This window comes from Scatophagus argus, chromosome 3 (genome assembly GCF_020382885.2).
Source record: "Scatophagus argus isolate fScaArg1 chromosome 3, fScaArg1.pri, whole genome shotgun sequence".
NCBI lineage: Eukaryota > Metazoa > Chordata > Actinopteri > Scatophagidae > Scatophagus > Scatophagus argus.
Window position 1 is genome coordinate 22,318,255 of NC_058495.1, and position 144,179 is coordinate 22,462,433.

The 144,179-nt window shown below is 41.5% G+C and overlaps 1 protein-coding gene across 3 annotated transcripts; it reads right to left on the reverse strand.

Moving 5' to 3' along the window:
• Positions 1-7,440: 7,440 nt before the first annotated feature.
• pdzrn3b (PDZ domain containing RING finger 3b) lies at positions 7,441-94,593 on the reverse strand. Of its 3 annotated transcripts, XM_046384775.1 has the most exons (10): positions 93,629-94,591; positions 88,642-88,728; positions 86,614-86,721; positions 14,241-14,494; positions 12,533-12,620; positions 11,266-11,364; positions 11,009-11,071; positions 10,696-10,797; positions 10,345-10,461; positions 7,441-9,820 (listed from the first exon to the last, which is right to left on the reverse strand). In XM_046384775.1, exons 1-10 carry the CDS (start codon positions 94,340-94,342, stop codon positions 8,300-8,302), a joined length of 3,153 nt encoding a protein of 1,050 aa, XP_046240731.1. In that variant the 5' UTR covers positions 94,343-94,591; the 3' UTR covers positions 7,441-8,299. The 3 variants fall into 3 exon arrangements, with proteins under 3 accessions (XP_046240731.1, XP_046240733.1, XP_046240734.1); XM_046384777.1 differs by lacking the exon at positions 88,642-88,728 and having other exon boundaries at positions 93,629-94,593; XM_046384778.1 differs by lacking the exons at positions 86,614-86,721; positions 88,642-88,728; positions 93,629-94,591 and adding an exon at positions 24,812-26,364.
• Positions 94,594-144,179: the final 49,586 nt, after the last annotated feature.

The window sequence follows — 144,179 nt, forward strand, 5'->3', positions numbered from 1 at the left end:
TACAGAAAGAAAGTCAAATGCCCATATTATCCTTAGATTAGCAAAAAAAAAAAGATTGACATGGTCAGACGAAGTGTCTAGGGCTCTGAAAAATGTAAAGCTTTGTGTATTTAAAAACTAACTATGGGCTAGGGGGGTGAAAGTACCCAACAGCAAAATTTCTATTCAGCAAGTCACAAGGAATGGGCTATTTTGCTGCCCCACTTAGTGAATTAATCTGATGAGGGGGTGGGGTGGGGTATTTTATTTTATGTAACAAGATTAAAATTCTGCTAATGGCAAGAGACTGCAATATCTATTATAACCACAATATACAATTGAGTGAAATGGGACCAACAATTTAGCCATTCAGACAGCAGTTTAAAGGTTAAATTAACGGTATTTTGAACACAGCAGTGTGTGTTGAAATCCAAGCTTCTCTCTTGTTCATTCTGAAAGCTGGACTGGCTCCACACACAGGTTGGTGCACATAAACGACTCTGAAAAAAGTCAGTTGATATTTGAGTCTTCATCTTCTCAGGTTGTAAAATACAGACGCAAACCCAAAGCATCAATATTTGACAACCTGGGAATGAGACTTAACCATCAACCGTCTTTCTCCGCAATCGCATGCTGCACCTTTAAAGTTTGTCCTGGGGGAGATTAACAGAAAGGCAAGGAAATCATTCCAGGAATTGTTTGATATTTGGGAAATGCACTTAGATGAGAAGATCAATACCATTCTCATATTTTGGTATAAAGTATGTAGGCCAACTGGGGCCAGGGGCAAACATCAGCTAGTTTGGCTCCGTCCAAGGTTCAAAAATAGACCACCCAACATCTTTAAAGATCACTAATTAACATTTTGAATTCTTCCTGTATGAATCGCACATAAAAAGTTGTAAATAGATATGATTTCCATGTTGAGTCACATTTATTGATGACCCACACTAATCAGCGAAATGCTAATCATGCTAATCATTTATCAATGATCTCATCTCAAGAATCCCACATATACATGTAATACTGCAAATATTTCAAATAACTGAAGAAAATACAATGCTGCCAGTCTCACCTGTTACACATCTCTCTCTTCTTTGTTCCAGCTATCCCTTCCTGGCCCTCTTATGCTACTTTGGCAGCACTGGTTGAAGCCTGGAAATATTCAGAACATATTAATTGGATAACAAATCACTGTGGCTTGGACTGTTTAGCTTTCTCACATGTTTTCTTAAATTTCTGGTACTCTGTTTTGCTCAAACCTCTGATCAAGTTTACCCTTTTGAGTATTTGAAAATACTCAGTACCCATCTTGACTGAATCACCACATTCAGTATCAAAGAATTAACATTAATATTATCCATTTGGCCAAGCACTCGGAGAGAAGAAAGAGGCAGAGACAGAGCGAGAAAGAGAAAGAGAAAGAGAGATATTCAAGGAGGAACGGAGAGAACATATAATGATACCGTCATGCAGTACAACAGTGCTGTACTTTCCACTTGATGATGTCGGTGTTGTGCAGCACCGCATTGTGCATGTGAGCAGTGACATGCTCTGCACCAGGATGAGGTCCTCTTGGCTCTTTCTCTCCTTCCTTATTCTGTTGCCGCCATCCTGCTGACTGAAGCCTATAATTTGGAATGTGTATAATGGATAAATTAGCTGTCAACCAATAAATCTGCGGGAAGGGAGCCATAGAGGTTCATGCGATCTGACCCAGGAAACTACGCCATGAGAATAGCTGAGCAGAGAGGGACGAGCTGTGGGAGGACGGACCGCTGTGAGTTATGGCTCCGCTGGGCCATAAACAGAACACAAGCAAAGGGGCCTTTGAAGCTAACAAGACCATGCAAGGGTCAAATTCGTAGTTATAGGCATTTATGTCTTTGGCATTCATGGAGTTGGTTTGCGTTTTGTGTCCGGCTGATGGAAAATTGTAAGACTATGAGACAAAAATGTTTTCAAATGAAGAAAAATAAAACTCCAGTCTCCAGTGCAATGTTTCATATAAAGGTGTATCATATTTAGTTTTTTATGAATGAAGAAATTTTTCTTCCACAGTCATTTGTTGCGATTGATGTTATGTGTCATTTCAGTGTCATTTTTGAAAGTATTCCCTGTTCCTGCCAGGCCAAGGTTGTGTGACACAGCCGCTCTTGTAGCTGACTGGTTATTTGTTGCCTTATTGTCTGTCCTGACCTTTAGTCAAAGTGCACAGAAATGACTCGAAGGCAGAAGCATCAGCAGCACAAAGCCCAGAGTGCAGATTATCGTGGTGCCACCATACACTTGTTTCAGACCACTGTGAAGGTCGCTCAGAGTTAATGGGGAATCTGAACTTTCAAATCATGTTTTCTTCTTTGACTTTCAAGTCTGGCACCTTATTTTACTTTTTTCTCTTTCTCAGTGGGGTTTTCAAAAGCCACGGATTGTTTCTGTGAATGTCTCTGAATTTCATTCAGTACTTTCGCTTGACCAAATAACGTGCAAAGCTAATAGTGTTCTTGTGTGTTTAATTTGTTTAGCATCATGCAAACATGCAAAATTAAGAGGATGAACATGAAGTTCAGCTTCACAGAACGAACCAACAAATATCAACTTATCCCCGGTTTTTGCCGTTGAGCTAGATTTTGTACTTTGTACTATGATTTGAATTGATCAGCCAACTGAGAATAATACGTTGACTGTTTGACAGAATACAACAGAGATATCATACAAATCACAGCATTTTCACTGAATTACAGATGGCTGATTCTGAAACTGCAGGCACTTTTGCACTTATGAACAAGTATAACATTAAGACTGGATTTGACAGAATGGTGTATCACAATGCCCACCAATCGGCATTTTACTCCTTATCACGTAAATCATGAGCTAACTCATAAGTCAAGTTCTTGCATGTTGTCCAGACTCGTATCTCCTGCAGGTAAACATGTTCCTGTGTTCTTTGTTCTGCGTTCCTGCCATTAATCATTGTAATGTCTCTGTGCTGTTCCATCTCATAAGTGTGATAAATCAGGATAGCTTGGGGATTTTATTATTCATTTTATGTATGTGATATATTCGGTTACCTTTGGAGGCTTGCTCATCCATCCCGGCTGTCACATATGATTTCGGAGCAAACGCGTCGTTCTGGGATTGAAATGCTATAGGATAGAGTGAAGTTGCCACTTCTTAAAAACTATCAGACGCTTGTGTTTCATTGTTGCCCTTTTTATCATTATTGCAGGCAGCATGAAAGATGAAGCCAGTCAAGATAGTGATAAGAAAAATTTACAGCTCCTCACAGATCTGTGCTCAAGTACATATCGCAGTCCGTAGATCGCTTAAAAAATTCAATCTTTTATTTCATGCCTAATTTAGTCTTCTGGGGCCTCTTGAAAATAATATTTGAGGTAATGTGTTCTATTCTACAGGACGTAACAATGTCTTAGTTGTATTTGTATACACTCTGCCAAACTATTTCAACTCAAGAGGAAAGAAACACTACACCTATAAAACCATCAATTGCTGTTTGCATGTAGCAAGGTTATCATGGTAATCTCAATACAATGGACTTAAAAACCACTGATCAGTGATGCAAGGCAAGGTCAACATGATTGCTCTCAGTATCCACTAATTAAATTTTGGAGATAATACACCAATCACTACTTAAGATTTGTAAATCTTTCAAAATAGTAATGAGAGCGAGGGATTTATTGCCTCAAGTTAGAAAGTAATATTATGAGTCATTTCCATTTTCCATGCTGAGCTCCAGCTTTACATTTTTTTTGGCGCAGCTTTACTTTTTTTGGGAACTTCATGTGTTTTTTTTTGTAAGATAACTCTTCAAATATTTAGAGGTCAGAGAATAAAAAGCTGTGAGGACAAGCTTCCTCATTGAAGTGCAACCTTTTTGAGTGATGTTCAGACATGATGGAGGGTGAGAGTACGTGGTTCAGCATTTCTGTTTGTTTATCCAGCATCTTGTGCTCATTACTCCAAGACATGAGATGAACTAACTCAGTCTCAGCATCTGCTGAACTTGCCCAAGTGATGTGTTGCCTCCAAGGCTTATCACACCATGAAAGAATAAAAGAATTTTGCTATCTTAATTTAGGTCTTGCAAAAACAGGCACCACGGGTTGATTTTTACCAAGACGCACCGCCGACACCACCCAGACTTGAGTTCTGCCAAAATGAATATGACAGTGAGCTTGTAAATGTGGCAATGTGAGGGTTAATTTGTGGGCTCGTCGAGCAGGTATGACACCTTCAGTGCTTCTCAGTCTCTGCAGTGAAACAGCATCAGAGTCGGCTTCACTCGCATGCAGCACAGGAGCCGCCTCCTTATCAGTTAATGGATGAGTACACTGGAATGTTGGCCTGTTCTCCGCAATGACATTTAAACTGATGAGTCCTGCTCTCCAGCCCAAACACAGGGCTGTCAGACGGGTGGGGAGATGAACACTTTCATCCCAAAGATAATAAAAATACGTGGAGGTAGTGGAGCCAAGTATGTGATCGACTAATCTACCAGCAGGTGGGGGGCATCCCAGAATTGATTGCTAGAGCTTTTTGTTTGCCTTGCATGGCGTATTGTTATCTCCCATTAAAAGAGTGTGTATAGAGACTTGTACTCAGACATAAATCACCAGGCTTGGGTTCGGTCAGACTTAAGGAAGAGTAATCAATTATACTCTACCAGACAGAGAGGAAGAGGCTGAGCTTGCACCCTGGGCTGCACTCATTATCATAATCATCCCTGTTAAGTGATGCAGAGCCAAACAGACAAAACATGAATACATGAACTACCTTGGACAAAAGAATAACAGACCTTTGGCGTGAAAGAGATTTTGTTTGATTTTGATGTCACAGTATGTGTTGTAAGGTGATGAGTGGGGGACATTTTGTGGTGAGGAGTAGTCGGAAGCTTCAGGCAGTGTGTTTGGTCATGGCTGGATGAGACCCATTTCTTGTTGGCATCGTGTCAACAGTTAACCTGATGATAATAATAAATCCCGATCAAACTTTAAATAGCCACTACACTGATTTTTCATGCCAAAGTTAATTCACTACTTACAGAAGGTGCTACACACCCTGTGAAAACACTGGAATAATTTTGAAGAAAGTCAGAGAAAATGACTCAAGGGACCAAACTTTTGGAACTATAGTTTGGAGAATCTTAGACCGATGTCACGGATTAGGGGCATGTTTGAAAGATGTCGGTGTTTATACTACCAAGCAGGGAGGGTCTCATGAAGGGGACTGATCAAAGTGAAATGTAAGTCCAGTATTCACTCTTCTAGCTGTGCACTGGTTTCTACCAACAGCCTGTATACTGATGAAAGTGACGCAGATGAGGTGAAAGTGAAAACAGCTGGCTGCAGGCTGAAAGATGCTAAACTCCTCCGTAACGCCAAGAAAAAGTGAGTCGGGTGGTAGTTCTACGTGGGGTTGTCACTACAAAAGTCACTCAACTGACCCACCATTAATGTAAAAATATCAATCAGTGCAGCTTTAAGCTCAACTATACCTGAACCAAAGCTTTCCATTGTGATAAGACTGTGAAAAAAAGATACAAACTTCTAAGCACTTCATCTTGAATGAACACACTGCATACTAATGGTGCCCAAATTGTTGTTGCCTTCTCCTTAAAAAAACAAAAGATGCGTGGAGGTGAGATGACAAAAGATGAGTATCAGCGGAGAATCTGAACTGCCTTTGTCCTCAGTAATGAGACACTGAGCTGCTAATTGAAGGATAATATGGGACTGAGAGTATGAGGTCCCTCTAATAGATGGTGGGAGTACTGAGTCAGATGAATAAACCATTAGCCCAGCAAGGAGATACCACCAAAGACAACTTGGTTACAATATAAAACAACATAGCGTATCGTATCACATGCTCGTTATGAACTCACCGCTTTGTGTTGGCAGCGGGAAAGCAGGAAAGATGAAGGCGGGCAGCCACCACTGCGCAATCCAGGTGAGGGAAACGTTCTCATGATGACAAGAGGAAACAAAAGACTTTGTTTTTGTTGTTGTTGTTTGTATTCAAGTGCCAGATCCAGACAGCAGGGAGCTCTGCTGATTGGATGGATTTATGTTAATGCCACCTTAATGCTACTGGCCTACTTGGGCTCTGACATAAAACACGCACAGCAGACAGGCTTCCTTTTGCCTCAGGATGTCTGATATCATTACTGCAAGTTGGCAAATTTACATGAACAGAGTCTGAATGTGGGATTCCATTAAGAATGCATATTTTATGTTTAAAAATGTATTCAAGGGAGGCTTTTGTTACCCACTGTTAAACTCTACATTAGTAATGCTGAACAAGTGTCATAAAGAAAGCGGGATTAGAAGTGAATAATAATAAAAAAGAATCAAATTCATCTTTAACTTTGTTTATTGTTTGCTTTGTCTCTTGTTTGGCAAATGGATTACACTCAAAATAGTGAGTGAAGGGAGATGCAGTAGTCTGTAACCATAACAGTAGAAATGTGTAGAAGAAAAATCCCAATTACATATAAGGAACGGTGAAAAGATAAACTAAAGAGCCTTTCACCTGTGCTATTGTTATTTCCATATGTTTACTATTAACAAGATCAATCAGTGTTTCTTTTTTAAATATCGTGGTTATCATAGTACATATTAGAAGTTGAATAAAATACTTATTTGAAGTCTATTTTTGCAGATAAACTGGTTAAAGGTTGATTTCAATTCAAAGTCCAGACACAGCACAGGTCCACCCACACAGGTGTTTCTCATTTGTCTGATTAGGCCTCCTCTGAGGGCTGTGTGGACAGACTGCTTGACTGACATCTTTCTAACTAATTAGTTTTGTTGCACCTTAATCATTCCTATTGGTTCGTAGAGTTTGGTGATCTCATGTATGACATCTCATTCGAGCAAAGCTACAAAAACTACCTGAACTTAGGCCTAATTAGCAAGATAAGTGAAAACATCAGTGATGGGCTGACTGATTGCTTATTGATTAATTACGCTGTGCACGGTACACGCATGTGCACAAAATAATGCTCTTTGTACAAGATTATTTTCTATGATGTGACCTAAAAGCAGAATTATAAAAGAACCAAAGCTACAGTACTTGATTAAACTAAATGGACAGGTGTGTGAATGAATGCACAGCAACAGTGTCATGTTAAAGTCATGAGTATTGAGTATGATCTGAAGCAGATTAAAAGAATGAGGAATGAGAGTGAAAAGGATTTCTGTACCCGAACTGTATGGCTTCTTTATTTGAGAGGAAGTCTGTAACAGACTTCAGCAATGTGCTCGGTGTTTCTGTTGGAACAAAAACATTTCAGACTCATAGAGTTTAAAGTTTGGCACATCATAATGTCTCTTTGTAACATCACAACGTGCTGGGTTTATCTGGATTCTTCCTTGCATTGTGTGTTTGTATTTTTGCCGATCTGAATTCAAATGACAAATTCCAACAGCATGGGAAAGCTCATCATATATAAAACAATAATTTATTATTTCTCTCATTTTACAAGACATCAAATTGTGTGGCTAATTAATGATTTGTTAAACTGTTAATAACTGTTCAATACATGGAATCCTAAGAAAGCAAAATTGACTACAAGGTGTGCTTTAACAGACAGACAAAATTTCAACGTGAGAGACATGTTTGTCTAAAGATACACACATACACAGTGATATCACGTTATGATATTCTCTACATTATGGAACAGATGGTACATCTCTGCTGGTATTAACTTTGGGAAATCAGCACCATAAAAGAGAAATTCAAACTAATCAATTGGATTTATTTTAAAAAATTTTATTTTTTTTTATTTACAAAAAGTCCTTTTGCAAAGGATTATGTGTTCTACCTTGCAGGAAAAAAGCATTGTTTCCATAAAAGCAGTAAGTATGCATGACGGTAAAATACTTATAAGAGATATATAGTACGAACAAAATAATGTAAAATAGTGTAAATGCTGGCTGTTTATGTATGGCACACAGGCTTTACACACTTTCCAAATCTTCCAAAAAAGTCAAATATTGTGTTTCTGTTTCCAAAATTATTCAAAAGATCAAGCACAAAGGTAGAAAAGGTAACTGAAAGAAAAAGTTTCCAAAATCATCCTCATAGCCATGTCCCATTCACAGTCCAAGTCCAACTATCATCTAAAGGACCTTTTCTTCACTCCAGTGGTGGAAAACATTTGTCCAGAAAAGGCTTTCCTTATTTCCTATTTACAAAATGCTGCCACATTGAACGAGGCAGGAATCTCTAGCCCAGCTGGTAGTGTCCTATGTACAGTCCATCAAGCCACAGTCCGGCTAGCCTGAACTCAGAGCAGGACTTAGACTGTGGTCACAGACAGGAGTGAGTTGTAGACCCTTGTGCCATCTGGTGACTTGGTACCATGGGTCAGCAGTTCCTGGATGGTCATCCAGTTGTCAAATATTTTCTTATTCCTCTTTTTCATCATCTTTTTGTGGCTGAGTTCGATAATGTTGGGCTCCTTTTTGTCCTCTGGACCGGTCTGCTCCTTCAGACAGTCGGCTCGGCTCTGCTTCATGAACTCGCGGCGCTGCCTTTGTTCTTTGGCGCGAACTGCATGCTGCTTCCTCTCCTCCTTGCTCCAGTAGCGGCCCATCTTAAGCTCGCTTATGGCATCATCGTCTGTGGTCATACCGCTGCGCTCCTCGTGGATACGCAGGGCGCGTTCCCTCAGCAGCTTGTCCCGAACAGGCCGCTTGGTGATGTAGCGTGTGCCGTCGCTGCGGATCTTCACCTTCCACTCCATCTTAGGCTCCAGGTCACTGGGAGAGATGGGGTCCCGGCACATGCTGACCAGACTCATCTGGCTCTGAGCGTATTCCACAGCTGATTTCTGCTGGATCAGCTGCATGTAGCTCTGGTAGTGCTGGGCGTGGGCGGGGATGTGGGCATGCTTGTAAGGTGAATGTGGCTGGGAAAAGCCCCGGCCGGACTTACCAGACTCTCCCAGCTTCCTCTCCTTGCTTTCTGCTTGGAGGGCTCCAGATGGCTCCTTGGAGGAGCCCCTGCTCCGGCTGGGGCCACAGGCTTCCTGGACAGGGGACAGGAGAGGCTTGTGCACCCTGCTGTTTGAGCTGGTGGAGCAGCACGCTCCAGTCGTACCCTGATTGTCTGCACCTCGACGGAGTGAGTTGTCTGGAGACAGCTCCAGAGTGAGAGGGGTGCTGCGGCAGCTCTCACCAGTATTGTAGGCACTGGAGCTGTCTTTGTCTGATTTCTCCGGCAGCTCTGTGATGTCTGAGAGCTCGTGGCGGCGTGCATCAATGCTGGTGTTGTAGTTGCGGAAGCCACTGTTGTGGAGCATCCAGGATTCACGGCACTGCTCCCTCAGCAGCTGCATCTTATGAGCACGGACAATATTCAGGCACTCCAGCTCAATGGTGCGCAGCTCCTCGTTGAGCAGCTCCAGCTCTTTGTCCACACCATCTGGGTCCTGACCTTCTGCTCCACCACCTTGGCAGTACAGACTCTGGGCTCCACCATTCCTCATCTGACACTTCAGCTCCAGGAGTTCTCTGAAGCGCTCGCACTCATCAGCTGTGATGCCCAGGAAGTCTGTGTCAGCATAGTCTGCAGAGATGAACGACTCGCTGCTGAAGGGCAGGTCAGTGCTGCCGAGCGTGTCCTGGCTGTAGGTCAGCTTTCTGCAGCTGCCCAGTGTGTTGGAGGCCGTGGTCTGGTCGTCACCAAGGTTCTCCTGCTCCGAGCTCTCGTCGTTTCGCGTGCTCTCATCTGTGCGGCCGACTCCGCTGTCCTTCTCATGGTGGTTGGACAGCAGTGTGGCTGTGTCTGTGGTGCCTCCATCCTCCTCGAGCTTCTTCTGTAATAACAGACAATACGTGGCTCAGAAATCGTAAGAAATATTCTTTACACAATTGTGTGTTTCAAAAGTGAACCTGTGCTACCACCTGTTAACCCCCAGCCATAAAGGGTTGTACACAGGGCACTGTGGTGTATAACTGTTTATAATATGGGTTAAAGCTTTTTTTTAAGGATAGCATTGGGTAGTCTTAAGAGCCAAATATACTTAAATATTTTATCTACTTTCACATTCATTGTTTCTTAATTTAAAGCTAGTCACAAGACCTTTTCATTTAAAAAGGAATCTAAAACAAAGCCTTCACATTTTTTGTAGATGAGCTTGCGCTTTTCCATATGACAGTCTCTATTTTCTATAAAAGAAAAAAACGTTGCTAAAAACAATTGAACAGCTGTTACGCTCAGCAGAATTGGCTCAGCCAAAATAATCTACAGATGAACACATATGTTCGTGCAGATTGATTAGGCTATTTTGCTTCTTCACACTGTGCTTGTGTGTGTGTGTGTGTGTGTGTGTGTGTGTACCTGCTGCAGCATGCTGGCAGTAAACTGCATGGCCTGATGGTGCTGCTGCTCCAGCATGTCCATGTGGAGGTCATCCAGGAAGTCGTTCCGGTCATCATCCATCCAGCCCTCATCCAGCTGAGACACAGTTGGGAGAAGAGACGCCTCATTAGATGCAAATGTACAAAGTTTTACTAAAAAAAAAAATAGAAGCACTACTATTGCAAGTCGTACACTTTATTTGTTGAAACAGAATGAAAACAGAAATTACTTTTAAGGAGACACCATATCTGGTTTCAAAAGTGACTAAATGAGGTTTTGGTATTTCATATTGCTTTACTGAGCTCACACCCATAATTTCTTCCTAATTACCTGGATCTCTGGTCTGGCCACCAGCAGGGAGATATTCTGGTTCCCCTCACTGGTCAGCAGAGCTACAGCATCCTCTCGGTTCTGGATCTCAACACCGTTGATCTTGGAGGGCAGAAAGATCAAAATACCGTAGCTTTTTTAAACATCAAATTCTGAAGTTTATACCTTTGGAATTTATACTTTTATGCTACATTCAACCACTTCTGAAAGTTCTTAACTTTCAGTACTGATGATTTACTCACAAGCAAGTAATGTGGTCTTAGATAAAACATAAAATCAATAGTAAAGAGACTGAACAGAAAAGCGTTCTCACCTGAATGATTTTGTCTCCTTCTCTAATTCTGCCGTCTTTTGCAGCAATGCTGTTAGGATCGATCTAAAGAAAGAACAGTGCCAGAGATTAAGGTCATTATTATAAAGGAGATCATCCTTTCTGTGTTTTACTTTCATGTTTTGGGGCATATTTATTCCATTTCCGAGTTTAAGCAAACATTATCACTGATGACAGTAATAGCAGGTGTCATTTACTTACTACTGAGGCAGACTTGAGAGCTCTCCTGCACCACATACCTCACTAATGTAGATCCCAGCCTCATCCTCATCATCAGTCCTGTAACAGATCGTCAGGCCGAGCTTGTCTTGGATATTGGCTCGGTACAAATCCACTTCCTGGTAAAACACACGTTAAAATTAACATCCCACACATCCAAAAATTATTAGGTTTCGAGTGGATTGTGTAGAAAATGGTTGTATATTTGCTCATGTTTTCCTGGACGGACTGAATATATTGACTCCAAAATAGGATCATGGGGCAGCAGTGATCCATCAATCACTGTAATGAATCTTTCAGCTGGATGCAGGGAAGCCACTGGCTTTCTTGGAGGACCACTGACAGAATGAGAGATGATGCAGAGGACTGCAGACAGACAGAGTCCCGTTTTTCACTTGTCAACACCTGTAATCTCACAGATACAGATAAAGATACGACCAGCGCTGTTCTTAGAGAGCACAGGATGGGTTCCGTCAGGGTTAACTCCCCACAACGGAGTCACAGCTGAATGCTGAAAACTATCTTAAAAGAATAGTTTGACATTTTGGAAAATTCATTTGTAGTTGGTTTGTGCATGAAGCCTTTCCTATCCTCTTTTACTTAAGACTTAAGCATTGTGTAAATTGGTTGCTTTGAAACATCTGTAAACGCGAACAGCAAGCATCACCGGACCATCTGTCTGTCATTCTTTTCTAAGACGGCGAGTCCTTCTGCAAGAAAGGTTAGTTGGGGTTTGTCTGCTGAGCATCTGCCATTAGCTGCCCTGAACTTTACCTTTCTTGTCTTAGCCTTGTAGTTGCTCCATTGATATTATTAATATCAAACAGTAGGGGGCTGAGCTTTAATGGAGGGGGGGTGTCAGGGTTGGCGGAGGTCATTGAAGGAGCACGACAGAGGCTTCATCATAGCCTCATAACTGCCTCATCCACGCATTGTTAGCGTGCATCACAGAGATTCATCACTGCAGACCTATTTTCTGTGCCATCTAATTATCCATCGGGCCTCATCTCTTAAACTTATTAGACCTTGTCACCAATAAGTAATGATGTCACTGTTGTGCATCTGCTGGAACAAACCAGCAACTTGATTCCTGTCTGGCCTACATCTCAGTGTCTGAGCCTCATCAATAACTGTGATAAATCAGGATTTGTGGTTGCGAGCAGGGCCATTTTACTGGAGACACACAGGCGACCTTGGGTTTGCTCTTGTAGCACTAATTCTTTGATGTCTGAAAGTAGATCTTCATTCACTGGAGAGTAGAGAGGAAATCGGACATTTGATGTTTACCTCATATTCCAGCTCCTCCCGCTCCATGTCCTGCTGTATACCCTCCAGGAAGTCATTTGGATCAAAGTATGCATGTCCTGGAGGATGCCTGAGAAAAGACAGAGTACAAGAGTTACACAAGTTAAACTGGAAAAGAGTGGACACAAATTTCAAGCATCCACATTAAAAAAAGGGGGAAAAAATCATTCGTTAACCCTTCCGTCAATCTGGATTTAATTTTGAGCTTAAAAACTTAATGAGAAATAGAGAGGAAGTAAGAACTCAATGAAGAAATCACTTTTGAATCAGATATATTGAAGCTACACCCAGAGGCTAATCACAAATTAACATGCTGTGTTATTAATTTGACTCCAAAATCAATTAAAGGAATCACGATTATTCATTTAAGGGCAACTGCTTCTGTCACAGAGTATAAAATGCAGCCAGAGTCTCTCTTTGAGCTCCAGGGCCCACACACACACACACACACACACACACACACACACACAGAAACAATAATTGCCATTTGGGAATATGCAAATCCATGAACTCATTTTAATGCGTCTGTGTTCCCCCGAAGGAGCACTCGTCTCCAGTAAGTGACAGGGACATTTTCCCTGCAAACTTCAGACACATACTGTGTGATCGCAGCAGTGAGGTCTGGAGAAGAAGATAAAGCCTCCTAATTAAACATTAAGGTGAAAGGTCTGACTGTGTCTGACAGTGAAGTGACCTTTTTAACACTGCTGACTTCCTCTGAATTCCTCTATCCTCTCATTTAAAGAGGACTTGCGAAAAACATGCTTAGAAATCCACCTTGATACTGTAACTTAAGTGTTTTTTTTTAAGTCAGTTTCAGGCCAGTCAGTCTTTACTACAGTTCTTTTACTAGGATATACATTTTATCGTATTTAAATCTGTTGTAGAAGTCATCTCCTACCAGATATCAACACACAGATTGTGTGGGTGTAGATTGGGCTGATTTGGGCCCAAAATCAGAATCAGTTTGATTTTAAAAGCAGTCAGTCCAGCTATGAGTCAGAGACAAAATGCCTGTTCACACACAGAAAAATGCCCACTGTGCTGCGTTGGTGGGGTAGTATTGCTTCAGGTACCGATACGGTGATGAAATATGATCCTAAAGTGCTTCTTTGATTTAAACATCCATCAGTTTGAAGGCCTGCGCAGGGGGTTATAATACCGGGAAAAGGTGAGCCAGGCGGAGCCAGGCAAAACTTTTTTGCTGGGGATCCTCTGTATCAGCACCTCCTCAGGGTCACAGGTCAGTGAATGAGGGGGGCTGTTTTTCTTTGTGCAGTGCTGCTGTCTGCTTGAACACAGCCTGATGTGTCATCTCTTGTCTGACAACACTCTAGCAACCCAGGTGTTCCAGATTTAGGCCACATTTTTGCTAACTAAGCAATCATGAATTTCAGTGGTGATGGAGGAGAGTGTTTCTATGTCCTTTATCATCTAGGTATAGACAGATATGGGACACAGCTGCAGATACAGGAGGTTTGTCCCTTCTGCCATTGACTTACATGTGCACATGCGCATGTAAGCACGTAATTATTCATACATTATAAATGCCAGTGGTTCAATGTGTAATCTATCTGATCTACAACTACTATACAAACCATGAGATCATGATAGCAGCTCCTCATCTACGTCTTGGCTGGAGATATACTGTATGTCTCTCTAGTCCTTCATAAACTGAGTAGGTACTTACTCCTCTGGCAGCAGATACTCCTCCAGTTCCGTCATGGAGGGTGAAGAAGGAGGCAGCTTCGTAAGGGCCATGATGTGCTGGAGGGTGATGTCGGTCTGGGTGCTGGTGTCCGAGACCTGTGAGTCAGCAGGCGGGTTGACAAGTTTGGGATGTGGGGATCGGCGCAGAACTTGGACCATGATGGGCTCCTTGGCGGTGCGGAAAGCCTCCACTGCCTGGTCATGGGTGGCCTTGGAGAGGTCCTTGCCATTGACCTGGAAGACGATGTGGATAGAAAAGAATCAGCAACATATTCATGATCCTGTTTGTTGTTGGAGTAGAAACAGGAAGCAAATCGTGCTGATGCAACAGTTGTCAGCCTTTTCCCCACCTGATGTTGTCATCTCTTAGACTGAAGAGAATATTCATTAGTCCAAACGAACGTAGTCATTATCTCTGATGATGAGAGACTCACATGAAGCACTGTGCCCACATAAACTCAATAGTGATAATCTGTGTTAGAAATGACTCATTACTGCCTCGGCTTGTTTTACAGGGTCGCAGTTGGACCAAGCAGAATAAGACCGTAATTTGGAAGAGTCTCTCTAATTAATCAAGGTTATTGGCTGATGCTGCACGGACGAGCCCTCATTTAGTAAAGTAAGTTCGCAGCAGAGCGTAAATTTGACCTGCTGTCGGAGACAGTGGAATGGGTGCCGTGCGTTAACCTGAGAAGATTAATTTAAGCAAAGGGCCGGAGCATGTCACAGAGAAGAGGCTAATTAAGTTTGGTTGAGGCTTAAAGACCCAGCGTGCCGATGAATGATGAGCGCAGGCGTTGCTCTCAATAAAAGGCGTCCCCAGATCCAATCAGACTTGAAATTAAAAAAAAGATGAATTAAGCCTGCACACCAAGCCATCACGTCACTGTAAGTTCACATTAGCATCTAATGTGGGAACAAAAAGAAGGGATGTAAAAAGCCAAAACAAGCAGCAGTGTTGTGGGAGACTTCATGCATACTACACCCTGGGTCACCACACTGACCCTCTGCTTCAACACGGTCTGCACAAAACTTCTGCTTAGCTTTCACTCACCACATCACACGCAATTTGTTGGTTTGTGATTCCTGGATTGTGTTGAAAGCTTTGTTAGGATCTCAGCCTGGGGCTCTTCTCATTTTACACACTCAACGCTCCCACCTCCTGACTCTCAAATTCAGCCACACACACACACACACATACACACTGACAAAGCTTTCTTAGAATGAAGCTAGTTTCTGGCAGAAGCATGTCATGTTGCAGGTCATTAGGCGTGTCATAAATCTTTAGCGTCCGTTCTCACTCCTCCTGACATCTAACATGCACGCAAGTCCGTGTTTGAAGATTAATTTTCTGACAAACGTGGCTGGTTGGTGTGCCTGCCTCAGGCAACGGCTGTCTCATTCGAATTCATGGCATAGTCTGCAGACTTAACCGTGGTGCTGGATGGGAAGAGTAGCAGTGATAGTAAATCACCTCTAGGGAATGAACGCTGCCTATATAAAATCTGACTAATGCAGACAATCTGAGTGCATATTTCTATAATCATGAGTACATATAAAACCAAAGGCAATGGGCTTGCATGTGTGTGCTGAGAAAAGGACAAAAAAGCAGAGGCGAATGCAAAAGTTAGGAGAAGATATGCGCCCACTAATAGCCAGAGCAGATTAATGCTAATCCTGGGCCTGCAGGATAATTGGATCATCTCAGTGGACTTAAACTTCTACTTCTTCTACATTAAAAATTAATAGCTCATCTATTTGCTTTTTGCACTTATTAATTCCACATTTAGAAAAGTGAGTTCAGATTTAAAACCACTACCCTCTCTTGAAAAAAAAAAGAAAAAAGAAAAGGAAAAACTGTCCTTGACCGTGAACTGAAACAACCAAAACAAGTGATATCACAACATAAAAGAATACATCTAAATTCCTATCTGCTGCTGCTGCTCGTTTCAGCAAATAAGCCTTCATAAGTCATCACAGGGGACCTCACATCCTCAGCCATCTTTGTTTCCCACAGAGAGCCACGATGTTGTACATCAGCTGAGGAATACAAGCGCCTTTGTGCTTTCTGCTCTCTGCATGCAGGCTCCAACAGTCAAACCTGGTTGCCAGGAATCCTGGGGATACTTGAAGGCAGTGAACCAGAGACAAAGCCTTTAGTCGCCGTCTTGTTGAGCCCGGAGCATTCTGCCTCAGTGCTCTCAATGGGGGAAGTCTCCTCCCAGCTGTGGAGGGGAGTCTCACGACCCCCATTCACCACACTCACCTCTGACACAGACCGGCCCTTTGCAGCACACTGGGAAAAAACACACAACACTCCTCTAACACAATACACAATGCTTCACCACCGCTGGGCTTCCCGACTACGCCACGTTAACTCGGTGCCTTAACACAGCAGCAGTTCAGCTGCTTGTGAAGAACAGAAAACTCAATTTACATCAAGTGGGTGCAGTAATGAGCCAAAGGGACCAGACTTGAACAGTTCTGGTATTCTGAATACCTCCTCAACTGTAATGTGAGGCCAGATTTGCGTTTGCGCACTTGAGCTGTTGTTCATTTTGACACAACGTAAAGACTGACACGCAAAAAATCACTCTCAACCTGTGGTGCATCCTCTGAGAGGGATCTTTGTTATATCCATTAGGGCAGCAAGGCCTTATTTAACAGAATATTAACTCAGCCTAACTCACAAATTTGCTGTGTCGGTGTCTGGTGAGGAGTTTACACAGCTGTGGCTTTGTTAATCATATGCTATATTTTCTTTAATTAAAATATCACGTTGGGCCTGCAAAGCAACAGTAGTATCAGGAACCTGTAACCTGCACAGGATTTGGTTAAGGCTGTTTCAGAGCAATTCAGGGTTTCAGTTTTCCTCAGCACCTCATGTGATAGAAATGTCAGTCTTCAGTCTTCGGGGTAATAATTAGGGGCAGCAGGGGTGAGCGGTGCTGAAAGCCCTGGCGCAGTAGCTTTGATGGAACGCAAATTAAGCTGGATTGAGATGCTGATGTGGGAATCTATGTGTGTGTTTGTGTGTCTCTTCGGTGACAGCTAACCTGCCAAAGATGGTTATCTACCGGGCAGGGAGCTCAATCTCTTTTCATTATTATCTTTGCATTATGGTAGATGAAGCAAGGCTGCCTCAGGTTTTGATTTATTCTTATTTATGTCCATAGTCTCATTGAAGTTGAGCTTCTTATTCATGAGAAACATGATTAAAAAGTAATACAGAATTTGTTAATACAGAATTCTCCAAGTATGCCAAGCCCTGCCTCTACTACTCCCTGTTGCTATGCTGTTCAAGCTTTCTTCTCTTACATGCCACATCTGCAGTTAACAATGATTTACCACTCACATTTCTGGTACATTTTTTGAAACAGTGGGCCCTTGACTTCAGACAGATGTAGATAAAAGCAGTTTGCTGGCCAACAACCAACAATATTTCTGGCTGACTTGGCACCTGTAACTGATATCAGCAACAGAGGGCTAGTTAACTGAGCTAACACTAGACTAGACACTCCAAGAATTGGTTAAAAAGGTCTGCAGTCGACTTTTTAATATTTCCAGCTGACGTGTTTTGAAAACTGTAAAAGGTTCTTAAATGTGTACATAATATCTCAATATATAATTAACAAACTAGCAGCTGCTACCTTTTCTTTGCAAGGATCTAGCTGTTTTATGCAAGGGTTACACTCCCCATGGGCATACTCTGCTGGAAAAAAAGTTTAAAAAATCTTTGACAGGGACAGAAGTATTCAATGAGAGGAACAAGACTATCACCAAAAAGCCACCATGCCAGTAACACAACTCCCCCTTCTAATCATTATCATATAGAAAAGCCTTTGCGGCATATAAAGTCAATTCACAGACTGTGTTGTGTAACATTAGTCTTTGATACGCAACGCTATTCAATCAGCCCATAATCCTGTAATAAAGAGGAGAGGAACATCATTATAGAGGCTGTGTTTCTGTTCCTTAGGGGAGCGCAGTGAGGTGAACAGAGTGGAAACTCTGCCAGGCAAACGGTCCCTTTCAGAGCCGGGGAAACCCTGGGAACTTCACTCTATAGACAAGCATTTTAAAGAGCCTTGAGACAGGGGCGCTCGCCTCCTCGTTCTGGTCGGGTACACTTCTTAGACAAATTCTTCAAAGTCTGTATTTCGGAACAGAGAAGGGGAGCTGACGTGATAGAGAGCATGAAAACTTGAAGGCTTATTTTCCGGGGGGCTATAAAACATTGAAGAGACAGTCAGAATGTGGGTCATTCTATTCGGAAAACACATTTAATCCCTCTTTTATTTCACTTTTAACCATTTTCATATGAAATAAATAAAATGCAAGGAACAGCCAATGATTCCTCCGTGTACTTCTCAATCTGTCCTGAAACCTGCACATGGTCTTAACTGGGTGGGTAGAAAACTCCCCATGGTGTGAGGCTTGAAAACATAGCAGTCTTTTTACCACAATGTGCAAGCTTACTGAGGATTACAGAACAAACAGCTAAAACCTTAATGCTGCCTGAAAGAGACACCACTGTTTACTTTCACCTAATCTGATTTAAGCATGGGACGTTGTACAGTTGATCAATCAAGAACCCAAATCACTTCCAGTGTGCTTTCTTGCTTCCTCTCTCTGGTCTAATGGGCCTTATTGATGGTTTGAACTTTACTTTGACTTTTTAAGCCCTCTAACCTGTTCAAGCACTTCAGAAATGTAAAATGGATGGGATGACTTTCCCTCATTGGAATTTATTAGTATAAGTCCTCAGCCCACCAGCTAACACCTGTTATCATTCATATGAACAACAGTGACTCAGACTGAGTGCTAATCTAAAAACCTTTGACTTAAAAGCAGACAAAACTCCAACTGTTTATTTGGGTAATTTAACAGAGAAATCCTGAATGAAACCATTTTTATGCTACTTGAAGAAGGTAAGGGAAGATTTCCTGACCAGAATGCTCTCTGTCCAGCAGCAGCACACATGCACACACACACACACACACAAACACACACATACGAGAAACACACTTGTTTCCTTTGAGGGCTGACACTACACTGAGCACTGTTCCAGGGCCAAGTCTATTTGTTCAAGCCAGCAAAGTAAAGTTTGACCCAACAGTGACTGAACAGAGCTATAACTGGTCTCAATCATGCACATAAAAGAGCCTAAAATATGATAAAGGCACAGAAGGACCACAGCCCCTTCCATGCAGGTGGCCACCACATTTGAGTCTAAATCACACATGCTGCCAGCTCCATTTTACAGCCTGATAATGAGAAATAATCATCCTCAATCATTCAAATTCCAATTGAACAACCACTCCTAGGCCACATGGGCCACACATGTTTTATTCATTACAGGGTGTACAGATACACGCAAATAAAGCACTTGCACTGTGCATGTACACTAATTTTATAATCAGCTAACTGGCTGGATAAGTTTTGTGTGGAAGAACTTGACTGGCCCACACAGAGTCCTGACCTCAACCACATCCAACATGTTTGGGATGAACTCGAAGAGAGACTGCGAGCCAGACCTTTTGGTCCAACATCAGTTCCTAACCTCACAAATGCTCTACTGCATGGATGGGCAAAAATTCGCACTGAAATACTCCAAAATCTGGAATCAAAAACCTTCTTCTTGCCTAACCTTTCCAGAAGAGTAGAAGCTGTTATAGCTTCAAAGCTGTCTGTGTATTTAAAATGCAAGGTCATTAAAGTCCTTGTTGGTGTAAAGGTGAAGGTGTCCCAATACTCCATCATTGTTATATTTCAGTATGTTCTAAAAGCTCATTTAGAGTTATGTTTGCGAAATCATTGCTGGTTTTGTCCTGCTGTATCGTCGTCATGTTGTTCTGTGATCACTCTTTGCCATTTGCTTTGGACTGGCGGTAAGTACGCAGGCTCCTGTGAGTGCTCCCCTGTGGCAGCCAGCCACCTGCTCCAGAGCTTAACAGATGTGACGGCACACCAGGGCTGATCTTAGCTGTTATTAAAAACACACAGTGTCAGGCTCCAGCGGCCGCGCTTGCTAGCTGGTGATCTCTGCTTTGTCTCTGTACGTAGTCTGTGTCAAGCCTCATTATGGGATCAGCGGCTGGGGCTGAACGGGCCATCTTTGCTGGTTCTCTTTTTCTGGTGACTGCTTTGATGGCAGGGGTCTCTGACAGCAGGACAGGGAGGACGGAAGATTGAGGGAATGAGGGGTCGTCTTGTACAAATATTTCCATCTCATTTTCTTTTTTCAGTCTTGTCCAGAATATGTCATACTGAGACCATCTGGTGCAATGAATGCTTCTCGAGGTTAACATGACATCTTTGCAGCCTTCAATCAGAGATATGGCTAATTAGGCAGCGGAACTTGGAACGCTTCAGACAGGAAATGTTCCGGCATGCTCATTTGTGAACTTCTGTTGCTCAGCAGATCAACTGAATTTGGTTTAAGTTGCTGTTCCTCTACAGGGAACAGACAGATACTGAGAGACCTAAGACCTAAGAAAGCAAAAGACTTAGCAGACAATAGTCCAGATCAGTTCAGCATGGATCTTGTGCTGAACCTCTAATTAAGCTCTGGGTCTTGTAAGAGCCGCAGCACGGTGCCACAGCCATTACAGGGTGCTTCTGGGGAGATTTAGAGCCGTAGGACTGTCAAACAGAGTTTCCAAGGCCTCTACCTTGAAGTCCCTGACAAAAGCAGCTGAGCTTACATCTCCACATGGTGCTTACCTTTAGCTTTGAAGAAAGGACTGAGGGGTTCAACGCTGTCAGAGGGGTCAAGTTTAAAAGGGAGTGCTGAGATTGCCGCAGCTCAGGCCTTTAATGATCACAAGGAAAAGGGAAAACACTTATCTAAAATGCCATGTTAGCTGCGTTTAACAGATCTTAATAATATTTGATCTCCAGCATGGCTCTATTGACACCCAATGTTGTAAACAAACATCTGAATAAGAGCATTTCCTTTGAGAAAATAATGCATACAGATACTGGATACATTAATGCCATCCCAAGTTATCAAGCCAAGTGAGTGTTTCTAATCCTGCTAGTATTGACAGAATGCCTTCAGGTGAAGAAAAATGATGTGCAGTCTTTTGATTCTTCTAAAACAGTATAAAACCATATTTTTCATGCTTCCAACACAGGAGAGTTGGAGCTAAGGTGTTTAATGAACTGGAAACATTTCAAGTGTTCATGGATTATTAAGTCCTCAGAGAGACGATGTGGAGAGCAGAGTGGGCGCTGTGCCAGGCTCACTGATCAAGAGGACCTGCCTGTATTATCAGCAAAGAGAAGTAAGACCTCCCAGAAACCTTGCCCAGAGGTAGCTAGAGATGTGCCCACACAGACTTCATTCCCCACCATCTACTGTACCTCAGACAGGCACAAGAACCACAGAGCAGCTTAATGCATTTGAAACAAGAAAAGGCTTATGTGTGAATCCTGTGGCCATAACCTAAAGAAATGCTTCATGGTGTTCTCATCAAAAAACTGCTTCTGTTCGATAATGAATGAGCATCATCATCATCATCATCGCAGCCTGATGACAGAGCCGCTTCTGTCAGAGCAAGACTCAAGACAGCTTACAGGTCCTAAAGGTTAAGTCTGAGTAACAAACAACTGTACTTGACCATGACAGCTGTCAATATCACAACATTGGGTTGAATTGATAATAACACAGCAACTAAGGAAGCTTTACGATAATCTGCACAACACAACTAGACAAGGTGAAAGCCAGCAAAATGAGCCCGAACTCAGCCATCATTAACCAGTGCCAGCAGTTGTAGGTTATGAACGCAGGACATAATGATTACACATACAAAGTGTGTCAGGGGGCTGGACTGCTAGTGTCCGCTCTGTAATGTGTGCCGTCTTAGATTGATCATTGTGGTATAATTGGCCAAAGGCCATGAAAAACTCACTCCTTGTCATAATTCTGGGTAAACCAGAACTGTTAAGCCCTGAGTTATATTATCACTAGAATTCAGCCACTGATAATTACAAGATAGGTCTCTGGAACGTTACCACATTAACACCACCAACTGATTTTTGCTTTAAAATCTCACAAGTCCTCATTTTAGCAACTTTAGCCTGACTGATGATTAAAAGTACCAAAAATTGAGGTGTTCCTCTCCACCTGGCTAAGAAGAAGAAACCCTTCATGTACCTTTCAACCTTAGAAATTGAAAGGGAGAAGAGTAGAGCTGCAAAGGTCAAAGAAATCACTTTGGGATCTGGAAAACTGCACATTTTTCACTATTTTCTGACATTTCGTGAACTAAAGGATTAATCAGTGGAGTCACCAAACAGTCTGCATGATGAAATGCAACTCTAAGGAAAAAATTTTTCAAAGTTTCCACAGAAAGCGTTCCAGATGAGAACGACAAATTCCATGAAAGTATCCAAGAATGTACAAAAAGCACCCCTATTATTAACCTTTAAAAACAGAATACAGATTCACAGTGCACCAGAAAGCATCTGCGTTATCTCTGCTGTCACATGGGGCAGTTGACTGGCTTGTCTGAGGGCAGCAAAATGACAAATAACTTGTCATGTTAAACCCGACGCACTGACATTCTCCACAGAGCCTCAGTGGCAAACGGAGCAACTGACAAAAGTAAAGACTGCTGTGAGGCAAACAGAAGTAGTCCAACAGTCTGCCAGTCCAGGAGAGCTGACAGGCAGGATGTCAACGTGACTGAAGAAAGATCAGACCAAAAGAAATGACAGCACTCTTCAGTACACCATGTTTTTGCTGTTATTAGTGGTCGGTTGGGGGTGGAGTAGAGAAGGGCTCTCTGACCTCAGTATTAACACCCATAATCCATTTATTATGCCACTGCACAACACTCATCTTTTCTTGAGACGAGCCAAAACCTTTTTTTTTCATGAACAGATGGGATCAAAGCCGAAGTATCTGCAGGCACAGTGTCTATCTGCCCCTGATGGGAGGGAGCTGTTTTTAGGGAAGAATAATGACCGAGGTCCACAGAGAGCCTGATCATTACATTCATTTAAACCAGCCACTAACCACCCAGCACCCTGTGCAGTAAATGGAGATGCAATTTGGTGTGGTGGGAGGATAACACTTGGCTGGGGTCCATTATGGATGAAAAGAGCAAGGAGCAAAAAAAAAAGAAAAAGAAAAAGAAGAAAAAAAAGCAGATTTTGATTGAGATTGAGCGTGGTACAGAAGCCTCAAAGAAGCGCAACACAGTCTGTCAGAGTCATACACCGTCTGCTGTTTTCACTCATTAGACTGGACTGGCACTCGAATCCAAGCACTCTCAGATGTATAAACCAGCACTCCATGTGTGTTGTCTCAATTAAAGCTGACACCACAGACAACAGAGAATGGCAGGTTTTCCTCTGGGGCACCACATGCCAGTCAGAGAGCAAATAACATTCCCACTGAAGGAATATATAATGATAATTCGCTCATATTAAACTTCACGCTGACATGAAACATCTTCTTTCTTAATGCTACAATCTACAATGAAACGATTTTGAGAGCAGAGCTGGAGAAGGTGGGTTCATACCGAGTTCATCCGAGGCCACAGAAGGTTCAGAGGTAGAAGATGGTTCATCGCTCTGAAATTCTGAACGACTTCTGGAGAAACTGACAAAAGCAAAAATTGTGCTTGATCATTTTTATCATTAAAAATCAGTGAGGGTTTGCTTAGCTTTTCCAAAATAAATCCAACATGCAATTTGTTTGTTTGTTTGTTTTTAGTTTGTTTGTTTTTTTAAAAAAATTTTGACAATTGTGTTGAGGCAATTAATAATTAACTAAATTACTGATTTATCAATTTTTAAAAAAAATAAAATAAAATAAAATCATGAAAAATACAAATCCATGTCGATGTCTTAAAATACAAAGATACTCATATCAAAATGATATAAAACAAAGAAATATACTAATTCTTCACATTTAAGAAGTTTGAACTGGGAAATGTTTGGCTCTTTTGCTTTAGAAATCAGCATTTGGTTGATCAACTGATTAACTAATTCAAGCACTGTTTAAAAGACACTTTATCACAATGATAAAACCTGTTCTGCTTAACTCCCGTGAAAACATTCTCCCTATGTGTTAATGGTGCATCTACAACACTCCTTCTCTATTTTCTTAGGAGGAAAAAAATGTGCAAAACAAGCAGTGGAGTGTTAAATATAAACTTTAGTGAAAGTCAAACAGGGGTTAAAGGCGGAAAGCTCCGAGTCAGCATTCAGTTGACAATGAGGAGGTGGGCAGTGATCGGCACACACACTAGCAGACACATTGAGAGGGCTGTCACCTCTTCATCACCCCCTCCTTTAAGTGCAGCGCGCCACCTCTCGCTGACCCCTGCAGCCAGAGTTCAGGCTGCTCAGCTGCAGGAGCTCCAGCAGGCAACAACTCCACTCTACTCCCACTAAGCCGCTGACCCCAGAGACACGAGCGGTACAAAGTCAGAAAACAGGATAAAATACCAAAAGAGGAAAATAAAGTACAAGAAAACAACCCAAAAGAAGTCTGGAAAACTCCTCCTGAGGCTCGAAGAGGCTTGGTCACAGTACCTGGCAGACTTCGTAGAGAAGTTTGTAATGCTCCTCAGGCTTCTGAAGGGTACAGAGGCTGCATCCCATGGTGGAGGAGATCACACCATCCAGGCTCTCCCTCCAGCCACTTTGACTTGAAGTGAAAAGCAGAAGATATATTCTTCTTCCCTCTGAAATGACTCTCTCCGTCCGCTCTGTCTTTTTTTTTTTTTTTGTTCCACAGCCACACAATGACTTTGGCTGACAGGATTGACTTCCCCCCAGCTTGTGGCTGTATCTCTCCGCTCAGCCTCGTTTCTCTCTCTCTCTCTCTGTGTCTCACACACACACACACACACACACACCCCGCTCCTCGCCTCACATGCTCCCTCCCTCTCCGACGCTCTCTCAGCCTGCTGCTGAGTTTACGGAGGCCAGTTCCAGAGCTCGGGCTATATAAACCCCCTCATGTTTATTAAGCAGCTGCTCATTGATTATTCATGAGGGGGACCAACTCTTTGGGGGTTGACCAAAAAGGCTGACATCAGGCGAGATGAAGTCTTCTTAATTAATAAGCACCATTAGCTCTATTGTGAAGAGACAAGTTGAGTGACAGAAACTTTCAGACTAATATGTTTCTCTCAAGGGGTCCCGAGAAGCTTGTTTATTAACAACTGCAGACTTTAAATTTGTAATCCAAAGTGTGACCAGTAGACATTCGTCTGCGAGGACAGATTAAAAACTAAATATGTGTGATTTATGCGTCCAAAGCTATGCTCTGCAGCTTAATTACAGCATACCCTTTCCCTGCCCCAGTTAAATTAGCACTTGGTGACCTCTGGTAGACTAATCCAGGCAGAAAGAGGCATTCTCCAAATCCACAAGCGCAAAGCCAGCAAAAACAAATAAACCAGATAAATGTTTATGCTGACCTTCTCCAGTGCAGCCGGAAAAACTTTACCCAGTGGAGGATCTTGTGTGCAGAGTACAGTACAGATCTCTGGGTCCTTCTTGGTGTCCGCTGCCCTGTGTGCAGACAGTGGGAATGGCTGCATAAGCCAGACCTGGCATCTGTCCTGCTGATGGCTTGGCTTCCACGCAGCCAACTAAAGACAAATGTCCACTAAGGGCATGGAGGGCAGCAAATGCTATTGCTGGCTACAATTTGTTGGTTTGCCGGAGTCCGAGATGGAAAACTTGGGGTTCAGGATTTGACCGCACAAAGTCTTTGTTCACACCTTTCACAATTCAAGCCTACTGACATACGAAGGACTGCTTCAATTAAGTCTACGGTGCTAAGCTACATACCTGGATAGATTTCATGACAGGAGGGGGATGGTCCTGTGGGAGAAAGCCTGACTGCCGATGATAGTGGTATTTCCTACTGCCAGATGTGTCCACTGATCCCTATCTATCAGCACTTCCACAGCTCCAGCCCTTTTCCAAGACAACCGCATTATAGAGGAGGCTTGAAGGCTTCCAGTCAAATGTCAAGCAAATTTTATGTAAAGTTTTTCAAATGCCACAGAAAACAAAATGTGAGGCCTGAAGGTGGAATAAAACAACATCAGTAAAACCAAGCAAAATGAAAGCTGCTCTATGATGTCCATTAATGTTGGCCAAAAAAAAAGAATAAAAAAAAACTCTGTAATGCTTTTTAACTCATTGTAAATTGGTGTGACAGTGAGTGCAGCATTTCTGAAAGGTTTTGGTAGACTCATAATTCACGTTTTTTGCCTACAAACATCCCTTAAATGCACTGACACAGATTATATATTGGCAAAAACACTCCTGCCTTCTTTTTTCCCTTCTATTTAGCTTCTCTAATTTCCATAAACACACCTGGATGGGAATTTGGCTGATGAGATTAATTGTATTTATGCTTGAGAGCTATTGACCAATAGCTGTATTCAAATAAATTCTCATGTTTTTTCCCACAACTTTAAACATACACAATACCGGACAAAAAAAGAGAGCTCTTAAAATAAGATCCTTCAGGCAGAAGAAGTGATGGTGACAAAAGGTTGCCGCGGGGAAGCTCTGAAGATATCTGTGCAAACTGAACCATCATTCATAATTGCTGTGGGCTTGGCTTGTCTGGGTGTTACGAGGCTCAAACTTTCATCCAGTGTAGCATGAAAACTAATTCTACGCTCACATTAGCTGCACTGTTGCGCCTGAGGCTGGGATCAGTGGAGAGTTTTTAGCCAGACCCTCTCGCCAAACTAATCTTTCTTTCACACTGAGATTATCCCATTCACAAAGTCAAAACGGAGACAGAGCTCTGATACGAACAACTGCACTAAAGGTTACGACAGCTGTTGCAGACAAAATATGCGTATTAATGAATAATGGGCAGCAGGAAAATATGGAGCAGAAAAGCCCACTGTTCAACCACAAGCAGATTATGAAGTGTCTGCACTGCCTGTCATTGTGTTCACAGATTTAATTTTGTCTTTGCTGATTAAATTTCTTGCCCTCGCCGGTGACAAAACCTGTCTACTGTGTCCCTGTGGTATGTTTGATCTGTGGGCTCAGTGGACAGACAAGCACACTTCAGCTTTTATTCATTACCGGTCTAGACCGTGACACAGTGTCGCAGGTTCCTATCTCAGCACGAGCGAGACCAAACGATAATAATGTCATGCGCTTTGTTACAATAAATATCAACATTTTTTTAATAGATATGACAGGGTTAGAGGTTACCACATCCCGTTCCAATTAGCATTGTGTTGCTTGGATCCTGTGCATTTGATCTATGCTTGGTTGGATCATTCATATTCATTGAAGCCGTCTGATGTTGTTTCTGCGTCCCACTGGGCCCAGTTTGAGAGTCATGGATTTAAGCAGAGCCACACTGGGATCAGGTGGCGATCACTGCAGCCCGCGCCATCCTTGTGTGGTTTATAACGCTAACACATCGTTGTTGCGCCCTCTGAGCTCTTTATGGTCTTCACATAGCTCACAAAAATGTCCAATTTCACCCGAAGAATATGATTCCTCCAAACAAAGCTTACACTTATGACCTGGGATGCAAGTAACTGCTATTTTCATTATTGCTTTGATCAACTGAATTCAAGGTTCAAATTGCTTTTTTTGTCCAACTAAAAGTCCATACCTAAATACATTAAAAGTACAAATTTTTTGTATTAAATGTACAATACAATAAATGTACAATAATAAATAAGCTGCAAATCACATCTGGCAAGCTGCAACCAGCAACTCCGATAAATGGCTTAAATCACTGAGTGACTAAAGCAGCTTGTTAGCTCAGCTTAGTAAAAAAACAGGGAAATATTTAGCCTGGCTTTGTCCAAACGCAGACAAAACTCACCTGTCAACACCCCTAAAGCTCACAAGCTAACATTTTATATCCCATTTTAATCCAAACAAAAACTGAAACATGAAAAAACATTTTTGGTGTAACCCGTAAAGTGCAGAATGGTGGTGTTAACAATCCAGTTTTCACCCTAAAAGCAATTACCTGCATTTGCCAAAATGATGAGCTCCTCTTATAATTGACAATGTAAAAATTTAGATTATGTGACTGAGGAGTAATTGCATATATAAGCGACCCTCAGAGTCTTGAGTCGACATGATGGTATCACTGCAGAGCCACTGAAATGTAACCGGACCTCAACGGTTCAGTCTGCCACATGGCAAAATGCCACGCCATTTATCTCTACATCGTGGGAAGCCAGATCTCTGTGATCTGAATGGAGGAAGGGTGTTAGAACAGGTGACTTAAACAGGGTGTGGAGACAAAGTCTGCAGAAGGTGACAACGTGGCAACATGTGAAGAAACAGGACACCGATGGCTGATTGCGATAACACAAGGAAAAAGCATGATGTCCGGGTCCTCTCACACGACTTTAATGCACTGTCCAGACGGCAGGATGAGGGGAGGAGGGAGGGAAGAGGGCTGGAAGATGAGGAATGATAGAGTGACGAGGAAAACAAAATTGCCTACATATTGTAAATCCATAAAGAGAATGTCCCAGTGTGGCTTGTCCGCCGTATAAAATGTCTTTGTTTTGTGCATCAGCAGTGGCTGGATTAACGTCACTTTACGTCATGTTACTTGAGGTCAGATGAAAAAATTAGGACTTTCCACTGTCCTCAACTGTTCATACTATCGTGTGGTGAAACCACACATGCTGAATATCACAAACAGGAGGCTGCTTAAATTTGCCTATTTGACATGAATGGATGGACAGACGCTTCAAAAAGTCTGAAGAGGGACACTACTCAAAAAGAGGGTACCACTGTCTGAAAGAGCCCCCTTTACAATTAAAGTCATGAGTTTCTTACTTTCTAATATGCCAACAGCAACGGTTAGTGAGTCATATGTATTTAGAAATGTTAAAGGTGGAGTTTTCTCAGCTCATTTCAGGCACCAGTTGATCAAGAGGATAATGTGAAACCGTTGGCAGGGAAGTCATCACGTGCTTTTGGTCATGAACACAAAACAACAAAGACATAAGACAACAAAACCAGGGAGCCACTTATTAAAAATGTTACTTGTGATCAAAAACCACATTAAAGAAGCATTCTTGCAATAATTTAGGATTCTAGTAATTTACCATTCTAATTTACCATTCTAGTTTACCAGTTTCTAGTTGTTAGTAAGTTGTGAATAAATGGATTTTGTTCTGAAAGCCCTGTAACCTGTAAGTAAAAGTGATTATTTTGTGTTCAGTTTTGTACTCACCATGTTTGGTCTTGTATGGATGATTAGCTGTATTATTTTGGAGCTCGATCCATACTAGGGATCACAAATTAAACTATCTTGACATCTGCTGCTTCGATTCTGACCTTTCATTTTTAACATCTTTTTGCAAGTCCTCAAACCTTATGCAAATTAAATCCATTTGTTAAGGGGTGTGCTAAAAAGAGGGAACAGCAAAGGAAAATGCCCCAATGGAGCTGGATAAAACTAGTCAAACCCTAAAGTTACTATCAATGGTTTAAAACTGAACTGAATGATATACCCAATTCTCTGACAAGTTCTTTAAGAAGCAGAGTTTACTTCAGGTTTGGTCCACCACAGACAGTCAAAAGGCCGTCACTGCGTTGATTCTGGGCATAGCTTAGCCCCCTTTAAGCCCTCAAATCAGCCCTCCAATCTGCAGAGGATATGAGAGGAGAAGGGAGCTACAATACTGCCGTGTTAATGGAGATTCCAGATGAGCCAACGGGAGTGGCGAGATGGAATAAAAACAACACAAGGGATGTTAAAAGAAGGTGTAAAGAAGACAGACACAGGAGATGCAGAGCGACACAAAACCCACAGAGGAGGGAAAGGGGCACAAACAGAAACTAAACGTGTGGAGGAGTTTAATGAGTCTCCAGTTCCTCTCAACTGTACCACTGGGGCCTGAAAGTGCGAGGATCAGTGCATATGTGGGTGCAAGTGTGTGTGTGTGTGTGTGTATCCACCTCTGAAACACTGGGCTGTGCATAATTTATCAGACAGCTGTCAGCTTTGTACTCCTATTTACTCTGTGAGCCAGATCCTGTGCCAACAGGGAGCCCAGCCAGCAGGAATGACAGCCACTGAAACAGTTTAATTGGAGACTCCAACAACTAATAATGCCATTACTATCATTTTAGTGTAATTACTTAAGTATGAGGGGGATGTTAACAAGACTGATATGCTAAAACGCTATGATAATGCTCTTTTCGCACACAAATCACAATGTATGACACTGGATATATTTGCAATTTAAATTTTTGTTTTTTAAACAGAAAATGTAAATCTACAAAAAAAGGGTTTCCTACTTTCAAGCTCCCTGGGGCTGTTTCCCCATTATCAACAACCTGACAGTAAAATGCACATAATTTCGCTCTGCGCTGAATAAAATCACCTTCATTTTTTGGGAGACTGGAAGAAAAAAAACAGCCTCAGGCATTTGTTGCGGTGCGGTCACTGAGGTGGTTTACACTAACATCGCAACACAAAAGCAATTATCAGTTTTTGTGTGTGTTCATCAGAGTGGAACCTGTGTTCCTCTGCCATAGTGAGGGAACAACACCTGCCTTTCAAAGTAAAAGCTAAAAAATCTGTTTTCAAGTAAAAACAAACATCACTCACAAAGGAGTGTAACGGACAGCTTTTCGGCTCATTTGGAAAGCCAAAAAGCTGTCCTGGTATTTATTGCCAAGTGGCTGTTTGCACGAAGAGGAAGGGTTTAAGTGTAAATTAACTGACCTTGGTGGAGACAGAGTTGCTTGAATGATTTTAGTGATTCTCTTGTTCAGGTCTATAGCTGACCACTCCGTAACCCATCAGTACCTATGAGAGACCTGTACTTAACTATAATAAGGCTAGCAAAATTAAAAACTAACCTTTGCTACTATAAAAACATCTGTACTATGGCGTGATGACGAGGTACAATAAAATACAATTTACACCTAATTATCCAAATGCCATGACATTCGTGTAGAAGGTAAATCACGGTACTTGTCAACACAGTTATTAGGCGGGATATTAAGAGGAGTTCATATTTCATACCGTCTCCTGTACTGTGAGCTGGGCTCGATGACGTGACTCCACTCCCTGAAGGGCCCCACCATCTCTGCAGTCCACACACACTTCCTGTCACCAGCTAATTCCCCAAGTCTTCATCACTCCTGGCCGCTCCAACATTTTGGCAGCCAAAGTCACCAACAAAAGGCTTCCAGCCACAGCGAGTGCAGAGTGAGACAGTGTGGGTGCACAAACTGCTGATACCGCGGGCAGTGGAGGGAGCTCACAATGTGAAATGCCTCTGGAGACTGTGCAGAAGCAGTCAGATAAGGTGCACAAAGGGTGTCACGAGTTTCGCTTTGACAGTCTTTCATTCTCAAAAGATTTTTTACAGGACTGGAGCTGTATATGTCAGTTGAGAGTTGGACACAGGAGTGGGTTGTCCGTTGATCAGAGAGTTGGCAGTTAAATCCTCCTTCAGTCCTCCTGTCTGCTTGTCTTTGAGCAAGACTTCAAAGGTAGTCATGATTTTGGACTCAGTTATACACACAAAATGTGAAGTACCTGTACTTACTTTTTAACCTTCACAAATGCTGTTAACTCCTGTCAGAAAAGGTAGGAGCAGGGAGTTTCAGACAAAAATTTGGCAATTAGTCCAATACTTTGTTTGAAGAATATGTTTCACCCCATAACACTTTCCATGATCAGGTTATACTTTGGATTTCAGCTGTATTTTACAAAGTATGGAAATTGGAAATAGGCAAAGGGCCGATTTCTGTTTGCCCTGATTCATATTGTCTCCTCAAGCAAAAATCACGATACTGACAGTACTGCGTGCACTGCAGCAGGGACCTGCAAGTTATTATCACCTCCTGAGCAGGGCTGACATTTAGAGGTTCTCCATAAAGCCAGGAAATAACTGAAAACGGAAATGATAGCAGACCACTCTACATGTTCTGGTAAATTTGGTTTAGTTCCTGAAATGGAAAGAGGGAACATGTCAACCTGTTTGAGTGAAAGGTCCTGAAGAGTGAGTTATAGCCAAAGGTCCATGTTCAGCACTCACTTTCATTACATTACAGCGCTTTTCCAAATGAACAGCTCTGAGTGAGAGCTGAGGTCACTGAGAGGTAAGTGACTGACACGTTGGTTGACATCACTCAGACGTCCTAATACCCAGACGGATAGCTGGGTTTAACTGCCCAAAGTCAAGCTGTGATAAATGAGCCCACTACCCCGGAGGGGGAAATATTATTTTTACTCACATTCACGTCTTTAGCACTCTTCGAGAATTTGATGAAATTGCCTGTAATGATAACTGGATGTCTTGACCAGTCACTAAATCTCTCTGCTACATGACCCTCGGCCCATTAGTCAGCCCAAGGCAGTGACCTTACAGCCCTCTTGGGCAATGAAGACTGAGACGTCCAGTCCTCCTCACATGTGTCAGGCTCTGGTGGCTGCCAGATGTCACTTATTCTAAAAATCACTCTGACTGATAGTTACCACCAAATAAACCTATATACAGAGGCAACACACAGGCAAGAGCTTTTTAGTTTCCTTGGCAGAGTAACCTTGTAATTATTATTTTGATTATATTTCCAAATAAAAGAAAAAGACACTAAAGTAAATCCAAATATTGGGAGCCTCAGACGTCGATGTAATAGCTGGTGACATTGTGGTTTAGACTGAACACTGTCTCTTTAACTATGACAGGATTCTTAAGAGGTGTGAAATGTCAAGGTGTACACTGGATATCATCATTAACCAAGAAATCCCTCATGCTACCTGAGACAATCTGGTTTGATGATGAAGGCTGACCTTTTAGATTACTCAAACTGGAAAATTCATTTTCTCTCAGACACAAAGTTTAAATGTCTTTGAGCAGCACATTTAACACCGATATGGTGAAGACAGCTTATCTGTCCTTGCACTTGATCCATTATCTGATCCATACCTCAGGGTTGAGGTTTAAAACATTACTCAGTGCAAATTTGAATTGTTTTGTTCCAGAAAAAAAAAAATCAGTAAAGTTCAAACTGCAACTGGTTTAAAAAAAATAAGGAAACCCTTTGAATTTCCACAAACACAGCCAGGGAAGAAAAGATTTTCATACTACATACTAAAACAAGCAACATCTCAAAAATGACAACGACAATTTTACTACAGATGTGTTGTTTGTATGTATACTTGAAGCTCGTAGCAGTCTGAGGGTTTAATGTGACATTACTTAACATTATTCACGAGCGAAATGTAATGAATATTGAATTTTGCAGACAAACTCCACTCAAAAGCTTCACGTGACACATCTGCTCATGACAATACAAACCAGGTTTGCTCAAAGTAAATTTAATTATCAACTCCCAGGAAACCCAAGCGCACACACTGGCCCCATTCTCCACTACTCATCCAAAACAGTGGGGCTTTTAACAAAGGAAATGGTAATGCCATTAGCCTGAATGGAAAATTAATTAGTGACACTTGTCAATAAAATGTACAGCAATGTGCAAACAGAAGCATTTAAGTGCGCTAATGTGTTATTCAGCCTGTGTCACAATGTTACACAAAGTGTCCACAGAGTTGTAAATTAAAACGGAAATATGAACAACAGCTGCAAAAGACGTTCAAGTTGTTTATCTCCAGTCCAAATAAACGATGGTAATTGCTTTTACCAAACAACTCACTGGATTTTTAGCATTTTAGTATGTATGTCTTTTACAATAAAAGACATTATATGCTACATTTTTTTTGGTGACACACTTGGCTGCCAGGGTAAAGAACATACCAATGTCAATATGAGGGCGCTGGTTGAAAACATTTCGTTTCTCATTCAGCCAGGGGGCTCGGAGTACTTCACATCAAACTGAGAATTGGAGAATGGCCCCAAAGTGCAGGTTTCTCCTTTGATGCACTGAGCATCATTAACCCAAATATAATTTCTCGAACACTGTTTCCACCAACACATCTTCAGAAGGAGTGTCTTTGATTGAAAATAACAATAACATTCCCTTCCAAATGGAACGGGAGAAGAATAGAAGCATGCTTTTAAGGAACCCAAGCCTGTAATTTCCATCTCGTACCAACTTCATTTGCAGTGAAGTACCCTGAAAATGCTGCCTTTACAGGCCACGATGCTACGCTGATGCGAAGAGAACTCAGTCCATTAGGAGAGACAAGGAGAGAGAACCATCATCTCTGTCAGAAAGAGCAGCGGAGCAAGGGGAAAGAGACACAAAAGAGCAACAGACAGAGGGGTATGGAGCATGAATGGAGGGAGCGGGGACTCAGGGTGTAAATGCAGAGAAAGGGAGCGAGATAAGGGAAAGGCAGAGAGAGGAGGCTTTAGTTTAATGAGGAGGCTGTGATTTTAGAAGCGGGGGGGTGGATGGTTTGATCTTTGACCTCTCAGATCCCTCGGTGCGTGTGACAGGCCCGAGTTCAGACAGAGGATTAAGGTAATCAAGGGTAGTAATGAGAACAGAGCACACATTCATGAGCCCGGACACTCTTATGCACTTTGCCTCCCTCTTCTCCTGAGTATGTGTGTCTGTATCGAGACAACATCTTTGCCTGTGGTGGTTTACGTCATGACAGAAAGGGGCCACTGCAGACAGATATAGACGTGTGAAATGATGCCCATGGATAACCACATCCCCCCATTAATGGGATACCTAGCCTTTGTCCCACTTTAAAAGGACATGCATTTCTTTTAGCTGGTACAGACGACACTTCAGTCAAACTTGACAGGGACAAGTTATGAGAAAGTGAATATTTGAGGAACACAAATCCCCTGGTTTCCTGATGTGAAGCTTAGTTGCAGTGCTGAAATATGAGTCGAATAATCGACAGAAATTCATCAAGCAAAATATTTTAGAAATCAGCCAAAATCCCAAGCATTTGCTTTCTTTAGCTTCAGAGATGGGAGGATTTGCTGCTTTTTTATGTTGTAAATTGAATATTAAGCAGTTGATTTGACATGACCAGCAATTTGAAGATGTCAACTTGGACTTTGGCAAGGTTTATGATCAACAGATTAAAGTTTTGCCAACCAAACATCAACAGTGGGCATTCAAATATATTCAAATTACTCTGATGTAAGACAGGAAGGATTTGCAATTAAGGACACAATATAAAGAAATAAGAGAAGAAATAATCCAACATGCAGCAAGCAACAAGAGAGAAAAAGAGAGTGACTGGATGAAGACCAGTAGACACACTGACAAGGCCATGACTGAGGAGGTACCTTAAAAGGCTACGCTCCGTCTGCACCAGACTGGTGGAACATGACTTCATTTTGAGGTCGGCGCAATCCTTTCAATCGCCTCAAAAATCCCGGCTGTGCTCTTAACGCCTACAAAGGGGACGTTTAAGTCCTCCTAATGACGATGCCTCATGCCGATATCATCTTTCACAGACTCCGTTTGACCAGTGCTCCTGTCGGATGAAGTCACGATCAGTGGTGCACGTCCATGTCTTTTTTTAAATCGCATGTTTTCAATTACTCCGGGACAGCACAGAACCAACTTGGGCCGTGATTCAATAAGGACACAAAGAGGCAGGTCAAGCGGGTGGGACAGCTGGGCATTGTCCTGGGACAGATGAGTGACAGGGGTGAGTTTAGAACCTCAGCACACACAGTGGTTACTTTGTACCTGTCAGTCAAGCCATGACACAAACAGCCTACCGGGGGGGCTTGGGGGACACTTTGAGAGGCGAGTGAGGTGAGAGGTCCATGACCGGAGGGCAGTCCCCCACCAGCAGGTGACTCCCACCCTCTCCAGTGAAAAAACTTCACATAACAATGAGAAGGGCAGAGCAGCTGGCTACTGCAGCACAACAGTCGAGTGTGAACGGACGGACCAATGTGTCCTTAAAGGCCTTCAGTGATGCTACGAGAGCAGCCAGGTCTTAGCAACAGGAGTGAAAAGAAAGACTATGAACTTAATGTCATTACTCAGCATCCATAAAGCACATTTGTATTTTTGTTTTCCACAAAAACTGTTAATTTATGTTGTAGCACATCTTTTGTTTACAAGACTTTCCAAGGTGTTATGAGGATTTGGCAAACTTCTCAAACCATACTTGGCTGATTACATTCATTGTTTTTGTAAATACTGGCAAATCCACATGGCTGGAAAAAGCAGAGACAAGCAGTGGGTGGATATTTTAGTCTAAAAATGACATTTGGATTTTGATGAGTCTACAGTCATGCAGCTCTCTGAGTACTTTTGAGTCAAATGCCAGAATGCCAACTTGCTCACAACAACAACATTAATCCCTTCAGTGTTACAGAGGGTATAAGGTTTGCCATATCTTTACCATCTTAGTTTGGCATGTTAGCATGCTAAAATACAGCTGAGGCTGATGGGAACGTCAGGACAGAGTTGAATGTTGACCTATTGGTGGCACTACAACAAAAGTTTGAGTATCACCAGAAATGTTGGGATTCAAGTCTGTGGAAATCTTCGTGGCAGTCCCTGAAGCAGATGTACTTCACTGAGCAAGTGAAAACCCTGACATTCTAGTGATGGTAGATGAAAAGTCAGGGGATCATCAAGTTCTCAGGAAAATAAAAAGAACCTCATGGGGGCACTAATGTTTTTCATGGCTCTTTTGTTCCAGCTGCAGATATTCAGGGAATTTGGGGATAGATCTTTTTTATTTCCATATGAAAAGGTCCTTGTATGAAGGGGCAAAGACCCATAAAGAAATTGTTGTTGCAGAACTTGGCAGGCGTACACAGAACCCCAACTTTGACCCCATCCAACAACTTTTGGATGAATTAGAACATCAACCATCGGACCAGCCATCAGTATTCAGCCTCACTATAGATTCCACTATGTGGTAGATTGCCTCAGAAGAGGGGAGGCGGCTATAGCAGCAAGAGGGAGGCAACATCATATCAATGTCCATGATTTTAAAATGAGATGATGAAAAACCATTTGTGCATGTAACGGTAAAATGTAAAATTTCCCCACAGTTCAGTGGTAATTACAGCACAGCACAGTCCAACTAAAATATGCCAAACACAGAACTCTTAAGCAAAGAGCAATCAAATTAATATTTTACTGCTGCTTAAATCATCTGTGATTTCAGTATACAAATATCTACACTCTATGCCAGAAGATACTCAAATTTCCTTTCCACTGAAGCTCGCACTCCAAGGTTTTCAGCTCCATCTATCTCTGTCAAAGCGTCTCACTACACTACTGTTTCCTCAGTCCACCAGTGACTACATCCTTATCTAGCGCTCTCAGCTAACACGCCATCATTCAGACTGCTTCCGAGCCAGTGGATGTTCCTCAGCCAAGGGAAAAAAGATTGATTTTAGCAGTTGAGTGGTAAAGGTAAGGAGGTATTATGTGCCAGTCATGGCTGGCTGTGTTGCCAGCTGGACTGAGAGGCCACAGACGGCATACCACACAGACCACTGAAAAACAGTAACAGATCTGAGGATCAAAACTGAATAAAAAATGAGAAATGTAATGCATAAGACTGCAGACACGAAACAATGGCTAATTTACTGTCCTAGATTCTGTCACAGAATACAGGCATGAGAACTGACTATGATAACACTAGCCTGGGGGCAGCCATGGCCTAGAGGTTTGAGAAGCCGCTTGTGACCAGAGGGACCGGAGGGTCGCTGGTTTGATTCCACCCCGGACTGAATTTAATAATTTAATGATAATTTAATTTAAACTCCGAAAAGGATTCAAGGTTTCAGTGTTTCTAAAGAAATGGCAGCAATACAGACCTGATTCATTCAGTCATGGTGGGCTGGGGTGCCTCAACAGTCCCTAGCCTCATGTTGCTGATTCAGTGATTCAATTGAGTTAACTGCAGTGAGGTATACAGTACCCGGTATTGGCAAATATCCCATGTACGTATTGGAAATGGAGAGAAAAAAAATGGATTGGTGTTTCCTTAAGTGTTTCCAGTTTAATTGCATTATTGTCAGAGAGAACAATCCTCTGAAGTCGCTTTCAAGACCATGAAAGCTTTGCACTGAAGCAAACTTTAATTCTTTAAGTGTGGGCAGCTCTCAAACACAGAAAGTGTCGACTTATTCATGGACTGAACAGACCGGGTAAATCACTAACTTTAAATAAGGAATAAAAAAGAATTGTTGTGCAATTTTAATAGAAAAAAATCTCCTTGGGTTTTGCAGATTGACGTGGGCAGCATGAAAAACGAGTATACAGGCTTTGACAAAAGGTGCAAATCAAACGTAAGCCAAAAACAAGGAAACGATGGCTGGATTTTTCCTTCCTCCCAGGCCCCAGTGGGCAACCATTAGCCATTCCAGGGTAATATGTGTCCCCTGCTCCTAATTGAGAGCCACATGTTGACATGGTGTCTCACTAACCCCTCTGCTTTAATGCTGTTGTTTCCCATTCGCCTCCCCATGCAGAGGCTCCTAATGGGAGAAAACAGGTGAGGTGTGTGTGGATGGGATGAAAACACTGTCAGGCAGGCAGCATCGGAGAGGACAGTAACAATGGAGCCAGGCAGGACCCCAGTCACCAAGGAAACACAACCTGTTTCTGACTATCGCCATGGCAACCTGCATCCCAAAAGTGTCAAGAGCTCTCTTTAAGGGGCGATGTCCTATTGTTAAGAATTTCTCTCATGAGGTCATCTGTCTTTATCGGTACCCAACAGAGCCGATGTTATAACGTAAGAGATAAGCCTTTATACAACAGATTGATGAATGAATTAGATTTCCTATTGAAATAACCATTATTGAAGATTGTGCAAACTATTCTAACCAAATGAGGTCACTCCATCTTTTCAACTAGCGTAATAATCTGAGGTAATTCTTTCTAATTAGTAAGAAAAGAATTCTGATGCTGAAATATCACAAAATGCGCCAAAAAATGTTAATTCAAATGTTTTTCATGTCTTTCCCCTTATCCTGGGAGTGGAAACGGATTCTTATTGGGTACTCAGTCCAAGACTGTCTACATCACCAGGCTTGGCCTTGAGCTCTGGCTCTGGTGGCTGTTCAACCAGCTCAGCTACACACATAGTCATGTTATGCAACCTGAGCCGGGCCGAGAATGTAATTTTCTCTCCGTCCAGCGGGCTGTAATGCTGCTCTTGATGTGTAATGAGTATGAGGGTTCAGGTGAACTGGTGCTTTTGTTCTCTCTCGTGTGCTCGCTTTGGTAATGAGATTATTGGTTCAGATGGGAGTTGGAGGGGCTGAAAGATGGCAGAGCTGCATGTGTGTGTGTGGTTTACATGCATGCCTGGTTTGACCGCCCTGAGGGGCTGATCAGCAAGCAACAGGGCAGAGATTAACTCCTGATTACATCACAAATCTGCCCCGAGCCGCTGTCCTCTGCCAATACATGCAGCACTGAGATTTGGATTGTAGAATCTACCCCTCATGACATATGCACACTAACACACACGTTCTCGGTCAAGCACATTCACTCACATTCCACCATCAGTGGAGAAACAACAAACAGCTTGGCCCATGCAAAACACACATAATAAGTGAAAGCGTCGCAGAGAGAGAAGCTAGAGAGGCCACTGAGAGTTCAGCTGCCGTCCAGCACTCCAGACTAAACAACCCTCGGAGAGCTGTGAGCACTTGATCTACTCCCATTTGACAGAGAGGTAATGTAATGCGAGACAGAAGGAGATGTCCACCTCAGAGGTTACATCCACAAGGTCAGACCATCCACACACAGCAAGAAAGAAAAGAGACACATTTTTTTAATAATGGACATCCTGTTCAGGAACATTGACTGCAGATCTTTTTGCAACATCCCCTTTTCTTACTTATTTTCTTCTTACTTGTATTAGTTACACTATTACTAGAGCTGTTCCAATACGAATACTACTGGAAATGCCCCCATAAAATTCTGGACTAATTATCAGCAAGTACTATCGAGCTGGAAAGGGGACTTTGGTAACAACTAGTACAGCAGCATGCAATTCAACAGATTTTTAATGCACAAGCAGCAAATATCCATAAATTGCAAATGACTTAAAAAACATGTCAGCAAACTTTGCTCATTTACTCAGATTTGTGGGTTTTTCTTGTTCAGTTGTGACTGTATTTATTTGTTTATGCATTACAAAAGGTTTAACCTTTAATCATGCCACATCCCTACAGGATTAGTAGTGACCAGCTGTTAAAAGAATAATATATAAATATGTTAAAACGCACTGGTATCAGGTTGGTACTCAGTATGGGCCAAAACACGAATTAATTCCAATCATTATTGGGACGGAATACTATACTCTACTCACTACTTACATATCTCGAAAAACATATCTTAAAAGCTTTCATATCAGACCATAGCCTGCAAAATAGATAATCACCTGGTTTTTTCAAGGAGGCAAAGAGCTTCTTCAAAGAGAAATACTGTTACCCTGAGGACTTGTACAATCCTCCAGTTGCAGAAACTGTGGTGAGTATATTGCACTGCGATTGTTGTTGCAGCAAAAATCCATAGCTGTCTACCCCTGTGAGTATCTCACTAAACATACTGTACAAAATATACTGTGAGAGACTGGGCTGTGTGAATTATGTCCACGCTGGCCTCCTCTTCTGTGGCTTCTTATCACATTCTATCAACATTACTAAAGCTTTGGGGATCGTATGCACTCCCCTTTCAAATACATATTCATCTGTTTCGTTATAAGCAGCCTAAAAATGAAAAAAAAAAGAAATAAAATCAAGCGATTCAGAAAAGGTCTGAGACATCCAGGTTTTTTCTTTAAAAAAATCACACAAAGCAGTAACGAGATATTGTTTCGCTGAAGGCATGTGGGATCAAATAAGGGCAAGGAAGAGAGATTATTTATTAAAGAGAGCTCTGAGCGAGCTTCTGAAGAGTCATATCGCCACCTATTGGTGATATTTAAAAAGTCTGTGGTTAAAAAACACATTGATGCAGAGCAGCAAAGGAACCTCAAACCCTTCAAAGCTTTCTGATTTGCTTTCATGTTGCTCAGATGTTAAACAGAGACAGTCTAAGGACTTTTGCAGATGGTCAGTCAGGAAAAGAACAATAAAATGAGGGAAGGGGATGGTATGGAGAAGGAAGAGGAGAAAGACATAAACAAGCAGACAAATATGAAGCGAGAGTAAGAGGGGGCGTGTAGCTTTTAGCAAACTGAGAATTTGTGGAAACGGCTTCAACGAGTGGCATAATCCCAGAGAGCTGTCCTGCGGGGGAGGAGGCGCTGCACTGGTGTTTACCTGCTAGATTCTACAGCAGACCACCAGTCTCAAAGTGGGTCTCATGCCGCCCACCCCTACTCCTTCTGGCATTTCATCACTCTTTCTTCCCTACTTCTGTCCTCCCATCAAGTACCTCTCCAAAATAAGTGTGTGTGTTTGGATGTTTCAGGAGCCCAGCTGGTTATGTCGACAGTGGGAGGAGAGGTAGGAGGAAAAAGGGGGAAAGGAGCTTAGGGAGCTGGAGCCATGGCTCCAGTCTAGCATGACTCAGTCTGGGTGCATCTATGCCTCCAGGGAAAACACACAAAGCATGTACCAATACATAGTACCTCTTCACCCTCTATAATCAGTGTGTTCAAATGCTCACTTTCCCCCCTTTAACAAGCATTTCCATGCCTCTTAGTCCAGCTGCTCAGAGCAGAAATAACAGCAATGACAGGAGGGTGACTGGAAAAGCATTAGTGCAGAGTCTGTTTGGGCTTTCCTGCACAGAGAGACCTGGGAAGAAAGATCTGTACTAACGCTGCTTCCTTGCTCCGGAGGCTCAGCTGTACCGTGGACTGAAGAATGCGACGTCCAGGAGAGAGCACAGACTGGATGACATGAGAGGGGCCGGAGCGTTTACAGCCCAAGGGGGGATGGCCCACCTGTTCAAACAGCCAGAGCTATCCTGAGGAAATGAAAACTTCCATCTCTGCAGAGCTGTGCAGATCCTGCACACTAAATCCCTTTCACTTCCTCGCTGGCTCACTCACTATCTTCTGTTTCCACAGCTGGCTCCTGGACCATCTTTCCCTGCCTATCTGCACATCTTAACCTGGCACAGAACCAAATACAAATCCCTTAACTCATTCAGGTGGAAAATTAAAGTCTTAAACGTCAATGTTTTCTGCAGTGTGTCACAAATATGTCCATTAAAGTTATGGTATGTGAGCCAACTTAAAAGTGGGTCACAGTTGCTTGCAACACAAAAGACTGCATTGGAGCTTTGCTGTACTGGCTGAACCGCTGCAGTGCTGGACCTGGAGTCCTGAACATGGTGCTATGAATGGGGGACATCGAGGAGGGGGCAGGCAGGGATGCACCAAGGCATGGGATGGCTCTCAGGGTCAAGGAGGATACGACCCCTCTGACCTTACAGTAACCGTCTGCCTTGGTTGTTTTTAGACAGCAAAGAAGAGGTGCATTATGCAGCACAAAAACACTGGCCATTTAAGAGATTTTTTTTTTTAAATTGACAAAAATAAATGTATGATTTATTAAGTGCTGCTGTCTGTGCCATAAACTAGTTCACAAGGCTGTAGGGAAATACACTAATTTACTTTGCTGGTACAATGAGACAAAAGGGGAGTAAAGTTTCTCATGCATGACTTCACCCTAAAGCAAAAGCAAACGTGTCCCAGACTTTGAGTATTAACCTTGAGTCTCTGTCTCTTCCCAGCCAGTCTCGACCTTATCAGCAGACACAGACTCCTGGCGTCGGACGGGGCAGACAGACGTACCTGGAAATAAACACCACCTTAACTGCACCCATTGCCATGGAGACACCCTGGAGGGGTGGGGGCAACGAAATACCTGACAACGCTGGAACACCCTGCCAGCGAGTGCCATCAACCCTTTTTACGAGCGACTAATGTACTCCCATGCCTCTGTCAGGGCTGTCCATTATTACCACCATTCACTTAGTTCTCGCACACAGACTTGTCTGATGACTCATGCTATGGAGCAGGAGGAGGAGAAGAATAAGTGGTGTTAGTAAAGTGTTCTGTCACCTCTTCTCTTCACCGCAGGGTGGAAAGCCTGAACCTTTGGGTGTCAGAGGGAGACAGGATGCAAATGATCACAGCTGACTGGTCCCTGCGTGATTTGACAGTGAAGAGACAACCGTTTTTTTTTTTTTTTTCCGGGCTTCCACCAGAAACCTCAAATTACACCTTTCAGAGGAGCCATAAATCAGAGCTCGTTGGTTAAATGCTTTTGTGTCAGACATAAAACATAAGCATGACAGGTGCGGAAAAGTGAGTCAGCTGGTAAAAGGAAGGGAATGAATGTAACTGCGGTTGAGAGCCATCACCCTAAAAAAAAATCACAACAACCGCCAGTGACAAACTCTTTTCACTCCGACTTCACATTTCTGTCACACTGCTTTAAAGAGTGGAATTGAACTCATGTTGTAAGTGCACACTGTAGCCACCAGGGGTCACTACATCCCTCCAGTGTTGTATTTTACTGACTAGGGGCAAGGCCAGCTGGACAAGAGTCAAGAACTATCGTCACAGAATTAAGCCTCGATTCACATACAAAACACAGAATGCAGGTCAAGCAGGTCGACCTGCGCTCTTTAAACAGACAACAGCTCCACTTACATATAAAATGCATATTTCAGGGAGCATATAAATACTTTATAGAACCAATACAGACGGCATTAAAACTTGTAAATCCCTTCTCATTTGTGAAAACATCTGCCAAAAAATTCTTTTGTCTTGGGATTATTACTGGAGTACAACTCCAGGGCTCTTTTTGGAAGAACAATGCGAGAAATAAAGCAAACACAGAACAAAAACACTGTCAAGCTAAATTAGAATTTAAGTATGAAATGTGCTTGTTTTGCCAAAGTAACAAGCCACACCTGCGAAAGAAAGAGAGAAAGAAACACACACAGTAAGATGAGAAATGCAAAGCTCCCTGCTTAAAATGTAACTTTCTCTGCAGATGTCAGTGACAAATTTATCTCTTTTATTACAAGAGTCCACGAGAACAGCAGAGAGTGTGGGAGGTGGAAAAGTAGAAAAATCGAGTGAGAGAGAAAAAAAAAACACAGTTGGATGTTTAAAGCCCTTTTGCTGGTCCCACAGGGCATTGCAGGAGCAACAACTGCGCAAGGCTCTCGGTTGATTTGGCCCATCATGGGTGCATTCGTACTTTTCCAGCAGGCAGACAGGAAGCACCTGGGTCCAGGGGCCGCAGAATGGTGGGGGCCCCCAGCCCCACCCAACACAACACATCATCAGCTTGACTAGAAGGATCCTGTCTAGGCTCTGAGCTCCAATCAGCACTCTCTGGGTGCCTGTGTGTAAACAAACGTACCTCCTCTGTATGTGGCAGTGGCACATGGGAGTACGCTCTCTTAATCGGCTTCAACTCTCAGGCACAGAAAACACACAGGAAAACAGCAGCATGTGACAGAACTGTTGGCTCTGAGACCCGCCTCTTTACACTAAAATCTTCAGTGAATTAAATGGATCTCTCTCAGCTGGGCTGGAAATCCAAACTGTAGTGAGCTGCCACTGGAAAAGGGAGGGAAAAAAGGGGGAGTTGTATGAGGAACATGACGGATGGAGCTCTGTGGGGTTTTGGGCGGAGCATGAGTGGCTGGGTGGGAGTCTGGGTGAGCTGGGCCTGGTGGGCTCTAGGCTGCCTTTTGGTGACTGTGTGGCTGCTCCCACTGGGCTCAATGGGGGATGCGAGGCTGGCCACAGCAGCCAGAGGCAAGTGGCCCAATGTAAACAGCTCATTCTGGCGGTGAGGCTGAGGAGCTGCTGTAATTACGGCTCGTCATGAGAAGATGAATAGAGATTTAGAGAAAGGGAAGAGAAGAAGCAGAGGAGGGGGAGGAAAACGGGGGCATGAGTGCTGGAGCAGAAGGTTGGAGCAAAGGGGGGGCATAGTTCCAACCCTCACATCGATCTTTATCTATCACAGATTCCCAGAGAAAGAATTATACAGAGAACAGGCCCAGGGCAGGGAGTGCAGTTCACACCAGCACTGCACTCTGAAGCCAAACACTTCTTGTTACATTCTCCGTTCCAGAGGCCCTTGGCAAATCAACTCTAATGCTACCGAGAGCCAGAGTGCTGAAAATGAAGTTAGCAGGAATTCATTTTCCTGTTACAATGGGCTTACCTCAAAAAAAATGAAAATCTTTTCCAAGTTTTGTCTCATATGTCTGTGACCTGATGTGCCTTAAAGAGAGAAAGAAAAGATCCATGCGGGCTTACAGTTGATACATCATCAAGCATTCCCCAAGCTGAAATCAGGAAAAGAAATTATTGCTCGAAGGAAATGGGAATGTGTTGTGTACTGTCAGCTAGACCTAAAATCTGCAGACTTTTGCACTTATGTAGTTGATGTTTTTCAGCTTGTCCTACTCCTCACATATCAAAGGCTCCTTAACAAACCCTACAATGCTAGCCAATTAGTGCCTGTGTTTTTGCAGATCTGAAGTGAAAAACAAGTGAAAACCATTCAGGGAGCTATCATCCTTTGAAGGAGCTGCTATGGCAGTCGATTACGGGTTACTTTTTAACTTTGAGAACCCAGTTACAACTTCTGTGTGAACGATAAAAGAGCTCTTTTGTCAAACATTTCTCTGGGAGGCTTAGTCTTAAAAAGACTGTTATAAAAGGATTACATTCCTAACCGATCAACTGTTTACTCTTAAAAACAGTGAAACAGCAATGAAAAATACCCATCACTATTTTCCAGAGCACATGGTAGCAACTAAACCGATCTTGCATCAATGCATGGTAGCAGAAATTGGGCTATTTTTACCATATGTTGTTCTGTTTCACTAATCCATGACTAAATGTGTCTCTGGATGTCATACATGGCTTCATATATGGGTCAGAGGTTGTATCTCTCTCTCCAACTAACAAGTACCCTGACTCATCGTCTGAGCCCTGCAAGACCTTTCCTCTAATCCAGCTCTGATTAACAAATTAACGAGCTCGGAAATTTATCCAGGCTTCAGGTAGCCGTGCGGGAGTACACGACCTGACTGCTGAGGATTAAGGCTCTTTTATACCCAGATTACACACTATTTAGCCCCCCTTGTGGAAGGAAAAGGTGGGGAAGGGTCTGCAATTGTGAGATTCAGAGAGGGGAGGGGCATCAGGTGTGCCCTCACAGATTAGCGCAAAGCTCCTAGTAATGAAAGAAAGGATGACCGCCACTCCCCGCATTGCCTTTGAAGTCTGATCACACAGGGGAATAAAAGACATTCCCACCCCCCAAAAAGGAGCCCCCAGAGGGTCAAGATCCACATGCAGGGTCGGCACTGATAAGGAGGATCTGGATTAGACCCATCTGGCTTTGAGTTCTCTCGATCTCTCACTTTCCCTTATGTTCCTCAGCCCCATACAGTCTTTTTGCCCTTAAACCCACTAACTGAATTAGATTTCTCATGTTGCAGCAAAGGTCTCATCAACAGCCAAAGGTGACAAAAGAAGTCCTGTTCTTTAACTTTTCTCTTTCTCTCTCTCTCTCTTGTTTGCATTTGCCAGTTACAGGAGGTCAGCCACGGCAGCTGAGGTTTAGTGGTGCTACTAAAAAAGGGATGTGTGAGAGGGTGTGATACAAACTTAGGGTTGATCTGCATTTTTGTTTTTGAGTCTGCAGGATGAGGTCAGGAAAAATTCTTCCACAGCACACTAGTTCTCATTAAATAAGGATTTAAAATTAAAAGAAAAAGACAGAAAAACACAATAAGACTCTTGGAGACCCAGGGATACTTTATAAGGAGACAAGCTAATTGAAAAGAAGCCCCTGGGCACAGAGATGGAGAAATGGGGGGCGGTGTGGAGGTAAATTGAGAAAGAGGTGAAACACGCATCACATCTGCAGCTTGGGGCTTGCCTACAGAGCAGCAAGGGATGTCACTGATGGACATGTCTGACATTGTACTAATAAGCAGCCTGTGGATTGCATAGCACACAAATACACACTGAACTACATGTGAAAACATACTGTACCACACACAGTTATATCACTGTATTTCTATCCCTTTGAGATACAAAGGACAACATTCCACAGACCCCAATTTTCTCCCAAAAATAACATAGAGGCAAAAGTCTATGTTAAAATTTGTATCTATCTGTATTTGTACTGAGAAGCTGCTTCTTTATAGAGAAACTTTGTTTATTGCTGGCAGAGTCCATCACAAGAGATGCCCGATCAACCAGGAGTAAAATCTAAAAGATTACAACTTTAACTTAACCTTTATTTCTCACTCTATCTTCCAGTTTTATAACAGTATATCAGTTTACTCAAGCTGTAAAATTTGTCTATTAGCTGTTGATTGTTTGGAAAAAAAAAATATGAACTTGGTGTGTAGAGCTTATTTGTGATATGAGAGTTTATCAGACAGAAGGGGAGTAAGAAAAGATGCTATCTCGCTGCATTACAGGAAATGGATGTATTCTGTGTTTGTGGAGTTTTACCCATAAGGACTAATATATAAACTATGATAAACAAATCCCAACTCTAACTTGCATAACTCAAGGCATCAACCCAAAAACACAGACAGCAAAGGGGGCACGAAAAGGTCATCGGTCCAGTCGATTTATTGGTCTTTCAATTGCAACAAACTGTCCTTATAAAGACAGAAACAACAGACATACACACAAACACACTCTTTGTCTCTGTGAGTATTTCCCATCTGATCCAAAGCTTGCTGCAGTAGCTACATGTTTTAAATAGGGTGAAGGATTCTCTGACCAATCCCTGCCCTGGCTAAGATGATGCATCCTCTGAAGGGGGGTGGGGGTTTACACAATGTACTAACAGAGGATCTGTATCCATCAGACTGGGCTCCCTCCAGCTGTGTTGCAGTCCAACGGGGTTAAATTAAAGGCAAGCTTGCTGTGTTGGTGTGCTTGTTAAACCCAGGAACTCTTCTTTACAACAGCCTGACTCATTTTCAAATGATCTTCTCCCAGATAAATGTGAGTGACCCCACATTTATTTCCAAAGAGCTGCAACTAGAGATGCTTCACTGACTCTCGAAACTAGATTTGGCCATTTTGAGGGGGTAAAGTGGCATTTGAGCCAAATCTGTGAGTATGCTGCCAGCCAGTTACGACTTGCTGTCATTTCACATTGATGCCCACCCCCTAACCCCCCAGATCTGCAGATGCCACGGCACTGCCATCATTGGACTTGATGAGCTGGAGCTGCTAGCTCACCATGAATCCGAGCTGTAATCTCTGTTCCTCTGACCCTTTGTGAAAATCATCAGCTGACCAGAAAATGCCCCCCGCAGCATCGTCACTTGACTCCAGGCTGATTGAGGAGATTTGGAAACAGAGAGAGAGAGAGAGAGGGAGAGAGAGAGAGAGAGAGAGAGGTAGAGAGAGAGAGAGAGAGAGAGAGAGAATAAAGGAAAACTGATAAAGAATACAATGGGTAGAAAGAGAGAGAGGTTGATGAAGAACACATGCTTATTCACAGAGACAACCCAGGGGAAAGGGGAAAGAGCCAGCCAGTTAGTTATTGGTACTGAATATGAAGCAGAATCAGGGAGGCAGATGGCACTGATAGCATGGAAGTGTTAAGGGGGGGGTTGAAGGCTAAGACAAGGCTCATTATCACCTCTCTGCATCACATGGCACACCACCCCCACTTCCATCACCACCTACCTCTTGCTTCTTGTCTGATAACGATGCCATGCTCTCCCAGCATGGTCTCTCAGCTTCCATGGCAGGCAGCATAGAGCCTTGACCCACCCACTATCACTAATACACTTGCCAACACCAATTAGAAAGGAAATAATTCACTAAATTTCAACATAAACAACAGTAACGACATTCTAACGACTTTCAACATGATTTGCAAACTCAAGAATTCATTCTAAGATTGTCGATAGTGAGGAGAAGGAATTTTCACAATTGCATCTCATTTTGTTTTCTGGCCATTTATCTAAAAATAAACTCACCGTCTTCAGGTTGAACCTCATTTTGAAGCTCAGAACTTGCACCCAGGATCTCTGATTCTACCATGATCTACTTAACCAAGCCTACTGTTGGAAGTAAACACCCCAAACAGTCTTGGATTTATCAGTCCTCGAAGGGCCAGGCTATGCACTTTACCAGTTGCCCACACAACGTTTAATCATGGCTGTTGCAGCCCTGTAACCTCCTGCTCAACCCATCCACTCTGCTTTTTCACTGGCAGCCCAGCCAACACCAAACCATATAAACAGCACGGGTTTCGGATACACAGTGCAAATTTGGTCAACTTGACAGCCATGGTTCTGTTGACCTTCAAGAAAAATACTAATTTCAGATCATTTCATTGAGCAAATGTGATCATAAGTGTTTATAAATACTGAGGGGTACCTCAAGCTCTGCTCGGTTGTAAGCCCTAAATGCAATTTAGGGTAGTTAGCAGTCAAGCGAGGCTGAATGTGATCCCTATCTGAGGTCGTGACTGTGTGGTTTTGCGTAAAGGAGAATATGAACAAGCCAGCAGAACTATCAACGTTTAAGGATGTGTGGTCTGGCCAAAGTGGATGAAGGTTTGGAAGGGAAATGAAGTTGAATGTGAGACTGCACAACACGCTCTATTCCTCAATCCCAACGGTCGGGTTGGCTGGCCCTCTAGAGAAGTGAGCTGAAATATTGTATTTAACCGAGGAACCGAAATACATCCTCAGCCTGATCTCTGGGTGATGCAGCTGTTTCTTCTCAAAAGAGGCAAACCTAATAGGCAGAGCAGTGATGATGTCAGCCTTCGCAGGCAACACAATGATAAAACTGGGTCATGAAGAAATGTGCCTGGATTTGAAATGGTGTGTGATCAGGGAATATTAAAAAAGGTTCTTTACAGCATAACTGGCTTGCCCTGACTCCTGGACTAAGCACCTTAATCTAAATGGAAAGACATGTTATGGTAAAGCAGTAATTTCCATAGTTTCCGCTTCTGCTCTTGCGGCTGTCCAACGGCGGCACCGTCGGGATTTGCCATTGTGACTGTGATACGCCATGATGTCATCCTTGCATCTGGATAAGCCACGCTACCGTGCAGTGTAAAAACTCTGTCTGCCAATTTGGGAAAGGCTTCAGTTTGACTTCTGTCCTGTGGTGATAAAACACTACAATTTCTCTCTATTGTTGACTTTGTTCATTGTTAACGATAAGGATGTCTACAACTTCCCCACAATGTTAGAGTAAACATGCTTATCTTTAACAACCCCATGTCTTCCACCCCTCCTCCGCTCCCTGCTGCTCCCAGGATGTGGCTAAGGTCGAGGAAAGGCAGGTGGGTTATGTAAGCAAGAGTTATGGGTTTTTTTACAAGCAAGTGTGTGAGTGTGTGTGCTGTCGGAGGCGAGTTTCACCCTGAGATTCTTTGCGGCCCTTCTGCTACTACAAAACCCCCGCACCCAGCCCTCTTTAATCCTCTATTGCTTCCTGTCCGTCTAGGCAGATACACAAAGTGTCTCTTACACATTTCAGACGTTTAGCTGACATTTTTATTCTGAGTGACATGAATAAAGGGGTTCAACAGAAGAATTCCTCAATAACAAAAAATGGCTCGTATAAAGTGTAAAGATTAAGGTATTCTTATAACAATTTCTTCATTATATTCGCCTCTATCTTTGTGCCTAAGATCACCGCCCTCTCAGCAAGAGTTACAGCCAGTGTCACTCATCTGTTTGCCTTTGCGCTATTAACTTGTAATAATCACACGCTCCTGACTGGAAGTTACTCTTTAGCACTAACTTGAGGATTATGCAAAGGAGTAAGTCAATACAGGTTAAGTCTCTATTATCGCACCGCCAATACTCGCCTGCTGGCACTGAACTGCCAGTAGCAAATGGCTCCTTTTGTGGCGTCTGCACAATAGAAAAAGGAGGAGAGAGATAGCATCGCCTTGTGCCTGTAATCAGCCGCCAGGTTTGACTGATGCGCTGCATTATTAGCATGACACAGGCTAAGGAGTGGGAGCTCCCAGATTACAATTTAAACGCTATCTTCTAACGGCGCTCAAGTCAAGAGTCTGTCACAACAACAGGTACCCTGGGGATGTCACTCACACACGCACGCCCACACACACACACACACACACACAGAAGAGATGTCAGGAAGGAGGAAGGAAAAGGAAAGGACAGGGAACCTAAAATATGACTCTTTACTTACACAGGAGATCACAGAGGTTTATTTGGCACAGGAGCTTTTCTTACCTGCACAGAAAAAAAAGACAAAACACAGAGAACATTAAGAAGTGTATTTCTATAGCAGAGTGTTCATGTCACTTGTCGGCCAGTTGGTTTAGGTTCATTCTTGTCTCCCTCACAGGCCAACTGGATGTCCATATTTGGCCATGTGGGCGCTCCTCGAGACGGTGTCTGTTTAATAACACAGTGCCTAGTCTCAGCTGGTTGGGCTGATGGGCATAATTCCTCTCTCTGCACAGTTAACTCTTATCTTCAACACGCTGCTGCAAACGGACACCACAGGCCAACGTATGGGCTTCACATGAGCAAACGCGTTGCCAAACACTACTGATGTTCCAACAGATTTATTTATTTACATGTAAAAGTATTGCTCTTTTGAATAGCTGGATATTTTGAAAGAAAACAAAAGAGTTCTCAAATTCTGAAAAAATATGATACATTTTGTTGCTGCTGAAAAACATAAATACATTTCAAAAATTCTATTTTGTGGTTATTTGATTGTAGATTTAAAGATATTTTATCATTTTTAAAATCAATTTCTTTCTGGTATTTAATTATGCTTCTGACTGCTTAATTATGTTGTAATGAGTAAAATAAAAAATGAAAGCTCTGAATGGTAACAACGTGTTTTCAATATGGTGGGCACACGATTCATGAGAGAAACAGAGAGAGGGGCTGGGCTTCCTCTTAATTCCCTGTCTAATTACTCGTCCCCGCCTCACCCCAGGTCAAAGACCCTGCAGGTCCCACTCTAATCCGTCTCCTTGGCCCACTTCAAAGAGCCCTGATTACAGGGAGGAGAACAGCGGAGTGAGAGAGGGGAGACAGAAAGAGAGACAGGACAGGATGGAAAGACAGAGCAATGAGAAGAAGGAAGGATCGGACGAAGGCGGACGGACTCATAATGGAAACGTATGTTGTCCTTTGCTGAGCTGTCTGGAGTGTGAGGTTCGTTTAGCTCCCAGCTGATGCTTCTCCACTGGCTTTGCTCAGCCCTGGAAGGCACAAGACTTGTGCTTGAATCTGCTGCATTTGAGAGCATGAGGCGCACACGAGTGCAAACAATCCAAGCTCTTTTTCCGTTGTCACATAAACCCTCGGTGCAGCAATAAAACCAAATGTAACATAATGACAGTACTGTTCTGTGAACATCTGCGTATGTTTTTGAACTTTTTCCAGTCTTCCACTGAGGCTGTCTAAACGCTCTCATCTATTACATGATTTGAGGAGCCAAAGAATTCAGAGGAGAGATAAGGAAAGACTGTGAGAGCACATCAAGGGAGAGCGAGCTAAAATTTTCCAGAACAAAGGACTATTATCATAACCCCAAACAAGTATGTCTAGTACAACACTGTCTGTGTCCACCAAGTCGGATGACGTTACTCAAAATACAAAATGTAGAAACAAGCTGCCATTAATTTGCTGATGACACAAAATTTATTGCAAAATCTTCACATGCCTCACATATGCTTTATTGGTACAACTGGTCATGTCTGTTCCTTGGATCTTCTCTTGGTACCAATCTTTTCTTTCCACAGGCACAATGACAGTGACTGGTGTTTCATATTTTATTTACTGGTAATCCAAGCAAACCGACTGCACTGCAGCTGAAACTATAAAATGCTTCACTTCCAGTGTGCCTGAGGAACATCCTCCCAGGTGTTCATCAAAGCAAATGAAAACTGATTTTGTTCAAACTGAATCACTGTTGTGTTAGATCCATCACCAGCTGAAAGAAGATGTGTTTGTTGGAAAATGTTGTAGATTACTGGTTAAAAATAGAAAAAAAGACAGCCCTGAATGGACTGAATAGTAAGCGAATCCCACTGTTGCATTATATATCACCTCAACAATGCTCTATGTACTCTAATATAAACAATTTTCGCCCACTTTTAGAGAGTCTGAAGGCTGGAAAACGTAGCCTATGTTATTAAAGTATAATTTCAAAGCAGCAGTTTAAAGAAGCAGCAAGGCAGAAAACAGATGAGGGAAGTGAGGGAGAGCAGAGGAAGGAGTGAGAGGAGTAGGAGGACAGACTTGAAAGGCCCGAGGCTGACTCCCTCCCTCTCTCACTCCTTGCCGTGGACGATCAGCGGCTGGAATGAGGCTAGCCGCTGGCTAGACTCGTCTGTCCACAGGTTTAAATTTAGGCTGGATCAGACACGACGCCTCGGCCCTCGCCCTCGCAGCCAGCCGGCAAGTAACTTGTGGAAGCCATCGTTGACCGCATTATCATCTCTCCTCACCTCTCAGGGAGGGGGATGAGGCCACCCAGCATTAAACTAGCCTTGATGCACATAAAAGGATTTAAGGAAAAATGTGAGCAGCAACGAGTTCAAGTGAAAGTATTTTTCTCAATTCAGTTTATTCATATAGAGCCAATTCACAACAAAAGTTATCTCATGACACTTTCCAATTAGAGCAGGTCTAGGCTATAATTTTAATTAAATTTTGTAATAGGCTGACAAATATGTGTTTTAGGACATATTTATGTTTGATGATGTTTAACTGTCATGTCTCATTTTGAGTAAATGTGGTTTGAAATTCCAAGCACTTCTCACCTACAAATCAAAATCTGAACATACTGTATACATTATGCTCACCAAGTAAATTTCCACTATAAACAGACAGAGGGTGGTTTCACTGCTAAATTTTTCTTTGTGTTTACTACAATGAAACAACACCCCATCTGATGCTGCAGTGTGCAAACAACAAGCAGTTCAAGCAGAGGTAATGATGATAGTGAGATGTCTTATCAGAGCTTCTGATGTGGAAAGTCTGACCAGCATTCAAATCAGCAAATAACGCATAATTGCAGACGGGGCTCATTCAGGTCTTTGAGGTACACATCTTTTTCCATCAAAGAATACAGGCCGGAGAGGATCTGTTTACAAGCTATTACTCACTTCCCTTTCTTGCTGGCTTGTTGTCCACATTGTGCTATCTTTTCTGTAATTGTGCCTTATTATGCCAGACTGATAAGGGAACGATGAAACAGGGACGCCGCCTCTCATGTAAACATTTGGATGTGATTTTGGCTCGGGCTATCTTAGCTGTTCTCTCCCAGTGTGTCTAATGCATGTGTGTGTGTCGGGTGGGGGGCGACGAGCCGCGACCTTCTCAACAACAACTGAGGAGAACAGACAGCGTGGAGTCTCTGCAGCTGTTCCTCCGCGGCCGCAGAGGGGAGCTTTTAATTGAATGTGAATGCAAGTTGCAAAGGCTTTTAATTTGGCCTTGGCTGGAGAGACACACACCAGGGGAGGGTGGGATGGGCTGGGCTAGGCTAAGGGGGGATATTAGCTTGGGGGACGGGAGGGTGGGAGGGGTTGGCTTGAGGGGGAGATAAGACAACTCTTGCCTCATCCCTGCCATCACATCCCGACTCACCTCACCTCCCTCCCCTCTTTGTCAGCCCACACATCACACGCCTCTAATTACGAGCCATGGGAAAGCTGGGAAAACAACAACATTTTACAACACACAGCAACAACAAGACATTGTGTTGGGCTAAGATCAAGCTGTAACATCCGCTGAGCCTGAAATCAAATTAGGGAGCACAGACCAAAAAAAAGAGGAGGCTCAGCTGTAGCCTTGCGTAATGAGCAGAGAGGGAGACACGTGATGGCTCCGGCGAGGCGGGCGGGGTTGGGGGAGTGGGGGTGGGGGGTTCTTGTGGTCAGCGTATGTCGGCTACATTACAAAGCATGTCTATGTATTTAAACAGCTGTAATTGTGTGATAACTCCACCGGCTGGGTGGGACGAGTGGTGACGTGGAGGACGGCCCCGACTCCTCTTTCCGTCCCCCCACCCCACACCACCCCTGACCCAGCCCTCGTCTCTTTGAAGCACACGAGCACCTCAGTGGAAAACGTTGCATGAGGAATAGATGGAAATCCAAGCAGTGGGTCATTTTTCGATTAAGTAACTCACAACGCCTGCGCGACCGGCATATGGGTTTCATTTGTGCTCTGCTGTAGGTAAGAGGGGAAGAAGGACAGAGGTAGGTAGAGAGTTGATAGCCTGAGATAACCAAACTTCCATCAATGACTCTGATTCGGCATTTAATGTCCTTGTGGGAAGGGGTGCTTCCTTGAAGTGCTCAGCTGACTTGCATGCACTTGTAATAAGTGCAAATGTGGAACAACAGCCAGTTCTGTGTGCTTTCTTCCCGAGATGTGGGACTGTTTAATGTCACTGATGAGCTCCGTTTGTTGTTGTTGCAACCTCCCCCCCCCACCCCACGCACATATGTGCATACACACACAAAACCACACAAACACAAGCAGACAGACAAGGGGGAATGCGAGCCTTGTGTACCCATCCATGAAAAGCACACATACTCAGCTCTCCTCCACACTGCTGGGCCCTGAACAGAGCACCTTTTCAACAGACAGCACTAACTCATGGGTTTGCAGTTAAACTGCCCCAGGCCATGGCAGTGGTGTGAGGGCCAAAGGCATGTAAACAGCAGACGACAATGAGCAGACTGACCAGAGTGCACGCTTCTGTCATTCAAATCCTCTTTACAGCCCTGTTCCCACAAGCCACAGAGCTGCGCTGGAAAACAATACGCTTACTTTGCATCACTCACAGTCTGTCAAGCCGAAGGGATGGTAAAGCTCCAAACTGGAGGAAGTTAAAGAAAAAAAAAATCCTCTGCGTGAACTCAGTGGAATGCTGCCCTGCTCAACAAAGACAAGCCTTTGAGGAGTTTTGGGCTTGCTTAGTGTCAGAAAAAGAGAGCAACTTTACTGTAAAACTTATCTCTAAAACATGATGCATTGGTCTGTTGCTGAGAGAAAAATATCATCTTCAAAGCCTCGTGATGCATTTGTTTGGACCTTTTTCAAATTACATCTGGAGATGTTTAAATGTCATTAAAATATGCGCTGACTGAACGGGTTGGGCTCAAATTACAGCCCCAAAATGGCTGGAGAAACATGCAAGTCTAGCATCTAGCCTAATCACAACTTTTTCCAACACTCTTTCACTGTGAGCCATCGCACACAGCTTTAACTGTCACACGTTTATGCTCTAGTAGTGTGAAAACTGTTTTCAAGGGAAAAGCAGACGAAGGCGACATTTCCTTGTAAATTTATGAAGACGAGAGCAGAGGTGGAGAGAAGGAGCAAGGGGGAAAAAAAGGAGAGGCAGTGATGGTGGGTGGAAATGGTCGGGAGCCACAGTTCTCTGTGAGTGTCTGTGTGCGGCCTTTGCCAAGAAAAACAAGGCCTGAGCGACGCTGGGATCTGATTTCAGCATGGAGGCATGGCAGGAAACTGGTTCCTCTGGGGTGTGTGTGGGGGGGTTTACACTTAATGTCCTCCCAGAGAAAAGAGAGAGAGAGAGAGATTTAAGAGCAAGAACAATCGTCCTCTTCACTCACCACCCAACCAGCTCTGATGGCTGATGTATAGTTGCCATTGGTGTGGGTGGTGCATTTTAACCCATACGGCACGTCATCAGCGCTGCTCCTGCCAGTAACACTTTCACAGTGATCACAGTTGGGCACGAGTCCCCGATGCAGATCCTTGTGCCACACAGAGGTCAGCTCAGTTCAGAGCCTTGTATCTGCATCTGGATCGCAACTCCACTGCTGGAAAGCCGGAGGGATACTACTCAGCACATGTGCAGAGAATTAGTGCTGGCTACGCAGTGTTCGGAGGCTTAAAAACCCTTTGTTACTTAGCCTCCATGTAACACGCTACTCAGCATATGTACAACAGTCTTGATCGTATTTGTCACCGGCTTTGTTTTTACTGCTTCTAGGCCTGCTTCGCAATGACAGCGACTTCCAGTGCGCTCTGTGGTAGCAGCGAGCTGCTGGCACTTCACCGCGGGAGGCCGAGTTCAACTACAAGTGGTACAAGAGGGGGGAAAAAGGAAATGGAGATGGCGGAAAATAAAGAAATGAAGAAAGTCTTGTATGAAGGAAGATGAGAGAAGCCTATGTCGCAGGCTTACGTCAAGGGAAAGTTATTTCCCATATAAACAAAGCAAGTAGTCTCCTGCTTTTGTTATTCTTGCACCATATTTCATCTAAATTCTACCAGTCTCCCTCTTGGAGCTTCGAGACAAGACACAAGTTCTAATGTCGCTCACTCTGAAGACAAATTACAAAACACACCATTGAAAAGTTAAAGTTAGGAGTGGGTATTGTCTGAAATGTGATACTGGTAGTGATATGGTTGTGTTTCACTGCTAGTACAAAATACCTAACTTGAGGTTGTACAGAAAAATAGGCTTTTATTTCCCTGTACAACCCATTCTCTCTTTATACAAAATGAGTGTGATCGTAAATGTTTATGTGAAGTATTTACATAAAAAAACCCCAATGTCAACATCAGCCTAAAAAATCCAGTAGAGGTCAGCATATGAAGTCTAAAATTTGAATTCAAATCAGGAACTGTTTGATCAGATTACAAGAAATAAGATTAGGAATCTGGCGAGGAACTTGTTTTCCCTATTCTCTGCTGTGGCCCAGGAGACTTAAAAATAAATCAACAAAAGCACTGAACAGAAGCATTCATGTAACATCACAGGCTATAAACATGTAGCTCATACTTGCAAAAATGATCTGAAACAAATAATCTGATCAGACTCAGAATGCACAAAACCGATGGCATCTTTTTGGTACTCTTTGCTACAGCTCAATATAATGCACAGAAATGCTACAAAACCAATTTTTTTAAAAATAAATCATTCAGCTAAACAAGCATGAATCACCGGAGCCCAGCTGTTTTGGTGTTGTGGTGTTTTAGATACAGCTGGGCATTGTCTTAAAGTTTTTGATGTTTCGGAACCAATCCTAAAACAATACATTTTTCAAACTTGATCAAACACAAACATAACATTTTCAAAAAAAAGAGCCTCCTGTCTAAACACGAGCAATCACACAAGAACGGCCTACAGAGAACACTCCGTAAACTCAGTAAAACTAGGATTTAGGCGGCATGTTGAGCTGCTACAAATTCTCATTTTCTCACTTCAAAGATAAATCACTCACATGAACAAAAATAGATCACTGAAGGCAATTTTAGATCTGTAAGATTTGTTTCATACCACTGCAGGAACAACAGCAGCTTTGTTTGGCCTATCAGCACCAAACCAAAAACATTTTTAAAACTTTCACTTAAAAATATGATAAAAGCTTTCCATTTTCCATGAAAACCACATACCTTGTGTATAGAGATGGACAACAGACCTTTTTAGCTGAACTCATTATATCTTTAATGTTGTATGACTGTCGCTATAATGTCTCAGAAAGCATTGTGTGCATTTGAGTGTAGTCATGAAGCAACATGAAGGCGTTATAATTCATGGAGTCATTAAGTGTTCTCATCACTTAATAGGCTGAGCAACTGGGAATTTCCCACGACCGTCTTATGTGTCAGACCCCAACAGTAGACACCTCTGAGTAAAGAAATAGCTTTGCACTGAACAATTTTCAAGCCCAGTGTGCTGGAAGACCTCGAGGGCACAGAGGGCAAAAACACACACTGGAGGCCCAGCCGGCAAACACAAACAGAGCCATGTTGCTTTTAGCCAAAGCCTTACATCCAGCATCAGGCCCCCAGGAGCCCAGTCCAACCCTGACCCACCCCTGTCCAACAATCCCCTGCCCCTCCTCCCACATCCCTTCTCCACGCTGGACAACCCCAAGTTGGAAGTAATGATGCCAGATGTGACCAATCAGGCTGATAAAGAGCAGGGCCTGCTGCGGACCGACGCACAGCTGTGGGCGCAGCTGTGCACGGTTGTCAGGCCAGTTTGCTTGCTCAGAGAGATTGAAAAAGAGAAGGAGAGAAAGAAAAGAGAGAAAGGGAGGGAGAAGGAAGAGCCGCACTATCCGAAAATAATCTACTTAGATCAAAGCACTGACATCTCCAACACACATCTTCCACACTCCTGCCACGTCAAGCCCAATAATACTTTGTCATTGTATTTCTTAATTCTTTCTTTCTATTCTGTTCTCCTCTTCCACTTTCTCTCCCTCTCTTACTCTTCTAGCTACTCGCTCTCTCGTCCTCTCTTGTGCCGGGACGGGGCCTGCTCAACACATTAGCAAGATATCCTGTTCTGACAGCAGCTTTAGCCCAAATCCAGCCATCATGAAGAGTTATGCCATCGCAGCGAGCTGTGGATTTGGAAGATATAATACAAATCAAACCTAGAGGGACCTGGGGGAAAGAAGAATGGGAAAAACTGCTCTTGTAAAAACAGCAACAAAGACGGAAAACTGGAGGAGCCGCAAATTCGGAGGCACCGTGCACGACGTGCTGACTTAGGTTTGCATGCATTCAAATCATCTGATCTAAATCTGATTAAAGACTGAGGCAACATTTTTTTGAATAATGCATAAGTTTGTGAAAATATGCATGTGATATGCAACGTAACAATGTCTTACAGAGTTGATCTTTTTCAGACTCAGTCCCTTCTCACAGAAATGATACTTTGAAAACTTCGGTGAGAAGGGACAGATAATTCCCTTATGCTCAGTGCTGCGCCACACAAAGCACAGGAAGCCAGATGACTCTGCTAGTTTTAGGAAAATGTCACTTGATTCAATGAAGTTCTTAAAATAAGTTTGGGGGAACTTTTCCAGCACGTGAAGTGTACGGGCAGATTTCTTTGCTTGGTATTTATTTATTTAAAAAAAAGTATAATTTTACAAGTAGATACAACCTGAAATGTTTCTATTTCTTGCAGTGTGCTCACATCTTCCCCACCTTTAAAAATGGAAAGTAGCACAGCCTTGCTTACTTTTCCTCTTGTGTTTATTTTCCTCTTGCCTTTGTCCATCAGTCTCCCCTGCCGCTTTCCCTTCCCTGCCTCGGACTCCTGACCAAATTAAGATATAGCTGCAGCTGGCTAACACAGCAGCATGCGGCACATTTTACACAAAGTTAGGCAGAGTAAAACTTGAAACAGGAAAATAAATAAATAAATAAATAACGCACTGCACATATTGCAAACTGAATCTTGCTCAACACTCTCTCACCTTTACATGGACTTACTTTGCATGCAGAAAAAGTGTGTATTTTATGAAGGTGTTTGTCACATTTCCCAGTTTACAAAAAATTAAAGAGCAATTATGTGTTGCATCTTCAAGGCAATTACAGTGATTGTCATGTTGGTGCTTTAATCTAAGTGAGGTCGGTGTAAACACAACCTGTTTAAAAACGTCTCGCTTTCTGCCGCATCTTTGATTCTCCCCGTGTGTGTAAATAATTAGATTTATTCAGATTACCTTCAGTTTTTTTGACAGGATGAGAAGTGGTGACAACAGATATCTCTGCTGCAATAACAAACAGGGTCTTGTTACAGTAAATGAAAAGGAGAGATCAATGACAATTTTTAGCAAAGGCTTTTAAAAATAAACAGGATTTTGTAGCTACTTCAAAACACGTACAAAACATTTTAAATGAGATGCCAGCTTAATCTAATCAACCTTGGTAATGGCAGCGTGGTGGGCATGCAGATTTAATCAGTTAAGATGCTGTGTTCCTTCACTTCCTGAGGCTTGGTGCTGACACAGAGTGGTGAGACAGGTTTCTCAAATGTTTTTCTTCTTTCAAGCTGAAAAAAGACAAGAACTGCTGTTTTGTTCCAGGCTTTTGGCCAGTCTGGGTAAATGCCATTCAAGCATTCATGATTGACTCAGAACCGTCAGAATCCAAGCACAGGGAGGATTAAATGCTGCACGCAGAATTTGGATTCTTGACCGAGGCATTTTTTAACATCTCTCGCAAAGGAGCTGACGCAGCTTCAGACCAATCGCACAACAGGCACTCTGTTGTGCGATTGGTGAGCTGGTGGCCACCACCGGGCCCCGCTGGATGAATGTGGACCTTTAAGAGTAAACCACAGACACACACTTAGATACACACAAGCAGGTATGAAGGTGGCCAGAGAGGCACACACACAGTTGGAAAATATTGTAGCTGTAAAAAAAAAAAAAAAAAAAAAAAAAAAAAAAATGTACTTATGACTTTTACTAATTAAAACCGTGTGTCACATGCAGGATGTTTGGGTGACAGTCACTCATGACTATCACATAAACAAACAAGTAGAACCTGAGCTGCGAAGGGACAAAGGAACCACACACCATGTCTTTCATCGTACGCTGATCTGGAGGAGAAAATTCTTCCAACGTTTAGACAGAGCCCTCTCTCACTTTCAGCCCCGCTGCTAAAAGCAGGCCTCCAAGGTGTAAGGATACAAATGACCTAATTCAGGATAAACATATAGCTGGGCGGCAGGGGAGAGAAGGTTTATATGTCTGCGCTATGGAGTGAACAGCATGCCAGTGTTTTAGGAGGCAAACTACCCAGAATACCTCTTGGTTGCTTCCCCTGCAAATGGAATACCGACATCTGAAAGCGCTGGCTATTAATAAAGACTGTTTACGAGCCGCCGTGCTGCCTCTTGGATGTATATCTGTTTTTTTTATGCACTCAGCACTGGTTTACGCAAGTGGTTATCAGAGTAAATCCACACGAAGGCATGTGCAGGCTGGAGATGAAGTTACACGGCTATGTGCTCATCAATGCTATTAGTTTCCACCAACGCTGATTGCTTTGACACCTCATGCTGTCCAAGCGTGGCGATAAAACAGATCAGTTTCGCTCGTGCCAAATTAAAGGCTGATATACAGCTTTCCTTTCGGGGTGAGCTATCGATGCCAGCCTGAGAGCATGTGAATCAGATGCAGACTTGTAATTTTGGGATCAGAGGGAGATAACTGACGTCTGAAGAGAAAAAAAAAAACACAAGGGACTGATCGAGCGCTCTGCTCTAACATGCAAGACTGATCATGATGGAGCAGCATGTACTGAGAATAGCAGTGGCACCTGTTAGCGGGTGTCCCGTCAAGGCCTGAACCATAAACAGACCAGAGCCCAGACTTCACACTAATGTGATATATACATTTCAAATAACTATCAAGCAACTTTAAGAAGAGCAGAAATGTTTCAAATTATGTCCAAACCTCCTCCAATTACAGATGAAACCTGAAGATCACAGACAACAAAACACACCCCTGCACAATTTAATACACTGACGAGTTTTGCTGCTACAGGCTTACTTGGCCTGGTACAGCCAGTAGCCTCTCTGACAACACATGCAAGCTACCAATCATGTGTGACCACATAGTAATTATACTAATACTAACAAACCAGTGAGCGAAGCGCTGACAATACAGTGAAAATTTCTCATGTGAAATGGCCACCGTAGCTTCAGCTTTGGCAGAAAATTGTGTTTTGTGGTTGGAGACCATCACTTACAGATGCTGATTAAGAAAACAGGTTTTCAGGGCATTTAAATAATCTCCATTTCCAGTAGGAGATGAAAAGAGTTGAGATTGGAGCAAGCAGCAACAGCGCTAAGTGTGCTGAAATTTGTTTTGCACTTATGAGCATAATTTGAAAGGACAGTTTTAAAAACACTAAAACAGATTTAGGTCATTACTAGAGCCACTGAAGATCACTCTCCTTCATCAGAGTGATGATGTCCAACTCCAACAATGTGACCACACAGAGCAGGGAGACATTAATGATGTCTGTAAATACACCTCTCCTTCATCCAAACCCTCAAAGATACGCACACACACACACACACACAAACATCATCTGCTTCTTCACTCAGGCCTGAATCAGACCAGGGAGATGAGCTCAGCTCCAGCTGGATGCTGAGGCAAGCTTTAACTCAGTCAGCCACTCCCCCGGCCCAGCTCAGCTCAGCACAGACCTGCACTGCCAAGTTTAACATGGCTGCCTGCTACAGCACCTAAATCAGAACCGCTCTGTATCAGCAACACTCTCGAGAAAATGCAATATTTCATTTTCATGTTGTTTCCAGGCAGAACGGCGGAGGGGGGAAACAGAGGCTGTATATGTATTCTGCTAATGAAATTAGGATAGCTCATTTATGTGGACCGCTATAGTACATGGACCTCGGCAAACTGCCCAAGCTCTGACTGGGCTGGCTTTAGGCAGATTTATGGTCTCCGGTGAGGGAACAGGGGGATTTTTGGTCCAGACCTAAATCATGCCTGAAACTATGAGGAGCTAATTACAAGAGGAGTTGAGCAGCAGTCTGGGGACAGTGTGGGTTTTAGTAGGTCCACCACTGAGGATTGTGCTACATACAAAAAGCCCCTCTCCCCATGGCAACTAGCAGAAGTGTAAAGTGTGCTACAATCCATATAGAGTTTTGCTTGGAACTTGAATGCTGAGTCACCTCCAAGTCAGATTTTCTGGTGGTAGTGAAGTAGCCATCTGGGCAGCTTTCAGAAGGCAGAGCACTACCCAGAGATCTCAGAGCTACTAGCTATTCATGGTTGTGACAAATGTGTAATGTGCACTGGGACTCGTTGCTGCATAATGTTAAATGGGCCTCTTCTTAGCTCTGCTGTTCTACTAAGAGAGGAGCAGAAAAGGTAACTGCACTGCAGCAGATCTTGCAGCATCAAAACAAAGCCTCTGAAGTCCACTGATTTTCTGAGGGCACAATTCCGGCGACCAATTACACTTCAGTCTTTGTAACAAAAGGAAAGGGAGTGACTGAAATCACAAGCCACAAGTGCTAAAAATCAAAAATTAAAAATAAAATATTGATTGCATCTCAGCCAAACACTCCTGCTCTGAAGAACACTCATCAGTCAGTCACCTCTTGCACAAAACTCAGGCCCACACCCGACACTAACCAGGCAGCATGTGTTGGTAATTTGCAAGCAGTTGTTGTTGATTAGCTGGGTTACGACACCCTGCGACCTCAGCTGAAGCAAAGTACATAGACACATATTCTCCAATTAGCCCTGTGGTGTTTGGCTATCAGGCTTTACAGGGCCATAAGAGGGAGTTATGAGAAAAGTCTAGCTTTAGTTAGACCCTCGCACACACACACACACACACACACACACACACACAAAGCGGTACACATACATATCCACATAAGATAATACCTGGACACACAGAATTTCTAAATGGAAGTGGTAATACTGTTATCTCATTTGTTATTTACACTGATGGACAGTGCATCAGAGCAACAACTCTAGTTTAACTTCACAAAGAACACCACATTCATCCAGATAGCTAATGATATAGCACAATATGCTCTTTTTCTCATTAAAAAGTTTAGCAAATCCCCAGTGAAGTGTTGTTATCCCCACCACAAACTAAATCTGAACTCATAACAGCAAAAGTGTTCTTAGGTAACTTTGTTTCGCAGGGACTTTGTTTTGCAGGGACTTTGTTACTGTTACTGTTGGGGGTGTGAAGTAATTCAGTCTGTCAGCCGCAGTAGTGTGAAACAACAAGAACATGAGGCAAAGCATCATCTTAAGACTGTGGCCTCAGACTTTTCAAACTGAGCCTCAGTTTGAGTGCTGAGCGATTCTGGCAATCGCTTATTTAACAAGCAAAAAGGCCTGCAATAAATAAGTAAGTAAACTTAATAACTTTACAGATTTGGACTGTTAGTCAATTCTTTAAACTAAACAAATCTATCAATTGAAAAAAAGGTTTACCGACATATTTCTGTTTCAAAAACCAATGTTTCGTATTAGGATTCAAAGTTGTATGAACAACACTTCATGAGTATGAGTATGAATATGCTAACGTGCTCACAATGATAATGTGACCACACTGATGTTTAGCAAGCGTCATTTGGGAACCATGACTGTCCATGCAAAACTTTGTGCCAATCCATTTTTTAGAAGTTGTATTATTTCACTGGTTGCCTGTTGGCGGACTTAGAAGAAAGACCACATTTTCATCCAGCAATGGTTGAGATATTTCGGTCTGGACCAAAGCGCTGGAACAACTTACTGACTGGCCAGCTGCTACAAGGGTATTGCCATCCCTTCAACTATTTACCGTGTAATCGATCAAAATGTTCTTACTCTTTTGTTCCCGTTTGGTCAGAGAGTGGTCAGAGATAATCCAGCAGCAGTAAATCTCTGTGAAATCGTTTTGATATCTGGCCAAGTACACAGTAAAAGCAGAGCATAGGTAATAGCAGATAATAGCTAGCATAAAAACAAGTCAAACCTCATAGAACCAAAGCCAGCAGCAGTCTCTCTACCTTGATTCAATCCCTAAAAATGACTCCATTACCGTGACAAGAGGCAATATTCTAGCAACAGAGCTCAATGCTTTCTTGGCCTGCATTGCTGACGAGTGACAGATTTAGTGCTGTTCCTGGACCCTATTGGGCTGAAATGACTTAATAAAGTGAAGCTGACATTTTGAGTACAAAAGTGGAAGCATATAGTTGAGAGGTTGGAGCAGGGACGCCAGGACTGTTTCCTATCCAGTCGGACATGTGCGTGAGTGCACAGAGCCACTGAAACCACCAGAACCTGATCTACGGCAGTACATGGAGTAACTGTCAGGACCCTCTTCAACTGGAGGGGCAACTGAGTGGTGATATTAATGTGCAGACAATCTTGGCAACTACTACCAAGTTCTGAAGTTAACTTCCTGTGTGGGAAGCAAGGACCAAAATGAAAGTACAGAGAGTCGTGCACAGGAGCCACTTTGGCACCATTATGGTACCTAAATATCACATCATAATGTGTGAGCTTGCTTACTTGTGTTGATGTAAACCTTAATTGCAAAATGTTTGTTTTAATACTAATCAAATTTCCTATTTCCTATCCTATGGTAAACCTAGATTAAGTCCTAAAGCCAAGGATTAGACCTAAAACAAAACCTTGCAGAAGAGGGAAGCGGCCAAAATGACTTCACTTCACAAAACTTCCTGACTCCAAAGGTCTAAAGCTCAAACTGGCTCTCCCAAAGATGAAAACCCAAGAACACACACACGGACATAAACCACACACAAAGAAGATTTAATTCCTTAGAGTTACAGACTCAAACACAAAAACAAGCCAGCAAAATAACACAGAGCCAGTCCTGTGGGGTTTCTTTGCTTGCCAACGAGAAAGACTAGCTCGTTCAGTGTGTGTGTGTGTGTGTGTGTGTGTGACAGAGAGAGAGAGAGAGAGAGAGAATGTACCCCTCACCCCTACCCCCCTCTCTTGTCCCACCACTCTGCTCCCTCCCAGACGTGCTCTGATGGAGAGATAAGTTGAAGGTCATCCTGAGAGAACAGAGGCTCCGCTCAGGAATGTGTGGAATAACATTCTCTTGTTCTGTGGACAAAAAGCATATCAGAGGCTGGTATGGTGTCATATGGGCTTGTGTCATCACTGCCGTCAATATGAGCCGGGGACTGATGACTTGATTTGGGAGAGCATGGAGGGTGACACACACACAGTCAACAGCTAGTAACAGCCCTAATTTTCTTTGATTATACTCTCTTTTTTTTATGGGGACAATTCTAGAAAAATGAGTACGACTAAAGAGATTAAATTGCTACACTGGCAGCCCATCAGTACAAAACAGACATAATTCCAAAATTTCATCTTGTGTGCAGCTGTCTATGCAACCGAAGTAGTTGTTATGGTGCTAAAATTCTTCCAAAAGCAGTGAGATGCAAACCAGTAAATGAAATTGGAGTTAAAATTGGAACGTGGTTCTGAAAGCAGATCTCTTTAAAGAATCTTGTAAAAATTAAATTCCTTTTACTTCATGCCAACGTATTCCTTTCCCAAAAAAAATTTTAAATACCACACCCTGATATCACATGAACATAACAATAACACTGACATCACACTGATGAACTATGAACACTTCCAGCTTATCTACTCTGAAAACTTATGTTTGGATAGGCAACAGAACATGACTTTTTTTTTCTTCCAACTCCCATTAGTCTCAGGCTCATTACTCAAAACTAAAAAGAGATCCAACTAACACATCAAGGATATGGACATAGTGGTAACTCACATCTCTACTGGCAGTGTTAGTTTTGCTCTACACATACACATTAATAATGTGTTTGGGATATGTGAGCCTCCCAGCTGCTGCGATCCAGAGCTGTGGGGGCTGGATGAGTCAGCATGTGAGCTGGAAGAAAATGAGTAAGGCTGCAGATCTGTCATACAGCATGAGAGTAACCTTGCCAAGTTCACTGCTGACATGTTAAGATCCAATAATGTACAAGCATGGATATTATCATGGAAATCAAGAATAGAAGGCCCAGGCTTAGGAAGTCCATATGATATGCCATAACTTATATATGTTTCCATTAAGGGGGATGAGATGCTTTTTTTCTTCAGCTGACCCAAGCTTGATTTAGGATGATAAGATGGGTTTATTTTAAAAGATTTATTTTTATTCCTGTGGTGTAGCTTAAAGGAAGCCTATGGAGTTTGGACCACAAACTATCTGTGGAATTGTTGCTAGGGTTTTTGAATGCACAAAATACAAGACGCAAGCATTATTTTCATGTGGTATTGCTAGCAATGGCTGATAATGATACCAATGGCATCCATCTTGGTTTTCTGACTAGTTGTACCTGGGTGTGATATCATTCTCAGCTCCAACTCCTGAGGTAAACAGGATGTATTATATGTTTTGGTGAGAAAAAAAATGACTAGAAGACAAGAACCACTAGGTACCTTTAAATATTCAAGACATACCTGTTGCTAATGGAAATTGGACTGGACTACCCTGCTGATAGAGGCCACTGATGCATTCCCTTCACTTTGGTGGTCCCCTGTACTGCCAGCCACACTCACAATGGACCACACATCCAGCTCAAAGGAGAAAAAACATTGGGGCTGAAAGTGAGCAGTGGGTCAAAAACTGGACCAGACTGGATGTGCTTAAATAAGCAGAACTGGAGGGACCTGCCCCTTAGAGCAATACAGCAGACAGGGATCCAGCGGGAAGCCTCCGGGCAGTGCAGCTTTTGAATTCACCAGCAGGAATACAGTGATCCTGTTTTAATTCCAACAAACTCTTTGTCATATTTTCTTTCACCAGTATGGTCCTGTAGCCTTTTTTTCCTGTGCTGCAGCTGGGAAACTGCACAAGGATGTTTTCTCAAGCCTTCTCTACAGAGTCCAGACATACACCATCCCCTCTTTTGTCCCTTCTTGTTTTACGATATACAAAGCTCCTTTCAATACCTGAACACAATCTTTGTACAGACTTACAGATGGTGATGTCACACTTGCTAATTGCCCTGTTAGTACAATCCTTCACAGCGAAGATGTTGCACCTCAAAATAACCTGTTCTTCTTCTTCCTGACAAACATCCAACATCTTGAGCCAGCACTGCAACTCAAATGAGGTGTCGGATCTCAGTTTATTTCCCTGTTTCCTCTTCCAAAACTTTAGCATTTCTCAAACAAAGAAAAGAAGAAAATGTTAACAAATTTTCAAATCTTCAGTGCACTGAATTTGCTCCACTGCAAAAGATTGAAGCAGCATTATCACAACATTATCACAAGAGAGAAATGCCATTTGAAACTCATTTCTGCCATTGCTGGCACCTCTCTAGCACTGTGACCTATCCCCCATACCAAGCACACTGTTGCATTTATTCTTCACTAACAAGTCCTACAAACCTGAGCCACACACGTGATTCTTTATAGTTTAATATTAAAAAATATTATTAAATTATGCATTTCACAAGCACGCATTCCCTCTCCTCATGCATTACTTCCGTTGCATGACCCTGGGTCGAAGATGTGGACAAATGACTGTAAGTCTGACATCCTAAGACTCTACAGCAAGATCTGACACCAAAGCAAAAGTAGGATTTTATATGGTTTATGGTTAAATGGTTTAGGTTATAAATGTTTGTGTCCAAGAAAAAGAGAAACGTTTGTGTTCTTAGCAGTCATCTATAATTCACCTCAGGTGCTGCTGGAGCTTAGCTCAGAGTTTAGTCCTCTTGTGCTATGTTTCCTGTTGATCACTTTCTCCTGACATCCACTGCTTCCTTCTTTCGCCCAGGACCCTGGCTTCTGCTTTAAGGCATGCTTGTTTACAATTTACAAATTAAGCTCTGAAATAAACTGCACAAAGGCAAGATATTTTTGAGGACGTATAAAAAAGCATTGTTGAATGAGCAGGCTAATTGACTAAAGTGAATCATGTGTTTGTGGGCAAGTGTTCCTTCTCTGGTTCCAGCTGGATGATTCCTGCGATGAGGACGGTGCAGTTTTACTCTCCGAGTTGACTTTTACTCTCAGTGTAAGAGCTGGACAAACAGCTCAGTCAGCTGTGAAAGCCCATGTAACAATTTCCTCAGGAGACGCAACAACAAGGGAAGCAAAGTGACTCGACAGCCAGGTGATGCAAGTTGAAGATTACCATAATCCCTGTTTAAGTGATGTAAATGATATGCAGCTGAATAGTGTTTCTCCCCAAATGAACCTTGTCCTTGGCACTTGAACCTCTCACACACGAGATGAATTTTCTTTCCAGTGAGCTTTATGGAGAGTCCTGAGGTGTTAGCCCACAGACACATGATGGGAATATCACACTACGCTGCACTTCATTACCAAGGTGTACTTTTTAACTGGCATGTCATGTGACTGTCAAATTATAACTCGGGCCTGATTGGGCTTTCCAGTGTGAGGCTGAATGATTCGTAGGAACAGCTAGAGTCTAGAGTTCTAGAGCTAGAGTTCAGGATTACAGTGACTTTGTTCATAACGGACACTCCAATGGGATGAGATGCACTTCACCACCACCACCAACACCACCTCCACCCCAAGTCCAGACTTAATATTCAGCTGCAAACATTCCACATTTGGACACACCGACGAGAGCCGAAGCATCAAAACCTTCGAGTTGCATTTTTTCCTGGGAGAGTCATACTTGATTAATCAGAGGTTAGGAGAAGAGAGAACAAATGTGTGCTCAATATGAGGAGAGAACCATCTGAGAAAACACTGAAAGACTCACTGGAGGCTGAGACAGAGTGAGTGCGAGGCTTTCAAAGTCGGGAGCAGCTACTTGTCATTTCAGCATGATGGCACAGAATTCTCTTGGAAAAAGGCAAACCAGGAGAGCTATGTCACCACCTCTCACCGCTGAGTGAGTGGAGTCTCCAGTCTGGCCCCCTAGAGTTTCTGCATCATGTAATTTTATTCATGGGCCGTGAAACACAGCCAAGTGAGGCTCAAACAGGACAAAGACACATAACCACTGAAGCAATTTATGAATGATGGTGATTTTGTGTGTTTTTCTGCCAAGAAGAAAAGAGTGCAAAAACATCTGAGAAAACATATCCAATGATTCTAATAGCAAAGTTAATCACAAGCTTCCAGTCTGTAAACAGGGAGTGCTAGAGTATGACTTTTATATGAGATCTTATAGTTAGCTCTTGCCATACTGGTACAAGTAGTGGCTGTTTTATAGCCCTTGACCTCATAATGTTGGCATGCTTTTCTCAACACAAAAAGGTGAAGATTAGTTTTTCCAGCCCTGCAGAGCCATGTCTTAGCTATTTTTAGACACGCTATAGTCACATAAATGGATTGCTGCAGTTACGGTCCAAAAAAAAAAAGAACTAAAGTCAGCTTAAACTGAAACTAAAACATAATACTTGCAGTTTTTTGTGCAAGAGGAAGTGTACAATCTAGTTGAAAAATCAATTAGAAGCTATTTGTGGCCACACTGTAAAGCACTGCAAAGAATCTAGAGAAAACTGTATGCTCTCAAAGGATATGAATGCATCAATCCTGACACCCATCCTCCCACTTGTGAGCCATCCTTTATTCCTTGTTAGGTGCTGAACACTGAGATGAATTTCTGCTGCTACAATGCGTCAGAGCGAAGTGAAAAGTTGAGACTCGTTGGATAGGTAGCCTACCATGGGGTAGGGGGTGGTGGGGGGTCACAGAGTATGAACATGTGCTCAATTCCATGGCGAACACCCAGCCCGACATCTGACCACCCCAAGCCTGGTTAGAGGCTTCTGTAAGTCAAGTCAGAAGAAGGTCATAGATGAAAGAAACGTTTGGTCAGAGCTCCATTGGCCTGCCTCTAATGTATATGCCTACATAAATATTGACTGGATTTTGAGAGCCATGTAAATCGTTCAGTGTTAGAAAAGCAGGGAGATAGCTGAAGCATGCTTAACAGAGTACTTTAAGCTTTGAACATGTTTGAAAGTGTTGACTTTCTCCACTTGATGAATCACTCACCCTTCAAAGAGATCCCATGATAATGAACTGTGTTTGCCCACTTGAATGGCTGTGAAATGTACATGCTGATGTCAACAGTTTTAATTCAGCTGCGGGTGAGATGAAAACCAAGCCCACTTTCTTAACACTCGCAGATGGACAGTGATTGATGAGAAAGACATTTGTCTGGACACATTTTGAAAGATCCTTCAAAAGATCGGCTCAAGAAAGATCTGTATATTTGTCTAAAAACCTGCCCAATGACTCCCCGACAAATGATGTTGTGCAAAGAAACGTATCTGCGGATAAAGCCAGACCTGTGAGGAGCCATGCTGTTACTGTTGGAATGTTCTGCCGAGAAGAGCTCAGGAGGACAGCCATGGTGGAAAAAACATCTACTGTCCCTCACATTTAGCCACTCTGCACAGTGAGTCTTTCAACAAAGACGGCAAAGCGCAGCACATTTGGTTCAGATCAGTAAGGTCGTGACCCACACAGGGTTTATTTGGACCTTTGCACCAAAATAATCACAGGGCTCGGACTCTGCTGTGACAGACATTAACAGTCTGGAACCACTTCTGCTTCTAACCCCTACCTGAACGGTGAACTCAGGGGCTACTCAGTGTCATGAACATTTCCTAATTATTGTTTGAATTATGTGACTTCTGGAAGTGGAAATGTTTCTTGCAGGAGGCAAAATGCTTTTCTAGGGGCAGGCGAGTGTGTCAGTATTATGCACTGCGGTTGTGGTTTTTTGGAGCAAGCCAGCTACTTGGAGGTAAGGGACTGGGTGGAGGTCCAGATGAGACAGAGAAGCTTTCATTTTCCTTCATCTACATCTTTATGTACAGGAAATGTAGAGACATGTGGCCTTTATTTCTCACAGCAAGTTTAACAAGCATTGATGTTCCAATAAATTATTTCAATCATGAAATACAGTGGCTTTTTAAAAGTGTAGGCAAAGAGAAAAAAAATCAATATTAAAATGTTGGCAGAAAAACTTTGTTCATAGATCTGGTCTGACAAATGCAGGGGATTACTGCATTCACCCCACATTGTTGAGGCTGTTGTCTGTGAACTAAAGCCCAACTGATGCTAGATTTCTGGGGCCGTTGCCAATACAGACATTTTGCCATATATATATATGGACCAGTCGTGCTCTACTGTGAACAGACTGAGCTGAAGCTGTAATGTTCACAAAGCACCAACTCTAACTCTCCAAAAATCAGATAAAGGCCTTGTCTTGATGTGCCATGGGATAGATAGGAGAGGGCTTACATTTCACATTGGCTCCGATTCAAGGAATTTGAGTCGTGTAGCACAACGCACACGCTTTACCTGAGATGCCTTGTTTAAATCTTCAACTCCAGGGTAAGACAGCAGATATGCAGCACAGCAAACACCATAGCTTATCAGAATCACAGTCAAGGTTTCACATCAGACATGAATAAATGTTTTTGTTTTTTTATTAATAAAATCCAAGATAGAGCTTGGGGTGTTTCTTTTTTCCGAAGACATAAACCCAAATATAAAGGGCCTTGTGTAAGATCCGGTGTGTGTGTGGAAGCCAAGCCCCGGCAGTCAGCATGCCTTTGCTGAGAGACAGCAGCTGTTGGCCTGATATAGCATGGCTAAAGAGCACAGGGGCCACAGTGTTAAAACCAGCCTTGCTCATTCACTCTCTCCCTCTCTTTCCTTATCTAAGAAAGACTCCAGGTAGTGCTTTCCAGTGATGGAACAAAGAAATAAAGAAATTTACATACTCTTGCTTCTGATACAAAAATAATAAAGAAATTCTGGGATAAAAATAAAAGAATAAAGCCAAAGGGAAATCAAAATCACACAGAGTGATGTCGTTTTCTCCTTATTGTGGTCCAATTTTGCTTTATCTACATCAGTCCTGCTTCAGGTGGCTGGATTCCTGAGCTCTCATATTTTCCATGTTGTGTTTTTGTTCTGTTATCACCAAGAATGCGTGTCTTGGCAAAATAAGGCTAGATGATGCCATACGATATGAAAACAAAAGAGAAGTAGATAGCTGGTGTAAATCTAGGTCATATCTGAGAGATAGCAGCAACCTTGTGCTTAGCAAAGCCAGACAGGGCAGATGTCAAGAAATCAAGAAGGGTTAGGTGGATTTATGCTAACCCTAACCCAAAAAGACAGAAAAGCATCTCTGCAGAATAAACTCTAACAAATATTCTGAGCAAACATATTCAGCCACATTCAGTTTTCTTTTCAACCGTAACCAAAGCGTATAACTTACATACATGACTCCATCACAGCTCTATATTCCTAAAGAAGCCAGGAATGTGGACTCTGCCCTGACTCTCACAGATGCACAAATAAACCAGAACACCTCAGCACTCTGCAGGAGAAAAGGCTCCCTGCCTTGCCTTACCCTGCAATAATTTTCCATCTTCCATCTTGGCACTCACAGCCTCCTACCATTTATTTTCAGGGTAAACAGTCGCAGAAGAAGGGAGTGTGAAAAAGTCCTGACAAAAGGCTTAATTTCCTTCTATTTAAAAGTAAGCCCAAGCCAGCCGGGGTTATGGTGTATGTAGCATTAAAAAGGAGCTTGACAAAGGCCTATTGTCCAGCCAGGGTAAGCATGATGTTAGAGACACTACATGTTAAATTACACTTTTCCTGGCGTGCCACAACTCTCTGCTTTGAGATCACGGTTTTCATATGATCGCAAGGAGGGAAAATATTCTCTTTCAAGTTAGCTGGTAACTCCTACTCAAGGGATATTCTACCACCTGCACATATCAATCAGGCCAAGTGCTCTGCTGATACACAGATGGAAGTAGAGGGGAAACTCCTTGGATTTCAATCCAAGATGCAGACAAAATGGCTGCCAATGTGCATCTGCTGGGGTACCTCTCTGATTAAATGCTACATATTCTTGCTGAGGTTCTAATCAAAGCACCCTTCTGTTAAGGACTGCTCATTATTTATGTGAGGGGAGCGGATGGGGGGGATGTCAAATAATTTTTTAAGCACTGGTTAGGGATTTTTAAATTTAAATTTTGGTTTTGGGTGGAACATACAACTTTCAATTGTATTTTGTACTTATTTTAAATATTTTTTCCATGTTTATAGCTGTATGGTAGCATGCACATAATCGGAGCGAGGGGTGGGGGTCACGTCACAGTGTCACGTCACCCCCCCATTCGACCAAAAAGCTGAAAGAAAGCCGATTTGTTCCCCTTAATGCTGAATTAAACCGATTCCAAAACTCACTGGAGATGTAACACTCAAAGAAAACCTCCTGCATCTCGTTCGAGCTCATGTAAGCAGTAACAGTGATCACAACAGATAAGCACGGTGCTCTGGGTCCATTCAGCAGGTCTTGCAGACCACCACAGCCTTTCTGGATGAATCTTCAAGACATTTATATTTCAAGTCACTAAAAGTCCAAGATAAGCCTATCACCCCATACCCTCTTGGTCCCCCCAGTGTCTGAAGAAGGACTTCACCCTTGGGTATCTCCTACTCCCATCCTAACCTCACTGGACCTCAGGCCCCAAAAAACAAGAGTTTTCTCCAACTCTTTGATTTCAATTTCAAGTAACTTCTGATCATCAAAGGGTAAGTTTTTAAAATCTACGTAATAACCACTGTCTGCCATGCCAGCTTGTTACTGTTTTATTTGGGAAAACGATCATGAATATGCACGTCACTAACGCCAGTGCGTGAGAGAGTGTGTGTCTGTCTGTGTGTGTGAGACATGTAGGCTTATTAAATTTGGTTTGTTTTGTGTGGTAGGAGGGGTGACAGTCATGCATGATTTGTAAGGACTATATGCATTTTGCTCAAGAAATAATAAGCAGTTTGTTTTGGTGATAACTCTCACTCACTGTACTGGCTCCAATGCTACTAAGATGTTATTATTTGATGTGAAAAAAATATGGTGGAGGGAGGGTCATGCATTTTCCCTAGTCACTCAGGGAGGCTCGAGGAAAAATATTTGTAGCTCTGGGAGAGGGTCAAGATTAGAAAAAATCGAAGTGGCACTCAAGCTGCCTCCCTCCTCTGATAAATGATAAACAGTCCCTTAGCAGGAGAGTAAAGGTAACTTTATTGACACCTTGGCGTTGACCTTGGCATGGGGCTCTGTGCTCTCAGCCGGTGGTCCCGGGCTTCTCCTCTGCGTGCCAATTATTTTCTCTGTCTAAGCACTGTTGTGTGCCATAATCTACAGGAATTTTGTGGACACAACCTATTAAACCCCAGGTACAAGGTGTTCTATTTTATAGGAAAGGACAAAATGTGCAGTAGATCAGCATGAATTAGAGAGACAAGTTATTCAACATATGCTTTTCATAAAACTTTAATAAAACTGTTTATTAAACCTGCAAGCTCACGCTGAAATACAGAAGATCATTCCGCTTTTTCTCAAATTCCACTCAGCTTTCTCAAAACTGAAAAGTTACTCACAGGTGTCAACAAATAGTGAGTGATGGAAAAATCAGTGTTTTTAATTTTTTTTATCCGCATTACTCAGTGATGCAGAATATGTGGCATATATCACTGCATATATGCAGGATGAATTAGAAGATCGGGAAGTGTGCACTTGCAGGGAGAGCACCTGCGTATTGTCAGAGAAAAGGGAGTATTGGGAGAAAGCACACTTTACTTCCCACTGTGAAATAACTCATCCTCTGAGGGGAGGGAAAAAAATAAGACATGAGCAGGGATGTCTGAGGGAGGTGCCTGCAGAACATCTCCCTCTCTCTTTTTCTTTCTCTTCCTATGGCTGATAGCTGAAAAGCTTGCTCAATGAGCCAGCTCTGACCATTCCTCCAGGCTGTTTGTCAAAAGGAAAGAGGAAGTCTTGAATGAGAAAGAGAGGTAGCACTTGAAAGGGAACATCTCTCTCAGGGGAACAAGAGAAAGGTCAAAGTAAAGCGGCGTAACAGAGACGGAGAACCACGCTGATGAACAATGTTTTCTATTTGCACAAATTTGCATGAGAAAAGGCAGCGCAGCGGACACCAGTTCCACCAGTTGGCTGGTGAATGGAGCCCTAAACCTTCTCAAGAGAGGCTATGGAGAATGGGTGTGGTGGCCACTCTAAAGCGGGATGTGTTGCGAGGATTAGCCAAGTGAAGAGAACATTTTGATAAGAGATGCCTGGCTTCCACTTCCATCGTTGCCAGTCAAATCGTGGCCTGGTGTACCAAACCAAAAACACTCACAAACGCTACTAACAGTTCACACTCTTCATCAAACATGGAGTGGATTTTCTTTTAATGATGAAAAACAGCTGGCGACCATGTCAATGTTGAGCTACAGGACTACTGTACACAATATGTCACGTTAAGGCACATGTGCCTCAGACCTTTCATGAAAATGCAAGCTGATGTATTCCAATTAGCTTAGATATTACTGAACATCTGTCATGTGCAGCAGGGACAATTATGTATGGTGATGTCAACCCTGTGTGTTTTGCATCTGTTCTGTCCTAATGGAGCCTAACAAAATGAAACCTAACATCTGTTGGCAGCAGTATCGACCATAGCTGCAGCACTGCAGTGTATGTATACGGCGTAATTAGGCTCCCTTCAGAACAGCTTCAAACTTGTTCTGAAGGTCAGATTGGCACTTCAGATGTGAAAGAGGGATACATCTTGGAAAAGTCATGCTTTACATCACACCATGTGTCCAATGTTCAATTAAATTAAACACTTTTTTTAAGAATCCATTTAAATTTCAACAAAAGTTCTTTGGAATTTGGAAAAGAAGATGTTAGATACAGCAATTGTTTGGTTGGTTGATGGACTGTGCAATTTTTTAATGACAAATGAGAATTAACTTTAGATCAGGAGAGCTATCGAACTTGGTATACGATAAAAATTAAAATACAGTATAACAGAATGTGTAAAGTGCAGCCAGTGGGGGATTAGGCAAATCTCACTGCAAGTCAGGCGGTTCTTGTGGCAAAAACAACACAGTCCACACATTCAGAAATGATTCTGAAAACATTAGTGGTAAAAATAAATAAATAAAAAAAAATAAAAAATAGGCAATGCAATGGCTAAATCTTCATTTAAATCTGTATGGGTCATTTTTACTGTGACAATTTAATGCAAGTTTTGTGACCCAGACTCACTGGCCTGTTTGAATTCATTTGCATTAAATTGAGACTGAATGTACTAGACTGCTGAATGGACCACATAGCTCACCACACCGCATTCATCATGGGCTGTGTGGTCGTCATCGCCCGCTCCGCAGTGCAGGCATCAACCTGAGGCACGTCCTCTCACCTCACTCAGAATGTTAAGTACCTGCACGCTGGGAAGCAGCTAGCTTTACTGCTAAAATCATTAGCTCCGACCCTGCATTTTTATTATCATCTAGCACCTTCTGAGGAACTGTTAAGTTTCATGATTGAAAGTCTGCTGATTTTCTGTTGCACTGGTGATGTCACTCTGCAAAAAAAAAGGCCCTCAACTGCTCTACATGATTAACAGCAAGCTGAGATTAAAGTCTTACAGAGCTGTGGGAAAAAAATTAAGTCTACTTCATCATCTCACTGGGGCAGCAACTGTAATGGTTCCATATGAGATGAAGACTAGCATACCATGGCATATTGATTGATGAGGGAAATCTATAGCCTATAATCTGCTGAGGGACTGATGTTGGATCGCACAATGCCACACAAACCATGTTTAAATCACTGTCAGTCTATAGCCATTTCCTTAGAGGCAAATACACATGTCACTGTGACTGCTGCCAAAAAAGTGAGAGATGGAATCTGTGTAATAAAACAGGAAAGTCCCTCCTTCCATCACCGAGATGCTTAGAACTGGTTATGAAACAGACTCATGAGATTCCAGTTGTTGTGTCAAAAGAGAGACAACTGTGGACCCTGTTCAACTGAAATTCTATTTAAAAAAAGCTTCTTATAAAATGTATCTGTGAAAATTCTACAAACAAGGCTGCATTCATGTCAACATCTTGTGATTCATGTTTAAGTCTACTGCTGTGGCTTGGCAGACTGCTTCTCCATTTAATTGATTTCCCTGCATGGAGCATTCCCTCAATCACCAGTCCCCATTTAATTTTTATGTTTGCCATAATGCCTTTATTTATCAGCACTAAGTGAAATAAACTACCTCTATATGTTAGTTTATTTGACAAAACTACCATGGTGAAGTGATTTACTGTCTAGAGTCATTTCTGCTGAGTGTCCCTAAAACTCAGACAGATGAGTAAGAAAAGCCTTCAAGATTTCTGGCTCCTTTACAGCAGAGATCCATCGCAGAGATTTACAGCTTCTCAAATGCAGTAACACAGTGTTAAACTGTGGTCTACACAATACAGCGTACATTTGGGGAAAACTGTCTTTCATTAAGCTGATGGTTTTAGGACTCTGCCACTGTTTCCTTGTTCTGTTTTGTTCCCTTGCGAGATTCCTACTGTGATCATCACAAACACTGATAAAGCTGCACTGACATTCTGTCCTATTTTTGGCTCAGTTCGACAGAAGACTGGCACAGGACTAGACAACAGCACTGACACGTACATTAAACCCTATATGGGGTTTCTTGGTATGTGGACAGATTGTTGTTTGATTGGTATTTGATACATTCTTGTCTAAAATATATATAGAAGTAGCATGGGAAACTAAATTAACTATCACATGCCCGGATTCACAGGAGATCTGGCAATTTGGCTAACTCAATCTGATGATGAAGATCATAAAATACAATTGAGAGCAGAACAGCTACTAAATGCACTTTGAGGTGGTCTTCAAGGTCTTCAATAAATTGCGAGCTAAACTAGGGAAAGTGGACGATTTTAGATAGAGATCTTGAAGGCATCCACAATCTACTTTTCTGACGAACTGCAGAGATTGTGGCATGAAATGTCTTCTTATTCTGTTTCCAAACTTCACATAACCCGTTAGCCTTGCAGATCTATGTTACATGAACATACCCTTAGAGTGATGTTGCCAACTAGATTGCTATGCTGAATGGATGAATTACTTTTAATGTGGTTCTTCCCTGGGTGATGCTTCACAAATAACGTGGGCCTAACATGAGCTGTAGCTAGCTGCAAAACGGATGAAGAACTAACTTTGATTCAATATTTTACTTTAAAATTGATAAAAAAGATGCCAGTTTAGATTGTACATCATCATTGGAAATAAACAGCTTGTGATATTATGTTTTTTGTCCAGTTCATCCACCCCATTCATCCATTAAGTTCAATACTCAATTTCTATAAGATCATGGGAATTTTCACACAGAAAATGGTGGTCAGCTAACTAAAATTGAAGGAGTCAATTTTCTTGACAACTGTTCATCTGATTGACTCCACACTTGTCTTGCTGGGGCAGCCAAGGAAATGCAGCATCAAGTACTTGCTCTTGAGATCTATACATCATATTTATTAGCAGTGAGGCACCACTGCCTTTGTAGTCTTATGGCGAGGGCACCCTTGCAATATCCTGTTACCGCAGGATGGCATGTAGGGCACAGCTCACTCGCCATACATTCAAGAGCATGTTTTTCCTGCCAGGCCGAGGGGAATCAAAACGGTGACCCTCCGGTCACAAGCTGCTTCTCCAACCTCTAGACAACAGCTGCCCCAATATTGATTATCGACTGTACACGTATGTAATGGTAAGTGTATTGTTCAGGACCCAAGGAAACACAGAGCTGAGTGTGCAGTTGTTTGGAAAGGTGGATCATAAGACAGGAACACCAGAGGCCAAGTTTCTTTGGTGTCACTTAAAACTTGGTGACTGCTTGCAACAACACAATTTAACTGTTTGCCCAAACAATTCTGTACAAATTCCGAAGCACTTTTTGTTGGAAACTGCTATCCAAATCTTCACTCATCACATAAGACAAAAGGTAAAATAATAAGCTGCTATCATACTTTTGGAAATGTGTATAAGACAGCTGATGACATGATGTCTATTTTTAATTTGATTTTCTCTCTATCAATCTATTTATTTATAAAGGGCTTCAACCTTTTTTTTCCCCCTCCAGAATTTAACCAGATGGAAACACACTTGTGAGTGTGTTGACACAAGAGTGCCAAGTCAGTCCCGACCCTGCTCAAATGAGAGCGAACGAGAGAGAGACAGACAGAGAGAGAGAGAGAGACAGAGAGATTGGTAGGAACAGAGAGAGTGGGTGGTGATTAACATGCTGCAGTTGGAATGCATTTCAGAGTGGCACTGGGAGGAAACGATAGGCCATTACAGCACAACTAAGGGTCTGTTAATCAGCCTATTAGGGTTTAATTGAGGGTAGTTAATTAGAAGTCGGTGGGCAGTCTCTGCTTGGGGGTCAGGGGCTGACATAAGAAGCAGCTGGCAGAGCAACTTGAGCCCATTGTTACTGATCCATTTACACAAGGCATGTGATTGATTGGCAGGAAAATTAGGCTTAATTACACCTGTCTATTTCTGCCCCCTTAAAAACCTTTTAGGAGCCATAAATTAACCCACTAGCTCCATTGAATAAGGAGCCCAGCGAGACTGTGTTGGAGCAGAGCAAACACATTTACAGTAGGCCCAGACTGTATGTCTCCACAAAAATCATCAAGTGTCCGCCTGCCTTTGAGGACACAGGCCGTTTAAACTGAGTGGAAAATACAATATTCTGTGTGTGGTGAAGGACAGAGATAAAAGCAGTCTTCTGGTTGCAGTGAGGAGTAAGCTCACCTCACACCATCTCCAGACTGAGACGACCCCACACCTTAAAAATCTTTTTTTTTTCCACCCATACAGAGCAGTGGAAAACAAAGGTGAGCTTGTCCTTGCTTCTTAAAACCAGCTCTGCATAGGGCACTGGCTACCACCAGAAGCTGATTATGGACTCTTTAAAGTTAGATTTGATTTAATGTCCTGCTCCTGCCTCCGCTGGACCACGGGGCACAGGAATGTGGCTCGCTGCTAGGATTGGTCCGCTTAGCCTGGGGTGGATTCATCCTGTCTAGGCCCAGACAGGAGAAACAGAGCTGGGCCACATTCAGCTTGCCCATCTGGGGAATAAACACACAGCCTGCATAGGGGCCATAATCCAATAAAGAGCCTGACAAAGGCCTGCTTCTTGCCTCAGAATGCCAAACAACATGTGATCCCCCTTAGGGAAATACCTTCTATGTCTGTTCCTCATAGCCCCCTGGGTCAGAAATAACGCCTGAGGAGCTTTTGGCACATGTCTTGCTGAGGATGCCATGTGCTGTGAGAACTTATTAGTGACAGCGGGGTCCAGTCAATCACACATATCAGTGTAACCTGCCTTTTTTCTGGACAGGACAGATGAAATGCTACACCTTTAGACATGAAAACTTCATGCATTCCTAAAAGCATGTCATCAAGTATTCAGTTTCATTCAGATTACACACACTGAAATTTGGACACACAACATGCCATAAAATACATTAAGAACATTACAGAACACTTACTGAACCAACTATAATGAAACTAAGCTTTATGCCACAACAGTCTTCCTGGGCTGGTAATAATATCTGAAGTGCCTAAAAGGAAAAAGTGACGTAGTTGATTCACAGCAAAAGGCTGCATTTTGCTTCCAAATTACTCCAAAATTGTTCAGATATCTCACTCCTTGCTTTGGACGGTGGCCCCGACACCAACAAAGAATAAAGGCTTATTGTCATGTGTGGTTCAGACCTGCCTCCAACACAGCTCACTTCACATTTCTGTCAGTCACTGCTAAGTGCTGTCTGGCTGGGTTTGAAGCTGTCCCTGGCCTTGTGAATTGATACTTAAGTAACTGGTGGGAGGTTTGAGGTGTTTAGTGGCTCACTGTGGGTAACCTCGCAACTCATACAACTAGTGACAAGTAAGAAACTGCAGATGTGGTGCCTAAAGAGATGTCATAGCTCTTTAAATAGCTATTTAAATCTAGACATGAAATTAATCTTTTTTTGCAGTACGAATGAGATACACATTTTTTTCCGAAGGTTTTAAACATCTACATTGACGTTAATTTCAGCCACAAGGCCAAAAGTCCATCCATTCTTAAATTATTAGCATAAGCTATAGCAGTACAGTCATGGGAACATGTTGTGTCAAATACAATAAGGCTGATCTGGGTGTAATGAGTTACAAAGTCTCAGGATGAGTTTTCAATTTTATATCCTTTGCTAATAAAGTAGCTGTATTTAGAGCAGCCTATTTTGCATTTTAGACATGCTTGGTTGTGACCCCTGGCATTTTTCCACCACGTTCCTCCTGCTCCCGCTCGAGCTAATCATGCAAAAATACACTACGCATCTCAAACAGGTTAAATGAACCGAGATAAGTGCCAGCTAATCCAACTTACATCATCTGTTACAAAACTGTGCCGGCACAAACATTTCTGCTAGTTTTGGTCCTTGTTTTAAGGCAGGTTTTCAGGCTGCTCGTCGGATTCAGGAGGTAACAAGAATTTTAAAAAGGTGGTTCAGGTGAATTCTAGCTTTCCAAAATCCACTTTTTAATTTAAATAACATCCAGTGTATATATTTATACAAACATGGTCTCAGCTGAGACACATTCCTGCAAGCTACCCCCCCTCCCCCATCTAAAAAAAACACACACGCAACCTTGTCTTCCATATTAGAACTGGCTTCTCCCAATGTCAGTTTATTTTAAAGTAGTTGTTGCCGTTCACCCTCTGCGACCTAAGAATGTTTGCTGAGGATTTACAAGGCGACATTTACAACAGCAGCCCAGGCGTCTCCATTCTCTTCCTATTTTCACACTCACTAGCCCACACAGAAAACGTCCCCTTCGCTCTAAGAGCCCAGGCATCGCCATCGTGGGATTGTGACACAGGCTTAGTTGCACTGCACAAGGAAAGAGGCTTGAAGAAAGTGGAAGGTCATTTTTTGTAGGAAATTACACATCAAGCATCTCTTTTTCTGGAGTTCCGGCAGCATTGCTCAATGTGAAGTGACACTGGAGTAAGGAATGCTAGGATTATATTCACACAGTAAACATTTTCTAAATAACATATGACAAAGTACGCAATCAGTCAGGTATCTGAAAACATGAGTATGCACAGTCCTTCATACCAGAGAGCACTGTATCACTGAATCAGAACTTATCTATCAAACGCCTGCAGCAAACACAGCCAGATCCAGACCAGAGTGCTAAGATTCCTTAGCTTGCAGAGGGGCAAGCGAAAGCAAACAGAGCTCGAGGTTTTTATGAGAAAAATGTCCCGTTGAACAAGGAGGCATTCATGTGTTGATTCATAGCAGCCTCTAGCTCGGTTTGCGCAGCCATCTGCTATCACACTCCCCCGCTAAGAGCCTGTTATAGAAGGACGAGCCGTGGATCACCATGTACATGTTACATCCATATAGACTTACTGGAACTAACACCTCATCTACGAGCAGCGAAAACGGCTCTGTGGCTGTGTTCCTCTGCCTCCTCAGGTGAACGCACTTTTCACTGCTCGGTGTCAAATGACTGTACTCTTAAAGAACGGCTGATCTCCACAGAAGTGTTATACTATGCCTGGTGAATGGCTGTCAAAACCATCTCTTCTATTGGCCTGTAAGACATTTCATGTGTAAGATTTCATGTGTGAGGGAAAAAGGCAAACAGTTATCCTCCCACTGTAATGGAAAATGAGGGAAAGATGTTATAAATTAAATATTAGCAGTTTCTACATTTTATCTTTAAAGCTGCACATATAAATATTTTTATATTACGAGTGGATGAAATGAGTGTGTAATGTGAATAAGCAGTGAGAAACCGCATGATCCACCCAAATCTGCAGTTCCTACCTTTCATCAGTCTTTTTTTTGACTTTTCACAACCAGTGCTGATGTGATTACTTGATGGCTTAGTTGATAAATAATTTTCAACTGAAAATCAACAAATCACAAGAGAATTATCGCAAAAAAAAAATCATTTTTCCTCCTTGCTTTTCTCTTTTTTTTAATATCATAAATTGAGGTTGGGGTTTGGGCTGTTTGCCTGACAAAAGCAAATTTGAAAATCCTAAATATGTCTTCAAAAGCAATTTACAAATCTAATCACAGCAAAAAAAAAAAAAACAAAAAAAAACCCCTCATATCATTCTGAAAGCACCTGTGGTTTCTTTAAGTACATCCAGGGCACAATATCAAAGAACATCAAACATGTGCTGAAATGATTTTAGTACATAATGTGGAAGCCACTGATGTCATACAGTATTTACCTGAAAAAACAAAAACACACTTCCTGAGGTGTGATGAAACCAGAAAGCAGATTTTAAAGCTTCTGCTTTTCTAATGTACTGCATCCCACACAGGATGCTAAATAGAACAGAGGTGGTAGCTGTTGTTTTTCAGCCCACAAGTTCAAAACATGAACATGAAGCCGCCTTCGGGCGCTGGGGATTAAATTCCTTTGATTCACCACTGTAGACCACAGAGGCCACAGACCCAATCACCCGAGGTCAAAGATGCAACCCACACAATTGCAAACATGTCGTTATGACGTTGCATTTCTTATTGTGGACAGAAAAATCATGACATGGAACTTTTTTTGCTTCAACCAGCTCACAAAGAGGGAGTCTCCGAAATATGAACCACCTCCACTATCAGGTTTCCCATCCGATGAAAAGCACTAATGTGGAACAGCAACTCTGAACTGCCAATATCTTTTTTTTTTTTCTCAATGGCTGAATGATTCATTTTGTTGCTTTTTGTTTAGTAATCCCTCACCTCTTGAAAAGAAAAGGTCACTTAATAGGGTGCTTTGCTACCTCCTTAGGCTCTTCACGTCCTCTCTGCTCATGTGTTCCCCTCACTGGAGAGATTTCATGACTTCACCCACAATAGCCCAAAAACGAGAGACAAGCACAGCATTATCCTAAAGCAAAATCTGTACTCCTGTTTTTTTTTTTTTATGCTGATAAAGGGTGAACGGCGAGCTCAACACGAAATCCTACACAAGATATCTCCTCAAGTAACCAAATACAGCAACATCTGGCCCATTAACATGATTCCCTGGCCTTCACACACGCCCAGGCGAACACATGGACAAAAACTCACAAAAACGGACACTGCAGATGCAAGCGAAGACGCACACTTTAGCTCCACTCGTACACGTCCATGTGACATGTGAGCTTATCTTTCTTCGCCCATCAACCAAGTGAATCATTGGATTCATCCTGCCTTTTGTTAGAGGATCTTAAGACAAAAACTCAAGTTGCCGACAGCTTTCTGACACTTGACTGTGTTACATGATTATAATTGTGGACTAACATGTCACATCTTAGATACGGTGTTGACCGCGCTTACAACCATAATATTTAGAACCGCAGCGTGAGGCTTGTGCTGGAGGACCTGGGGCATTGTTGTATTGACTGCATTGAACGGGATGGAGTGATCAACACAGTCCAGATGTTGGAGCCTTCTTTGACTTATAAACACTTTCCACAAACATCTCTGTGAGCAATGGGCTGGTCAAAATGCTCTGGGGCAATTTCACTGAGGTTTGACTATAAAGCCTGCAACAAACCATATTTGTCATCTTGCGGCACGCGGCGATACACATTTGTAATCCACACAAACCTCTCCATTCAATGCAGCCATTGTGTAAGATTCTGGTTGACAACTGTTCTATAAAAGCCACCTTTGTGATGTTGGAGTTTTTCAACACATGCCTCGAGTTGACCTCGGGGTGAGCTGGCCTTTCCACACGAGATTCTGTTTAAAGGCGAGAGGAGGATGCTTCACGGCAACTCTGTCATAAGGGATTTGTCAGCTAGGAAGCGAACACAGGGTTCTTTCTCACATAGCAAACCAAAGACAGGCAGCCTCGCCTCAGGTTTATCTCGGTCTATCTGCAGCGATGCCCCACTTAACAAAGCCTTTGCCTGAGTGTTGACTTGTAGAAGTACATGTTGAAACCTTAGCTCTCTGCAGGATTTACTTCCTTGAGCTGAAATAAAATGCCAAAATATAAATACTCATTCAATGTGTCACGTCTCCTGCTTTCAGCCAGAGATTAATTTTCTGAAGTCACAGAACCTAAATATTGTGTCACGGTTTCATGCTTCCTCGCTGTCGTCATGTTCATGGGGCAGATAGCAGCTGTCACATAATCCAACTTCACCATCTTACTGTGCATCAACTCCTGTGTTTTTTTACTCCTCCTTACGAAACACTACAGTTTAGGACACATACCTCAATTATTCTGTCTTGGATCTGAAGGCCTCCTTCCTTGTCCGCCGGACCTTTCTCCACAATCTTGGATACAAAGATGCCTTCACTGGAAGTGCTGTCATTGTCGTCCTGTGGAATAAATTGCACTTATTGTCTGGAGAACAATAAAAACGCATTGTTCAGATTGTGAAGGAGAATAATAGTGTATATATTTCCGACAAAATCTTTGAAACCTTGTGAAATTTAGCACTGACATCTCAACAAAAGACTGCTCAATACATCTTCCAGTAACCTTTGCTAAACTACTTACAACTGTGAAGACAAGTTAAAGGGTTAGTTCACCCTAAAAATAAAAATCATATTTTGTTATTTGGGTTATCCCACCCTGAAACTTCTGCTGCCATCACGATAAAATGAAGCTGGACTGAATGAGGGAACAGCACTGAATAGCAGCATGTCTTTCCAGAAGCAATTCACCAGTTACTCAGACTCTTCAACTGATTTCAGTGTCTGCAGATTTCATCAGAAGCACCAGTTTCTGTGGTAGATATCTTAAAATCTGGGCAAACTGAACAAAAACTATCTTGAAGACGATTTACCTGTAGAGGTAAATGAAATGAATGAAAGACATCTAATTGAAATTTGTGCAAGCTGACCCCTTAACCCTGCCCCTGAGTGTGGACCTAAAGGTTAGCTTTAACTTCAGATGCTTCCCAGGCATGGATGTGGTGACACTAGCCTGCAAATGTTGACAGGCCGGTTGGACATGCAGCAAGCTACAACTACAACACTGTGGCCATGACCCCAGAGTCACAGGCAAGGCTGGCTTTAAAATAAAAATAAAGCTGCTTTCTTAGGTGTCTCTTTAAAACCACATGAAACTTGTTCTACAGGTCTGCTGAGCTCTGCAACAAAACTACAATTAAATGGGATACTTAAAGAAACCTCCAAAGTCACAATCTAATTAATAATTTCTTGTCTGCTTCCTCTTTCAGCTGCATCATGTACAGTGTTAACACTGCAATGCTTTGCTGCAGATTTTTCGAGAAGCTTACTGCTTTGGCTTACGGCTACCCCGCCTTAGAACCAACCCTATCTTGAGAGCTGTAGACAAAGTAGCTTCTAGAGACCACAAAACCTGGCAGCTGATTGCTCTTACCGCACCATGCCAAAATAACTGCCACATGAAACACATGTGTTAAAGGCTTCTAGGATATTAGCTATTTCCATTTTAATGAACAGCTTCTTGCACAAACTGCTGATTTGAGGCCAGCAGGGAAAGCAAAAGCCAAGTTGGTTGGTTGATTTTGATGCATGGTTCTGTCAGAAGAGCAAGAAAGGCTGCAAATCTATGAGATCGTGGGATTGAGTAAAAGAAACACAGCTTTCTTAGGTGTAAATCTTTTTATAGTTCCCCACTAGAAAAAGTTTTACTGAGGTAATATATCCTATGTTGATACAGAAGAGTTCATCGCTGAAAACTGCAACAGTCCTGATGAAACAGATATGGGGAACACCATTTCATTAGGGCCTCTGCTGCCGAAAGAAGCTCAATGCATGCTAGATGAAGTTGCAACCGGAGTTGAGATATTTTCAACTGTTCACTCAGGAAGATTGTGTGGCATCATTAATGACTTTCACGTCAGTCTCGAGACAGAAAATATAGCGGCTGTGAAGGCTCAGGCCGGGATAAAAGACCCTTTCCTGTGTTTACCTCACCACTAAAATCCCCTCAATTAGAGACAAAACAACTGCGGTCAAAGCCATAATTCCAGATTTAACTCTCATAAAAGTAATTATAGTTTTTTTAATCTCTAATGCCAAATCCTCTAAACCAGACCAATATATAAACACAATAAAACTTGATAAATGCGGTCAATCTATCCACAGACGAGAAAACACATGCACTGTTCTCTAAGCTGTGTCAGTCAGTTCGGAGAAAGCTTGTGGTGCTTCAAGTAACTTCTAATCATTCCTGGGTTGCCAGATGACACAAAACGGATGATCACCGAAGGAGGGGGATAAACCTACGAGATGCTTTCAACCTACCACGCATGGCCTTCCTCCTATGATGTTAAAACCCAGAGATCCACCCTCACGATGAAGGACAACCGTCACACTTTTAGTTTCGCCTTCCTACAGACAGACAGAGGAGAGACATGTGAACAAAGAGATGGCAGGAGGTTATTCATAATACTCCATTACTGACTCCAGGTGAGCAACAGAATGATTTAAAACGGTTATCTGAAGAGGGGGAACACAACAGGCAAAAAACACCAACAAATTATCTGCCTTATTAGCAGATAACAGAGAGGCTCGAATACATAAAATTCAAATTAGAACAAGGTGAACGGATAAGAGGAAGTTAATAAGACGCTTGTCAAGTGGGGTGAAGGTGCAACAGCAGGCACTGGGGCTTAATGACATCTTTGAATTCAGATCTTTCCCACAGACAAACATTTAATTGACGTTATATCAAATTTACAGTTTGAACCTGTTCAACAAGGTGTCTAACAAGGTGTGCTAATAACGTTTTGCACACAGCTGTGGATTACACCAGGTATTAACAACAACTGGGGCTGGCAGGTTCAGCTGTAGCCAACTGGTTTCAGTTGCTGCTCATTCTGTAAGTCTTTATAGCTTACGTTAGCCGAAGGAGCGAGTGCTTGAGCTGTCAGCAGTATCATTAGGGGTTGTTAGTCGGATATCCAAACATTGTCTGGGTCGACTTATATTGAGTCTGTCATTATTAACAAAGCATTTATTATTAATAAAAAGAACGCTGCTGAAGGCAACAATTATATCTGAATGTTACCGGGTAATGTCATGTATAATCTTCCTAAATGTGGGCTCAATTTTCCAGCTATTCTATAAAATATGAATTTTACTTTTCTCCAATTGACTGGTTTGAAGGAAAATCTCTGGCAAGACCTCAACATCAAGAAATTGAATTATTTTATCTGATTAAATTAATGTCTAAACAAGACAAGTTTCTGATTAAGCTTGGTATTAAGCATCTTGTTAAAAGGCTTAGACTTTCAACTGTCAAAACTAAATACAACTTAATATTTTCCTCAAATGATTCAGCCCTAAACTTCACTTTTCTCACAGGCTTAGCCAGCCTAAAGACAAGAGGTGACCACTTCAAAGAGCAGGCAGCCCTTCCCTCTCACAAATCCGACGTCCAATGTAAATTAATACACCAGAGGACCTCTTACTCAGTGGCAACATGACATGAAAACCTCTGGGAAACTCGCAGAGTCAGCTCTTAATCTGTTTTTTTAAGCAGGACTTAGAGGAGAGTTATGAGGTAACATAATTTCAGCCGCCACTCCAGTATGCTGTGACATAGAAAGACTAAATATAAGGCAGATATTATTGGCATGTACAGTGCCCTGACTGCCTTATAGGCTAAAAAGACCATCATGTGCACGACAGGCCGTTTGGGAATGTGCGCTCCTGCACCGTGTCACGCAGCATTGACGACACATGCTTCCGAATTAGAGTGACTACAGCCGTTACTGTCAGCAAGAAGACAGTTGACCATCAAGTGAAAACTGACTTGAATTTGACTGAGAATTTGACCAATAAAAGCAAAAAATGCTGTTATATCCACTTCAGTTACGCAGGAACAGCCACGAGTCTCAAAACAAATTAGATGTATTTTAAAGGTGTTCAAGATTTTGTGTGTGAGAGCCATTAAAATGAACTCACAGTAATTAAGGAGAGTTTTTTTTTCCCACATCTGCGAACACTCTTGCAAAGCTCTAATCCCAAAGAAATTGAGTGACTCTCTTCAGGAGGTTGTGTATTTACTAAAACATTAGGCATGCCTGGGTGATAAACAATACCTTACCAGGAGAAAAACACAGAACATGATCACACTGACATCATTTGGAGGGAACACATGGAAGCTATGTCAGGTAAACAAAGTTTTAACGTCGACGTTAATGGAAAAAGAAGAACCGGCTGGTTGTTTTTTGGGGTTTTTTTTGTTTTTTTTGAGAAAAAGAGAGCAGACTGGCAGCGAGACTTCAGTCTGTTTCTCAATGGTGTCTGGGCACGCACACAATGAGCCTTCATCTCAGCACCAGTCACACTTTCCGAGCCTGTCCTCAATCAAAACATTTCTCCGTCTCCATCTTAACATTGTGCATCTGATTATACTGTAAGTGCGGTAATGCAGAATGAAAAAGGAAAATATTGACGCACAATCTACCGGCCTGTGATCAAGATGCAGAAACTCGTGGTCGTAGGCCTTTCGGAGTGTGGAAAAAGCAGCCTGATCGATCCCTTACTTTTGAGGGTTACTTTAAAATAAAATACACATTTTGATTGACTTCTGGATGGGTTTCTATTAACGTGATCACTGTCATATTCAACTGACACCCAAGTGTTGGAGGTAACTAATCGGCTACATTATTCAGACAAGTTATCTCTTAGATTCATGCTTTAAAATTAGATCAGAATTAGCGTGATCAGATCAGATTGAGCCTGTGGTTACTCCAATGAAATTCAGTGAAGAGAGAGAGAGATGCTCTTTATTGCATCAAGTAGCACATACACTGTGATCCATAGTGACTAATGAGGAGATCTGAGGCTGAATGGAAAGTGTGACAGCAATTCTAGCAGGCCTGAAGTGAACCACAGTGAGATCTGAGCTTTTTGTTTTTGCTTCATTTTATTACTCTTGCTGGCTCACCAAAGACGTTTAAATAGTGTTAGGATTATTTAAGACTATTATTGGAAACTCCAGTCAGTTATTCCACACAGCCAGGTCACACTGATCTCCCTCACAGTCGCTGCCTGGATATTAAAAGAAGACATTAAAATCCTCCATCTGGCTCAGGAAGCCTAAGCCAAGGGGTGATGGAGACTCACAAACAAACTAAAGTAGGTTACTTGTCATGACGGGCCTATATTCCCTGTTTGACAGTGAGACGAGGGACAAATATGTCAAAACAAATCTGCACTGGACCCTTCTCACCACGGATGTTTTGAATTGTGAAACGCAGCTAGTAACGGATTCCCTCCATTTAGTTGTTCCAGGTCCATGAAACTGCGAATGCTGGCTCACTTGCATGGCTTCAAAGCGACAGAGCCATCACACATGTCATTACCTGGGCTTTTTCCAAAAATATCCCCAGTGAGAAAGATGTAACAGGAAACAGAGTGAAATTAATAAAATCTGATAACAACGCATCAGGGTTATTACAAAAAGGAAACTGAGCTCTGAGAGAGCTAATCCGACCTGTTGCTCTGTTTCATATTGCCGTCTCACACCAAACAATCCTGTTCACTGCTTGACTGGAGCCACTGAAAAAGCTTTCCAGCTAACCACATCATCCGCAAAATGTCATTTCTTCTCCTCAGGACCTGCTCTTTCTCTTACCAGGATGAGTTCCAGAACAATTCCTGCGTCTTTATGTGTGTTAAAGTGTTTCAGGACACGCAGGGACTTCTGTGTGACCTTCTGTTTACATTAGTGGAGTTACGCTGGGAGTAAAACGCTGAACGTATATTATCTGTGGTAGGGCTGAAATGTCACTGTCAAATGAACTATGATAACCAGCTGTGCTACAGACCCAGCAAGCTTCTGTACACCAGCATGAGCGATTTCACCATTTCACCCCGCATCGGTGGTTTTAATGTGCAATTTACCAGTCTACCGGAACACATTTTTGCTGGGAACTGAGCCCATTGATGAATAAATGAATCTACCAAACAAAAGTGAAGAGTGAAGTCTTTGACAGATGTCAACAACAAGTGCAGTCCCGTGGGAAACTGTGCAAGAAACTTCAGCGACCAAAAGAGGGAGTTAAGAAGTGAATTTATGTCAAATTAAAGAAGACAAATCCAAGAAAAGTTCCCATTTGTCACTTCATTTAAAACTGTCAGCAGTTTGTTCCCAATCTGTGCAGGTTTTACTGCACAGATTGCAGTAAGCTCCTCCTCCTCCTGCTCTGGGACAAATTTTCTAACTAAGCCTGGTTACAATCTGACCACTCCCCTCTGATGATCACAGTATCCATGCAACCACCATACATAAATTCAATTCATTAACTGGCTTATGGAGTTCTGCATCCTTTATGATGCTGATAATTGGTCATTAGAGGAGGCATTAGGGTTTTAAATCTGAAGCATAAAACATCCTTACATCAGGGGTTCTTGGACTTTTTTTCCCTCAATAAGAGCCTGTGCTAGGCCACAAATTCAGACACATTACTAACCAATGACCAGCAGACATACCACCGTAGATGGAAGGGAATAAATATCAAATCTCTCCCATTACCACAGTGTGCACTGTCTGCAAAACATTACAAATTTAAAGGCTTTTCAGGCTCTCGAATGTCTCCTGTTGATATTCACCATCTCACACAACACTCGCACACATGCGTGACAGCAGTAACAGTACTGGTACATCTGTGATTCTAATCTGTTACCATTGGCTCAGGGAAAGGGCGAACATCTGATGACAGAAAGCCTCAAACAAGCATGCAGCGAGGAGGCAGTATAACTGGAACCTGGCTCTTGTTGTGTACAGAACTGCAGTAAATATTTGGCCCTCCCCCATTGACTGCCAACTGGCCAGAGGCACAGCTGACATCCATGTCTCAAAGCAGACAACCAAGAAACAAACTTCTGAGCACCACAGGACTCCCCAAAACTTGGCTCAGAGGAGAATCCTTTGTAAAAAAATATCTTCAAATAAGTTTGACTTCTGTTTTCATCTGAGATGTAGTTAAAATACTGCCCAAACAACATGGAGGTCCAGTGAATTGAAATACTGAAAGATATTTTAAAGCACAGAGGCCTCTAGGCATTTGTCCTGCTGGATGTCAGTAAAAGATGGATCAAAATATCCTTACAGAAGGGAGAAAATGCACTGCCTGTGTCTACACATGTATTTCGAGGTATTTTACACTAAAGGAACATAAGTTTCTCCTCAGCAGCAGGGAAAAAAAAGAAACTCTGGATAAGATAGAAAAAAAAGTTTCCTGTGCTACCTGAAAGTAGAAATGTGTGTTTTGCCTACCTTGCAGGAGAAAGCCACGGTCTTTGTGAGGGAGTCGATCCTCTCGCTGTACTCAGTGAATTTCTTCTGATATTTCAGAGCTGTCATCTGCAGCTCGCTGTGCACGGCGGAAAGTTGTGCCAGGAGTGACTTCTCCCTCTTGTTGGCTTTAATAGTCTGCTTCTTGAACTCTCTGTCCAGGCTGATAATTTTGCATTGCAGCGCGCTGTTGTGCGCCTTCAGGGCACTCAGGCAGCAGTGGCTGTTTAACTTCTGCTCTTTGTGGGTAAGCATCAATCCGCAGCCGCTCTCGCATATCCCCACGGGTCTGTAGTCGCACGTCTCCCGCATGTGAGCATCCATGTCCCTCAGGTTGAGCACCTCGCTGCATCCTTTATTCCTGCACTTCGCCGGGGTGTAGTCGCACATCTCGGCGTGCTCGGCCAGATGCTGCAGCTTCACCACCGCATCACAGCCCCTTGCGTGGTTGTCACATTTGATCTCCAGCTTCAGGATGAGGTTTTTCAGAGGCAGGACGTGGTTCAGCTCTTTGGCGGAGATCCGCTGACATTTGACGGGGCAGCTGCTCTGCTGGACGACCCAGGGCAGCACGCAGCCGGAGCAGAAGACGTGTCCGCACGGAGTCGTCAGCGGGTCCTCCAGGACTTTATTGCACAAGTTGCATTTGAAATCCGGGTCTACGGTCCCCTTGAAGCGGTCCAGCTCGAATCCCATGGTCTTCAAAGTCCAAATCCAAACTTGTTGACTCCCCACCCCGGCAGATCTGAGTCGGAGCAGTGGGGCGGTTTTAGCTGATCATTGGTGGAGCGCTCACAGACCGACTATAAGCTCCTCACTGTCCAAACTCAACTAATTGACCGAGACTTTTTGGTGCCTTCAGGTGCGCCTCGTAAGTTTACACTTTAAAAGTTAGAAAAGTTTGTTTAAGTTAAACATTACGACTGTGGTGAAGTTTTTAAGTAAAAGCAACATTTGTGTAATACTACCAAATGAAAAAAAGACAAAATCTGGATAGACTTGATTGTTCTTAAAGGCTATGACACCAAAAATTTAGACATTAAAAAGGAAAAATAGAAAGCTCCGGTATTACTCTGGTCTGCATGCTAACATTTTTTCTTAAGTGGTGACGCTACATAACATGATCTTTGTTATAAAAATATCAAATTCACGATATTCACGTGACCAAAATTGGTAAAAAATAATATTTGTATATAACGCTTCTGACAGCGGTGAAGGCATCATTTCTCGGAACGAAAAGTGTGGAGGAATTCTCTACCGTAACACCTGTAGTAACAGCGCATGCGAGAACGAGACTTGGACATAAAAACGTTTTCTGCTGTCACAATATGAAAGTTTTATCCAGAATAAAAGCAGCTTCTCTCAACCATCTGCTTATAGCCTAACTCCTGAACACATCATCTTTGTCATTTATTGGTTCAAAGTATGAGCAGATTGAAACTTTTTGAGATTTGATGCTTTAACCAAATCTATATTCCCCTCCTGGATATTTTTAACTGATAAATTGACATTCCATTACATGAATGTTGGACGGGATGACATGACAGTCAAATATTTATAGCTCGGTGGGCTGAGTGTTCAGGCTTGCACGACACTTGTGAAAACAAGCAACCTTAGGAGGACATTACCAGTGCAACCACAACACTTTCATGTTACAACACACTCAGGTGAAAGTTGTGAAAATCAACCTGGTTCACAGTGTGTGGTTTAAAAATGAATATTTGTGGCGCCACTGTGGGATTCGTTTTTGAAAACACCTCTCGCCACACTCCTGATGTAAAGAAAGTGTGGTATTACACTGTTTTATCTCTATGACACTTTGATTTGAGCACTTTTTGATTCTCAGCAGGAGTAACTCCAACAGACACATTGCATGTTCTCAGTGAAGAAAAAGAATATCCTCAGCCGCTCAGGCAGAAACACACACCCTCTGCTGGTCCTGACCCTGCCTTGATTAGATACCCATTCCTACCGCTTGCCTCCTCTTTCGGAAATCCAGTTTTATGCAATGCCATGCTCAATAAAACCATTCCATATGTGCATTATCCAGAACTAAAAACAAGAGCTTATCAAAGACTTAATGGACAAAGTGTGACAGAGAGAGTCTGAGCTTGCGGCTAATCCTACACTGATGTTATGGGTTGTCTTAGATGGGGTGGAAGGAAAAACTCACTGCGCAGTCACGTCAGAGCTCTTCGCACTGTGTACATATACAGCCTGTTTCATACTCACCAGGTGATTATGTGTTTTTCTTGGCGGCTACTCTTCAATTCATGGGCTGATTTTTAAAAGAGAGAGAGATAAGAAATGTTGAAACAGATGTGGAAAAATCAACGGATGAAAAATAAGAAGGGAGCTGATGTTGTACTTTATCACCTGTTTCTTTGGTCAGCTTTCACAAAGCAATTGGATTTTTCTTTTATATGCTGATGCACATGTGTTGTATATGGCCACATATAATTTCACAGTTTAGAGATTAAGGTTGCCATACAGTCTCTTTTGATTGGAGCAGGCTGCCTTCAGAGATGTTGTCCTGGAATATTGTGTTCACTGCTGCAGAATCAAACCAGTAACCTACTACAACCAGCCTCTCGACCCCTAGGCCAACCTGCCACCTGTGATTTATTACTTCAGTTGAGAAATAAACCTGTCTGTGTGTAGCTGTTTACTGTGAGAGTCATATTTTTCTCTGCCTCGGTCAGATAAATGTTTGCTCTCAAAATGGAGTGAGAATAAATAAACTGTTGTTTTTATAGGCTGCGTTGGAGTCAGAGCAAGCATGAAGCTATGAGAGACTACAGGTTTTGGATTTTCATGGTACAGTATGTTGAAGGAACTGATATGCTATCTCCCTGATTGGTCTGTTTAGGAATGTTTTCCATCTAGCTGGGTGAAGTGGCAACAGAGGGGGCTTAGACAAGTCCATGTTGGGTCCAGCCCAAAAGACAGACAATGTCCCAGTGGAGATAAGAGTTAATCCCAGTCCTCCAACCTAAACTGTGGGTGAAGGATCAGGACAGACCAGACTTTAATACTTCCACCAGACCTGCAGGTCTAAATAGCATTTAAAGATAGTTAAAGCAAGAACCCAAGCTTCCAGTTTTCAGACTGTATGGCAGCAGCTGAGTTTGATTTAAAAGAATAATTTGACATTTTGCAAAATATGCTTATTTTTATTTTTTCCCAAGAGTTAGATATTAATATTTATATCTTCATTAATATCTGTCAACCTAATATGAAGATACAGGAGGCAGCCTATTGGCTTAGCATAAAGACTAAAAACACGGGGAAGCAGTCGGCTTGAATCTGTCCAGAGGTAACACAATCTGCCCACTAGATACCTCTACATCTCATTTCTTTATTCCATCACAATAGCTAAAAGCAACATGTTTTGTTCCTGTGGTTGTATATATGCTTGACTGTTTCTTAGTCTGGTACCAGTGACTTTTTGGGGTCTTGTTGGTTTTTGGACGGATTAAACAAACAAGGCATACAGTAATGATTAGTGAGGTGTTGTGGTGCGAGCAGACATTTTGTTACCTCTGGGCATAGCCAGGCTAACCATTGTCTCCTGCCTTTGGTTTTTATGGTAAGCTGAGCAAACGGTCTACTGGTTGTAGCTCCATATCGAGCATACAAACATGAGAATTGTGTTAATTTTCTCATCAAAAAAGAAAGCAAATGTACCTGTTTCACAAAATGTCTCTTAAATGCCTTTAAGAAAAAAATCAGCTAATAGCCTTGTTTTTTGTAATTATCAATCATGAACAAATACTCAAAAAGGGGTACAAGGTAATGCATGTTTTGAGTGGCATGAACAGACTGATCCTGAGTTTCACTGTTGACCCTTCTGACTTGAAGCCTTCGTTGCAAGGCAACAGAGCGATCTAGGTTTCAGCGTATGTGATGAGGGTGTTTTGTATATGGCTTTGGAGCTGTGCCATTCACTAATCGTCACCACTCTTCTTTAGATATGTCAAAGACATGAGGGCCATGTGGGATACTGCAAAGATGAGTTATTGCTCTTCAGGATCCCTTTTCATGTTGCTCTGAAACACGATGTACTTACAAAAGGAATACACTATCCATCTCTCTGTGGTTTCCCATGCGCCTGAAACTCCCATGGGAGTCAGTAATATTGTCAAAACTGAGTCTCGCCCCCAGATGATTTATATGCCAATAGTATGGTTTGTTTTTCTTACAAACATCAGTGACTTATTGTGCCTTTCACAAGGGAAGTTTGAGTTTTGTGGCTCTAGCGCCTTGAGTGAATGAGTAACTTTAAAGGTTGTTTTGAAAGGTCTCGTAGCGACCTTGTGACAGGTTGGGCTTGTGGCTGGGAAGCATTTGCTAGCATGCTACTGGCAGATGGTGTGAACCAAATAACTGCTTTGGCCTTGTCGGTCTGTTATGACAGAGAACAACACCTCAACCATCACAACATCCTCACAGGCATAAACATGTGAATGTTTTTTATTGGTAATGATTGCACAACCCTGGTGTCTGCAGCAGTGTTGTTGCACTTTTGATCGTATACGCTATGACACTGCCATTTGATGGTATGTTGTGCCAGTCTCACTTAATAAAACAGATGACCAGAAGCGGAAAAACATACCTAAACACAGTTTGAAGTCAAACTTCAGTAAAACTATCCAGTAAAAAAGTTAGAGCGAGTTGCACATCAATGTCTTCACTTTAGAGGTGCTGATGTGCAACATATTTGCTGTCAGTGTAAAGATTCTTATCACAGGTTGCAGTACATGCATGAAAAAAAAAGACTGTTCTGAATTCTGTCAGGGAGGTTAAAAACAGGATGTGGGTCAGTGGAACCCGGATTGCCCAAAAGCAAAACTGCACAAGTAGGGAAAATCCCCATTTGATATGTACTATGTCACAGTCTCAGAACAAAATCTGACCTAAATATACGCTCACATGCAGCAGCCAATTAAATCTCCACGGCAGAAACTATACCTTTTGCCCCCTTTGGATGAACTGTCTTTTTGGACCCTTTTTTATTGCTGCTGCTGTTATATTATTATAATAATTGTTGTGAGAAAGTCTGCCCTCGTTTTCTATTGCTTTGTGCATGAATGAACATGTAGGTTCTTTTTTATTATATAGACTCTGTTCAGTACAGTTTGTTATGACTGCTTTGCATGTCTGTGACTAATTTATGAATGATCAACATTTGTAATATGTTTTTTAAAAGCAATCCAGAAGTCTTTTCCCACGACAGGAAAAAAACAACAACCAGCCTGCCAGAAAGAGACAAAAGGTGAAATTAGCGTGTAAAGTGCCAAGTGTAAAGTGTTAAATCTCTTGGAGAAACTGCAACAATATGTATGCAACTTTAATTTACATCATTATTATTTTTGTTATGTGAATAAAGATTCTTTTTGAATATTGATGCCCATTGTCCTGATGGACTCGCATTAGTTACCTTATCACTGATGATTAGTTCTTCACACAAAAGCTAATTGTTGGCTGTGTTATCTAAGGTCAGAAAGGTTTCATACATGAATGTAAATTAATATGTTACAAAACAGCAAGTGACTCGCTGTGTCTGAAATATCTGGCCTTTTACCACCAGTTCTTACAAAATCAATCTCCATAAATATCTTTGTCTCTGCATCTTTTTTTTTGTTTTGTTTGTTTTTTAAAGACTGAAAATGTTCAGACAGATAAAGCCTACATTACAGCCTGCTTTATATATTAAGTGTAGTTTTAACATCAGCGTTAATGGACAAGGCTGCACTTTTTTGTACAGCGATTTTGAGAGGAGTATGCGTGCACTGAGACACACCAAGTGTGCATATGATGCAAATGGATGTATTATTTAGTAGCTATAATAGTTTCGATCTTCATTTTCCCTCATAAAGTTGGTTTTGATAACAGTGAAAGGGTTAAAGAGTAAATCCCTATAAATATGACCTTGTAACATCACTACCCTCAACCCCCTTCGCCCCAGTGAAGATACAGGAGTGGACACCAGCTTCGCTCTGCATCAGGTGCTGACATGAAGGGCAATAAACCTACCAGATGTGCATCACAAATAAATAAATGTGCATTTATCTGCGAACACATAGCTGTTAAATTTCAAACAGAGCTTTGATTCCACGGCTTTAGCCTATTAAATCACCACTTATTTGTGATCGCACGTTAATTTATCCATAAATGGATGGAAGTGGGTCACAGCTGCATCACCAGTCTGAAAACTTACATTTCTGTATGTGGTATGTTTTTAGCCAAAACTTAGTGATGGGAAAATAACATCTGCCCTTGGGCAAAATTCCAAAACAAGATACATGAATCAGTTTTATTCTTAAAGAAAAAAAAAATGCTGGTAAAATGTCTGTCCAGTAACGAACAATGCTGAAAAACCTGGCCCATGGCTGAACCTAACTGCTAACCTTAATATATTTCATCACACTTCATACTCTCAAGTGATGATAATGTGTAACAATATGTTTTCTGGGTAAATATCCTGAAACTATCAGCAGAGTGTGATCTGCTATATCTTATATAAAGCCTTCAGCATTTTTTCAGATGGACTAGCATAATGCATTAGTTACAGAGGTTTTCAAGGCACAAGTGTGTAATATTAAAAACAGATGAGTGCCTCTGTAGGGGGGAGGAAGGCACTTCAAAAAAAAAAAGAAAAAGTTCCTTTCTGAAGTCTGTGAAGCACTGCTGATTGTCTGGAAGCTCTGTTCCCACTGGGTCCATAAATAACACTCAAAGTATATTTCTTATCTCAGCTTATTAAAGAGAAAAAATGCTTGAAGAAAGAAGTTTAAAGATAATCCACATAAGGGTTTTCAGGTTGTGACTTTACATCAATATTAAGTGCATTTTATGTTTTCAAGATTTCAAAACTTCTTTTTTTTATTTAAACAATTCTGGGTCTAAGAATGGCAAAGTTTTTATGGCAAGCGTTTGGTTCATCCAAACCAACCAAACCAAACCAAGTCTTTTTGTGGTTCCACTGGGATATAAAGAATTTTATTTGATCTTAGCTTTAGGGCCACCATCAGGACAACATGTCTACTTTAGCCTACCATCTAAAAAACTAATGACTGAATTCATATGGTTATATTCATGGTCCCGCAAGTATAAACTCTACTCTCTCTTTTAAGAGATATTTACCTTAGTGCCATCATCAGGGATATTTTTCTCTTAGAATGAGAGAAATATCTTGTTCTATTAGGCAGGCTGCTTCAAAATTGCAAAATTACAGAGTACATTCATGCCAAGATGAGTGCTTTCCACCATGGGCAATGAATGAGCTTTCCTGCTTAGCAAACGAGATATTTAAAAACTATTTCACAGCTAAACTTAACAAGCACACATATGTGGATGCTTATAATCGGAAAATATCTTTGATTTGAAGAACATGTGGCTTTTCATCGAAAGCCCAAACTATACTTTCAGCATCAGGGTCAGAGTTATGTAAAATTTCCCTCTCGTGATAACCCTACAGAGAATCATCCTCTAAATTTGCAGCTCTGCTAGGATTTACAGAGCTTTAAGCTGCCTTCAGATGATAAGAAATGTGCTCTTTGCTCCCTGTCTTGTAGTGCATAGTGCAGAGGCTTGCAGAGGTAAAGTTCAGCGCAGGTATTAGGGCAACAACAACAGATGTGGTTGAAGACAATCTGAGTTAATTTCAAAAGAAGACCTGGACATTTGTCTTGTATTGTATACGTTTTTGTGCACTGTTCATGTCGCTATAAACGTGATGTGAAGCATAACTCCTGTCACTGCCTCCCTGTTGCAGCTAATGTACATAAACAGCAATGCTAACTTTAGCATTGGATTTAGCTATGTTCTAAAGTAAGTGCATATTCACTAACTTGTAGCTGCATTTGAATGACTTTACACTACGTGCTCAACACCAAACGACAGACAGACACGGTTAGCAATAGCATTTAGCAGCTAAAGGCTCAGATTTGACCCCTCAGAAATTGTCCAAAAATGTTGTTCTGTAACTTTCTTCTCTAACTTTGGGGACTTGTTCTGGATGTGTGAATGCACATCTGTTATCAACTTAAAAGGTGACGGTATGTCAATGCTGTGTCCAAAATGTGTTTCCATTGCCCACAAGTGGCAGATATAAATAAATGACTGCATGCATGTGTCTTCTGACTCTGTATCTATTCGCTGTTCTATTTAACATGCCTTGTCTACTCAGTGAACAATCTATGGTGTTAGAGAAGCTGTTTTTTTGCTCTGGGCTAACACCTGAAGCGGGGTGACAGCAGGACTGGAGCTGCCGATAAAAGCTGCTATGCTGAAAGCTTGTTGATAATAGTAATAGCAACCAGAAAGCTGTGACTATAGTGTTGACAGGCTGACCAACTGACATAGTTCAGACTTGCAAACTACTCCCAACTGCTCATGCATGGTTGATGAGCATGGGCTTGATTTCTTTCCCTTTTGAGAGCACAGCTGAAGCACTGCTGATTGTTGTTATACCATAACATCAAACACAAAATCTAACAGTTAAACTATATATCATTTTTACTATTGTATATATATTAATTATAGTCACATGGAACTAAAATAACAACAACATTTATGTTATGTCGACTTGTACTGAATTGTCTAGAGTAAAGATTAAAACTAAGACTGAAATCATTAAAAGTTACTTTACTGACCCAGCGAGGGTTTCATGAGTTCCTGCAGAAAGTGAAGCCAGATTTCCACTCAGCCGAAACAGACGATCTGATGGCACGAGGGGAAGTCACATGTCTGTGCCACTTGCTCACCACAAAGTCTTCAGGCTAACTGCTCAGTGGCCACTCTGGCTCCATTTGTGTCACATCATATGTGGGCAAATGCTGATGAACCTGACAGGATATCCCTCTGTATAGCAGTTGGAGTCAAAAGGATGAGACGCATGCAGATGCTTCTCTAGTTCAGCTCTTGCATGTAATTTTAATGCATCTTCCGCAAACATAGACAATTCTGAATATGGTTACTGGGCACTGTCAACATTTCTCTGCTTTTATTAAACAAGTCTGCAAGCAGCTCATTAGATTTCTTATATTTGAATATGGTAATTGTAATACATTCGAATGTAATAAAACAAATGCTAACTATAATCACTGACTGCAAGCTTCCTTTGTAATATTTTTTTGCAAATCTCGCTCAGCCACAAAACTCACATTTATTCCTGATTGTACAATAAAGGGCTTTTTTGCCTTGACTTCACATTTGACCTCGCAGGTGTCCAATCCAGTAATGTTCAGAATAGGTCAGCTCAGGATTAATGTTTGAATACTCTAGAGTGTGCAACGGTTTTTCCTCAGAGGCAAAGGGGAAAACAGTCTGTTGATCCTGCTGTTAACTTTAGCTCCATGGGGTAACAAGGTGTGTACTTTAGAAAGAGTTACACAGTGGTTCTGCTAGAGACTGTGAGTCTGGAAAAAAAAACCATCTCGTTTATTTCAACCCATAATTAAGTGGATAATGGTTGAAAAAAGTTGATAATGCAGCTCACAGGCTAAAGTACGTCAATGTTTGCTTAAGTTGAAATAGACATAAAGATCCCCTTGTAATTTATTGATTTGATTTCACCACAAAAGTTTGCCATTTGGTGTAATTAGCCCTTTATCCCAACGTTGTATGACTCCACACATACAGAGATGAGGGGGAAAAAAGAGAATAAAAACCCCAAAACCCAGATCTGGAGTTCCTGATGAGTTCTGAGATCAGTGAGCTCGGCAAATTAAATAGATGAAGATTTGTTTTGCACACATTTATGGAAGACATTAGGACTACTCTAAGTAGTTGTGGTTGGCGAAATTCAGCCAAACGTTGACCAGAAAATTGATTGTTAAAAAATATGTGTTTATTACTGAATAGTCCTTTTACAACAGTTTTAAGTTGCCAAACACATGACCCCAGATCATAATCAGAATCAGAATCATATAAAAGGATCATATAGGAAGTTTTGGAAAACAGTGACAAATTACATGTTTTTGTTTTGTATGAAGGCTTAATTGCTCTGATTAATAAAATCAAACTCAGTTCCACATGTTGCAGGACATATCCTTATTTATTAATATCTAATAAATAATCTTTCTCTAATAAAGCAAAATGTAGAGAAGAAAGCAAAATGATTACAATGTAGATGGTCAAGTGAGGACAGCAAACATGGCCACAGTCACTTAGTCACAAAATAATTAAACCCATTCATCCAAATATCAGTTCATTCTCCTGGGAATTTCTCAGGACCTTTTCAGAGAAGTGATTAGTTAAATCAGAAACACACATTAGGTGACAACTACTGGAATTAAAAACAAGAATGATTTACTGAGAGTGTCATTATTGTGTATGTGATCAAGGACAAAAACAAACAGCCTGATTGGAACAGTCAAGCCAGTTATTTCAGCAGCACAACATGGTAAGAGGGGTTCACTGAGGGATAACTCAATATACACGGAAACAAGGCAATGGTCTGTGTAAGTAACATTAGGAGCTAATCGGAAACAAGCCCCTTCTAATTAGCCATTACCAAAATAACAGACTGAGGTCATAGTTATTGCTTTCCCTTATGGGGAAAACTGGTCTGGGTTTGACTCAATTTGAATGGTTGCAGAAATGAAGTATTTTTAGACTGTGAGTTTTAAATGCAGCCTTCATCTGAATGGACTGCCACATAATAAAGTGATTTTCTCAAATTTTATTGATTGTCATGTGAGTAAATCCTTAATTATAAAGACAATTTGTGTTAATTATGGTATTTTTTTTTTGTTATTCTTTTTTACATTTTAGCTGTCGTGTGATTAGAAAAATCTCCTGACAGGCAATTAATCGGAAATCCCAATTTGCAAATTTTCAATCAGCTTTTTGCTATGACCAATTTATGCAGTTTTGATTATTTTGCATGAGATTTGTCTGCACTTTTCCAGTTGGTATGAAGTGGGTGGGGCTCAGTGGGGAAAAGGTGATGTCACGTACTTGCATGCACCAATGAGGGCGTAACAGTTTTTTAATCAATGTGACACTGCTGGGGTTGTTTGCTGATGTTGCATGTCAATCAAATCTGAATAAAACATACTTATTGAGTCCTGATGGAGTAGATTATTAAATTTTGGAGTATTTATGCCTCACCTAAGGATGTTTTTTTTTCTAAACTTGAGCTTTTATTGTCACAAATTGTAAGTAATAAATGTAATCAATTATAAAGCATTTGTTACCTTAAAGTTCCATTGTGAAGGGGTGAAGGGGTATGAAGGAAAAGGAAGGAAAATAATATTCATAATCTACATATATCATATCTCTCCACTCTTCCATGGAGTCTGCCATGTTTCTACAGTAGCCCATGTTGGACAATCCACACGCTGGCTCAAGAGAAATCCTTTCGCAGGCTGAGATGAGGTGCCACTAAATCCTCAATTAGACTTAACCAGACCTTTAATTTTATTCTTTTCCGATGAGCAATCTGTTGCGAAGAAAAGATTTAATCAGAGTCACATGATTGCAAGGCTGATTATACACCTCTCGCCGTCCTACTTCAGATGCCTGAGAGGCAAATACCTCAGCTCTATTTGGTCCAAAGGAGTCTTCGACTGCCAATGCTGCTGCAGCTCTACCTAGCCCAATCAGATGGGAATGGAGATAGCGTCTATGCTTATATTCTTTGGAGCGGTGTGAAAACAAACACACCTCCACTCCACAGCTGAAGACAACCTTCCTATAAACACTGTCCCAAAAAAAAAAGCTCACTCTCTTTCATTTGGCTATTTTAGATGCTGGCTGTTCTGCTCTTCATCAAGATAAATCTCACAAAGGGATCAGTGTGTGGGCTGGCCTCAAAATAACAGGCAGTAGCTTTGGTTTCAAAATATTATGTGCTAAAATATGTTAATTCTTTCAACAAAACATGAGTATCCTATTTAGCATTCGAGTTTCTGACCTACTTGTTACACACAAATGAGGAAGGCTTGAATAACTTCTGTATTTTGTAGAAAAATATGAAAATATTAACCTTCGGGCTGTTCTGGTTTATGTCTCTGAACACAGTGTGCATCTCTTTTGGCTGTACAACTGACACAGTATATGATAAATGTATACTGTGGAGTAAATATTGATAAGAAAAGTGCTTCACAAACAGTAAAATGACAAATAAGAGCCAGAGAGAAAAATAAAAGTAAAGTTTGGGGACAAAAAGAACTGTAACATATAAAATATGAAAAAAATTAGAATAAAACAGGTCAAGCAACAAAGAGAGTAAAATGAAGATATGACCATGCCTAGTTCAAAATATAACCCCTTTTTTGCCAACTACAGGCCCCTTAATATGACTGTTAAAGCACAACTGACTTCAGTTTTGAGATGAAGCCTGGATCTAATGTGAACCAAAGTTCAGTAGTGGTCGGTACAGTCTGAATCGTTTGTCTCAAGACCAATGTGGTGTGAAAGGACAATACTTGCCTTCTTGTATATTTGGCCTATTCTACAACACAGCGAGCCACACTGCAGACCATGCAACCGTGTGTTAGAAAATTTAAATATTTTTCCTACTGCTCTGTACATCCAATGGTTTCCATCCATTAACAGTATGCAGATCTGTGGTAATGTGATACTGTCATTTGCAGTTTGAGAGTGAGCTGATTTGAAAAGTCTGCATTACATTACCTCATAACGGTGATGTAACTTTGACAAAAATGAACACGGACTGTGATGAATTACACAGCTCAGGGAAGTTTTAAGAGACTGCACAGCTACAATCAGTGGTGATTGTCGGTTTGAAACAAAACAGCAGTCTGTCATATTAAAGCCTGAGGTTTCGTTGACCCATGCATCCAACCTGACTTTGTTCCTACAAAGAGAAGTGTCGCTATATAAGAATGTAACCCCATTTCCCCTTTTGCTCCACCCATAATCACTAGGATCGTTACAGATCTTCATCAGTTTATCAATATTTTTGGAATTTGGGCGAGCCTTTAGAGCAACCACATAACATCTACAGGTCAAATAAAAATATCAACAGCCTTATTGTTAATAAAAGTTTGTGTTTGATGGTAAGGTCTTCCTGATCTATCCAGAATCATCTGATGAGGCACGCGGAACAAGCAGAACTAACACGGCTCAGTCCACTGGGACATCATTAGTAACTTTAAGAATGACAGCTTGAGTACCATGATGCTTATTAAACCCAGACTTTTTTAAATGATGAGTGTGGCTCTGAATCAATAATTCACTATTCATCATACTTAAATGTACTGCATCTGACACCTTTTGGAGACACTTCAGTGGTTTTGTTTTCCAAATGAAAATTACGAGCATGTAATGAGCTTGATAACGATCATTCAGGAAACAATCTACTCTTAAGCAGTCTCAGTAGCCTACTTTACACTTCTTTTCGTATTTTGAAATTAAGGTTCCAACTGAGTACATTTTGTTTTGATCAAACCTGTGTTATCAACATATTCATATTCATGATCTTGTGATGTTAGTTTATAATTGAGAGGTGCTTTTATCTGTTATAAGAGATGATGTGCTAAGTCTTTGATGCTTGGTATCTTGGAGATAATGATTGCCCAGAATTTGCTGTTTCATACAAAGCCATAAAGTACGCGCTGCTCTGTGCGAGCTTCCCTGGTGCCCTCCAGGTCAAATGTTGACTCTGCTGCATTTCCAAATCAGTGATCTTCAAGAAAGACCAAATAAAACGTTCTGCTGTAATCCTTTCATGCCACATATAATAAAGCTCTGACGCTGCATGCACAGCCCTCACACCAGATGGGGCTTTAATGGCTTGCATATCCTGCCACTTTTATCTGGACGCTCTCCAGCATAGCTTTAAGTTAGCCCATGATGTAATGCTTTTGTTATTAAGGACTATGTCAATATCTTTGCTCACAAGAACACAGTGAAACCACAGAGCTTTGATTTTGACATAAAATAAGTTTTTACAAAGTAGAACAGCTTCTCATTTGTACTTACAAATCTGCTAAAATTCATTGACTTTGTTCTTAGAGTATAGTAGCAGAGAGCCATTTGCGCTCGAAAAACAAAACATCTGTGGCAAATATAACTTTTGTGGGCTATATAATGTGGAGCAAATTCCCCCAATTAAATCACCATGATTGAAAAAGGTAACGGTTAATAAGTTGCATTTTTGTATTTTTTTTGACCTTACATGTATAATGAGGGAACAGAGCACTACTACAACTCACGCTGTTAAAACAGTCGAATGTTGCATGTTTCCTTGATTCATCAGGATCATCTTAGTGTGGAGATGGCAAATGTTTAACAGAGTAGAGTGCCATGGGCATGTACAGGCAGGAAGAACCAAATGAAAGATAGTTATCGAGTTACATTATGGGAAATGTAGGATCCAGATTTTTGGACTTTGACCTGCTTTAGGGATTATATGTTAGGATAAAGCTCTGCTCAATTTGACCATTTTTTCTTGTCATGCTGTGAATGTCAATGTGGTTCTGGCAGGCTGTCAGCCCTTACAGAACTTTAAGACTGAAATATGCCAACAGCTATTTTTTGGCTAGATTGCCAAAAACAAACAAACAAGCAAGGAAAAAAAACAACCAACCAACCAACCAAACAAACAAACAAACAAAAAAAACAATGACAAAACAAAACTTGCTAAAGATGTCTCTCACAAGTCCCACAACTTTTTGCTTTTTTGGAAGGATAATATTAATTCAGTGGAATGTCCCTTAAAGCTTATTGTTGCTGTCAGTATTTATCAAAACAGGATGATCACAAAATTCATTCATCCATTCAAAAGTCCATTCTTCCAGCCAGGGTAGTCCAAGCGCGCTATCCCCGGTAATGCTATACAGCTCCTCCTGGAGGATCCAGAGACATAATCCCTCTGGCATATTCTGAATATGCCAGGTAAACCACCAAGGGGCATCCAGGAGGCATCCCAATCAAATGCTCGAACCATTGCAACCACACCTGGCCCTGTTAGATGAGAGGGAGCATCTCTCTGGATGTCCAAGCTCCTCACCCTATCTCGCAGAATGAGCCCAGCCCATCCTACAGTCCAACCTCATTTTGGCTGATTGTATCTGCAGTCTCATTATTTTAGTCACTACCCAGAGCTCATAATCATAGGTGAGAGTTGGAAAGTAGCTCACCATGGCCCAGCTGTTGTAAAAGAAATTCATAGTTTGGAACAAGTTTATTTTCCGTGGTGATGTGAACAACCTCATGACGTTATAAAATTAAAAACTTCACATTAGGGCGAAGTGGATCTGACAAAACCAAGCATTCATTCATTCACAAACTGGCAGGCTCATCATGTACCCATGATGTGATTATTCCACCACAGTTTCTCCAGTGTTGATGTCATTCAGATAAACATTCTTGCCTCTGTGATACTAAAAAAAATCATCATCAAACTGTTAAAGTAAACCATTTTGCTTGAGTATGTCAATAATAATAGATGAGATGACCAAAAAATATGGAGAAGATGATTGAGTCAATGATGCCAGGACCAAAAGATGGTTATTTTTCCAGTGACTCTGGACATGTGGCTTTCACTGATTTACTACAGGAAAGGTTCAGTTGGGCTCAGGACATAAACATGAAGACAGCAATCAGAAGCTCTACTAAAGCATGTTATTATATAATATTAGTTCACATATGCTTGACTTAAATTCATTCTTTTCCCTATAGGATATGCAGCACACCTAATATACCTGCTTAATGTAAATCCCCTTACAACAGAGAGGATTTACTCTGTGGAATCCTAATTAGGTCATTAAGAATATTTACACATATTCAGGGACACGTGATGTTTTATTAATAGTAAATTAGTGTATGTTGAACATGCCTAGAGAAAATAGATGCAAATTAGAAAAAGAAATAGGTCATTCATTATTAGACCGTAACACAGTTTATTGTAAGGAAACTGTATTATCTCCCACACAAATTAATTCCTTTCAGTAATCCCCAAAATTGTAAATATCACCCACAAATCAGTCAAATAACTGCTTGCACAGTTCTTCAGACAGTCATTGATTTTCAACACAAACAGCAAAGGGAAGGAGGAAAAGTGGGATTCCTGCAGGGTGTACTGCTCTTCAACATGGATGCTAGTTTGAGATCCTCGTCACTCCCCCATTTCCTTCTTTAATCTGCTGGTGCACGCTGAAACCACTTCAGCATCAAACCACAGAGGACGTGCAGGAAAGAAGTGGAGTCACGGCGGTCAGAGCCTCATCATTAACCTTCTGGAACGGCACCAGCAACAACTGAACGCCGCCTCAACTGTCCGCTGTTGCTTAGCGATGGACAATCAACTGTAAAAAACAGACACACAAATCATTAATAGTGGCTCTCACATTTGAGATGGACCAGCTCTCCTTTTCCCAAGATGCTTTGCAACCAAGAAAGTTTTTGAAGAGCTAACGGAAAGAATAGAAATTAAACACAGAGTGCAAGAGTTGAACAGGGCAAACATTTGTAACCATTTTTGAGCTGCTGACAACAGAGTGCAGCAGCGTACGTGCATGAGATAAGAGGCTATTAGGACTTTCCAAAAAGTGATCTGTAAACGCCATGTTTTCAGAAATGACTTACTCGTGTATGTGTAGCTTCACCAGCAGTGTGTGGAACGTCTCTCAGATGTACCCAGGGTTAACCAGACTGGTGAAAGCACCAAACCTCTGGCCCAAAAGTTTGTAAACTATCCCAACCACATGTGCGAAGTTGGGCATCTGCTGCTGAAATGTAGGCCCTGTCATGTGCAAAGCCCCGGGCTGATAGCATAATTAAAAGGCCTCTAATGAACACATGACACTGATTCAAAATATTGTCCGCAAATCCTTGAGAAAATACACAGAACAGATGAAGAACAGCGTTTTTGCTTTGAATGTCACACATCTCAGTTCCTTGCTGAAGGAGCAGGCAGTGAGCAGTGTGGGATACCGGACTCCCAAGGACCTCTGCTGCATAACATATGTCTTCCATTACAATTCATTTTCAAACATTTCTTCAGGACTTGTGGCTTCACAGTCTGCTTGAGAAGGAGGATTAGGCCCTCCTGAAATTGATTTATTTCTGCACCCTAACTGTTTATTAAATATAATTGACCATCAAAGTTGTCACAGAGAAGAGGGGAAAAAAAGGAGCTGCTAGATGTACCGCAGAAAGGGAGCTTTCTTTGAAAAGCTATTTATCTAAAGAATGTCTTAGTTAGAGGCTGGACCGGGAGGCAGAAAATAGGTCGTAGTTTAACCACTAATACTACCACATTTGGTGGCTGCAGGATTAATTAGAGCCAGAGTCATAATAAATGTGATAAGTTGTCTCGAGTGAAATAGTAGGCTTATATAGTGCCTGAAAAATGGGCTACCTAAAATAACTATTGCTAAATATTCAGTATTAAAGTATTTAAGTATTAACAAGTTAACAATAATTCTATCTGATTTAAACTCTCCTAAACGGTTCATCAGATATAAGGTCATAAAACATCAGTCTATCTGTGACTGCGACTGGTAGGGGCTGTTTAACTTAACAACGGCAGCCCGACTTGAGACAGCAACAGATCCTGACTGACTGACATCAACCATATCAGCACTCAGAGTGTGTCGCAGCCAAGGTGGTCTGATCACCATTCAACCTATCTGCCTTAAACAGACATATGTCTGGTGTCTTTTAAACGCCATGCAGACTTCAGACACAACACAACATAAAAGACCAAACTGCCTTTCTTTCTCAATCCATGCTATAAACCGACAGTTTAAAGTCGGTTCCTCTTTTAACTCTCAAGGGCAAAATGCCATAAGCGCTTAATGCTGATTATGTTACAATCATATCACACTTTTGGTTTTTTTTAACCTCCCAATTTGAACTCTTAATTGCTATTAACTATGCATTGAAATGTATTGTTGCTATTTTGAGCAACAAATGAATGCTGATTACTAAATAACTTACACTCCCTTGTGCTTTGTGTTGACAAAAATATATAATTTGCTGTGCTAGTTTGAAGAGTTTGGGGCATTTGAAGTGGAGAAAGTTGGATGGACTTTCCAAAATATCAGCATAATAGAAACCAGGCCAACAAGGCGCTAACATTAGCCTTTTAGCCCTGCTTCTACTTTGCTAACATTAGTGTTACACTCTGAAAAAAAAATCAATTCCAAACCAAAAACCAGATCAAATCCCTATGCCCCTGCAAAAAGAAAGATAAAGTTAACAACAACACATGTATTCTGTTATACCTTGAGAGAGTAAAAAGCAAACTTCGATTATGGCAACTGTTAAAAAGAAGCACTTGCTTTATCCTCAGTGCCCCTATCTATTAAGTGAAGCGTGCAGTGCAGTTGAGAAATGAAGGTACGAAGCGCAACTATCTTTAAACGGCTGTGGTCCATTAGCAATACCTCCCCAACTCACAGCTAAGGTCGCTTAGATGCTGTGTGTTTTTTTTTGTTTTTGTGTGTGTGTGTGTGTGTGTGTGTGTGTCTGATTGATGAAAGCTAATGTGCCTTTGGGTCACATTAAGAGAAACAGAGTGAGGCTTACAGAAAAGCTGCACTGTTTAACTAACACAGGTACCTTCAGCTAGAAATAGCTGCAGTGAAAGTGATGAATTGGACACTACGTTTTTGATGTTGTTTCAGCGCCCATTTAGCTGTAGCTCCTTTTCTAACGTATTGATTTCAGCATGTAGGGAAACAGAGACTCAGCGGAGGTATTGTGTATATCAGAGTGCCTCTGTGCTGTGGCTGGTCAGACTGCAACTAAAACAAGTTGAAAAACTGTCCTGTCCTGTACGTGACTGGTAAAGTGGGTTGAATTGTTATTGGTGTCTGTGACAAGCCATAAGCCTGCGTCTCTTTTTTTAACCTACCCTGCTGAAATCTCATAAATTGACCTTAGGTAAAGCCAGGCTGCTGTTTGACCAGATTTTCCCCTGGTTTTCCATTCTTCCTTAAATTTCAGCCCCTTGTCACACTCGAGTTGAACTATATTCGGCTTCTGTTGGCCTCTAAGGTAACTGGAGAAGAGATCTAGGCTGTCTGTGCCTTTGAGTAGCACGGTCGTCTCTTTGGTCTTAATTATCTGCATTAAGGACACATGACCAAGGGCACAGCGTATCCTTTAGATTATCTCTTTGCTGTTCTGATGTGGTCACAATGAGCTGCCTGTTAGGCCTGCTCTTTTACAGAATTACCCAAGAAAGTCACATTCAGCTACAACAATGATAAACACTATTAAATTTGTTGAAATTTTTTGACAGCTGGGAAGAAGGCAATGTGATATATCCTTATCCATCATCATTATCCAGTTTGCCATTTTTTTTGCCTTTTAACCGACAGCCTCCACTCCTGCCTTCGACACAGTAGCAAACTGAAACTGTAATGATCTGTGTCATTGATGAAAGCTCCCCACATAACTGAGCTGCAAGTGATTTCTCAGAACACTGACTTTCAATCATTTCCAACATCTGGAACAACTATGGAATACATAAACAAAAGGGCTGGGCTGGGAGTTGGGGTTGGGTGCCATCATCACAAGGAATTCAAAGGAGAGTGGGGCAGTTTGAGGCAGAGTTAGCTGAGAGGTTACAAGACGGAATGTAAACAGCACTGACGGATGGGTCAGTAAAGCTCTCTGTTGTCCTGAGGAAGTCTGGTCAAGAGTTACCGGACCCCTGCCAACAGGCGCAGATTATGTGGAAATGGGATCTCTGCTTTGGGGAGAACATTCCTCTGCTCGTGCTGTGCTCTTACAGTGTATGAAAGTCACATCTGAGACTTCCCCTGTATGTTTTCTTCCCAGACACTCTGACCTACTGCTTCACATGCTGCTGTGTTAGTAGATGATGTACAAGTGATGTTCAAACAAAGCTTTCCTCTTTGGAAAGCTTATTTCAAAGCTTTCCTCACTTAGCCATGCTGAGGGTATAACTGCCAGGGGACTTAAGTCAAATAATGTGGTGGAGAAACATTTAAACCTATTGCCAAGTAGGAAATGATGAATGGGAACATGTAACGACAAAGGGATGATTGAAAATGTTGTTGTGGTATTATAAAATAGCTACGCAACTTCAAAGTGAATAACTAAATACAAAGCATGAGAGAAAATCAAACAAATGTACAGGTGCTGGCTGCTCGGGGGGAAATTTTAGTGCAGAAGACAAAAGGCAAAGACAAAATCCACATAAATACATGTTCAGACTAAACAATAAGTGCTTCCAAATGTGGATAAAGCAATCTCAGAAAGTTCTGTCTATGTTGTTATGCACTTATGTGTATATGTTATGGTTACATTTATATGATTATTATTTTCCAACGCTAGACAAAAAGGACAAAAGGATGTTGACATCAAGATGGCGCAGCAGATGACGACCTCGGTGCTTCGCTCTCCAGTACTTAGTTTGTTTTTTATGTGTTTATTATGTTATCTGCTGTCCTCCACCAATAACCTTCACCAGAGAGGAACTCTTAAACATCGGGCAGTCCTGTATAGGAGTTTTTCTCTGGTTTTCACAAATCCAAATCCTTCACTGTTATTGTAAATAGTATTTTTTTTTTAATTTTTTATCCTCATCTTATTGACTGCTAGGTGTTTGTTTTGTACTTGAGAGCAAAGTGTAACCGGAGTCAAATTCCTTGTTTGTATACGCAAACTTGTCCAATAAAGCTGATTCTGATTCTTCTGAAATCTCAGACCAAAATGTTGCTGTGCTAAATCAAATCTGCAGAGTGCTATCAGCACATTGTTAAGATCTTTTTTCTTCAGGATGTTTCGTGATCCACCGGCTGTAGGAATTTGGTGGATGGGCCGATCCTACAATCGGTCAAAATTTGCCCTTATTCACCCCATAAGTCAAAACACTTTACTTTGACATAGGACTCAGCTGTTTTTCTCCCCATTCCCAACCCACACTCATTCATTGTTTCTTAAAGCTGGACCAGGATTGTTTTGTAACAATTCATTTTCACATTCAGGTTTTCAGAGACAGTGTTCTGTTAAAGCTTCTTGAAATCCCTTACATCAAAAACTTGCTTCCACTTGAAAATCATGAATTCCTTTCTTACCAAGTGGCTTCATATTAGCACCTGAATGGAGTGCGATACATATTTATATAATAGAGCTAGGGGTGGTATTTACCCAGGAGACAAACTTTCATGTCAAAAGCTAATTTCTCCTTCAGATCTAAATAAGATCACAAGGTTATGTAAAATTTAACCCTCAGGATGACCTGTGAAACATCAAGCTCAGGAAAACATGGCATGCTGGAGAGGAATCTATCACATTTTTTTCTTTAATGTGGCTGCTTCTTATTATTGCATGTCCTTATCACAGCAGGGTTTTTGAGAAACATCAACACTCGCTTGTTCCAAGGCCAGAAAATCAGATGGCTTATCTGCGTGCCGACTGTATGCTATCCACACACAGATGCAGGGATGCATGCGGGACAATTGAGGCACGTCTGCTCCTGCAGCCGTTTGTCAGGTAGAGATCTGGGAAACAAGAAGCCATCGGTCAGGTCCCGACCTGTCTAATGAGACATTTCTGCTCTGGAGAAGTGTCACTGATATGAATGATGAATAATGTTCAGTGTCACGGCCCTATTTGGTTGGCCTTGTCATAAAATGTAAAATGTGTGTGAGAGGACATTCAGATTGACAATGGAAGGTTTTCCTGTCATATACATGTCATATACATTTATGATGAAGCAATAGCTATGAATCACTGCAGAAATATGTTTCCTGCTGATTATATGCCCTTTAGATTTTAATAGAAATTTAACATTTGCATGCATAATCCTGGTATTTGTTCTGTGTCACATCCTGCACTCAGAGAAACAATCCATTTCGAAGAAGAAATTAGTGACATCGTAGTTCTAAGGCTTCTCGATTGCTCATTTTTTTCTGTCAATATTTTAAAAAATGAACAATTCTTTCCAAAAATGGAAACCAAGGCTATTGTCTGTGAGACAAAACCTGCAGGTGCTCCACACACATGAACACACACAAAAAAGAAAAAAGAAAACTGGAGGACTGACAGAGATTTTGTTTGAATTTTGACTTCAAACCCAGCTTTACTTTCTTGCACTGATAACAGTTATGGAACAGGATGTGTTTGGATGTGTTTGCTTCCTTGTAAAATTACAGTAGCTGCCCCCACTCTCTGCAAAGCTCTTGCCCCCTTCTCCAAGCATCAATCTTCTGAAAATAGACTGGGGTGCCCAAGGTCAAAATATAATATATACACATTCAGATTCAGATACATTTTATTTCTATTTCCAGTGCAAAGATCAACAGAAATTGTTGATGCACATTAATCAACGCTCTGCTATATGACATTCAGAAAAAAAGATTTTTTTCCATACCACACATCATATTAATTTATTTTTGTAATGCACGTTAAAACCTAAATAGTTCTAACAACTGCATTTACATTACGCATTTTACAGAGGTAAAGCAAATCTTTAGTCAGACAGACAAATGATCGTGGTTTTAATAGAGAGTTTGTTGTTTAATACCAACAAGAATAATTTATGAGCATGTTAATGATCTACACAGTCAAAGCATGTTGACATAGAGGCTATTTGTTTCATTGCATCATGTGTCAAAGGTTCAAGACTAAGTGTCTACAGCCACACGAGCGGCTTTATGAAGCTGTACTTAGGCTAAAGTGATGCTCACAAAGATGATGATGATAAGACGCTGATGTTAGCAAGTATAACCACGTTCACCATATTTAGCAGGTTAGCATGCTGACATTCACAGTACAGCCTAGGCTGATGGATATTTTTAGCTATAAAGTATTGGAAAAACTGAAATGCTGACATGATGATACTGCCAGAAGGTCCAGTGATCACCAAAGTGAATTAGTTTAATTGTCAGGGGAGGTCAATGTCTGTGCAAAATTTAATGACAACCCACAATAGTTCAGTCAAGATACTGTAGAAGACAGATTCTCTGATGATAAGTTTTGGTCATATTCCTAACTTTCCTTTTGGAGACCTTCCCCACTGTCCCCTCCCAAATCTATAACACACACAGAATGTAGCTTACATCATAAATGCCAACAATCTCCTGTGTCAGGAGAGAGGAAACGATGAAAATGAGAAACAGATGTTGCTTGAGAGCAGAAGAGAGTTTAGTTGTTGATGTGGTCGACAACAGCACTGTACCTGTGCCGTATAAGCCACATAGACTGATATGCATTTGCAGTAGTATTAAGAGGAAAATAAGACATCTTCCAATGTGTTATCCTGTAGCCCTTCAGAGTGTTTGTGAAGCTTTGAGGCTAATGGATTTGCCTGTTAATGTGCACTATATATTAGATGTGCATGTTTGTAAAGACTTTTACCTGACATCACATTGAAATGTCATGTAGATTTGAGTGTAATTAAAAAAAATGAAAATCCCAAAAATACTTTCATCTAAAGGTATTCAACTGCAAAAGCCCCAAAGTGTAAATATCTGAAATTTGGGCCAACAAAAGTCTATAGTGGACAATCTATGTTAAATATAGACACATGGCTATTTGCTTTTGATCACCGCCTTGATTTGCAAAATGCCACTCATAATCAACACTCTGAAGGAGTAATCTATAGCAGATGTTCTCTAATGCCTTCTCCAAAAGTGTTTCATTCGGTGCTTTGACTAAAATAGAACATCTTTTCCTACCAGTGTAAAGGGTCGACTTGAAGTTGTCGTGTCTTGATGGGAAAGTTTTTTTTTTAGAAGCATTTCCCTTTGATCAGACATCATTTCTTCTCTTCATTCTGGGGAGTGCAGTCATTTCTCTCCACATTAAATAACATTATCTTGCAAAGTTGAGGGCTTGGGGCCAGAGAGACGTAGTGAGAGGAATCAAATCTTTACAATTGCGTAAAAGTTCTTGTGGAAATCTATGTCAAAATACAAATAATTTTCTGGTATTGACTTATCTGAATTTTATGTAAGATCACAGTTGTAATAGGTCCACTTCTTTGTATTTGCTCTTCTGCAATGTTTGCTTGCATCCCCTAATGTCAGGGTCTTGAAAGGTTTGCTCTGTTTTTTATGGACTTAAATGTACCCAGTGGAATAGCTAGTTAGTAGTGCAACAGAGCAGTGTTTAATGTTTGGTTTGCATCGTGCATACACGTTTCTGATAGCTTCACATTATTCCAGTGAATGACAGTTTGTGGCGGATGCACACAATCAAGCCTAGTAATTTGCCAACAAAGGAAGGGAAGAAGAAGACTGCTAGTAAGTAAACATGTATGCAAACAATGCAGGACTTAGATATATTCATATTAAAAATCAACTTTTCAAATTCCACTCACAAGCTTTTTTGCTCACTAAGGAGGGCCGTGGTCAGATTAAAAGCTTGGGAAAAAGCTTCTGAACAGTCTTTGGGTTCAGAATGTTTTTGGTCAAAGGTCAAGAATGACCTTTCATGTTCAATAACAAGATGTCCAGATAAGAAGTAGACATTGGGTAGTTAAGCTAATAATAACTTATTCGAATGGCTAAATGAAGATTTTTTTTCTTTTTAGGCACTGTTATATTATCTACATGGTCAACACAATTCACAGTGAAGATCTGTGTGCTGTTGTGGAACACATACAATTAAAACATTTCCACTGGACTGAAATGTGTGTTGAGCATGTCATGCATTTTGCTGATTGTCAGTGGAAACCTTTTTTAATTTCCTTTAAGAGTTGCTTTGCCCTGTGCTAAGTGGGATACCATTCTAGGCCTTTTTAAAATATGAAACACTGGAGGCCAGATGCTGAGGGTTTTGTCGCTGCCCAGGCAGGTTTACTTGTGCAAGGTGATGTGATCCCCTTGGGCTTAACACCCTTATGAATGTGCTTCCTGTGTCAGCTCCTCAGACCTTGCAGAGGAGCATCTGTTCTTGTTTAGCCTCAACACTTGCACACTTCCATCAAGCCACATCAGAGTTTTGGCTACCTAAGATCTACAGACTCACCATCTTTATCAAATTTCAAGTTCCATAAAAGTCAGCATTAACGCCGTCACTTGACTTATTTAATTAGAATCCTTTTTCTATCTTGAATGCTGCCTTTCACTCTCTGACACACTGCAATCACACACTGTTTTAACAGAAAATCTCGATCATACCAGACTACAACTCTCTTCCCTTCTGATCAGTTCTTGTCAAGGAAAACACTGGTTTGTCCTGTCATCCATCAAATTGGTAGAGCACTAATGCAACCTGCTATTCTGTTATTTTGAGGTTGTGTGCAGAAATATCATCGTCTTGTGTTCTGCTACACTGCAGGTCAGATACCCACTGGGAGTGTAACAGTAACTGTACTGACCTGGGACTGCACTGATGTACTGACTGTGGCCCAGAAATGTCGGTTTGGGTTAGTCTGACCTGACACATTTCACTGCAGGTCATGATGTTGATGAGTAAGAGGCAGCAGGAGCAGAAAAGAGTTCGAGAGATGGGTTCCAAAATTCCTTTGTCCATGACTGTGTGGACTCTGTCAGCGTTGATTCACTCTGTCATGCTAACTCCTCTCATGACGTAAATCTCCAAAGGACAACTGCACTGCTGTTCTTTCTCAGATGCTCACCTGGCCCATGTCCTTGCTGACTTTCTTGACCTCTGACTCAAACTGCCGCTGAGAAGTGAACTGAGACTGTTCTGTTTAAAACATACAGTATTTTCGTATATGAAAAGCTGCATGAAGAGGCTGGCTTTACTGTGTGTATTTCATACATGAATGTGAATTTGAGTGCGTAAACAAGCAACATTCTTCACAAGATGAACAGGCGCATTTACCAGAAGCCCTTTGTAGGGTCTTTAAACCAAGAGAGGCTTAGTCAAAGAAGATTTTCTGCCGTTACTTCACTAAGGCTTGTACATGTGCATCCAGGTCAAGTCAGTTCCTGCATCAAGCCCCAGCCACCTCCTCTGAGAAGTTTGCATGTGAACAGAGATTGGACAGAGTAAAGACAGCTAAATTAGACCCTACAGATAGCGGTGGAGGGACTTTCCTCTCAGAATCAGCAGGGAAATGAGGAGTCAGAGAATCAGATGGAGTAGATTAGCGGTGCAGAAGCCAGTGCGGCTGGGGAAAAATGTGCCTCTGATGATAATGAGTCTAACAGGGCATCCACTACACCCTCACCGCTGCTCTGCTGCCTCATGATGTTGCAGCAAAGGTATTGACTAAGACTAGCAGTGACCAAAACTATATCCTACAGGAGTCATGTTGTCTCAACCTAAAAGACATGTCTATACATCATTCGGACTCAGACTCAAACAGCATGGGAATGACAGCATCCAGGCGTTGTTTACACATCTGAGAGTCTCCTATCAGATGGAGGAGGGTGAAAGGAGAAAAGACACAATGTAAAATGGAGCTTATCAGCAGCATGTGCTGTGATTGTGACAGAGCCCATTCTCTCCCCTCCTGGAAAGCTCTCAAAATAAACAACTACTGACCTAAAAGCATTCTCCCTGCCATCTCAGACATCACATCGCACTATCCAGGCCACAAACCACCAAATAACATACCTAATATTCCCTCTGTAGGACTGTTGAATGTGAATGTGTTGTTAGTGAAAAATCAACAAGATGTTGAGAGTCTTAGACAAGCAGGCACCAAGTAATTGAACGTCACGAGGCAATTAAATGTCTAAGTCAAGTCAGTGTATGTTGGCAGCTGAGGGGAGAACTTTAAAGGTAGAAAACAACATCTGGATGAACCACTTTTTCTTGTTAACATGTTTCTTGTTGTCATGTTGTTATTTACAAGTCAGTGTAACAGCAACAAGTATTGCACAAGCCAGCATGAGAGTGCAAGCCCCATAATTGCCAAACCACGGGAAGAGGAAATGTAATCATATACAGAATACAAATTATGGCCCAATAAAGATTAGGTAACAGCATGAACAAATTAAAGTGCTGTGAAAACGGAAGGATTAGCACAATCACACTCATTACACAACATCCATCTCTCTGACCTGAGTCTGGACTGAAAAACATAGAGAACAGAAAGGCGGAATCCATAAAATTGGAGGAGGGAAACAGGGAGGATTGTGAGGAATGCTGGAATCTCTCAATGCATACATCCAGGTCGGCGGCAGAAAATAGCAACATGTCTGAACAGCAGTTGGAGGAATCATACGTGGACCTAAAGACACAGTCGCGGTAGAACTCTTTCGTGCTGCAGGGCTGTCATAAAAGCAATACAAATGATACCGTGCAACACAATGGAGAAATGTCAAGTTAGAAGATAACGTTTAAAAGGGGGAACAGCCGCTTCATGAGTCAAATTTGAGTCAAGTAACACACGTTCAATCTTATCTGGGCGAGGTTACTTGACAAGCAAACACTCAGAGGATGACAAAGCATGCAAAAAAAAAAAAAATCTTCGAATTTAAATTAGTTCTGCACATTTAAACAAGAGACAAACCTTCCCAATCAGCTACGGTAATGAGAGAACATTATCTCACCCTTACCTTTGCAACTTTGAATACTAATTGTAAGACTGGATTCATGACCATCCATGCAAGTCAAAGCTTCTAAACATCTAGATTTTGAGTAAACTCTGCATTCACTTGGGCAGATAACAATGATGCTAATGATGAGGTGAAGACGATCATCGTCAGGATAATAATTAGACTGGTGACGGCGGTGGCAAAGACGGCAGTGGTGTCTATTACAAGTGCTGATTGGTATAATGAGGATGATAATGATGATAACAACAATTACAACAATTAGCTGAAGGGGAAAGTGGGAGACAGAGTGTTTTCGTATGACCTCATCTTGTTAAAAACTCATTAGAGGATATTCAGGTCATGGCAATTGTTTTGAAAGTTCACGAGTACATAATGAACTAAGAACATAAGGACTCAGATACAGATGCTGCTCAATGGAAGAGTCACAGAACAAGGATCATAAAGTCAGCTCACAATTAGTTTTATTTTGGAAGAATTCCTGTGATTTCATGCATGCAGAGGCAACATGGCTGATTTCTCCGAGCAGAAGTCAGCCATTGAGTCAAAACAAAGAATCGACTTCCACAAGTTAATTTAAAATGTGTGATGAGGGAACAGTTCACATCTCAGTGGATATCGTGCTGCTCCCTTTAATCAACACAACTTCTCAAAAAAAAATCCATTCCTCTTTATCTGTGTCTGTTTCTCTCTGTCTTTCTGTCTCTCTCTCTCTGGCCCGGTGAGACGACAGAGTTTTATCTGGACAAGTTCAGGACAAGCAGCAATGCACACACTGAATAAAAGCAGTCTTTCACGAGGGCACCGCTGGAACAGAATGACGCTGTTACTGGTTTTTATGCTTTGACCCTCTCTAAGGCTGAGGCATTTAAGCTCATGCACATCCTTCAGAAGTTCAAGGGGAGAAAAAGTGAAAGGAAATCTGAACACATGACCCTCTTAAAGGATACGCCTCAACTGGCCTTTTGTATTGGCTTCGCTTGACAGACACCAGGTGCAGAAAGAAAAATTCTTTGGGTGGTGGTGGTGGTGGTGGTGGGGTCCATCATACGTTAAAGGCTTTGAGATGGGTTTCAGATTAAAGACAGCATCGCATCATATCAGAGATTTGGAGAAAAGCAGTAAAACCACATTATTGCACACATTAGACTATTTTATTTAGCAACCAATTACTATTTTCTTTTAAAAGATCCTCAGTTTGTTCTGATTTTTGTACCCATTTAGTAAAAAGTGCATTTACCTAAAAGAAGTATTTTGAAGAAGACTTTTTTCCTGCAGTGATAACATTTCCCACATTATTGTTCTCCAGGGCATGTTTTTGATTGCGACTGAAAATGTGGGTAGGCCTTCTGGTTATAATTGTGGCTTAGTATCCGCACTGGTGGGCACAAAAGCCATACACACAGTTAACCAGCTTGGGGGCTGACGTTGTTAGCCATTGCTCAGGCATCCATGATTTGAGCACTCCTTACATTTCTCTTTACGTAGCAAGTCCATGTTTTTCAAGTTTTGACAGTCGAGACATTTGCTATCAACACTAAAAACATATGAATGAGGAGGAATGTTAGCCAGGTCCAGACCCTTCAAAATGGGATGAAAAAGTGTGTGGGAACGGGAAATCATGAAAATGAGCCAAAAGCTAGGCTAAATCACTTTTGCTCGTTAGCCTAGCTTTTCAGCTTCCTGTTTTCATTTGGCACTAGTTAGCCCAGCTCCACCATATTCAAAAGTGAATTACAAACTTAACTTAATTTTGTAAAGAGTCCACAGCTTAAATCACTGGCCAGTGCTGTGTGGGCTTATTGGAAAGAACCAGTGACGCTTATTAACACCGGAATATCTGGAGTACAACATGCTCTAGTCAGTAGTGCACCACAGAATTTGACAGCGTGTCTTCTAACAACAGCAGCTTTCAAATGTAAGTCAACTGTTGTCATGGAAACACTAACCAGATGCCTTAAGCTTTGACACTGCACAATAGCTGCATTATCATTACTTTCCTTTTCCTGACTTTAGAGGGATTTTCAGCAATTAACTGACAAAAAACATCAGCTAAAGTGTGTGCACAAATATAGACACACACGCACACACACACACACACACACACACACACACACTCTGAGAGAGAAAAGAAAGACAAGCTTTAATAGAAGATAATGGATTCTGGGTCAACACCTGGTAATCCTTACATCAGTGTAGGGGAGAGCCTTGACATTTTCCAGAAAGTGCCATACAGCACGCCTATAGCTAATAAGAAGATCAACTAAATTTCAAATAGGGGCAGACTGGAACAAAGAAAGCACATAAACAGAAAATGTGAAACCTTCATATTTAAAATTAAAAAAATGAACACATTAATCCATCTAATAGTGAATGCAAAGCTGAAAAGAAAATCGAACTGTGTGTTGTCATCTGTGGCAGCTACAGCTTCTGCTGGAAATTTTGAATAGATATTTTAATCACTGGGTTGGTGATTTGAACTTCTAACCAGATAATCTTGCTTTGGCAAAGACAGTAAAATGTTCTGCCTCAGCTGCATTTATAGGTTGGCTTTGGTTGCTTGTGTGTTTGCATGTGTGCGCATGCATGTGTATAACCACAGTCATTAAATGAAATAGCATATGTAGTCAATGTTTCAGATGATTTTTCTATTTATAGATGTGTAGAGGATATCATTAGGTTAACCCAGAAGGACTTTTCCCTTGGGACTGTTTGTTCTATGTCCAGAGACAGCAAATTTGGTTCAATTCCTTTGTAGGCAAATCCCAGTGTAATTCATATGCCAAATTAGAACAAACAAGGGTCAAAGTACAGGGAGTTAGTCATCTCAGCCAGTGTGTGTGTTATTTCCAATCCTGTTCCAATCTGATGGGCTGTGAGGCAGGCGGGGAGAGGCCACAGATGATAGAGGACTCCTGTGTTCTGACTGTGAATACAATAACGCCCCCTGCTGTCTGACCCATCTCACCCCCCACACCCACCCCTACTCACCCTGCTGCTCCAGACCCCAAGCCCCCCAGTGACCTCACCAGCTCAGCTGCTCTTCATGTAGACCCATCACGATAATGAACTCCTCGACCCCCCGACCCTTCTCCTCACCACACAGACGCTTGCAAAAAAACCTCGCCAGAGCCGTGTGCATTCCTCACGGTTTGGCTTGGAGAACACCCTCCGAACCACATCTGGTTTTGCTTTGCTAAGATGTCTCCCCACATTCAATTGAGTCTTAAAAATACGGTTACGAGTAATAAATGGAGGGTTGTGCTGCTCATTTGTATACTGTATGATGAAATTACAAGGGTCGTAATTGGTTACTTCCATAATTGCATTGAAAGTAATTTATGTACTGCCTTAGGGATGCCAAATGAGATAAACTGAAATGATGATAGCAGTTGAATACGAAAACATTCGGTGGATCTTCTCTGTGGATCCTGACATTTCAGCTCCAGGAACATTTGTGCTAGCAAGCACTGATGGAATCGGTTAGGTTGGTGGCACACTGGAATGTGTGTGTGTGTGTGTGTGTGTGTGTGAGATAGAGAGAGAGAGAGAGTGTAGGGTTGACACTAAGCCGTACTATTATTAGAGAGCCACTGGAGGGCAGTGAAAGTACTATGTGTGGCGGGGAGGATCATCACTGTTCAAGTATGTGCATGTAAGCCCAGTAAACAATCAGCAGGGTGTGAAAGAGAGGTCATGCATCACTGGCGTAGAAACACAAACATGGATCTCTCCCTTTTCTGTCCGCCCGCGTCTCTCCTTGGGCTCTCCTTCCCTTTGCTTTCCCATGACCTACTGCCGTGCAAATTTAGGAGACTGTAGAGCCGTTGGCGGAAATATTCAACCTGTCATAGACACATGTGAAATTGGCTTTGAGCTTTTGTTGTTTGTGCTGTGATAGGTAGTGGCTTATACAGTACATGATGTGCAAAACCAAAGGGTTCAGTGCTACAGAGCTCCCGAACAGAGAGTTAGTGTTATAGTTGTGCCTGTACATTATTAACAGCTTGTTGCTGCCTCTTCTCCAGGGATTGGTTCTTTTGTATGTAAATGAACTGAGACAAGGGTATAAGGAAATAATCCAGCTGTAGTAATAACAACATAATGCATCCATGGAAGTTAAGCACACATACAGTGTGCAGTGCAACTGCTCTGTTTACATATCTGTGGAGATTCTGCTCTGTTGAATATGTCTTTCACTGGGAATGTATTGCCTGTCCAGACTTTCGAGTGATTGGCAGGTGGACAAAACAGTTTTTGGTAACAGCAGTAATTGTATTAGAAAATATAAAAGCCCACCAGCAGGCTGCAACCTTCCATGCAAAAATCAGTCTTATTATCAGTCTTAAAATGGAGACATGTTGTCATGTGCCAAATGAACATTTACAATCCCAACACATTTTGAAATGAAACTCGCAATTTGAAGTCTGAGAAATACAATCTTTTGAAATCGAGGACAAAAGAAGTGCTTTAAGTGCCGGATCACATTTCACACAGTTGCCTGCTCTGCTTTCCGAAAGGACAAAGGTAGGCCCATTGTATTAAAAATTCAAGGCCAGTGAGGTGAAATTGCATTTAGAGTCAGGGTGCACAGCGGCATGAGCACTGTGGGCTGCTGGTGGATTCATGTTTGAAACCTTTACAGTTAAAGCTTAAGCCTCTTCTTGTGGCGCTTCAAAAGGAAGAGTGTCTTTTTAGTGCAAATTACAGCACACTGCTTCAACAGCTCAGGTCACGTGCTTACACTTGCAAAGGTCGCAAGGGGAACAACCTCAACTTTCACAAAATCTTGTTCTGACAGTGGCAGACAGTTGACACCGTTTTTTTCCTTGTTTTCCTGCTGTCATTCACCCGTTTATTCACATTACATCAGCGGTCAACCCCTGTGGGACTGCAGCATAACGTTGACAGGTAGCATCACTGTTCTCCTCCAGCCTTGGCTAACCTTGTACATTCCTACTCTGAAACTGTGCTTGCAGTGATCGCCCCACATCACCCTGTCCAAGCAATGACCTATTAAGACATGAGAAGACCCATCTAGCAAGTATCGGAAAAATCGCTCCTTCTGGTTATATAAGGCACACAAAGTAATTATTTCTACTCATCACAGCAAGTTTGGCTGCAGAGCAATCAAGTCAAAGTTTTCTAATGTGCGTCCTAATAACACCCTGATAGCCTTAAAGGAAATGAGAAACATGCCACAATTGAGAGGATTATTGCTCTTCATATTAATAAGATCCTATTTATGGGAAATCATGTGCTTTTGGTGACCCAACTCCATCAAAGACAGATTTACAAACACGAGGTTAGCTAAAATACAAGCGAATGGTAATAATGGTGTTAGTTTATGTCAGAGCCTCACACAGAGGAATTATTGTCCTGTGCTATGTGTATCACGGAGAGAACATGGCAAGATCAACAACAATGGATTGACGGTGGTGCCAAGAGGATATCTGAGGGCCAATTTGCTGAGGAAAGATCCAGCATCTGAGCTGCTGATCCCCACAGATAAGAGCATAAAGCTCATTTTCAGATCCTTACAAAAATATTCAACCGGCCCAGGCTTTTTTGTGATTGCCATCCCAAGGTTACAGGAAGAACCACCAATTTACAACTAACACAACTAACATGTTAAATACCTAAGACGATCTAAAATTCATGCTTAGTTATGGAGAAATGCAAAACAGGTGAAATCCACTGTGTGCAAATTCAGTGTGTGCAAAGAGTTGTTTACACTCGCACCACTTCTCAGATGGAGAGGGCTGTAAAAAGCCATTGTGCCAGAACCGCAGTAAATCACATATGTTTTAGTAAACCATTATGTCATAAAACATTTTTGCAATGAAACATCTATGCGGCCAAAACCTCCAGGTAGAGTATTTTTATGCAGCTTCAATTTCTCTATAGCATCAAAATAAGGTAAGTAAATAAATAAATAAATAAATAAAATGTCAAAATGAATTCTGAATCAGAGAGCTCAAGAGCTCAAGCTTTAACCTTTGCTGTTACTTTTACATTATTCCATAGAACAGCTGTTCTCTGTGATTTGATGTGCTATTGAAAAGAAATGTAGTAGTATCTACTAGTTAAAACAATTTAAGCAGAAATGCTAAAATTTACAAATCCAACTACAGTTAAATAGAGGCCCTGTAGACAATTGTGTCATGTTCAGTCTTTCAAACACTGACCCTGCTAGAATTCCTGTTAGTTACACAAAGTTTAATGAAGTTCTCAGACTGCTCAGTGTGTTCCAAAAGGGCATTGTTTGTTTTTCCAAAACTTGGTTTCCTCAAAGCTCCGTAAAGCTCTGTACATCTGTATATAGCAGTGGTGGGCCGTCGGAGCCAGCAAGGCCTTCTCTGCTCAGCATTCTTCCGTCCTCTGATTGGTCGGTCAGAGCAAAAGTCACAGCCAAGTGCGACTAGCAGTTCTGAACTGCTCCGGATGATGTACATGGCACAGTTGTGGTTGTAGTGTAGAGGTTTGGAGTTGTCTTAACTGTGTTTCTTGTTGTTTTAATAACGGTAATTATCCTCAACACGTGAAATTCCTCTCTCTAATGTCACGCTTTGTCATATTGCGTTTTTGGATAGTAGCAATGTTTTTTTTGTTTTTTAATAATTGCGACATGATAATGGTTGTATTAAAAGGTGGACTAAATCAGGTATGTCCCCACCGAAGGCCCAGGTACCAAATGCATGCCCCCCCACTGGTATATAGGCATATTTTAGCAAAGTGATGACAGCTGAACATAATAAGCATACAGAGGAGAAGTCAAGCTGATTGTGCTGCAGCAGAATTTTTGCGAACATTTTAAAACTTTCTGTAATGGCTGCTGTGAAATCTTGTCTTCTCACACCATAACTTCAAAAGTCATTGACTGGCTAAAACACACTTCACTAGCCATATTGTGGCTGAGTAATGATGAATAATGTTATTTACTCTGTGTACAAGTGAAAAAGACTAGTGAACAATGATGCGACTGGGTTTTGAAAAATTCCTGTGGATATTTTATACCCCACTCCCTGTCAAAATAACGCAGACATTTGCAATAACACAAACCACTAAAAACTGTTGAACAGTGTGGCACATATCTGCTATCGTTGTTTATTCATTATTTTAATTTTCGGTGGCCTTTAATGAACACAATTTCCCAGAAGCCCAAAGTCGAAAAAGCACTTCAGAAGAGAACGTTGCTGCAGTCTCCAGGGAAGCCACGCCCCCTAACGCTCCTGCTAATGCCTCCTATTAAGGCAGCAGGCCTGTTAACTAAGGTTGAGTGAGTACTCGACTGAAACGAGTACCTGGTACAGATGATGTGAGTTTTTATAATTCTGAGTATCTTCCAAGTATAATGTGTCAGAATGCGTGCCCATTACGACGGAAAAGCCTCATTGGGTGGCTGACCTAAGTTTATTCATTGAAGTTAATAAAAGTCCTGCTCTGTAAATAGTTCTTTTACCCCTCTGATCTAAAATACTGATCTGAGGCTCTGTGAGGCTCTGTCTGACATCCCTGTAGACAGATCTGTCTCATCACCCGACATTTACAACATGCATGCTGCTGAACAACAGAAAATGTCACAGGGACGACATTTTATCATCATAATAAAATAGTGGTGTAGGCATTTCTTCAATTGTTTGCTGTGATAACGATAGTGTGGTGACAGGCGGTCAGCTGTTAAGGCTAAGAACAGGAAGGCAAAAAAGGCTTTGACTTAAGCATTGTCACATATAGGCCTATTTACAACTTCCTGTCCCCCAGTCATTGTTGCTGCAATCCTCCATTTTGGCTTTGTCTACCATCGCTGACAGGTGATGAATAATGATGTAACAGTGATGTGAGCGTGCTCGGTGGGAGAAAAACCACATGGATTCGGATCCAACTGTTCACACAGCTGTCACTTCAGCAGGAATCACAGGCACAAGACACATATGCAAGGGGCTTGAATCAGAATTGGAAATATGAGATTTCTGCTTGTGTGATGTGATTTGTGCTCTTCATGACAGTAAAATATTATAAAACCACTTGTCACCTAAGATTCCCTGTTGCTTGTTTTTAGCATTTCTTTTGTTGGTGGCGCAAAAGTCTGGTATTTTCTATTATTTGAATCAGGCTGCTAACTGCTAACTTTTTACAGCTGCAAATCTTTCAATCCTACAGATGGTGCATATTTTACTCTTCAAAAGACAAAATCTCCTATAAGCCTGCATGCTTTTATCCTTATCTATATGCTCTAACATTACCTTGTGTACTGGATCCATAAATATGTTTACACTGCCAGTAAGAGACCTGTACATAACGTGTAGTTTCCCCTCCCTAGTTTCCATTATTGAAGTGCCAAGCTTCATCCTCAACGCCCTCCCTTGAGAATAGGTTTTGAAACTGATGAAAAGGAAAAAAACAAATAGAGATGTGCTAAATGTTCATATGGTGAGTGTCTCTGCTGGCATGCATATATATATAAGAGAATGCACATACTGACTGTAACCTAGACACAACTGGATATCCATGAAAAAGTGTGATTCCCTGATCACACAGACCCCCCATGGATAAGGCCAGCTGATACTGGTTTACCAATGCCCTTTCATCACACACACACCTCCCATTTTATGTTTTATCAAAGATTGTAGTTAACAGAGCTTCTCCTGGGCTGTGCCATTCATTCGACCATGCATTTCCCTTCTTCTTAATCAGTAACAGTATTGGGGGCTGTCTGCAAGATGAGCACAGAGGCTCAATGAAATAAAACTGTGAATTTGTATGTGGCTGAGTGGGTGTGTTTGGCTACATCCCTACTGCAGGCCTTCATGCTCAGTTCTGAATCGCCGCTTGTATCTGATGTGCTTGGATCACTGTTCCAGTCTATTCTAGGATACATCTGATACCAATACGAACTGACAGCGAAGTGGAGAAAGTGACACACACAAGATGTCATGTATTTGTACACATGCACATATTTACATCACCTGCTTGTTTGAACACATTTTGGTTACCTTCCACCTTTGACTAAATTGAGACATCTGAAAGATGCTAATGTAGGCAGGCATGTGACCATGCTGCTGTGTATGTATGTCAGTTTCCTCGGGTGAATAATGTAAAGTTTACTTATCATCATAGATTCTGTTTCGAATACAAACTGCATGCTGGCTGCAGGCCTCAGACACAAATTTCGTGCAGTTCAGAATTGCCCGTTATTTTATGAATTCATTTTTCTACATAAATAAAACAGGGAATTTATTGATGAATTTATTTTGCTTATGGAAAAATGTGTGAAAATCAATCAAAAAATCAATAATTCAAATATTTTGCACTGCATTTGCTATTTCTTCTTTCCTTTCTTTCTATCTTTTTTTTCATTTGGTGTTACTTTAAGATATTTGGAGCAGGGATCATTGTCTCACTGCAGCAAGAAATATAAAACTTTTGGACGTAAAAGACAGATCGAAATATGTTTCAAATCAATATGCACCTTTTAAAATAAATGTTATTTTGTGAAAATGGGTACAAACAGCTTCCAGTAATGCAACCCTATAGTGCAGGTTTACTGTTTTGACACCTAGAAGAACTCATTAGGTCATTTCTTCTGTGTCATGTGTCACAGAAAATACAATAGACAATTATAATAATAACAACTGAGGCCACTTCACTGAAGTGTGAACGCACTCTTCGACATGCCACCATGTAAAGGTGTTCTGTATGGTGCACACATTTCAGTAACAGAATATAACTGTCCTTGCCTTTATGCCTGATTAAGTCCAAGCACAGAAATGTAGGGCATGTTGGTCATAACCCTTTGAATAGCTGAGTTAGTGCACATCAAACCGGCTGTGCTTTGGCACAGTTATTGAGAAAATGTGGGGAGAAAGCTCCTCCCCTATCTTTTGAAGTGTCCAGATTATGATAGAGGAAAAAAAAACCCTCCCAGGCCTGGTCTGATAAAGCAAGATAGAAACCTTATCGATTTGGGGTTATTTGAAAACGGATATAAAATATCCTGAGCAGGGAAGACTCCGGGAATGCTGAGCACAGTGCCTGAGACACTGGATTCCTTCCTACTCTTGTCACAGCATCCTTCTGTGCCCGGGGCCTCCTATCGCCACTCACTGTGGTGCCAGCAGTTAGTGCGACAGCTGGTCTCCATGCTTGCCTCCATTCTCTGTCCCAGAACACCCAGCAACTATGGTCTCTCATCAAGTTCTGTGAGCCAATCAAGGCTTTCATCTCCTAACAGCTGACAGCTGATGTGCCTCTACAGATGCTAGTTTAAATCATTCATATAGCTTTCCGCTGCTGAAGGTACATCCTCCTTGTGGGAAGCACTGAGATGTCTTTTCCGCTTGTATTTTGCACCAGTAGTGGAGTTTGTGGATTTGGACCTTACCTAGTTCATTAGTCAAACAGTGGGGGTATTTTCAGAGTGGTGCTGCTGCTTCCATCAGCTATAAAGCAGATATGACACAGCTCTCATAAGCCTGATGAAGCCTTGGCTCATAGCAATAGGCTGAGAGGCTCAGGGCGAATGCCTACTGCAGAGTCACGGGGCTTTGGTAGTTCCCTCTTGATTAAGCCCGACTCAATGCACTCAGATCTCGCTTTAATTTAAAAACTGCAAGGGCAAAAAAATGTAATGAGAAAGTCAAATTCACAGATATGATGTAATTGCCTTTGCTGAACATCTAGGAATCCGAAGGAGTTTGATTAGTTGAACCTAATCATAGTATAATTAGTGGATTTACACTAGATACAGCTTCCACATAGGATCCTATGGAATGGCGGATCAAGAAGGAGGCAACAGACAGTGATTGAGACGTCATTTATGTTAACATCTCATCCTGCTGCAGCTCTCCATTTCTTTTCGCCTGATTTGATCTACTTTCTATTCTCAGATTTTTATTCACAATCACACACACCTCCTTGATTGCAAGCTGCTCCGCTAATAAAGTACATTGTATCTCAAGCTGCTGTTGTCAGCCAAAGAAAGCTCTCAGACTTATACTTATCTTGTCAGGATTTTTCCACTTCCATCTTTACCTTCTGTTTGTTGTACCAGTTTGTGTCAAGGTACACTGCAAGGTTTTCTGCAGCATTGTCAGCTGTTACCAGCATTGTCAGCTTTGATTCTTTGTCTCTCTTCTGTTGATTCAGGTGCTATATTTTACTATATGATACTGTATTGAATTTGATATTATTCACTTGTTCTATTTTATCGTAAATAAAAATAATAGCTTACTTTGTTAAGCTGTCTTAATTGGTAGGCTTTCACCAAACAAGTGTACAGACGGTTTTTAAACAAGCCAGCAGCTTAGCCAGATTATTACTGCTTTAATTAGAGAGAAAGAGATGAACTTTATCGATTCCACAGCGGGGAAATTCAATTGTCATGGCAACTCACAAGAACAGACAACAGTGCAAAAAGCAAAAGTGTGCAAAACTGTTTAAAAAATAAAAGGAGTTATAAATTAACAGAGACAAAACAGAAAGTGAAATACCTTAAATGTTGGTAATAATTGCTCAAATCTGATTCTTACTAATATATTAGCTGTCAGACACAAGGGGCAGTAATGAGTTCATTCTAGGCTCTAAGCTTCACATCTCGACAAAGGTATATATTTCCGAATACGATGAGATCTAAATGACTGGATTTTGCAAATGTGCGTTTGAGTCCCAAATGGGGCTGGGCTGACACATGTTTTACCCGGTATGACCACTGTTCTACAGGAGAATGTAAGTGTTTAAAGATTCTATGAAACTCAAGTTCATGGTTAATAAACCGTCAATTTCAGATTTATAACAGGATCTAAACACGACCTATCGCCAGTTCATCACCCCAAACTCCATCCTTTATTTTCTGCTTCACTGTTTATCTGCACATACTACTTCCTGCATTGGCATGGATTTTTGTCACTTGACGTAAATCATGAGATGCACAGTATATATATAATATACATGTATACTTAATTTCTGGGCTTTTCAATTATCTCAGCAATTGACTTAATTATTAATTAGACACAGATTGTACAAAGCCATAATTTCCCTATAAATAAATGATTTGAGTACTTCATTTACCCCATTTACTTTTGCTATTCCTATCAGATACATAGGAAAAGCACTACAAAAATATCTAATTGTTCTTTTGCCTTTACAAGATGATGATCAGATAGGTTCATGTGGCAATATGGGGAAACAGAGAGGGAAGTGACCTGTAATAAAGGTCCTTGGCTGGATTCATGCCCAGGATTTTGCAGTTACATGGCTATAAAGAGTTTGTGCCTGAGACCACTGGGCCACCAGAACTCCCCCTTTGTCTGACATTTTAACTTGTGTTAATGTTATTATCCACAGGCACTGAATTTAAAAGGTCTGCAACAACAACCTCTTCTTCAGATGTTTTGAAGGCATTTCTCTATTTTCCTTCCCAGTGAAACCCGCAAATTTACATTTTCTCCATGTGTCAGCCTGACTTTCATCCACAACATGACATTGTTAATCTATGTCACGGCATGAATAGATTTTTTTTCTCTCTGTTTTCTCTGCTGTGATTGTACACATGCCACTGATAACTAATTCCAAGCCCAGTGAGGTGCAATAGTGTGCTTCTGCTACTCAGTTAACAAGGTTATTGATTTGGAAACCACCCTCTAAGTATGGTCACTCCTCAAAAAACACACTAATTGCCATTTATTCCTTACTTTTAATGTGGCATAGTGACGGGTATTCCTTACAAAATCTAGCAGACTACTTCAAACTTGGCACATCAAACTGAGAGTGAGTGGAGAATATGTTAAGAGAGATACTCATTAACAACATCAAACAAACACAGCTCACTGTTATTGCCTTCTCAAACAACAAACTACAGGTATCTGCTGCTTGAGGAAGTGGAAAAAAATGGCAGCACACTCAGGAAATGAATCTCCCACTGATAGGAGAGCACCCGTGTGTTTTTAGTTCTCTCTCCTGAGTTTGAGCCAGCCCAACAAGTATGTCCCACATACACAGGGCAGCAATCATTCATCCACGAGCTTCTAACAAGACATCGTAAATCTCAACCCTCTAGCTGCTTCGCAAGACAACACCCCAACAGAGTGGCATCCTCCCTGGTGTTCCCTCCTCCCCTCACATTAATCTATCTATGTGCACCCTAGGTCATCCATTAACCGTCCCAGTTTCTGTCTCCTCCATTTACTTAAAAAAATCACACGTCGGCAAGCTTTTCAAGCAGTCGATGCCTCTCGGGCATGTAGTTCAAGGTTCCATAAGTTGGGTGACCACCAAAGATGTGGGTGCGGAGTGTACCATCGAGAATAGGAATGAACCTTCAGGTGATTAAACTATAGGCACCCTGCTTATTCCAGATGGCATTTCAACAGGGGATAAGCATTAAAGTCTATGAACCTTGCTATTACTGCCACTGTTCTATCGCAGCGTCTTCTGTGAGAGTGAGTCTAGATACATTCACCCCTTGTGGTCCATCATGTCACTACCCACCCACTATATCCATACAGATTTATGCTTGTGCACATATGAAGGAGGTGCTGACATTTAAATCAAGCTGAAGGATTAGCCAGAGCAGACAGCTGCTACTTAAGATAGACACTTATATCCATACAAACTAGACATGTATTACTGACTGCCAGTATTCAGTGTTTGAACTGAAATCCACACCTCTGAGAAATATTGGCCTCAGTAGCCCTGCTGTGTGTCATGCTCCACATATGTCGCATTTTGCTTGACACCTGTGATGCCCATAAATATGAAGGAATGAATGATTCTTCCTGATGGAAGGTTTAATATTGAAATGCATCATTCATATGGTGCATGTAACATAATTTTCAAGCGTTCTGGGATGCCAGTGAGCAGGGTGACATTTGTCATGGTGGTGTCAATACTGAGCCTGATCAGACACTTTACATGTTCAGAAGAAATTGCTTTCCACCCAGTTGAAATTGCAGACATCTTATGGAGCACACTACAGCACGCTACATAAAATGTTGACAGAAATAGCTGGACAACTACAAATTACCGCTCACACACAGTTAAGTAGCAAAACCTCCCGATAGTTTATCTCGGTGGACAATGCAGGATTATTGCTGGAAGGAAGACCATCGGGACAACAAGAGAGCATGTCAACTCTATCTCCAACAAAACTCATACAGTACAAATAAACAAAAACAAAATCAGAATAACATTTCTTATTAACATAATAAGTAACATACCTGCAAAGCTGCAAAATGTTCATACTAAAGGTATCAGAAAAGACATCAACTAGTAATGTATTTAAGTTGTTTCCCTGACAAGGCCATCTTGGGTACCAAACTGCTAACCATGTGTGGTACTTAAGAGGTGATCCCTAAGTCCTGTACCGCAAAGTACCGGACTGGGGTTAGTAAGATAACATCAGTCTTTAGCCCTGGGTTTTCAAGGTTACAGCGGTGGGTCACGTCTCAGTGGGATCCATTGCAGTGGTAACTTTGCTGCATACCTAACCTGATCTAGAGTAGGTTAGGTAAGTCAGTTTATGCCAGTAACATAAAAGTACTGCCTACTGACCAAGCTCTTCTCTTTTAAAAGGCATTATCAATCACAGAAGAGCCCAGAATTGGGTGCACTGATCATGAGAAGTGTATTCCTGCGTTGGAGGGCCCCCTCCTGTTCTCTTCACTTCATTTTATTTTGCTGCATATCATCTTACAACAGAGAATGACTGAGGTACTAAAGCCGCATACTTGTTGTACTTACAAGATATGAAAGTGATGTTTTGAATTACATTTTTATATGTATTTTTTATTCGCTCCAACAGTCTGACACCACCACTCTTACAGCTGAGAGAATAAGAAAAACTGTTAATAATTTAATGCACAATTGTAATAAAGTCACATCCACTCATGCCCTCATGAAGGGGTCATGGTATGATAAGCACATTCACATAGCAAGTGTTTTTTTGTTGTCATATGTCGTTCCTGCATTTGGCAGCTGCAACTGTTTAGCTTTTATCCTGGATTATGTGCTTAACTCCTTCATATTTGTCTAATATTTTAGTTTCCTTTTTGTGAAATATGCTGCTTTCCTGCCATTAGACTTGCCATATTTACAATTGGTCATATGCTGCAAACACCACCTCTTTTATGTGGATGCTTTAAATTGTGATATCCAGGGTTGACTAACTGGGTTGATAACCACTTTTGTGTCACTGCTAAGATTCATTACGGTTGTTAAGTTTAGTGAAGCCAGTGTATGATGTAATTTCTGGAGGACAGCGTCGCTAACAGACATCCTGGTTCCAGACGACCTGGTAGCTTGTGAAGGAATAATTTCTCTTTCATTTTAATAAGTCATGAGGATAAGCCAGTCTTCCAAAATAGTCAAAATGTATTTTCTGGCTCCACAGAATCTTTTGACTTGGAGGGCAAATTCAACAGTCTTATTTGTTGATGTTATTGTGTGTCTTGGGAGAAAACACAGGTGTGACAAAGCTGATCCTAACATCGGGGGAGAGAAAAACAGCACATCTGTTGTGGGTCACAGTGTTGTCAAGCAGACAGACCATATGGGCTGCTTCCGCTCAGCACCAGCCATATCTCAGCACCACTAATCTGACAGGAATGACACCTCCGGAGAGGCTGTGAGCTATGTTTTAATGAACATTGTACGTTATTAAACTCATTATATCTAGACTCTCCTTGCCACTACATCTCTTACAGCCAGTTGCTCCTCCATCGTTTTTCTCACTCCCCTTGCATGCATATGAGTGAGCATGCGTATGTGCATGTGGATTTAACCTTAAGATAACAACACGCACAACATGTCCTGTTTTCAACAGCCTGTGTTACACTGGCTTACTGCAGATTGTATAGTGTTGGGGCGTAGCCTAGCCTGGTTGTCGAGCACCTTTGGGCACCAAATGCAAATGTTGGTATTTGCCAAACAAGGTGCTGAATAGAATGGACACATTAGTATTCATAAGAAGTTGCATACGAATGCTTATTTGATATCCTGTGCACATGTCATGTCAACTATGACTGCTTTATCATCACATAAGTCATCAGATCATTGTCATCAAGCCCTTGAGACCTATACATCTATACATTATAGAATCTAAGGGGAAATAATTACCCCCGTGGAGTGGTCGATTTTGGCTCTGTTTGCTGGCATGTATGGATTTTCAAGTGGAACCTTGTAGTAATTATCTTTGCAAATTAAAAGACATTAGCAGGCGTCTTGGTCATTGTGCAGGGGTATATAACTTCATTAGCCCAAAAGAGGAAATCAGCACTACCAAAGATGTAATTTGCAGTGATGGATATTTCAGGAGTCATTTTAGTCAGACCCACCTCTTGTTGGACGTGTGCTGCCTCGCAAATCAGGAAAACCGACAGCGCTATATGAAGTGGAGAGAGATATGACACTACACAAGACAGGAAGACAAACAGGGAAAATAATAAAGGAATAAAGAAGGAATTCATGGTACGACTAGACGGGCTCTCTTTCACTCTGTTAAGTTGATTTACTTGCTTCTATAAAATTTCGACATTTTGGCCATAAAATGAAGCTCTTAGCCTGATTGTTTACATAAATCTGGATAACATAATATCACACTGGATGAAAATTAAATCTAACCACAACAACTACTTCAAGTTCAAAGTACATTGCTTGCCTTAAAAAAGGAAATAAAAAAACACCCAAAAAATGATCACTAACATTGCCATCACTTTCTGTTTTTGAAATTACATATTAATTAATGCCTTGATTTAAACGATAACACTTGTTTCATTATATTTCAAGCACCAAATGTGGCTGTGTTTTGAGTCCCTAAGAATTTTTGTTCTACTATCTAGATTTTTAAATTTTATTTCATCTACACCTATCCACTTTTTCTGACTTGATTGATCTTCACACTAGAAAAACTGAGACTGAGCTTGTGTTCACGTAAATGTTCTACTGATTACAAATGTTCTGTGATGTGGCTAAATGATCTTTAATAAAGAGAACTCTGATGTAATTGAATTAACCTGCTTTTTGCTTTTTCCTCATAATAGGTACACCTGACTAAGACCTGCAGCTCCTGGCATTTCAAGTGGTTTTTTTTTTTTTGTGCTGCTGGGACCATGAGCTCTGAATGCTTCCTTTTAGACCTGCAGCTGGGTAATATAAAAGAATCCTTGAAACCGAATTCCTGAACCGATCACACAAAAGTTCTTGGTACTCAGCTTTAAGGCTTGAAAAACAAATCTGATTTCACTGTCCTTTTGTTACCTTTTTCCTCTTGTTAGCCATAAGAGTTTCAGAAGAAATTCAACTCGTGAAACAAAACCGACAAACTTGTAAACTTATTAAAAACTGACAATATAGTTTTGATAGTTATGTTAAAATAGAATAATAAACTAGATAAACTAAATAAACTTAAATCTAGAGAGCACTGCGATGAAAAGCCAGTTGAGTGACAGATTAAATTTTTATTGTGTGAGTCAAGGCTGTAACCATGAAGTCAACTTTCTACATGACCTCAACATGGCCTTACACTATAGTTTTCCACTTGTTATTAAATTTAATACAGCGAGACAGTAACTTAGAAAGTTTGGCATTGATTGTACTCACCCACAGCAGCTGCGCAACGGCTTCCGCTGGGGTACGGCAACACCAGTTGGACAAACGACATGCAGAACTACAGTACATCATAATACTAGGACAGGAGTAATAGTTATGGCAATTTGTTAAATTTTGTTATGATTATCTACATCTGCAGAAGGTTATTTTTGATGGAGGTGTGTGGTTGCCTGTTGTAGCATACCAGTTTGTTCAATTTCTATTTTTACCTCAGTATATTAGGTAGAGGGGATATAGGTTTTTATTTTTTTCCAGGGATCTGGTTTTGGAGTGCACTGGCACAGGCATTCAGGTAAGGTCATTCTTCCGTGCTCATTCATGTCTCCAGGGGGTGATTAAAATATGTATGTGTGTGTATGGGGTTAGGGTTAGGGTTATCTGATTAATGTCTTCTGTCTTGAACTGGTGAGGAATAAACTGTTGTGGCTTTTGGCTCCATAACTAGGAAAACATTTGAAATGTTTGAAAGTTAAAGGCAGGTAGATGTATGGCGTCGCAACAGAAATTCTTCTATTTTAAGCTTTGAGTCTTTCAGATTTTAAGTGGTGCATTTATTAGTTGCACTTTTGCTGTTGTTGAAAGCCTGTGCAAGTTTTGCTGACTGCCCATTAGATTTAGCTGATACAAGTCAGAAACAATTGCAGTGCAATGTGTTGCTGGGTGCTGGGTATAAAAATATTGATCAGCAACCAAGATGAAGGTGTTTTATACTTGGACATTCATTATTGATGCTTGGTTTTTGTAAAGGCTGTAAATGTGATTCATAACCAAGCAGTGGCACAAAAGCTGTATAATGACCTTAAAGGTTTGAATCCTGGGACACTTTGATCTACCTCCAGCAGCATTATTATTTTCTCATTTGCATTTGTGTGAGTTTAATAACAAACCAATGTAAATTAAAAGGAATTACATACAGAAAAATCCATGAAAGACAATACAAGGCTCTGAAACTGATTCCACTTTATGCAAATGCATTTCCCACTCTTGAACTTGAACAATGATTTACAGGTGGTGCTTATGGGACTGTGTATCACATATCTGTGGCATCAGCTATACTATATAGACGAAAATATTCAGACACACCTCTTTAAGGAGATATTATTGGGCTCGGCCAAAGGCATTTTGGACAATGCTATGCTTCCAACTTTGCGGCAACAGTTTGATGAAGGCCCTTTTCTATTCCCGCATGACTGTGCCCCTGTCCACAAAGCAAAGCTCCATAAAGACATGGTTGGATGAGTTTGGGGTGGAAGAACTTGACTGGCCCCCACAGAGTCCTGACCTCAACCCCATTGAACAGCTTTTGAATGAACTGGAATGGAGATTGCGAGCCAGACCTTTTTATCCAACATCAGTGTCTGACCTCACAAATGATCTGCATGAATAGGAAAGAATTTCCATAGAAACACTCTAAAATCTTGTGGAAAGCCTTCCCAAAACAGTGGAAGCTGTTAGCTGCAAAGTTGTCTATGTATTTAGAATGCGATGCCAATAAAGTTCCTGTCAGGTGCCCCAATACTTTTGTCTATATAGTCCATGTAAGAGGTTCCCATTCTGTTCAGTTTATTTAGTTTTTTGTGCTAACAGCACGTCTTCATTGGTGTTGAAATACAAAAACAAAAAGCAACTAATCATGGCCAACAGTGCTAAATTATCTTATTATTATTATTATCTTGAATTTAACAATTCGTCCTCCCACATGTTGAATGTTGTAAAGAGATGTGCAGCTTGCACTTGCAGTACTAAATTGATTTAAGATAAAGCCTCATTAGTGTTCATGGTGGACAATTATGGCGTTCTCCATGGCACAGAATGGACAAAACATGGAAGAGAGAATTGTTTCTGCGAGGTAGTACACAGACTAAAAAGCAGCACAAAGTGGCAAAGGATGCCCCTCAGATGACATCTGGATGATAATCACATTATTACATCAAAATTTTGTGCCTTATATGCCCATCATTCACCCCAACCACTTCATTGTGGCTTTTGTGTAGTACAGGAACATAGCATGTCATAGAATGGGTAAAAAAACATGTTGCCAGTGAATGTAATCTACAAAGCAATTACCACCACATTATTACCAATTCAGTTAAGCAATAATGATTTTCTTTGCGCCTGAACAGGAAAACAAAAAACAAAACAACAACAACAACAAAACATTCAGTAACTCAAAAGGAAAAAAGAGAGAAAAGAATAGATGACGGTCTGAAATACTCTTTTTTTATTTTATTTTTTTTGTATTTTTTTTACTGCTGTTGCATGGCACCCCCATGTGGGGTCCTGACCCCTAGGCTGAGAACCACTGCTTTGTGAGGTCCTTTCTTCTGTTTTGCCTATCAGGTCCTTAACAAATGGGACTTTATGAATATTTGACCGAGATGCACATTCATACCATTCTGGCCCTAGGTTGATACCACAGCAATCATATTTGATTGCTTGTACAAGCCCTTCTGCTTTTCTAATGCATTTTAGTTGATTGACATCATAAAAACACAGGCTGAAAGTACTGTTCCTGGAGAAAAAAAAGGGGAAAAAAAAGGAAAACTGAGGCAATAAAAAGACAGAGACAGAGCTGCAGAAGGTGAAGGGGCTGGTTCTTTAGATGGACAAAGAAAGAGAGAAAGCGTGCAGCAGTAAGAGAGCAAAATGCTTCATAGCCTCAGGGGTGTGCGCTGCTGAGAGAGACAGCCTAATGGAGGGTCCCTGTGAGGAGTGTTGACAGTCTATTTGCTTCAACCAAGTCAGCAGCTCTCCACACAACCACTGAAAGCAGGTGCACTGTAAAATCAGTACAAGGGGGGGGGGTTGTACTTGCAAACGAATACCTCCTAATTAAAGGTAAATATACATATTTAATGAGACTGAAGTAGTCTCATCTTCACCTCCTGTGGGGGTGTCTGCATAATGTCCATGCTGCACTAATTATTAGCAGCCACACAGCAGGAGGAAAACAGAGAGACAATGAGAAGGTGAGTAAATCTCTCCAGTATTAGAAAGCCAGCATCTGGTCCCTGTTTTTGCCAATAATATTTGGTGGTAGTGAATTTTATTAAACAGCCATAGTTTATGTTTATTCTCCACTCCAAAGCTGTGAAAGTGTATTTGAGCTCTGACATAAGCCATTATTGTTTGAAGTATTTAGAATGTGGGTCACATGCTGGAGCGGTAACCTTGGAATTTGGGGGGAGAAAATAAAGGCCTCTTTGATGCTGAAATTAACAACACGAGTACTGAGAAACAGACGATTCATCTCTTAGACATCCATAATGCATGAAAATGAAAAAAGTGTAAATTTAAAAATAGATTTCCTTTAAGATGTTATTTGAAAGTGGCAAAATAAATATCCCCTTCAGTCTGAAATACCCAACATAGATGTCTATTGGTTGCTTCGTGAAATCTTCCTAAGTGTATGAAAGTATGGTGGCTGCCTGACAGGTACTGACAGGTACACAGTCATGGCTAACTGGTGAAAAATAATGCAGCAATTTGGCAGTGTCTTCCATGGAACCCAAAAGCATTTTGTCCTCCCAAGGCGGACCTGCCTCGGGAGTAAGTGTGCACAGCAAGATAGCGACTGCAGTTCCTTCAAGACCCCTGTAGCTATATTTTTAAGAAGAGCTTTCTATTTTAAGCAAACCACCACTGAGCTAGGCTGTATGCTAGTCAGTGCTGGATGTCAGAAAATACTAAGCTTCAGCTACACTATGGACTCCGCCACCACACTTTCACTATTTTCCTCTCCACTTTGCTGCTATGTTTGTCGTTTTTTAAAGAAGTGCAATGGAGAGAATTAAAGCAAGTCGAAAACCCATCCAGATGAATATTGAATTTACCTGAAATTCAAGGATAGTCGGGCACTAATCTCTCTCCTGTAATCTACGTGAGACCTTGTGAGATCTTTTGAATGGTTTGCACTCTTTTAAAATAATATCAGGAAAATAAATAAATGAATAATTAAAAATATTAAAATAATTTCAGTTTTTTGTGGTTTGTAGCCTTTTCATTCATTTCATTTCATGAGTTTATGCAAACAAACTGAGAACTCCTCTGCAGGGCAGTACAACTGAAAATCAAATTATGGTGACTCACAGCAAGTATTCCTTCCATTTACTGATTGTTGCATGTTCATTTATGTTCACTGGCATCACAAAGAGCTCAGAAAATACCTGAGCTCAGACTGCGACTGGACCTCAGATGTAAAGAACAAGAGGTGTCTTGCATCGACAATATATGTCGTCCAAACTCTCCGGAAGCCTCTAGAAGGACACGTAAATGTGTATACTGATCTGATGTTCCTGTCTGCAAGGGTTGTGGTTGTTTTAACAATATAATATACAGTATATTGTACTAATAGTATTGATTATTATGGGCAAAACAAATAAGAAATCAAGAAATCCTTGATTACCTACTGGCCTGCATATTTTCATCAATCTTGAAATGTGAGTGAATGAGTTTGCCTCCCTCACAGTTCACAATCAGCTTTGCCTTCACACTATAAATCAATCACGCCACAATTCACTTGGAAGCGCACACAAACCTACATTTTCAGGTTGCCTCAGTTCAGTTGTCGGCACTAGTGTTCACTGACAGCTTTCACAGCAGCACAGCCAGACTCGCGCACCACAGTTCATTTGAACAAAGGCTTCCTATGGCTCATCTGTGATAATTGATAAGTGTGAACATAAACCTGCTATGCTTTACATCAGGGCCACAGTCGTTTATTATCACTGTGTCTTTTGTTAGAGCAGGACAACAGAGCAACAATCATGAAGAAAACATTAATGAGTACAAAAAAATAGTAACAATGTACTTTGTACTGCTGATTCCCAATCCTGTGATCTCTCAAGCGGTAACAAAATAAATCTTGGAGATGATTAATAAGGCGGGAAATCTGAAAGATTTCTGCTGCAAAAATTGTTTTATTTACTAGACTTTTCTCCAATCATTTTTAAACGAAATGCTGGATAGTTTTCCATTGAAACACTATGCTGATAAAACAGTCAAAGAGAACACCACTCCTGTTAAACTGCTCCCAGCTCAGATGTGTAATCTGTTATAAGGGGTTGTGAGCAGACAGAGATAGGGGGTTAGTGGTAGAAGATGCTGAAGTGAAGACCAACTTTTACTAATTCAAGTGAGATCTGTTCCTCTGTTCATGATTTGTGGCAAGTGAAGAAACATTAAAATGGTCATTTTTAGCAGTTAGCATTTTACAGTTTGGCGGGCTCTCCTCTTACAGAAATAAGAGACACAGATAGAACAGTGTGTAGCAGTGAATTCAGTTTTCACAGCCGGCTTGGGCAAACACAGCCAACCAGTCTGCCCTCTGCCAGCCTTTTGTAGTCTTTTTAACTATCATCATTAATGGCACCAACTGTGAAGGCAATGTTTTGGCCACCCTTCCAAAATTCACGCCATTAAAGATTACTACATGCCTTTTTAAATTCTAATCAGATAACTAATCTGTTGTATTAAGCTCCAGTTGGGTTTTTAAG

What these genes read in the sequence shown, in the direction of transcription:
- pdzrn3b (XM_046384775.1), bottom strand. Translation starts at nt 94,342, where the DNA reads ATGGGATTCGAGCTGGACCGCTTCAAGGGGACCGTAGACCCGGATTTC. An exon ending in CTGGGATCTACATTAGTGAG is followed by an intron (nt 11,072 to 11,265) that starts GTATGTGGTGCA and finishes TTCTTTCTTTAG; the next exon opens with ATCGATCCTAACAGCATTGC. An exon ending in CTGCCAGCATGCTGCAGCAG is followed by an intron (nt 9,821 to 10,344) that starts GTACACACACAC and finishes CTGTTATTACAG; the next exon opens with AAGAAGCTCGAGGAGGATGG.